The 144,179-nt window shown below is 38.8% G+C and overlaps 1 protein-coding gene across 1 annotated transcript; it reads right to left on the bottom strand.

Annotated features, from left to right (window-relative positions):
* Positions 1–30,857: 30,857 nt before the first annotated feature.
* FAM241A (family with sequence similarity 241 member A) lies at positions 30,858–118,678 on the bottom strand. The gene is made up of 3 exons (XM_021001400.2): positions 118,596–118,678; positions 118,050–118,536; positions 30,858–34,647 (listed from the first exon to the last, which is right to left on the bottom strand). The coding sequence occupies exons 1-3, from the start codon at positions 118,676–118,678 to the stop codon at positions 34,402–34,404; spliced, it is 816 nt and encodes a 271-aa protein (XP_020857059.2). The 3' UTR covers positions 30,858–34,401.
* Positions 118,679–144,179: the final 25,501 nt, after the last annotated feature.

Here is a 144,179-nt window from a genome sequence, read left to right as displayed (position 1 = left end):
AGACAGAGACAGAGACAGAGAGACAGAGAGAGGAGGACAGGGTGGGGGGGGTGAACACTCAGAACCTGTGATTTTCTTTTATTATTTTATTTTTAAAAACCTTTATATTTTGTTAAATATTTCCCAATTACATGTAAGCTTTTAAAACAATAATTAAAAATTAGCTCCAAATTCTTTCCTTCACTTCCACCCTTCCCTCCTCCTTGAGAAGGCAAGCAATTTGATATTGATTATACATATGAAGTCATGCAAAACATATTTCCATATCAGCCATGCTGCAAAAGACAAACAAAATAAAACAATAAAGAAAATAAAGAAAAGTATGCTTCAATCTGCATTCAGGCTTGGTCAGTTGTCTGTCTGCTGGTGGAAAGAATTTTTAATCATGGGTCCTTTGGAATAGTCTTGGATTATTGTACTGATTAGAGTAGCTAAGTCTTGCACAGTTGATCATCATTACAATATTGTTGTTACTGTGTACAGTGTTCTGTTTCAGTTCACTTCACTTTGCGTGAGTTCATATAAGTTTTCCCCAGTTTTTCTGAGACTATCCTGTTTGTCATTTCTAATAGTATAATAGTATTCCAACACAATCATATACCATTACTTGTACAGCTATTCCCCAATTGATGGGCATCCCCTCAATTTCCAATTCTTTGCCACCACAAAAAGAGATGCTATAAATATTTTTGTACAAATAGATTCTTTTCCCTTTTCTTTGATATCTTTGGACCTAGTGGTGGTATTGCTTGGTCAAAGGATATGCACAGTTTTAGAGTCCTCTTGGCATAGTTCCAAATTGTTCTTCAGAATGGCTGTACTATTCCACAACTCCACCAACAGTGCATTTGTGTCCCAGTTTTTCCACATCCCCTTCCAGAATTTGACATTTTCCTTTTCTCTCAAGTTAGCCAATCTAGTAGCATGAGATGATATCTCAGAGTTGTTTTAATTTGCATGTCTTTAATTGGTAGTTATTCAGAGCATTTTTATGTAACTATTGATAGCTTTGATTTCCTCTGAAAACTGCCTGATTATATCCTTTGACCATTTATTGGTTCCCTAAATATTTGAGAAATGAGGCTTTTCTAAGAGAAACTTCTTGTGATATCCCCCCTCCCCAATTTCCTCTTTTCTTTCTAATTTTGGCTACATTAGTTTTGTATGTGCAAAAGCTTTTTCATTCCATATTATCAAAATTATCTATTTTCTTTCCTGTAATCCTCTCTATCTCTTGCGTGGTCATAAACTCTTCCCTTATACATATGTCTAACAAGTACTTTTTTCCATGCTCCCCTAATTTATTTATATCCTCCTTTACATCTATATCACTTATCCATTTTGACCTTATCTTGGTATGTGGAGTGAGATGTTGGTCTATGCCTAGTTTCTGCCAAATTGTTTTCCAGTTTTTGTCAATTGTTGAGTTCTTACCCCAAAGCTTGGCTCTTTGGGTTTATTTTTATTAACACTAGATCACTATGGTAATTTACTCCAGTGTATTGTGTACATAATTTCTTCCACTGATCCACCACTTTATTTCTTGGCCAGTACCAAATTGTTTTAGTGATTACCTCTTTGTAATACAGTTTGAAATCTGGAACTACTACAAATACCTTCCTTAACATTATTTTTCATTGATTCCCTCAACCTTCTTGACTTTTTATTCTTCCAGATGAATTTTGTTACAATTTTTTCTAGCTCTATAAAATAACTCTTTGATAGTTTGATTGTATGATATTGAAGAAGCAAATTTAAGTAGAATTGTCATTTTTTAATATATTGGTTTGGTTTACTCATGAGCAATTAATATTTCTTCCACTGTTTAGATCTGTCCTTATTTGTGTGAAAAGTGTTTTGTAGTTGTGTTCATATAATCCCTGGGTTTGTCTTGGCAGGTAGGTTCCTGAGTATTTTATATTGTTTGCAATTATTTTAAATGGAATTTCTCTTTGTATCTCTTTGCTACTGTGTTTTGTTGGTAGTATGTAGAAATGCTGATGATTTATATGGCTTTATTTTATATCCTGCAACTTTGCTGAAGTTGTTAATTGTCTTAACTGGTTTTTTAAAGTTGATTCTCTAGAGTTCTCTAAGCCTACCATCATAACAGAGTGATGGTTTTGTTTCCTCATTGCCTATTTTTCTTTCTTAAATTTATTTTTCTTGTCTTATTGCTATAGCTAGCATGTCCAGCATAAGACTGAATAATAGTGGTGATTATGGTTATCTTTGCTTCACTACTGCTCTTATTGGGAAGGCTTCAAGTTAATCCCCATTGCAGATAATGCTCACTCTTGGTTTTAGGTAGATTCTGCTTATAATTTTAAGGAAGGCTCTATTGATTCCTATGCTTTCTAGTGTTTTTAATAAGAATGGGTGTTGTATTTTGTCAAAGGCTTTTCTCATATCTATTGATATAACAATATGATTTTTGGTTTTTTTGTTATTGATATGATCAATTATGCCGATAGTTTTCCTAACATTGAATCAGTCCTGCACTCATGGTAAAAATCTCACCTGGTCATAATATATGGTCTTTGTGATATATTGCTGTAATCTCCCTGTTAGTATCTTATTTAATTTTTTTGCATTGCTATTCATTAAGGAAATTGTTCAATAGTTTTCTTTCTCTGTTTTTTCTCTCTCTCTGGTTTAGGTATCAAGACTGTATTTGCATCATTTGCTTTTCATAGGATTTCTTTAGGTTTTTTTTTTCAAATAGTTTATATAGTAGTGGGATTAATTGTTCCATAAATGTTTGGTAGAATTCACTTGCAAATTTGTTTGGTCCTCAGTATTTTTGCTTAGGAAGCTCATTGAAGGCTTGTGAAATTTCTTTTTCTAAAACAGAATTATTTAAGTTTAATTTCCTTTTCTGTTAATCTGAGCAGTTTATGTTTTTGTAAATAGTCATCCACTTCACTTAGATTGTCAGTTTCATTGGCATGTATTTGAGCAAAAGAACTCCTAATAACTGCTTTAGTTTCATCTCCATCGGGGATGCATTCACTGTTTTCATTTTTGATACTAGTAATGTAGTTTTCTTCTTTCTTTTCTAAAATCAAATTAACCAATAGTTTATCTAATTTATTGAGTTTTTTTTCTTTCACAAAACCAGGTTGTAGTTTTATTTATTATTCAATGGTTTTTTATCTTCCAATTTTATCAATATCTCCTTTGACTTTCAGGATTTCCATTTTTGTGTTTAAATGGGGATTTTTAATTTGTTCTTTTTCTGTTCTTTTTAGTTGTGTTCCCAATTCATTGAGCTGCTTCCCCCCATTTTATTGATGTATGTACTTAAAGAATGCATTTATGTATGCATTTAAAGAAAATTTCCGTTAAGTGCTGCTTTGACTGCATCCCACAAATTTTGGTATGTTGTCTTATTGTTGTCATTCTCTTTAATGAAATTATTGATTGTTTCTATGATTTCTTCTTTGGCCCACTCATTCTTTAGGATTAGATTATTTAGTTTCCAATGAACTTTTAATCTACGTTTCTATGCCCCTTTATTAAATGCAATTTTTATTGCACTATGGCCTGAAAATGGTGCATTTAATATTTGGGTTTTTTTAAATTTGCTTGTGAGATTTTTATGCTATAATACTTGGTCAATTTTTATAAAGGTACTAACTATGTACTTGAGAAAAAAAGTATACTTCTTTCTATTCCTTTTAGCTTTATCCAGAGGTCTATCATATTTAACTTTTATAATTTCTATTCACCTTCTTGACTTCTTTCTTATTTAATTTATGGCTTGATTTATCTAGCTTTAAGAGGGGAAAGTTGAGGTCCACTAATAGTACAGTTTTATTGTCTATTTCCTCCTATAATTCATTTAACTTTTCTTTTAAGTATTTTGATGCTATGCCATTTGGTTCATATATGTTTAGTACTTATTGCTTTATTGCCTATGGTTCCTTTCTTAGCAAGATGTGGTTTCCCTGATTATCTTTTTAAATTAGATCTATTTTTCTTCTGCTTTGTCTAAGATCATTATTGCTACCCCTGCCTTTTTTTTTTTTACTTCAGCTGAAGCATAATAGTTTCTACTCCAGTCTCTTATTTTAACTGTGTGTGTCTCTCTGTTTCCTGCATGTTTCTTGTAAACAACATATTGTTGGATTATGGCTTCTAATCCATTCTGCTATCAGCTTCTGTTTTATGGGTGAGTTCATCCCACTCATATTCACAATTATGATTACTGTGTATTTCCTTCCATCCTATTTTCTTCTATTTATCCTTCTCTCTGTCTCTGTCTGTCTCTGTCTCTGTGTCTGTCTGTTTATCTGTCCATCTCTATTATGTTTCTCTGTCTAAAGGGACTGTTTTGCTTCTAAAGTCTATTTTGCTTCTGACCATTGCCTTCTTTTATCTGTTCTCCTTTTTATCGCCCCTCCCCCATCCCCTTCCTCTCCTACTTACCTTTTGGGTAAGGTAGAGTTCTACCACAAATACATACACACATATATATATTTTCCTTCTTTGAATATAAATGTGGATGAGGTTCAAGCATTGCCCACTCCCCTTCCTCCAACATTTTCCCCTCCACTATAAAAACTCTTTTTTACATGCCTTTTTGTGTGTGTGTGTGTGTGTGTGTGTGTGTGTGTGTGTGTGTGTGTGTGTGAGAGAGAGAGAGAGAGAGAGAGAGAGAGAGAGAGAGAGAGAGGCAGAGAGAAAGAGAGACAGAGAGAGACAGAGAGAATTTCCCCCATTCTTCCTCACTTCCCCATTCTCCCAGGGCATCTTTCTTTCTCACCTATCCATTTTTGAAGAATCAGCCCAACATAATGGACTACTCACACATTCTTTTTATAGAGAATCCTTCTAACTGCCCTAATAATGATAAACTTCTTAGAAAATACATGTATTATCTTCCCATACAGAAAAAGTAAAGTAAAAAGTTTAAACTTATTGAGTCCCTTATGAATTCTCTTTCATGTTTACCTTTTTATATATCTCTTGAGTCTTATATTTGAAAGTCAAATTTTCTATTCAGCTCTGGTATTTTCATCAGGAATGCTTGAAAGTCCCCCCTTTCATTAAATGTCCATTTTTTCCCTTGAAGGGTTGTACTCAGTTTTGCTGGATAGGTTATTCTTGGTTGTAATCCCAGCTCTTTTGCCTTCTGAATATCATATTCCAAGAACTCTCATTCTTTATGTGGTAGTTGCTAAATTTTGTGTAATCCTGACTGTGGCTCCATGATATTTGAATGGTTTCTTTCTGGTTGTTTGAAGTATTTTTTCTTTCACCTGGGTGCTCTGGAATTTAGCTATAATATTCCTGGGAATTTTCATTTTGGGATCACTTCCACAGGGTGATTGATGGATTCTTTTTCCATTTCTATTTTACCCTCTGGTTCTAGAATATCAAGGCAGTTTTCCTTGCTAATTTCTTGACAGATAATGTCTACATTTTTTTTTCTGATCATGGCTTTTAGACAATCCAAAAATTTTAAAATTTTCTTTCCTTAACCTAGTTTCCAGGTCAGTTGTTTTTCTAATGAGATATTTCACATTTTCTTTTTTTTCATTCTTTTGATTTTGTTTGATTGTTTCTTGATGTCTCATGGAGGCATTATGTCTTCTGAGTTTGTGTCTTGATCTTCCCTGTCACTATAATAACTTTTTATCCTTGGGCTCTTTTTTTTTAATTATTATTTGCTAATTTTCCACCCTATTTCTTGATTTGTAGCTTTATGTTAATTTTGCACTCTATTTCAGTATGGGTGGAAGGAGGGTGAGAGAGTGTCTTAAGCTTCAGGATTTTTCCCACTGCTATTTTCAGAGAATGTTCTAAGGGTTTGGAAATTTTTAGTGCTTCCAAGGTGATGTGATCTAAGAAGACATATGTTCACTGCTCTCTTGGTCTGCACTCTGGTCCTTACCCAGAAGGGCTTCAATAGCTTTGGATTATAATTGATACTGCTCCCTTGGGATCAAAAGTGATACTGCCCCTCAGGGCTCCTACTCCCTCTTGAACAAAAGTGCTCCTCTCTGCCCTTGAACTATGACTCATAAGTGGGTATAGGCAATGGAGTTGCCAAACAGCATCTGGTCCTATGTCCAGTGCTAGCAGAGGGGTCTTGTACAGTCTCTTTCTGATCAGTTGCCCTGGGAGTTCCTGAAGTTGTTGTTGTTGTTGTTGTTGTTGTTTTTAAATCACCACTGCCTAGTCCCACCACTGGTGTTTCATCCACATTGGCTCCAGGCCCGCCTTTACCTCTGTGTCACAGATCTATTTTTATGACCTCCTATGTTGTCTTGGGCTGGAAGAATGTCTCACTCTCACCTTTTGTTGCCTCTGTTACTCCAGAATTTAATTTGAGGTGTTATTTTAAAGTTGTTTATAGGGGATTGTTGGGAGAGCTCAGCTGAGTGCTTTCTCTACTCTGCCATCTTGGCTCTTCCCCCCAAAGTACCCTGAGGTTTTATGAATGTAAAAAGTTCCTAGTGGGCAATTCCTTCCACCAGCACAGATCAGCACTTTCTTTGCATCTAGTTGTCTTATGGAGTTGCCTGGGGGCAGAGAGAAGTGAGGTGGGTTTCCAGGGTCACACAGACAGCATGTATCAGAAATCTAGGTCTTTTTAACTCCAAGTACAGTTCTCTACTCATTGGACAACACTGCTTCTGATTCTATAGGTATTCAAATAAAAGTTCTTAAAATACAAAACTATAGATTTTGAATCTAAAGGGAAATGAAGCACCCACCAGAATCTATCTGGCTCCCATTGCCATAATTACCTATATAGAGGAATAGCTGGCTGTTTTGGCACCTTTGGCAAATAGTATAAAATATGACTAGAGAAAATAGTATGAACCATGCCCAGGGCAAGCAGCACTAAATGGATCCTTGTCAGGGTCTGGTTAGGACTAGCCAGGTTGGGCTGGTTTTAGATTAGAATGGAATGGTGAACTTGTAGTCTATATAACAAATAAGAAAAGGGAGTTTACTTAGCCAAGTCAAGGGAAGAACTTTCCTAGTGGGGAAAAGATATTATCCTGAGGATATAGTGTTAACTCAGTTGAATAAAGCTTTCTGCTGTGTAAAACCTACTCTAGTGTTGCCCAGGGTGGCCTGCTTGAAAAGCCTCAGTGAACTGCTGAAGAGTCTTATAGATTTTTGGACTGCATTGACAAGGAAGTTCCCCCAACAGCTTAAGCCTCAGTCCTTGGAGCCTGTTCTATTGCAAGGGTAGTTTCAGTACCTTCTAAGGAAAAGAATTAGACAATCCTACATGACGGAGGGGCTGATAGATATTTCTCCTATTACATGCCACCCATTGGTAGAAAGGTCCTAAATGTTTTCTAAAGGACCTCTCCCTCTTAAATGGCTTTTTGGACAAATCTGACCTTAGGGATATGAGAAGCCTGGCACTGGAGAATGAAAAGAAAAATTAAAACAGAAAGATAATAAAAACAAAGTAAAAGATAGTAAGCAATATAACTATCTCCCAAAGAGGTGACCAAATAGAAAGAGAACCCCAAATCCTAGGCTTCATCTCCTCTTCTTAAGGATCTGGTTGTAGATCTAAATGATAAACTCCATGTGGTGCATGATGCTAAATTTTCACAGTATCCTGCTATAAAGATGTGACAATGTGCAGTAGCAGGAACAGGAAAACCAGGGCTACATCAGAGATGATGATACTTCTTGAACAATCACTAAACCTTGTTATGGCTTAGAATCATCTCTTCAATGCAGAAAATTCTTCTTGGTGCCAAGGAGCTCCCAACTGAAGGACTTAGGAGTGAGTTCCTGACATCTTAAATTCATAAAGCTGCCACAAAGCCTAGCAACATTCAACTCAGAACTGTGTACCTGTGTACCAGGAAAAAAGTCATAAAGCAAATGATGCAGAGTTCATGTGTTCTTTTGACCATGAATAAGTACTAGCCATCTCTACCCAGATAGGAGAGGGTACTCTGGACCTCAGCCCTGAAAATGCTCTCTCTTCCCCACTCTCCATTAGAAGTCCAGAGAGAGAGAGAGAAGAGAGAGAGAGAGAGAGAGAGAGAGAGAGAGAGAGAAAGTTGGAGATCAAAGTTCCAGATGGACAGTGGAGGCTGTTTCTCTAAACTTTTAAAATTGATGCCCCTCCCCCATCCCATATGACAGGGGTGCATTTATTCATATCTCCGACTCTGGAAAGATTTTAGGATTTCTTAAGAAGATTAGACATTGTCTTCTTAAGTGTGTCCCAGTGCCCTAAATCAAAGAGTTACAAGAAAGTCCACATAGCATAGTTTCTCATAGTCTCCCAAACGCTGACTAAAATGTCCAAAGAAATTCCTTCAGGAGTTTTTAGACAATTAAAAAATTCCAGTCATGGGGAAAGGAAGGCTGTGTCTGGTGAGCCTAAAGATCATTATCAATTCTAAATACAAAAATTATGTAAATACAACAAGTGATACTTTGCTGTATCTATTAGCACACTGTTCTTAAAGAGCATATTTACATCTGTCTCTAGTTGCTGAATGGCAAAAAACAAAACAAAACAAAACTCCCCTCCCCCACCCCAGTTTCAATACTTTTTAAAGAAAAGAACTAGGCCAGTCTACATGCCAGGGGAGGCTAGTAGAAGTTTCTCTTACATAATTTAAAAATTCAGAATGTGAAAATAACATAAGAATGAAGTTTAAAAGACTCCAGTTGAGTGGGGGGGGTGGGGAATTAATTCTTATAATAGCTTCTGTTCTGGGGGAGAAGTGTACATGTCATCATCATCATCATCATCATCATCACCATCACCATCATCATCATCACCATCGGTCCTGACATGTTTTAATAGACTAGAAGGATAGCTGCTGTTTTTGTTTTTGTATGCCTAGCACCTAGGACAGCACCTGGTACACAGTAGGCACTCAGTGCTTGTTGACTGATTGATTTCACCATTGTATGTAGCTTTCCAGTTAGAAAACTTCCTTTATCATTTCAGATCAGTAACTTCTGAAATTTATGGTCCTACAGAATCACCTGAGGAAATAAGAGATTAAGCGACCTAGCCAGGGAACTGTGGGCAGTATGTGTCAGAGGGAGACTTGAACCCAGGTAATCAACTCCAGGGTCAGCTCTCCATCCACAACACCATACTGCATATCAAGCACATGTTAAAAGACAGGTAAAAATGCAGTATATTTCCATTTTTTAAAAAGAAGTATGTATGAAAATCAGGTGGCCAGAGATGCGTAAGAGTATTTGAGTACTTTCTGTGTTTTTAAAAGGGAGAAATGCCCAAGGAAAATAGCCATAAGACCCAATGGGTGATAACTCTGACTATTTTATAAAATATGTGAATACATAAATGACAGTCAAGGAGAATGTGGGAGAACCAGTTTTGCAATGAATAACAAGATGTTATTAAAGATATGACACACCATCAAGGAAATATAAATTTATATCCTTCAGCCTTTACTCCTTTTACCACTTTTTACATAGCTTCTAATAGTGTGGGGAAGATGTTTTCTTTTTCTTTTTTGCTTTGTTTTTTATAGGATGAAATTTGCTTTAAGGAAAAAAAGTAAAAGATTCTGTCTTTAGAGTTGAAAGGGACCTTTGAGGTCATCAAGTCCAACCTTCTCATATGACAAGTGAGGAAAGTCAGGACAAGACTGATTGATTAGGTGACTCCTCCAAGGTCAAAATGGTACTAAGTAACAAAAACAGTATTTGTTCTCAGGCCCTCTGACTCTAAATCCTATGCTCTTTTCACCATACTTAGCTGTTTCTAATTGAAAAGAATTATTCGAAGTGTTTTACCCTCAGAAGATAAGAGTCCAAAATGAAGTCCTCTGGTTTGTCAGGCAGATACTCAATGGAGGATTTGTGGGAAGAGATGGAGAAGAATCAGATGGGATGAGGAAGCAAGAATAGACTGTGAGCTGTACCAATGGAAGGTGTCTGCACATAGGTGAAATCATAAATTTAAAGAAAAATGGGGCTTCCGGGAGCCAAGATGGTGGAGTGAAAAGGTAGTTGCTCTCACTCTCCCCTATCAACCTCTGCAAATATCAGCCCAGGGGAAAAAAAAAACCCTGGAACACCTGAACTAGAAGAAAGACAAGGAGAAGCAGTGCAGTAGCCCAGCAAACGGATCTCTCAGTGCCTCAGCAAAAATAAGGGGCCCCGGGTGGATAAGTACCCTGCAGCATTCATCTGAAAGGAGGTGAAGAAAACAACCTAAAGGCTTCCTAAAGCCCCAGTCTTGCTGATTCCAACCCAACACCAGGTGAGCTGTAGGAGCCCTGAAGCCCCCCAATTGTGAAGAAATCCTGAAGCCCAGGTGGTAGAGCAGGCAAACACCAACACCTGGACCTCCGAGTCCCTCAGTGAGGGCAGGGGAACCGGTGGAAACCAGCTCAGAAAACCACCAGAAGCCTCGGCACTCCACTGAAAAGGAATCTCCTGGTGCATTAGCAGAACCAAGGGAGACAACACTGCAGGGGGGGCCCAGGCAGATAAACATCCTGCAGCAGCCATCTAAAAGGAGCGGAAGAAAGCTAAAGGAAAGGAAAAGCAGGCAACCTAGAATTGCCTGAAAGTTCCAGCCATGCTGATTCCAGCCCAACACAAGGTAAGCTGCCAGAAACCTACAGCTTCCAAATCCCAGTGTAAGAGGCCCCAGAATGCAAAGCCAGTGACCAAGACCTAGGCTCCCAACACAAGGAGCTTGGGTCAGTACCTTCTGTTCCCCAGCAGGAGAGCTCAATCTTTTTAAAGGCCAGGGAATAAGGAAACACCATGAGTAAAAAGAAATGTACCATAGACTCATATTACGAGAAGAGTGAAGATCAAGACAGAAATTCTGAAGAGGACAACATTGTCAACAAACCCACGTCTGCCACAACAAAAGGGAATATGAACTGGTCTGAAGCCCAAAAAGCCTTCTTAGAAGAGCTCAAGAAGGATTTTAATAGTCAAATGAGAGAGGTAAAAGAGTCCTTCAAAAATACAATTGGCAAGTTGGAAAAAAAAATACACTGAAGAAAACAAGTCCTTAAAAAACACAATTGGCCAATTGAAGAAGGAAGGACAAAAACTAACAGAAGAGTACACTGAAGAAAACAAATCCCTAAAAAACACAATTGGCCAGTTGAAGAAGGAAGTACAAAATCTAACAGAAGAGTATGCTGAAGGAAACAAGTCCCTAAAAAACACAATTGGCCAGTTGAAGAAGGAAGTACAAAAACTAACAGAAGAAAACAATCTGTTAAAAACTAGAATTGGACAAATGGAAACTAATGTCTCTATGACAGAGCAAGAATCAGTCAAACAGAAACAAAAAAATGAAAAAATAGATGAAAATGTAAAATGCCTCATCAGTAAAACAACCGACCTGGAAAATCGACTCAGGAGAGACAATTTAAAAATTATTGGACTACCTGAAAATCATGATGAAAAAAAGAGCCTGGACAGTATCTTTCAGGAAATCATAAAGGAAAACTGCCCAGAAGTCCTAGAACCAGAAGGGAAAATAACCATAGAAAGAATCCACCGATCACCACCTGAAAGAGATCCCAAATTGACAACGCCAAGAAATATAATAGCAAAATTCCAAAATTACCAGATGAAAGAGAAGGTGCTGCAAGCAGCCAGAAAGAAAGAATTTAAATATCATGGAACCACAGTCATGATTACACAGGACCTTGCAGCTTCTACGTTAAAAGAACGTAGGGCATAAACATGATATTCCGAAAGGCAAAGGAGCTTGGAATGCAGCCCAGCAAAAATGAGGATCATTTTTCAAGGGAGGAGGTGGATATTCAACGAAATAGGAGACTTCCAACTTTCCTGATAAAAATACCAGAGCTCAACAAAAAATTTGATCTTCAAGTACAGGAGTCAAGAAGGACTTAAAAAGGTAAATGGGACAGAAGGATACAATATGCTGTTAATAAGGGGGGGGAGGCTGTTTAAACCCCTACAAGGGAATATGAGATTTGCAACCCTTGAGAACTGTATTGTTATTACACCTTGTTAAAGAAGTATACATAAAGAAGGTGGACATTAGTTGACTTTGATGTAATGATAAAAAAATCTAATCAAGTTAAATGGATCCAAATAAGTGGATCAATCTAAGCTTATAAAAGGTACTGAAAAAGAAGGAGGCAGACAAGGGTAAATTACATTATAGGAAAAGACACAAAATCCTATCACAGCAGAGGGAAGGGGGGAGCATTGTTTGAACCTTACTCTCATCAGATTAGGCTCAAGAAGGGCATAATATAATCAGTTAAGTATAGAAATCTAACTTGCCCTATAGGCAGTGGGAGGGAAAAGGGGAAAGAAAAGGGAGGGGGAAAGAAAAGGGAGGGGGGAAAGAAGGGAGGGAAGCAGCAGTAAGAATAAAGGGGAAGAAAAGGAAAAGGGATAATAAAAGGGGGAAGGGACTGAAGGAGGCAGTGGTGAAAAGCAAAACACCAGTGAAGGGGAGAAAGGAAAAAGGAGAAAGAAAAGCATAAATAGGGGGGAAAAGGATGGAGGAAAAAGACACAGACAGTAATCATAACAGTGAATGTAAATGGGATGAACTCTCCCATAAAACGGAAACGGATTGCAGAATGGATTAAAAACCATAATCCTACAATATGTTGTTTACAGGAAACACATTTGAAAAAGAGTGACACATACAGGGTAAAGGTAAAAGGCTGGAGCAGAATATATTATGCATCAGCTAAAGTGAAAAAAGCAGGGGTAGCAATCCTGATCTCAGACAAAGCAAAAGCAAAAATAGATCTAATCAAAAGAGATAAGGAAGGAAACTACATCCTGCTAAAAGGTACCATAGACAATGAAGTAATATCATTACCAAATATATATGCACCAAATGGTATAGCATCCAAATTCTTACAGGAGAAGTTCAAGGAGTTACAGGAAGAAATAGACAGCAAAACTATACTTTTCAGATCATGATGCAATAAAAATTATATGTAATAAAGGGCCATGGAAAGACAGACTAAAAAATAATTGGAAACTAAATAATCTAATCCTAAAAAATGATTGGGTCAAACAACAAATCATAGAAACAATCAATAATTTCATTCAAGAGAATGACAATAATGAGACAACATACCAAAACCTATGGGATGCAGCGAAAGCAGTTCTTAGGGGAAGTTTTATATCTCTAAATGCTTACATAAATAAAATAGAAAAAGAGGAGATTAATGAATTGGGCATACAACTAAAGAAACTAGAAAAAGAACAAATTAAAAATCCTCAACTAAACACCAAATTAGAAATATTGAAAACCAAAGGAAAAATTAATAAAATTGAAATTAAGAAAACTATTGAACTAATAAATAAAACTAAGAGCTGGTTTTATGAAAAAACAATAAAATAGATAAGCCTTTGGTTAATTTAATTAAAAAAAGAAAGAAAAAAAATTACTAGTATCAAGAATGAAAAGGGCGAAGCTACCACCAAGGAAGAGGAAATTAAAACAATAATTAAGAATTATTTTGCCCAACTATATGCCAACAAATTTGACAATCTTAGTGAAATGGATACATATTTACAAAAATATAAATTGCCCAGATTAACCGAAGAGGAAGTAAAATACTTAAATAACCCCATCTCAGAAAAAGAAATTGAACAAGCCATTGATGAACTCCCTAGGAAAAAATCTCCAGGGCCAGATGGATTTACATGCAATTCTATCAAACATTTAAAGAACAATTAATTCCAATACTATATAGACTATTTGGGAAAATAGGTGAAGAAGGAGTCTTACCAAATTCTTTTTATGATACAAATATGGTGTTGATACCTAAACCAGGAAGAGTCAAAATAGAGAAAGAAAATTATAGACCAATTTCTCTAATGAATATAGATGCAAAAATTTTAAACAAAATATTAGCAAGTAGATTACAGCAACTTATCACAAGAATAATACACTATGACCAGGTAGGATTTATACCAGGAATGCAGGGTTGGTTCAATATTAGGAAAACTATCAGCATCATTGAGCATATCAACAACAAAACCAACAGAAACCACATGATCATCTCAATAGATGCAGAAAAAGCTTTTGATAAAATACAACACCCATTCCTATTAAAAACACTAGAAAGCATAGGTATAAATGGAGTCTTCCTTAAAATAATAAATAGCATATATCTAAAACCTTCAGCAAGCATTATATGTAATGGGGACAGGCTAGAAGCATTTCCAATAAGATCGGGGGTGAAACAAGGATGTCCATTATCACCACTGTTATTCAATATTGTACTGGAAACTTAGCTTTAGCAATAAGAGAAGAAAAAGAAATTGAAGGCATTAGAATAGGCAAAGAAGAAACAAAGCTATCACTCTTTGCAGATGACATGATGATATACTTAGAGAATCCTAGAGAATCAAGTAAAAAACTACTTGAAATAATAAACAACTTTAGCAAAGTTGCAGGCTATAAAATAAACCCACATAAATCATCAGCATTTCTATATATTACCAACAAAGCCCAACAGCAAGAGATAGAAAGAGAAATCCCATTTAAACTTACTGTAGACATTATAAAATATTTAGGAGTCTACCTCCAAAACAAACCCAGGAACTCTATGAACACAATTACAAAACACTTTTCACACAAATAAAATCAGATCTAAATAATTGGAAAAACATCAGTTGCTCATGGGTAGGCCGAGCTAATATAATAAAAATGACAATCCTACCTAAGCTAATTTACTTATTCAGTGCCATACCAATCAAACTACCAAAAATTATTTTATAGAGTTAGAAAAAATAATAACAAGATTCATTTGGAAAAACAAAAGGTCCAGAATATCAAAGGAACTAATGAAAAGAAATGCAGGGGAAGGTGGCCTAGCAATTCCAGATCTTAAATTGTATTATAAAGCAGCAATCATCAAAACTGCTTGGTACTGGCTAAGAAATAGGGAGGTGGATCAGTGGAATAGGTTAAATATGCAAGACACAGTAGTCAATGACTATAGTAATCTATTATTTGATAAACCCAAAGACCCCAGCTTCTGGGATAAGAACCCACTCTTTGAAAAAAACTGCTGGGAAAACTGGAAAAGAGTATGGCAGAAACTAGGCATAGACCCAAATCTCACACCATATACCAAAATAAAGTCAAAATGGGTTCAGGACTTAGATATAAAGGCTGATACCATAAGTAAACTGGGAGAACAAGGAATAGTTTACCTATCAGATCTATGGAGAACAGAAGAATTCATGACCAAACAGGAGATAGAGAACATTATGAAAAGCAAAATGGATAATTTTGATTACATTAAATTGAAAAGTTTTTGCACAAACAAAGCCAATGCAACTAAGATTAGAAGGAAGGTAGAAAATTGGGAAAGAATTTTTACAACCAGTCTTCTGATAAAGGCCTCATTTCTAAAATATATAGAGAATTAAGACAAATTTATAAGAACACAAGCCATTCCCCAATTGATAAATGGTCAAAGGATATGAACAGACAGTTCTCAGATGAAGAAATTAAAGCCATCTATAGTCATATGAAAAAATGCTCTAAATCATTATTGATTAGAGAAATGCAAATCAAAACAACTCTGAGGTACCACATCACACCTATCAGATTGGCCAACATGACAAAACAGGAAAATGATAAATGTTGGAGAGATGTGGGAAAATTGGAACACTAATACATTGTTGGTGGAGTTGTGAAATGATCCAACCATTTTGGAGAACAATTTGGAACTATGCCCAAAGGGCTACAAAAATGTGCATACCCTTTGATCCAGCAATAGCACTTCTAGGGCTATATCCCAAAGAGATCAAACAAATGGGAAAAGGACCCACATGTAAAAATATTCATAGCAGCTCTTTTTGTGGTGGCAAAGAATTGGAAATTGAGAGGATGCCCATCAATTGGGGAATGGCTGAGCAAGTTGTGGTATATGAATGTAATGGAATACTATTGTGCTATAAGAAATGATGAACAGGCTGACTTCAGAAAAACCCGGAAAGACTTATATGGTCTGATGCTGAGTGAAGTGAGCAGAACCAAGAGGACTTTGTACACAATAACAGCCACGTTATGCAATGACTAAGAATTGTTAAACTGAACCCTTCTCAGCATTAGAGGATCTAAGACATCTCCAGAGGCCTCGGGATGGAAAATGCTGTCCACATCCAAAGAAAGAACTATGGAAGTCGAATCGCTATCACTTATTTTTACCTCTGTTGAGTTTTGTTTCATCTTTCTGATGGTTCCTCCTATTGGTTTTAATTTTTACTTACAACTTCACTAATGTGAAAATATGTTTAATGGGTATGTAAATGTAAAGCCTATGTCAGATTGTGCGCCGTCTTGGGGAGGGTGGGGGGGAGAAAAAGGGAGAAAAAATTTTCAACTCAAAAGCATGTGGAAAAAAAAATTAAAAAATAAAAAGAAGAATATGAACAGGCAGTTCTTGAAGAAATCAAGCTATCAACAAAGGTGGAAAAAGTGCTCCAGATCACTAATTATTAAGGAAAATGTAAATTAAAGCACCTCACACATCAAATTGACAAAGATGACAAAAAAGGAAAATGAGAAATATTAGAGAGATTGTGGGGAAACAGGCACATTAATTCATATTAAGTTTTGGTAGAAATATGAATTACTGTAATCATTCAAGAAGACACTTGGAATTAAGCCCCCCTGCCCCACCCATTAAATTATGTATACCCTTTCATCCAATAATACCACTACAAGGTATATTTCCTCAAAAGATTATATGTACAAAAATATTTATATCAGCACTTTTTGTAATAGCAAAGAACTAGAAACTAGGGGGAATGACCATCATTTGGTGGCTCACTGAAGAAATAACAGTTTGATATAATGGAATACTATTTTCTCAAGAAATGACATAAGATATAGTTTCAGAGAATTCTGGGAAGATTTGTATGAACTGATGCACAGTGAAGTGAACCAAACCAGAAGAACAATTAAAACAGTGGCTACAAAATTGAAGATGAAAATAACTTTGAAAGACTTAAGAACTCTGCAATGAGTAATCATGATTTCAGAGGACTGACAGTAAATCAATTATGCTACCCACTCCACTCCTGGAAGAAATGTTATGAACTCAAAATGCACAATGAGACAGATTTTTGAATCTGACCAATCTGGGAGTTTGTTTTGTTCAACTATTTGGATTTATCACAAGGGTTTGTTTTTCTTTTTCTTTTTCCTTTCTTCACTCATAAAGGAAGAGAAAATAAAAATGTTAACTGAAAAAACAGAAAAAAAAAAGAAAAATGGAAGTAGCTTTGACATTTAGTGAAACATGAAGAGAAATGAAATATATCCTTCAAAGTGTGTGATATTAAAAATCTTGACTTTTCTACACCTTTTTACAACACTGATGGACCACTCCCTGGGCTTAGACATTGCTCTTCTCCCTGACGTGGTGTTTCCCTCCTACCTAATTCGACCATTCCTTCTCAGTCTCCTTTCCTAGATCATCAACCATGTCAAATCCCAAAGCCATGGGTGCCAATCCAGGTCTCTGTGCTAGACCTTTGTATCTATCTCTGCACTCTCTCAGTGATCTCATTAGCTGCTATGGGTTCAATGATCAACCCTATTCATATGGCTCCATGATCTATACACATATACAGCCCTTGTTCATCTTCTAAGCTCTAATCAAGCATATCTACCGTCTGCTGGAATATCTGCCTAGATGTCCCACAAGCATCTGTAAGTCAACATGTTCCAAACAGATAATTACCTTCCCCCAAACCCATTCCTCTTGCAAATGTCTCCATTTCTGTTGAGGGTACCACCATACTTTTAGTTGTGAAAATTGAGTGAACCCCACTGATCTATCTTGTGACTCAATTTTATATCTAGCTCAGTTTCCTTTCTACTCGATTGTGAGTCTAGTCCAATTCTTGTTTTGTGAGAATACTTTGCTCAGTTATGAGAATTATGAGAAAACTTTATTGCATTGTTTGAACATAGCTTAGCATGGCTGGTAAGCTGGACCACCTTTATCTGTTGTTTAGAGATCCTTAACTAAGGACCTAGGTTACGCAGACCAAAAACCCAGTCAGATCTGAAGTTCGATCCAAGAAGTTTTCTCACAATTATACATTTCAAGCAACCCATATATCAGATCTTAAAACTGGCCCTGTACTGCTCAGTCAGTTAGTTACTGTTTCCTTTTTCCTCTGATTGAATACAGACACTTGGGGGAGAGTGAGACCCCTCTTTTTCTGATTTCAAAAAATTGCCCCGATTTGCTCTCCCCAAAACTCCCTAATCTTTCCTCCAATTAGCAACCAAGTTACCTAATCTTGTATCCTGATTTTTAATCTGTTAATTATTTGCTTTTAATGCACAAAAATCAATCTCTCCAGTATTTGGGGTTCAGTGCCAAGCTGAGGAGGCCTGGTCCTAATTTGTTATGCAATTGTCATGCATTGCTTAATAAGCCAATATGCTTGGAAGCTTGAACCTTTGCTTTCTCAGTTATTTAAAATTTCATCTTTCACATAGTCATCCAGATTTGCAGCCTGAGAATCATGATCACTTCACTCTCACTTGCCCTCAGATCCAATCAGTAGCCAGGTCCTATCAATTATTCTGCCATCTTATTTCCTAGCTTTCCTTTTTTTCCACTCACACAGTCACCACCTTCAATTGAGGCCCTCATCATCTTTTGTCTATGCTATTACTATAGTTTTCTAAGTGGTATCATTCTAGACTCTCTCTTCTCTAATCCATTCCCCAGAAATTTGGCAAATTGATACTCCTAAAGTTTACATCTAACCATATCACTTGACCACTCAAGAAGCTCCTGGAGTTCCTTATTTCCTCTAGGGTAAAATACAAATGCCTCTGTTTGGCACATAAAACTCATTGATTACCTAGATCTGACCTGTCTTTCCAGACTGATTGCTCAGCATTCTTCCTTCACACACTCTATCCTATAACCAAATGGGTCTACTTGCTATTCTTCTTATACCTCTCTACCTTTGCACAGGCCAAACTCTGTGCCTTAAAGACTCTGTCTTCTCACGTCTATGTATACTATCTGTAATTTCCTTCAAAGGATGGCTCATCTGCCTTCTCCTCTAGGAAGTCAAGCCTAACTCCTCTCCCATGCTCCACTTTTTATTAAGTGCTTTCCCCTCAAAAATTAATTTGTATTAACTTTGTGTATAGTAATACATGCATATGCCATTTTTACAGAATGTAAACTTCTTGAGCTTAAAAAATGCCTATTGAATTAAATTCAACCTGTGAATGGGGAAACAGTTGAGAAAATAAATTGTGACTTTCTCTTTTCAGTGTGGAGCTGGATACAAAAATCACATTTGTTAAAATGACAATTCACTTTTCACCCTGTTCATATTGGGGACAAAAATTATATTTTAAATACTAGGGGCAGTTAGGTGGCACAGTGGATAGAGCACCAGCCCAGAATCACGAGAACCTGAGTTCAGATCCTGTCGCAGACACTTACTAGCTGTGTGACCCTGGGAAAGTCACTTAACCCTGATTGCCTCTCCCTCTACCCCCTAAAAATGATTATGTAATGCTTAGAAATATTCCAGGTTTAGACTATGTATGTATACAAGCAATTTGAGAGAATGTTAAGTATGGAAGATAGAGGGTGGATGGAAAGTTAGGTGAGACTTGCATTCTATTTCTGCATTTAATTTATGACTTAGGCCAGTCATTCCATGTCAGTTTCCTCATTTGTATTAAAATACATTTATACATGATTCTAGGAAAACATTTCAGTATCCTCCATAACATCTGGCACAATGTCTTGTGTGCTATAACTCAATACATATTTGTTGAATGATTGGATGCATGCATATATAAGATGAAGGCAATGATGGCCACTCTGCTTTATTTATTAAAATTTTTGTAGTGTGTCAAGCTCTTTGGAGATCTATATATAAATAAATTGGTGACAGAGTGGCAGAAAAAAGAGCAGAAGATAGTTTCAGTTAAGTAGCAGGATGAAAAAATGAATGTGCAGATAATATGCATTCCTATATATTAATAACAAAAACCAGGAGGAAGAAATAGAAAGAGAAAGTCCATTCAGATCAATGACAAAATGCATAAAACATCTGCGCATCATCCTATCAGTACATACTTAGAATTTAAATAACTATGATTACAAATACTCTTCACAAAAATAAAGGAAGACAAATAATCAGAGAAACATTCATTGTAGTTGGGCCATGGCAACACTCTAAAAATAATAATACTACAATAGTAACTAAGTTAATTTATAGATTTACTGCTACATAATCAAACTAAATTTAAAAAATAATTTGTAGGATTAAAGGGTCTAGAATCTCAAGGGATTTTAAAAAAAATAGACACAAAGGAGTCTAGCATTACTACATACCAAGCTGTATTACAAATAAGTAACTATTAAAACTATTTGTTACTGATTAAAAAAATAGAAAAATAGATCAATGGAATAGATTAGAAAAGCAAGAGCCAAAACCAAATGAACCCAATAGTCCAGTGATTAAAAAAAAAAACAAACAACTCAACAGCACAAACTATTGGGGAAAGGACTTATTAAATGCTAAGAATTGCTTGGCAAATTGGAAAGCAATTTGGCAGAGGAAAAAAAAATTAGACCAGCAGGTTACACCATATTCCACAATAAACTCCAGATGGATGGGGCATTCTAGTACTGGGGTAGCTCTCTGAGGTGGTGAGTCAGAAAATTAGTTCACACTTATCCAAAGTATTCATAGCAGCAGATTCTGTGTTTGCCCTTCCCCCAGTGAAAACAAAGTGGGTAACCATTGATTGGGAATGATTGAACAAATTGTAGTATATGGAAACAATTGAATATAACTTTGTCATAAAATTATAAATTTGAACAGAGAAGCACTGCAAGATGTTTATGAACTGAGGCAGAGTGAAAAAAGAAGAAGCAAGAGAATAATGTACATGACCATAATCATGCGATTGAAAACAATACAAAAAGGTAGCTCAACTTGGAATAAATATTGGGACCCATATTGGTTCCTGAGGACATATGATGAGATGTTTATTCTCAGCAGAGTTGGAAGTTCTATAAATGTTAAATACTACATATATTGAGAGATATGGTTTTTGTGTGGCTTAGTTTTGCTTAACTTTTCTGTATTAACTGAGCTAAGGAGATAAATATGACAAGCCATGTGATACTCTATATGTGCAAAGTCATACAAAACATATTGCTATATTAGCCACGAGGGAAACATTTTAAAAAATGAGAAGCTTAGAAAAATAAGGCAGAAAATGGTAAGCCTTACATTCCAAGATGCGTTTTATAAATATTAATTCAATTGTTGATCATCTAGACATGAGATCTTTGTCATGTAACCAAGTTTGCGTATTATTGGAAGAATCAAATCCCAGTGGGCCGCTAGGTGGCACAGTGGGTAGAGCAGCGGCTCTACCAGGAGGACATGAGTTCAAATCCAGCCTCAGACACATAACACTCACTAACTGTGTGACTCTGGGCAAGTCACTTAACCTCAACTGCCTCACCAAAAAAAAAAAAAAGAATCAAATCACAACAAGGCATTAGTTTTGAATGAAGCCTTATGTGCAAGAAGTGGCAGGACATCTCAAACTGGATAAAGAGGTGACACGGTTACCATGAAGTGAGAGTAAGAGATATCAAACCGGGGCGGAGCCAAGATGGCGGAGTGAAAGCAGTGACTTGCTTGAGCTCTCCTCCAAACCCCTCCAAATACTCATAAAAAATGGCTGTAAATAAATCCTGAAGCAGCAGAACCCACAAAAAGACAGAGTGAAACAAATTTCCAACCCAAGACAACCTGGATGATTGATCAGAAAGGTGTATCATGCTGGGCTGGGAGCGCAGCACGGGGCAGCGTGGGCGCGCAGGCTGCAGCAAACCTGGAGCAGGCCTCAGAGGACTGAATCTCGGGCAGCTGTGGAGGTTCCCAGACTCCTCAATCCACGAATGCCAAAGACAACTTAGAAGGTCAGTGGGAAAACTTATCTCACACACACACAAAAAAAAAACCAGAAAAGAAAAGTCTCTTGCAGTGGAAGGGAAATGGGGGAAGGTGAGAGGGAATGAGGGGATCTTATTCTCATAGGATTGGGCTTAAGGAGGGAATAACATACACATTCAGTTGGGTATGGAGATCTGTCTTACCCTACAGGAAAATAGGGGGAGAAGGGGACAAGAGAGCAGGGGGATGATAGAGAGGAGGGCAGATTGGGAAAGGGTGTAATCAGAAGTAAATACTTCTGAGGAGGGACAGGGTCAAAAGAAAGAATAGAATAAATGGGAGGGCAGGATAGGATTAAGGGAAATAGAGTTAGTTTTTCACAACATGTCTACTATGGACGTGTTTTGCATAACTGCACATGTATAACCTATATTGAGTTGCTTGTCTTTTCAATCAGGGTGGGTGGGGAGGGAGGAAGAGAGAAAATTTGAAACCTAAAGTTTTAAAAACATATGTTTAAAAAAAATGTTTTCACATGCTACTGGGAAATAAGAAATATAGGAAATGGGGTACGGAAGTCTATCCTGCCCTATAGGAAAATAGAAGGGGAAGGGGATAAGAGAAGGGGAGAGAGATAGAAGAGAGGACAGACTAGGGGAAGGGATATTCAGAAAGCATGCCATCTTGGGGTGGGGGGAGGGGGGAGATGGGGTGAAAATTTGGAATTCAAAAACTTGTGGGAGTGAATGTTGAAAACTAAAAATAAATAAATTTATATTAAAAAAAAAAAGAGCTACCAAACCATATGCTATGCTGATAACCCATGAAATGTAAAATGACATAGAGGGAGGCCTTTAGCACATTGGGTAGAGGCTCTAGTCAGTATTTATGGGAGAGCATGGACAAGGATTATACAAGATGAGAAAGTGCAGTTGTATTGTGGTCTGGATCCGTGGAGGAGGAAATACACATGCTGATGAGAACAAAGATGAATTGAATTGATATATTGAAAAGATGTAAGGATACATGAACCCAATCGTGGCAGATAGGTATGGATAGAGTGCTGGACATAGAATCAGGAGGACCTGAGTTTGAATCCTGTTTCAGACATTGACTGTATGACCTGGGCATGTCACTTAACCTCACTCAGCTTCAGTTTCCTCATCTGTAAAATTGGGATGATAAATACACCTACTTCACAGGATTGTTATTAGGATAAAATGAGATATTTGCAAAGCATTTTGCACATCCTAAAGCACTATATAAATGGTATTATTGTTGTTGTTATTTTTAAGTAGCTGCCATATGCCTTTTCCATCTCATCTCATTACTGCCTTCCATGTTGTCTATGCTTTAGTCAAACCGGACGATTTTCTGCCTCCATTGAATATGTGACTGGGCTCCCCTTTCCTCAGGCTTCTCCCCATGCCTGAATGCCCTAACTCCCAATTTGCCTGTTGAATTCTTTTTTTTTTTTTTTGGTGAGGCAATTGGGGTTAAGGGACTTGCTCAGAGTCACACAGATAGTGAGTGTTATATGTCTGAGGTCGGATCAGGTCCTCCTGACTCCAGGGTTGGTGCTCTACCCACTGCGCCACCTTGCTGCCCCTCTGTTAAATTCTTATTCTACTTTTAAAGATCAACTCAAATGCTACCTTGTCTAGGAATCCTTCGCTTAACCCTCTGGATGCTAACAAACTTCCCCCCTCAAACCTTATGTTACACTTTGGCTCCTAAGTCCCTAAAGTACATTCATGGAATGTCATATAATAATCTATGCTGACACCTATCATCCTAAATGGCTCCTTGAGGGCATGACATAACCATCACTTCCAGCATAATGTTCTACATGAGAAATATCAAACACAAGGTCTGTAACATTTGGAACTAGACGAAAATGTAATTGGGAAATATTTAACTAAATTAAAAAATAATAGAACATGTATAATGTTAATATGGTATTTCCTAAGTCAATATGCAGCCTGCAGGGATCCTTATGTGTGGTTTGGTGGCCCCTGTTTCTTTCAGAGTTTGATCCATTGTTCTATACTAAAGTAGATATCTAAAATACTACTGACTAGGATTTAGCCAGATTATCCAAGATACTGACCAAATAAAGGGGATAAATGTTTTGGAATCATCAAAGGCTTAGTCTGGCAACTTCCTTTTACATTGAAGCAAAATTCTAGAAAATATATCTTATTATATTTTTGGCTCATGGGGTAGATTCTTCAATACGTGCTGAAAAATATTTATGGAAGAGATGTCATTTTGTAAATGATTTGTTAAATTGCTCAAATCCACAGCAGCCAGAGTTGTATTTGTTCTGAGCTCTGTGGAGTATCATTCCTTACTTGAGTAGAAATACACATGAAGGCTATGGCCCATGGAGTGCTTGAAAAAGTCATGTTGGTGAAATTAAGAATAGGTTAAAAAATAAAGACTGATAGACGATCAAAAGTGTACCTTCATCGACCATGTTACACATGTAACCTATGACTCTTTGGCTTCGACAAACAATTTGTTTCTACAGTTTGTTTGGCTTCTACAGATAATTAAATTTTTTGTATATTTATTTATTTTGATTTTCAACACTCACTTCCACAAGATTTTGAGTTCCAAATTTTCTCCCCATCTCATCCCTCCCCACCCCAAGATGGAGTGCATTCTGAATACCCCTTCCCCTAATCTGCCCTGCCTTCTATCTCCCCCATCCCACTTCTCTTATCACCTTCCCCTTCTATTTCCTGTAGAATAGGATACATTTCTATACCCCATCACCTGTATATCTTATTTCCCAGTTGCATTCTACAAATAATTTTAGCAACCACTGAGTTGGGAAGTTCCAGAGACTAACTGTTGATCAACAGTATGGTCAACTTGGTCTTGTCTCTGGAACATCCCGACTCAGTGGCTGCTAAAATCAATATGAGCATGTATTCATATTTTGAGTGTGGGAAGCTCAAAAGTAGGACACTAGACATGACACTAGACATCAGAGTGCTGGATTAAGGAGTCAGGAAAACTTGAGTTCAGCTTCCCCCTCTGACACTTACTAATTGTGTGATCAATTAGAATTAATTATCTGGGCAAGCCATTTAAACCCTCAGAGGCTGTTTCCTTAGTACAAGGATATTCTACTAGTGAAGAATTCATAAATAATCACCTATAGCACCTGCTGTGTGCCAGGTATTATAGTGTACTAGATGGCCCTCTTTCAGCTTTAAATTGGTGATCTTATGGAGTGCCCTTGTTTTTAACCTCTTAGTTACAATAGCAACAGTGAGCCCAGTTCCCTGAGACCTGCTGTAGGGATGACAAAGGATTTTTCCTCTTCCATTCCTGGTTATAAAAAACGTATCCCATCTTAAAAAAGGGCGTGGAGCTAGGATGTGCCATTGTCCTTTGTATAATAACAGTGACTTTGCTCTCATTGAAGATTTCTGTTGTAGTGGTTACAGTGTTATGGTAGCTATCCAATCATTCCCCATATCTGGTAATTAGAATGTTTTCCCTCTTGAAATTACTAATTACTTAACATCAATGCATGTTATGTCTTCCTCAGCTGAATGTAAGCCTCTTGGTGAAGTGAGCAGAACCAGGAGAACGTTGTACACAGTAACAACCACGTTGTGCGATGACTAATATTGATAGACTTAACCCTTCTCAGCAATACAAGGATCTAAGACATCTCCAAAGGCCTCATGATGGAAAATGCTGTCCACATCCAAAGAAAGAACTATGGAATTTGAATGCAGATTGGAGCATACTATTTGCTATTTTTTTCTCCTGTTGTGTTTTGTTTCCTCTTTCTGGTGGTTCCTCCTATTGGCTCTAATTCTTACTTACAACATCACTAATGTGAAAATATGTTTAATAAGAATATATATATATATATATATATATATATACATATATATATGTATAGTCTATATCAGATTCATGACATCTTGGGGAGAGAAGTGGGAAGGGAGAGGGAGAAAAATTTGAAGCTCAGAAGCTTATGGAAGTGATTGTTGATAATTCAAAATAAATTAATTAAAAAAAAGAATGTGAGCCTCTTGAAGGGATGAATGGTTCCTTTTTGGTCTGTATCTCAAGTGCTTAGCCCAGTGCCTGGCACATAGCATGTTCATAATAGTTGAACTGAGTTCTGTAAGAAGATGTTTCCCACTAAATTGGCATAATAGTTTGAGGAAAGAAGTCAGGGTCAGAAAGATCCAGAAAGATGTCTTTCATCTATTTATACTAGGAGAATTTGAGGATACATACATTGCTTGTAGTCTCTTAGATTCAAAGGGGAGAATCATAATAGCAATCATCCATTGCCTAAGCTGCATTTTCAGCAAATCACTAGCTTGGGGCCATCTGTTGCCTGCCCTTGCAGACTTCCAAGCTCCCTGGGATAAAAATAGCTGCTAAAAATAATCCTATGGGCTCAAGAACAGGCTGGCCCATGTCTGGAGGAAGCTCTTTTCAGTGCCTCCAGAGCTAGCTCACCCAGGCTGCTCAGACCCTTAGCACTAAAAATATCTTTGGGTCAGGTCTTAGGGTTGTAAATCATCTTCACTAAGTGGGGACTCATTAAAAGTAGATTTCCTCTGACCACTTTGAAGCTAATTCCAATTTAACCCCCAAACTCCTGGGCCTGAAAATGTCTTGGCTGTTTGGAAACAACCACAGGTATCAAAAAAGGGCTTTAGCCTTGTCCATACCTAACTCTGATCTTGCCTATCCCAGACACTGTGGGGTCCTAGTCTACATCTATTAGATTGTAAATTCCTCCATTAGACTATAAACTCCCTGAGAGCAGGGGCTATTTTTTTGCTTCATTTTTTTGGCTCCCTAGAGCTTAGCACAGTGCCAGCACATAGTAGGTGCTTACTAAATGTTTATTGATTATTGATTCATTGGTAGCCTGATGAATCTTAGTCATGGAGTCTAGCTGAGCTCCTGAGTCTATGAGGTTTCTTTTAGCCTGTTACTTAGTAAACCAGGTTAAAAACCAATCTACTGAGTAGATTGCATCATATTAGACATGGAATACCTTGGATTAGACATAGCTTCAGGCCTCACCCCACTTTCTACTCATGTTTAGCTTGAAGTATTGAAGTTCCAGGCATGCCATTTTGACATCACTACAAAAGGGTGGCAGTAGAGTGGTCATGCTGTCTGATAGGGGTGTCTGGCTGTGACAGGTCTTTCTCTCTAATCTCCCTACCTCATCAGTCTCAAGCCTTCTTTCAAGGCCAACCCCCAAGAATATACTCGGGGAAGCAGCATGGGGCAATGGAAAGAACAGTGACTTTAGAGTCAGAGGATCAGGATTTGAATGTTATTTCTTCCCCTGAGTATTTGAGAAAATTATCTACAATTCGTGCCTCCACTTTCCCCTTTCCTCTTTTGCTTCTAACTCTTCTGCACCTTGATTTCCAGTCTCATCATTTAACTGAAATTGCTTTCTCCAAAGTTACCTATCATCTATTAATTGCCAAATCTATTGGCCTTTTAAAAACTCTCATCTACTTTGATTTCTCTGCAGTCATTGACATTATCACCTTCTCCTCTTGGAGACTCTCTGCTTTCTGGTTTTTGTGACACTTTTCCTTCTCCATCTCCTTTGCTTGATCTTCATCCAGGTCATGCCCACCAACTTTGAGTATTCCCCAAGGTTTTGTCCTTGTTCTTATCTCCCTTTATACTATCTTACTTGGTGATCTTATTAGCTACTGTGACTTTAATGATCATCTCTATGCAAATAATTCTCAGATCTATACAGGGTTCCCCCAAAGTCTTAGTTTTATGTTATTAAAAGTTTATAACTGCACTAAGGCTTTTGAGATGCCCAGTATAACCAGCCCTAGTCTCTCAGATCTACACAGGGTTCCCCAAAGTCTTAGTTTTCTGTTATTAAAAGTTTGTAACTGCACTAAGTCTTTTGAGATGGCCAGTATAACCAGCCTTAGTCTCTCCACTGAGCTCCATCACTTGCTTCTTGGACATCTGATTTGTATGTCCCATAGGCATCTTAAATGAAACACGTTCAAAATAACATTCATTATCTTTCCCTTGAAACCTTCCCCTCTTTCATACATTCCTACTAATGTCGAGGGCATCACTGAACCCCTATTCTCCCAGTTTTGCAATCTCAACCTCTCATTCCCACTCACCTCACACCTCCAATCTGTTACTAAATCTTGCTGTTTCTACCTTCATAACATCTCTCCATTATGTTCCCTTCTCTTCACGAACACACCCACCACCCTCCTGGTGCAGGCCCTCATCACCTGTATTACTGCAACAGTCTTCTGGTTGGTCTTCCTGACCCAAGTCTCTCCCCACTACAGTGGTTTTCCACCAAGCTGTCAAAGTGATTGTTTAAAAGTGCAGATCTGACCATATTACCTTTCTACTCAATTAACTTCAGGAGCTCCCTATTATATTATGTTCAGGATCAAATATAAAATCCCATTTAGCATTTAAAGTACTTTACAACATACCTTCTTCCTCCCTTTCCTGCAGTCTTTTTATTTTCCTCCATTTATTTATGGTCCAATGACACTGGACTTCTTGTTCCTCCCACTTGACACTTCATCACCTGACTTCCTGTCTGACTGTCTCTTATGCTTGGAGTGCTCTTTTTCCTAACCTCCAACTTCTGGCTTCCTTTAAGATTTGGCTTAATTCCCACCTTCTGCAGGAAGCCCCTCTACCTGAACTCCCCCCTTCCCTTTGAGATGACCTTCCACATACCCTCTATAGAGCTTGCATGTACACTTTTTTTTGCATGTTGTCTCCCATGTTAGAATGTGGACTTCTTGAGGGCAGGAATCATGTCTCCCACTCTCCTCCCCTTGCCATTTCTTTGTATTCTGGCACATAATAAGTATGTGATAAATTCTTGTTGTGTGACATTAGGAAACTTCTTTAGGCCTCAGTTTTCTCATCTATCAAATAAGAGGATTGGGCTAGACGGCCTTTAAAGGTCCCTTTTGGTTGTAAATCAATAATCTTATGACCACTGTGTGTGTGTGTGTGTGTGTGTGTGTGTGTGTGTGTGTGTGTGTATGTGTGAACTGCTAATGAATCATTAAACACTGTTAGTATGGAATGAGTGGGAGTAACACCCAGGGCAAGAGAAGGAATTCACTTTTTACCAACGGTTAACGGGTCAGGGGAATTTCACAAGTGGTTAAGTAAACAAGGTCAATGCTAGAACAAAGGGCAATGAAGACTTTTATACTTCATAAAGGGAGAAATTGTTAACACCAGGACAAAGTCCTCTGGAAGTGGGTCCCAGAGCATACTTGGGAACACTGCTAACATCACACAAACCTCCTTCCTCACAAACGAGAACAAAACCCAAACAAATAAACAAACCCCAATGAGACTCTGAATATATAACTTAACCAATTCAGGTTTCACCACAGTTTAGGCACCTAGGTGGTGCAGTGGATAGAATGCTAGACATGGAGTCAGAAAGACCTGAGTTCAAATCCTGACTTAGAAAACTGCCAGATGTTTGGCCTTAGGCAAGTCACCCGACCTTTCTCAGCTTCAGTTTCTTTTTCTGTAAAATGGAGATAATATGAGACAGCACATATAAAATGCTCTGTAAAGCACAATGTACCATATCAATGCTAGTTATTATTATTAATATTAGCTGTAATTCTAGACATGAATCTTACAATGGAAAGTTGGGACCATAATGGTTACATGATTTTTCTATTATGATTAGAGTTCTTGATAAACGAACCCATAATTCAAACAAATCCTTCTCTGATGTGAAACCTTTAGGATTCCATGCAAGATCAATTTTTGTTTTGTTGGGGTTTTCTAGACCTAGGGATTTATGGCATTTCAAGTATGTCACTATTTCTTCTTGGTAGTTTATTTAACTTGTAAACTTGCTGCTTATGTTTTTAGTATTTTACAAGTGCCAAAGAGCCTGTTTAAACAATACACTGAAAACCTAAAAACAAACATTTCAAATATGACATTGCTGTAATTGGGAGTGGGGGCACAGAAAAAGATAAAAGAAAATCAGTAAACTGTAAACATTCTCAAAGGTGGTCAGAGTTAAGCACTTTTTAAAAGAGGGAAAACATTCCTGCTGTATGAAGAATATAAACTAATATTTTATAACTACATGGCTGCAGCAACAACTGCAAAGATGCAACCATTTCTTGATAAAAACCACTCTGTGCTACAGAGATATAAAGAAAATTTAGAGGAAATCAATGTAATTCTGGAATGTTGCTGGAAGGTAACAAATTAGACCAATGCAGAGAGAGATGGCAACTCAAGTTGAGCAAACATGTTAGGTGTTGCTTAGGTGAACATTCTTCTGGTTGCATAGTGGACAGAAGATCAAGTTAAAAATTCATCCTCAGACACTTACTAGCCATGTGACCCTGAGCAAGCCACTCAACATGTTTGCCTTAGTTTCCCCAACTGTAAAACGGGGATAACAACAGCATCTACATTGCAGAGTTGTTAGGATCAAATGAGATATTTGCAAAAAGTGCTTAGCATAGTGCCTGGTACATGGTGCTATATACATGGTCTCTCTCCCCTAAATATCCTCTCCAAAGCTCAGAAGTCTTTGGTGCGGCTCATTCATAGACATTCTAAGTTTTACCATTGCCACTGGACAGAAATTCTAAAGAAAGGTTCGTCTGGGATACTGGGATCACACCTGCTTGTTCCTATCAGACTATTGCTTGGGAAGCAGTGCTCACCACCACTGTCCCCAGCCTTTTGTTCTAGCAATAGGAAAAGAGGAAAACATTTGAGAACTGGGTACCCTCTAAGTGATGCTGATTGGACCATTTTTGTGGCTGTTGCATAGGGCAATAATTAACTGACACACGGAACATATAGGCTATTAAAAGAGAGAATACAATAAAGGATTACAGCAGAGTATCTTTTATTAGAAAGGATAACAAAGAACTTTGTATATAAGTTTGTATAACACAAATGGTTTGGACAACCAAGACATTCTGGTGGAGAATTAATATGGCAGTTTTGTAATAAGAACCATCAGCCCTGATATAAGTATTCTGGATGTTCAAAGTTATTCAGAAAAATGTTTGGCAGATGAAAACTTACTGGGACACACTGTTAAATAAGTAACATTTAAAAAAGTATCCCTTAAATAATATCCGTGGCTATTATTCCCCTTGAAATAAGCATTACAAATAGTGTTGACACATTTGATGTGAGCTGCAGGGTGGATTTCCCCCTGAAATATGCTACAATGTGGTAGCTATATTGCAAAGACCCAGGTCATATGAGTGATAGCTATATATTTCCCACAGAAAGTCAACAAGATGCCTAAATGACAACATACAGACTAATACACTCCCCTTCTGCACAGTAAAAGTATCTTTTGAGCCATAAAATTTTAAAGTATAAAACAACTTTGAGCTAATGGGTTCCAGAGAGAGCATCAATAAATGATGGAGGGTAGATGACCATTTGTCAGAGATGTTAAAGACAAGATTCATCCATCAGATAGTAAGATGGATGTGAAGTCTCCCTACAGGTCCTTCTCATTCTAGGATTCTGTGAATTACCCCTAGCCTTATTTTATGAATTAATTTCCTTTCTTCCAGAGCACATCTTTAATTAGGGATATAATACAGGAACAAAACAGCCTCATTTCAGCTCTACCTTCTCCCTCTCCTTTCCCCAGCTAAGACCCTATGGGAACTGAGGGCTGCAGATAATCTGCAAACTCGATAATGAGTCCTCAATAATAGCAGTGATTATTCACAAGTCTTCCTGTGTAATTGCTTGGGTTGAGAATCACCTTCCCAACAATATTGTTAACACTTGGTTTATCCCATAGGTTGAGGTGCCTTGGGGATGTTCAGCTTCTCAAGAGGATAATCAGATCGAAACAAATTAGTGTACAGGCTGGAAAGGCATCCTCCAACCCAAGCACTGGGGCCAAAAGCAGCATGATGACCATAAGATGTCATTTATCTGCTAGAATAGATGCAGGGGTATGGACCAGTACGTCCTGAGTGCTCCCTGGACCCTTCTTCACACTTTTCAATGACTTCCCCCTCTCCAGTATTAAAAAGATATCAATAAAAACCAGAAAATGGATTTCATACCACTGAAAATGAAGGATGGCTATAGTTATAATACAAAGGTTCTTAGCCTTTTTTTGTATCATGGACTCCTTTGGAAGTCTTGTGAAGTCTACGGGCTGCTTCTCAGAATAATGTTTTTAAAGGCATAGAATAAAATACACAGTATTACAGAGGAAACCAATTTATTGAAGTATAGTTATCAAAATATATCATTTTTTCATTGACCCGGAGTTAAGAACCCCTATAGTGGTAGGGAACAGAGAGAGTACCATGTTTATGGCTGATTAAGAAATAAGACAAAATATAAACAAAAATGGATCTATTCATTCAGGTCAGTTTGTTTGACTACATTTGATGTAAGATAAATATCTTATTTCCCCTATCTCCTTTTTAAAACTGAGGGCTAATAATATGGGTAAATTATATGGTAATTATTATACATCTTATTCACATATAACACCAATTCCTCGAATTGGTTACATTTCTGAGATGGATATGATTCAATATCCCATTTTACCTAATCACTTTATTTCATGACCAGTCAAGGTTATAGGAGTTTCTTTTACCTAGAGAAATGAGTATGATCTGCATTTCAACACTTCCTAGAGGCAATATCTTATTGTCTCCATTAAATAAGCTACTAGCTAGCTTTTATTCCCTCCCTCCTTGATAGCACTTGACGGTAAATTGTGGTGAGTAGTAACAGAAATTTGAAAGGAGATAGTAAAATGCCTGCTTACTTTTTATAATTGGACACACATACACACACACATACACACATATTCCATCAGCATAACAGGGCAATGTATAGTGCTGACTGGATACTGAATCATTTATAACAAAAATGACTTTGAAAAACAGATTCACCATTAGGCACTGGTGGGACCAGAGCAGTTATTAAGCATGTTACATTTCAGAAATTCAAACTCCCAGCAGCATTCCAAAAGAATGTAGTTATTAATATTTTATACTGCTACAAATTCCCATAATTTCTGTTGTTTTTTTAAACTGTACTTGTACATAACTGAAAATACCCTTTCATATAGTTTGCACTTATTGTAAGGTAGTTGAAGGGTATGCTCATTGGTATAAAAATATTTGCAAACTCAATGTAAGCACACAATAGAGTACAAAGACCTTTTGTAAAAATAAAAAAAGTCATAAGTTTAAAAAAGTCAATATTTAAACAAATACACTGTATTTTTAACACCCTCTGGCTGGGATTCTGATTTAGCATTATATGCTCTAATGATATTTTCAATCACTTTGCTTCTCCATTTAGAGGATTCACAGATTTGGTCTTGCTGAATGTATAAGACTGATGATCACACTCCAAATTTAACCATTTCTTCAATACTGTACATCTATTTTCTCTCTCTCTCTCTCTCTCTCTCTCTCTCTCTCTCTCTCTCTCTCTCTCTCTCTCCATATATATCAAAGGTGAAAGATTTAGTCTTTTATTTTTGAAAGAGAAAGAAAAAGATGCAGGCAGATTTTGTAACAAGTTAGGGAAAAAATACTATACTGTCCAGCTACGAAACAGATTTTGATTTATATCTTAAAGTAGCAGTTAAAAAAAGGACTATAAAATTGTAAAAGTTGTGAAAAACACACTGAAAGTGTCCCCTGGAAAATAAAAAATAAAAACTCAAGCTTGTTGGATAGAAGAAAATACCGAGGCCTATTTAGGCATATCACAAGGTAGGTATGTAGCCAGCTGAGCATTTACCTGGCTCCTGGATTAACAAAGAACTCACCAGCACCAAAACGTGGTTCCAGGCCTAATGAAGTTTCAATCCACTTGGGTAGTTTCTCTAACAACAGTATATGTCTTTTTTTCTCAATCTTTCGGAAAATGAGCCAGAATGGTTAATTTTCATCACAAGAGAAAGATAGTCATAAAGCCAACTCTCATTTACACATGAGGATGGGGATGGCAAGGATAACTGAAATCCGACATTCCCCAAATGAAAGTGGGAAAGGCTAGGAAATAATCTTCAAGTAAAATATCGCTTTAGCTTCTTTCTCCCTATATTATTTACAAGCAGTAAAACTGATAGCTCTAAATGTCATAACCTCTGTAGCATTTTTGGGTAGTAGTGTTTATGATTAGTGCTCAATAAGTGGGCAAAAGTCATTACTGGGAAATAAGGAGCCTGGATTACCTGAAATTAACTCCCCAGATAAAGAAGAGTTGACTTTATTTTCAAAGAACATCCATTTATAAATTTAGTTAGAAAATGGCTGACATAATTTGTAACAAAGCAGATTTCTGTAGCTCTCGTTTGCTTAAATATCCGTCAACACACAACATGGCTTCCACATGTCAAACCACACATGGGTCAGCTATGTTTTATTCTTGTACATAAATAATGACAATGCAAAGAACAGCGACTAGTCCAAGGGCTTGTAGGCCAAGAAACCAGAGCATAAACCAAAAGAAAATGACTATGACTGGCTCCACAATCCGTTCTCCGAAATACATCCTTGTGAAGCCCATGTTGATTAGGCTTTTGTTCAGTTCACCAAAAAGGGTTCCCATCTTTTTGTAGTCATCTATAACAGGTTCCACACTATGATTTTGTGATTCTTCTATGTCCTATAAATAAGAAAAAGGAAAAAAATGAATACAGTGTGGCTTAAAAGAATTAAATGTAGTCATATCATATGCAAAACCACTAGCACGCTTCTAAGCACAATCAATAAACACTCAATACGTGAGTGACAGATGTATGGGTATTTTTCTTCTTATATTCAGACAGAATTGTTAATATACTTGCTTTTCAAAAAGGTAAAAAACATCCATACCTGCAATCCAATAAATATCTATTAAGCACCTACATGTGCCAGGCACTGTGCTAAGCTCTGGAGGTACAATTAATAAAAAGAAAGATAGTCCTTGCCTTTAAGGAGCTTACACTCTAAAGCAACACACAAAATGAAGAAGGAAAAGGGGAGAACCCTAGGGAGTACTTGGCATGGAGGCATCTTGTGCGGTGGAGTTGAAACCAGGCAGAGCAGCAGACACTAAGTGGAGTGATCTGAGAGTTCAGTTGCTGCCATATATAAAGGAAGACACTGGGAGGAGTTTGGTACTCTGCCTTCCAGCCCTCCAATCAGAGGGGAGAGGAGGCTGAAGGAGGCTGAAGGAGGCAGTGTTTAGAAGAAATGAATTTAACCTGGGACAGGTCTCCTGTTAATTGAAATATCTCAACGTAAGTCTTAATTTCTGTAGATTCCAACAAATCAAACTCACCTAACAGAACCCACACCCACAAGAGCTAAAAGAGAGACATTAAAATCTGTCATGCCCTAGTTTAGTGAGATACAAATAAGATCGTAGAGACAAGCTGGTTGAAAGCTCAGTTTCTCTTTAATGCAGATTTTTATCACGACAATTTGCTGGAAATCTTTATTAGTTCCTCATTGTAGAATATCACAGATTTCAGTAAGTGGGATGACTTGGAGAAGTCATCAATCTTCTCAGAGTTAACCTCTTTTATGCTAGAGAAACATTCACCCACTTATTTCACAAAGGAGTTTACTTGGCAATGACCAGGCAGATGGGCCAGAGCCCAATTATGGCATAGCAAAACAGATACAGGTACCTTAAAGGGTCTCTGTTGCTCTCTTATAACGAAAAGTTTTTATTACTATCTACTTTATTATGTAATCTAAATTAAACATTTAACAGTTTTCTTCACATTTTAACTGTTTTCCCGTTCTCATCATTTTGGTTCTGGTACTTAAATTTCTGATTAAGGTCTGGGTTGCTTGTTAAAACAATTCAATTCCATTCAATAAGCATTTTTTCAGCAACTAACTTTGTTCAAGGCACCAAGGTAGGCACTGGAAAGAGAAGGACAAAAATGAAATAGTTTCTGCCCACAAGAAGCTTATATTCTAATGAGGAAAAACAACATAAAAATAGATAAGTAAATGCAAAATATATACAAAGAGCTTGTTGGTGGGTAGAGGAAGTCACAATGATGGCATCCTTGCTCTCCTTTGCACTGCTGCCAACTACAGATTTATTTTGCAGATAATAGCTCACCTCTATTTTAGTAGCTAGAGCTGGAGAGTTCAAAGAAGTTTTTTTAAAATAAAATCAACCTTGCAATGGACACATATTTCTAAATAACTTCTTACACGACTACAAATTAAGATCTTTCCTTTTTTGTTATTGGTGATTTTCTTAAAAGTTGGATTAGAAGGACAATGAGATGGAAATTTGTAATGCAACAAGAGGGTAGAATCTCTCTAAAATACTTATTACATATAATAGTTGCACTTGTGTGTCATGTCAACATATACAGTAAGCTTCCTGGGACGATTTCCCTTAAAGGGACCATTTTTCATCTAAACTTTGTATTACCACCTGTCTCTGCCAATATATTTTTTTGTTCGTTTCTTTAGGCAATTGGAGTTAAGTGACTTGCCCAGAGTCACACAGCTAGTAAGTGTCAAGTGTTTGGTCTGAGGCTACATTTGAACTCAGGTTCTCCTGACTTCAGGGCCGGTACTCTATCCACCATGCCACCTAGCTGCCCCCCCTGCCAATACTGTCTGCACAAATTTGGCATATAATGTTTAAGGAATTGAGTTATATTTGATGTGGTTTTACTGGAACAATTTTGTTTAGGTGGGGGTGAAATTATATTTTCTAATTGTCTTAATATGAGTTTCTTTCATTAGAAGGAAAGTTGTATACTTTTCATCTGTTTGTTTTTGCTTTTTTTTTTTTTTTGGTGAGGCAATCAGGGTTAAGTGACTTGCCCAGCGTCACACAGCTAGTAAGTGTCAAGTGTTTGAGGACAGATTAGAACTCAGGTCCTCTTGACTCCAAGGCCAGAGCTTTATCCACTGAGCTACCTAGCTGCCCCATATACTTTTCAAGTTATCATGTGCAATTTATGTACTTCCTTTTGTAAATGTCTTTTCTTATACATTAGGAAATAGATGACTATTCTTGACTATATCAATTCCTTGCATATTTTCTCATGTAGCTTGTACTACTTAGAAATGTTTTTCTCATCAACTTTTTTTTTTATCACCATCACATTATTTTTGTGGTACAGAATTTTTATTCTGATGTAATCAAATCCACCTACCAATGTTCCCAATTTCTTCTATTTGTTCAATATATAAAAATTTATTTTCACTCCATAGTAGATATAAGCCTATTTCATTTTTTCTAACTCTTTAATGCTCCCCCCCACCAATGTTTAAGTCTATTATATAGCTATAATTTACTATGGTAAATGGTATGCAATGTCTCTAAAGCCATTTCCTGTCATTTCTATCCAGTACTCCCAACAATATTTATTAAAGAATAACTTCCATTTTTCTTTTCCATAGGTTCAAGAAACACTGATCTTTTGTAAATATTTAGTTTTATTTCCAGTATCTCTATTCTGTTCCACTGACTTATGTTTACATTATGTTTCTGATATTAGATGGGGTTGATTCTTTTAGGAGACTATTAAAGTCTAGTAGGGCAAGTCCACCTCTGTTGGGTATTTATATCCCTTCATATTCTTTGTTCATTTCCCCATAATAAGTTTAGGTTTTTACAAAGGAAATTTCTTTATGATAATCTAGTGAGATAGGGTAGTACAGGTATTAACATGTAAATTAAAGCAGTAAATTAATCTAAGGCACATTATCATTTTTACTATGTTCTACAAACCCATCCAACCGCTCTGAATATGTTCCAATCACAAAATCATAGCATGCCAGAGGTAGAAGGAGCTTCAGAGGTTATCTGGTCCATTAAGCACCTAAATAGGCACTACCTCTTCCATATCTCTGATCTCGCATCTTCTATTTGAAGACCTCCAATTACAGGCAACTCACTGTCTCTCAAGACAGTCCATTTCATTTGGATAATTCTGATTGTTAACAAATTTTTCTTTATAGCTAGCTAATATCTGCAATCTTTACTCCATACATCTGCCTTCTGGGACCAAGCAAAACACGTAAATCCCTCTTTAACATGACAATCCTATATATGAGAAGATATATGAACAGATGGCTATGATGGCTCTCTTCTCCAGGCTAAACATCTTCAGTTCCTTCAAATCATCTTTGATAGTATGGTTTTGAGTACACTTACCACACTAATAACTCTTCTCTGCAACCACTCCGGTTTGTCAACATCCTTCCCAAAATGTTCAAAGCTAAACATTATATTCTAGATGTGGTCCAAGTTGAGTAGCAAATAATGGGACTATATTCTTCTTTCTGAACATTAAGTTCTATGGTCACTTCTACTTTTTTGCCCACCTCATTAATGTGCCGACTCATATTGAGTTGGTATTACATGAAACTTCTCCAGATCTTTTTCACATGAATTATCTATCCATATCTCCACTTCCCCCCTCCTCTCTCTTTTTCTTTCTCTCTCTCTCTCTCTCTCTCTCTCTCTCCACACACCCACACACACAATGCACACACACGCACACACACACACACACACACAAACATACACATGCAGTTGAATTTTTGAATCCACTTGTAGAACTTTTCAATTATCCTTATTAAATTATATTTGCTCTCTTCTACAAAGTCTTAATCCAATGCCTCATTATGCCATGGAAATGATGTTGGTTCTTAAAGGATACATTCCTTTATACATTCAAACTGATACATTCAACTCTGAAGAAAAGGTTTTGAGTACAACCTCAGCAACAGATTATCTGCTTTCCAAGGACCAGCCTAGCTAAGCATGGAAAGACTCATCAGTGGTGGTGGGCTAGGCACTTGGTTATAATTTTTTGGACATGACAACCATGAAGTAAAGAAAATATATAAACTACCACTCAGTTCTTACTATGCTAATGATGGCAGTGACAGAAAATGAATCACAAGATACTAAGAATTGCATTTTTTTTACACTGTGAACATTAATTTAGTTGTTTGTACTCTAAATGTGAGATCTTTGTCCAATGATGGATAAATAAACATACTACAGGAGGAATTGAATTGCATCAAGCATAAGAATTTCATTTTGGTAATTGGTGATTTCAATGCAACAGAAATGGTCAAGGATGCAAAAAAAAAGGTGGAAAATATGGTTCATAAGTAAGGAACTAGTGAGCCTCTTTCAACACAATGGCCGTTGTTTGTTGTTTTTACTAATTTTCCGGGTGTGACACAGGTGAAAATGGGAGTTGTTTTAATTGGAAGAAGTGAAGCTATTTAACCTAGAGAAGATCAGATGAGGGGAGAGGGAAACATAACAGCTGTCTTAAAGCATTTGAAAGGTTGTCATGTGGTGGAAGGATTAGTCTTGCTCTGTTTGGTCCCAGAAGCAGAGTGAAGAGCAGAATGAATGGATAGAAGCTACAAAGAGGAAAATTTAGGCTTGATGCACCTAACAATGAGAGTTATCCAAGAGCAGAGTGACTTGCTAGGAGATGATCTCTAGTAGAGTTTGAATAACCAATTGTCAGGTGTGTTATAGTGAGTATTCCTTTCCTGTATAGGTTACATTAGAGGGCTGCTGAGGTCTCTTCCAATTCTTGAGTTCAATGATTAATTTGTGTTTCTAGTGATTAGTGATTTGCCCCTCTCTTACAGGGGCATTGATGGTTTGTAATTCTTTTGAAAACTGTTCACATGCTTTGATCACTTATCTATTCAGCAATGGCTTATGGTCTTATATATTTCTGTTAGCTGCCTGTATATCTTGAATAACATACTTTTATTGGAGATATCTCATGAAAATTCAACAATTTAACTAGCTGTTCACTTCGCATGTTAACCTCTCTCCTTTAGCTCCTACCTTCAACTGATAGGGTGATAAAAACAGTACTTGTGCTCCAAAAGTTTTTACTTCCCTACCCAGGACTTTAGAAATAATTACCCCCCTCCCTCTCATTAATTCTCATAGTATCATCAGAAGCATATATTAGGTAGCACAATGCATAGAGCAGGAATACTTGAGTTTAAATCCGGTCTCAGACAGTTATTAGCAATGTGATCCTGGGCAAGTCACTTCATTTGTTTGCCTCAATCTCCTCATATGTAAAAATAAGGATAACAATGGCACCTACCTCCACAGGGTTGTTGTGAGGACTAAGGAGATAATAATTGTGAGGCACGCAGTACAATGCCTGGAACATATTAAGCACCCTATAAATGTTAGCTATCCTTATCAGGTCTCCAGGTGGCACGTCTCAGGAGCCTCTCTACATGTTTGAGACATGTCCCAGGAGGCTGCCAATGTACCCCTCAGCAAGCAATTGTCAAGCACAGACCCAATAAAGCGATATGAGAAGACACCCCGCCCCCCACTCCTTTGCAGAAATGCGAGGTCCAGGAACGTAGAACACTGCATATATTTTCAGACTTTTTGATGTAATGATCATTTGTTGACTTTTCTATTATTCCTCCTTTTCTTTTCTTTAAAAATTTGTTATGTGGGTTGGCTCTCTGGGAGGGGAAGGTAGAGAGATACTGGGAGAAATTCTGGGGATGTAAAACACAAAAGCTATCAATACAATATAATTTTAAAAAGGCAAGGATTGTCAGTTATCATGACCTGGCCCTTCCTTCTGTGACACATGCTAGGAGTCCTCTTTACTGGAGTCACCCATGGATGCTCACCCTCATTCCAGCAGAGGAAGCCTTCTGTGAGAACCTAGGGGCCATTCTTCTCCTACTTCTCTTTGTTCTACTGAGTAGCCTCTTGGGAGTGAGCCTGGTTTCCCTTCCGTGCCTCTTCAGAGTTATTTTCCCCCTCATTTCTTTCTTATAATACTTCTATTCTTTGAAAGAACAGTTCATTCTGCCTGGTAAACCAATAATACACAGGGAGCAGAGGAGGCATCCCTTCTGCAGTCCTCAACCTTTTCTTCTTTAAGAGAGTAACCTGTATTTTGTGTGCATGTTATTGTTTGGCACTGTAAGAAATACAAGTAGTGCCATCTCTATGTGATAGGAATACTCTATATTTGTAGAAAATGAGATGCTCGACAGTTCTCTATCACTCTGGCCGCTCACTGACTAGGAAAACTGAACTCTTTTTGTTTCTGTTGTTGTCGTTCAGTCATTGCAGTCACACGACTCTTTGTGACCCCATTTGGGTTTTTCTTGGCAAAGATACTAGAAGCGGTTTGCCATTGCCTTCTCCAGGTCATTTTACAGATAAGGAAAAGGAGGCAAACAGGGTTAAGTGACTTGCCCAGGGTCACCCAGCTAGTAAGTGTCTAAGGACAGATTCGAAGTCGGGAAGATGAGCTTTCCTGGTTCCAAGCCCGCTGTTGTCTCCACTATACCACCTAGTGCTCCGAGCTGTCTTTTTACCGTGTCTCTTTCTGGCGCTGGGACTGGCTGGTTGGTGGAGGAGGGGTGGAGGAAATTCTTGTGAACTTTTCTGATGAAATCAAACTTCCAGCCACTTCCTTCCTCAGCTCTTACCACGGATCAAACATCGGACGTAATCAACTTATATTTTTTGCTTTTTCATTCTGTCTTTTGCACCTTTACTGTTATCCTGTGCTCCTCTTAATCCCCACTATTTTTAAGGCACAGATCAAGTCTCACTTTTCCCATTAGGCTTTTCTTGACTATGCTAGTCCTAGGAGATCTTTTCTTCCTCTTAAGCTTAAGCACAGTGCCCTTTATTCATTAATTTAATAAACATTTCCTGAACACCTACTCAGTTCAAGGCACTATTCCAGGCACTGTACAGGAAAGAGAGACATCTTGGTCCCTGTCCTCAAGGAAACCACAGTGCTAGGGAGAGGTAAGATGACTACACAATTCATTTACACAGAAGGAACTTCTCTATCTTGCTGCCTGGCATTATCTAAGTGGACTCTAAGCCTGCTCTTATATAAAAATCTACAGTATCCCTTAGTAAATATAATTTTTGCTATATTTGGTTCAGTTTCTCTATCAATAATTTTTATAATTCCTTACAAGAAATATAGCCAATCCCCTTGGGGTTATACAATACTTAAGAGCTTGATGACAGCCCATAATACTTTTACGAATAAACACTTTCTTCTGTTTGGTGGTTCAAATAGGGAATCTTGCTCAATTTACTTGTCTGACACTTGCAAAAACAGAAAAACGGTAGCTTAATGCCTTCTCACACATCAATCAGGAGGGTAGAAATTTATTATTTTTTCAGTTCTTGGGATTAGACTCTTGTCCTATAATCTGAACATGATAAAAAACCAAATTAAACTGCTGAATTTATTTCTTCTTATTTCTTCTCCATCTATATATTTACATTCCCAAACCATAATGTTGGCCTCTTTTACAAGTGATTTTTCTAATACTAGCAGATTCCAACTCTAATAATTTCACTTGTCTACCTCATTTTTTGGTATACTGGTCTTTAAGAAAAAAGTTTTTTTTTTTTTAAGATGACAGCAAAAAACACAAATACTGCCCAATAAGTTCCATTTTGGCTTATAGTGGCTAGCATGTCTACAGTACAGATTCTTTTAGGCTTGATCAATATCTAGTCCGTTCATAAGCCCTTAAAATTTCCAGTGGACTTCACTATAGGCCAGAAACTCTTGGAACTATCCAGGATGCAGAAAATGTTTTAATGTAATTGACTGTAATTTGACTGATTATGCCATCTAACTAATCCAAATAGCCTGGCTCATGACAATCATGCTTACTCTTATGAGGGCTTTCATAAATTCAATCTTCTATCTCTGACTCTTCCCAAGATACCAGCTATTAAAATGAAAAACTTTAAAATGGACATCTGGTGTTTATAATTTTCCTTCCTCTTGGAATGCCAGCATCTGGGACTCAGGTCACCCAGCTGAGCACATGCCTGAACAAAAACCCCTTCTGCATCATCTCCAGCAAGTAGCAATCATAATCTTCTCCAGGACTGCAGAAAATCTACTGCCGGTCCAAACTCTCTCTCTTCCAGAACTTTCCAACTCTACCCCCACTCTGCCACCAATTCCTGGGGCTACCCCCACTCCTATTCACTAGGAGTGGTCCTCAATTACCTGAAGACCCCATAAGCGTCCTGAAAGACTTAAAAGGTTGGCTTTATCAAGAAACTAAAGAAAACAAAAAGGTGGCATCTCAAAGAACAGATTCTGAACTGGTTTGGAAGTCAAAGATATTGGAGCCTGAGGCCCATTTGGGTCCTACTGGTGCCAGGACAGTGAGAAGGGATATGGGCATCATAGACCTGGGCTCAAGTCCTGCATCTTCCACTTGTTACTCCTTGTGTAACCAAGGGCAAATGGCTGAATCCCCGTGAACTGCAACGAGGGACTCGGTCTAGATGGTCCCTAAGCTCTCTTCCGACTCTAAAGCTATGATCCTATGAATGTTTCCAAGTGTGGCCCATAAGACCATAATGCAGGAACACGGCATTATCAACGTTCATGGCTAAACTCCAGGGATAGCAACTTGTAGGAATCTGCAATAATGCCTGGAAACAAAAGCAATAATTAACCAGGATAATGATGGCGTGGGTAACTTATTAATCTTTAACATCCTTCCACAGTGTCTTGTGCGCAGCTGACATTTAGTGCACACTTGTTGAATGATTAAATGAACAACTTTTTCTTAGTTCAGGATTACGGTTACTTAATTAGGCTAATTTTCTAGTTTTAGGATAAAATATTAGGTTTAACTTCAAATGTTTAAAAAAAACCACTCTTCTTGGTTAAGAGTCAATAACAGTAAACTCAAGCAATGCCAAGAGGGGAGTCAGTCTACCAGCATTTATTAAGTCCTTACTATGTGCCATGTGGGTAGTTAGGTGGTGCAGTGAATAGAGGGCCGGACCTGGAGTCTAGAAGACTCATCTTTGTGAATTCAAACCCCAGCCTGAGACACTTACTAGCTGTGTGACACTTAATCCTCTTTGCCTCAGTTTCCTCATCTGTAAAATGAGCTGGAGAAGGAAATGGCAAACCACTCCAATAACTTTGCCAAGAAAACCCCAAATGGCATCATGAAGAGTTGGATATGACTGATTCAACAATAACATGTGCCAAGTGCCATGCTAAGCTGATGGCAATACAAAAAAAAGGCAAAAGATGGTCTCTGCTCTCCAGGAGCTCACAGTCTAATGAGGGAGACAACATGTTTACAACTATGTACAAACAAGCTATATAAAAGAGAAATTGGGGGTAGTCTTAGAAGGAAGGCATTAGAATTAAGGGGAATTGGGAAAGGTTTCCTACGGAAGATAAGTTGTTAGCTGAGATGTGAAGGAAGCCAGGAAGCAAAGGGGAGAGCCAGTGAAAATGCCTGACTGTCTTGTTTGAGGAACAGTAAGGAGGCCAGAGTCACTGGATCACAAAGTGCCCGGGGGGGGAGAGAGGATTTGTTGGGGAGGTGGTATAAGAAGGTATAAGGTATAAGGAGGTAGGTATAAGAAGACTAGAAGGGTAGGAAGGGCTTTAAAAGTCAAGCAGAGGAGAGGCTTCTGTAATCAGAACCCTGGATTCTATCAATGAAAGTATTCTGTGTGAATAGATTCTTTCCAGTAAAAGAGTCTAATTTTGAGTAAAGAAATCATATTTTCTAAGAAGTCATTAAACAGTCACTTTTCTTCCTATTAATTTGAGAATATCTCCTATACGAATATTTAAACTAAGGGTTAAGCTAAAATGTACAAAAGACTTCCTTCTAAAAATTTTTCGTTGGTGGTCTTTACATGTTCCACCATTAAAGCAGGCTACTTTCCTCCACATAGGATATTACACAAACAATAATCCAACAAACTAGTTAGTCTCAGTGCAAGGATTAGTTAACTACTGAGGGTAGCCAACTTGAAAACCAAAGTTCAAAACAGCTGGGCTTTGGGACTAGGTGTAAAGTGACAACTCTCATGCCTAAAATTCATTATTTAAAATTATTTTAATTTGATCCATGTACTTCTTATTCACACGCCCTTAAAGCATACCAGGCTATTCTTAGAAGTCTTATAGGTTCTAAAAAAATAGACCAAGACTGATGTTATAATTAAAAAATACATAGCTTTCTTTCCTATTCCCTACTTTGTCATGAATAATAGAACAGAAGAAAACATGGAAGGAAAAACAAACTGAGCATTTTTTGAAATTCAATTTTGCACAAATTGTATAATTTTCTTTCTTTGACATTTTCATTTTATAGAATCGTACTCAAAAAACAAGTTGACTTACCCATCATCCAAAAATGATATCAAAAGAACTCCACCCCACCCCCCAAGCATTATCAGAAGACATTCAAACTCTCAAGAGACAGTTATTTCTAAAGGAAAAAAAATCTTTTGATGTTCTGTGTGTTATGTTTAACTTGCTTTCTTCTCGTTATGTAACAGGATCAGTGTTTATAACTCTGAAATACTACCGACTGATCTGCGGTTATCAAAAAATCTTTGCTTTAATATTTAGTCACCTGCACAGACTCATTTTCATCTTTCCTATACCTCTTACAAAATCTAGGTGCTAAGATGAAGGCTTCCCAGGATATATAGACAACTAGAAACCAATGATTAGACGATGAGAGAATTAAACATTTTATTTTGAGAACATCACGACATGTCTTAAAATTAAGACAAAATTAAACTTTCTGCTTCCCAACTGCAATTTCAGGTGTTAACGGTTGTGACTGCTTCAATTCATTTGTTTCCTGGGTCTTTTTTTCTTTGCAAGCAACAAACCATTTAAAAAGTGGTTTTTGCTTTGTTTTGTTTTTTTAATGAAAAGCTGAAATGTTTACATTGGGGCTGTTTTGAAGTATAACATCTGGTCAAATAGTAGTTTGCTTTCTTTTCTTAATTCTCTTTTAAAAAGCAATAATGACAATGTCCCATTAGTTAGTATTAAAATGCACGCATATATAACTATAGGCTCAAGGGATTTTCACTTCCATAATCATTTTTCTCAAATGAAATATTATAGCTAGAATTAGAAAGGACCTCAGAGGCTATGACAGTCCTCTCATTTTACTGGGGCTTGCCCAGAGGTCACACAGCATCAGAACCTGTTTGTTTTTTTTTTTTTTACTTGAGAGCCAATACTCTTTCTATTGTGCTTCTGAATGGAACTGGAAAATAAATTATTATTATTTAAAGAGCAAGACGTACTTTATTTGATCAGAAAAGTAACAGCCTTATGCATGTGTTTTCATCTGTGAGTGGCTATGTACCCAAACATCCCAATAGACAACAGTAAACTCCTAAGACAAGTCAGATGACCAGGTAGGTGCTATCATGATGCATAGTATCATTTAATAAACGATTTAGTTCTTTTAACGAGAGACAACACGGCATAGTGGATGGAACACTGGACATGGGCTCAGAAATATAATTAATATAGAGCTGGAAAGGACCTCAGTCTAACCCTCTCATTTTATAGATGATGAAGAAATGGAAAGTATCACCTACCTCACAAGGCTGTTTTAAGGATCAAGGAGGTGATAAATGTAAGGAGTTTTGAAAACCTTAAAATGCTATAGAAGTGTGAGTTATTATTGTTAATAGGTATGGATATACACAGATAGATATATGTCTGGTAAAGTCCACAAGCATTCATTGTTTGATTTATGCCAGGCCCTGTGCTAAACTCTAGGAAAACAAATACAAGCAGAAAGACAGTCCCTGACCTCAAGGAGCTAGCATTTCAATGGGAGAAGAAAATGCATTTTAAAAAAGTTGTAAAGCAGGAGTGGGGAGGAGCAGAAAAGGTGGGGAGATACCTGTGCCAGAGTATGATAGAGGAAGTCTGGAGAGTAAGGAGTGTGGGAATGAAGACTTGTCCAGCTTGGGAATCCTCCTTACAACGGTAGTTCTACGAGGATTATTGCTATTCTTGTTTGTCCTTCCTTCTCCAAGAGGACCATGACTAGAGTATTTATGAAGTGCTTACTATGTGCCTAGCACCGTGTTAAGCCCTGAAGAGACAAATATAAGGAATCAAGACAGTCTCTGCTCCAATAGGGAAAGAGGACCTGAAAAAGGTGGTGGGAGGAGGGCTCCTGATTGGGACAAGGTGGCTGGTGAGGAAGAGAAATCTGGAGAGTGAGTCCAGGTGTGAATGAGATGAAACATGGCTAGGGCCCTTTCTGAAATGGTTTTCCCTGTACAGAGGATGGTAATCAATCATGGAAGTGGAGGTGGTGGTGGTGGTGGGGAATGTGATGCGTTCTGGACCCATTGAATGAATGAATGAATGAATGAATGAATTTAAAGCCTCTTCCTCCTTCTACTAATCTCTACACATCCATTGTAACACAACCTCCAAAACTCTTAAAAAAATCACAACCATAAATTTCTGTTTTTATAAAGTGTGCACCAACTTCAACAAGGCAGTATATGTATATATGCATATATCTGCAATTCCTTTCTTAGTTTCGTTTCTTTGTATTTATACAACTGAACAAGTAATTCTCCTTCATGTTGAACTTTCACTGCCTGAGCCACTCATGACCATAAAAGAGAAGCTTGGTAGAGTCCAGAGCTTCTCACCAACCCATCCCCTCTATCACCAGTGAGATAGCACTGGTCCTCTTGCCGCAGAAGCCCCTTTGCTATGCCCTTCCTTTCCCAAGAAGGACTCCTCTGGAAGGCTGGTGCCTGAACTCAGAAACTTGAGATTAACCTTCACTCCCAAATTGGTGCTGCTCAAGTTGACATACTGAGGACAAACTGCTGAAGGAATTCAAGTACCCTCTCCTCAAAACAGGAGATTCAGGTGTAGGATACAGTGTCAAGCACAGGTCAACCACATACTTCTGCTGCAACTCATCACCTACTGCTCTGAGAGGGGAAAAATTTTGCATTCTGTTCCTGCCTAAGAAAGGTCTGTTGCATGCTCATTTTTAAAGCTTGCTTTTATAGACCACTAGGAAGCGTCTATTCCTCCTCACACCATAATACTCCCTTTCCCATTCTCAGTTGACAATTATCTTGGAAGCAATCCCTGTAACAGGAATCAAGGAGAATAGTTCCTCTGTTGTCTCAGCAATGTGTTGGGCCGTGTGCTTACTTCCATGGGAGGTACTCCTTAGACAAAAGTGGGGAACCTGCAGCCTCCAGGCCACATGTGGCCCTCTAGGTCCTCAAATTCGGCCCTTTGACTGAATCCAAGCTTCACATCTGTGAAAAGCCACACTTGAGGACGCCACAGGTTCTCCACCCTTATACCTTATTCCCTAGAATCTCATCAAATGAATTGAAAAATTCATCAAATTTAGGTTGATCTGTGGCTACCCTGATCAACTAGTCTTACATCTGTATACTCACATTTATCATTTCTTATGGCAAAGTAATTCCATTATAGTCATACTACAAAATTTGCTTAGCTATTCTCTAGTCCTTAGAAGTACAGGCTGTTTCCATTTCTTTTTCTTTTTGCTATTATGAATAGTGATTCCAGGAATATTTTTGTACAGATATGTCATTTTCCTCTTGTCAATAATATCCTTAGAAATCACAGGAGCAAGTATGAATGTTTTGATATTTTTTTGCATTATAATTCTGATTTGATCTCCAAGAAGATAACACAAATTCATATTCCTTACAGTAAGCCTAAATTATTATTTTACTAAATCACTGGGTTATTTCTATAGTGGGCATATTAAGACTTCATAATTTTAACATGCACCATAAGAGGAGCAGGTATTATTATCCCCTGGTGCAATGGAAAGAGTGCTGATCTGGAGAGAGAGGATCTGAGTTCAAATCTAAGTCCTGCTACTTACTACCCCTATGTGACTTTGGGAGAATCAGGAGGCCTAGGATGTAATCTGGACTAAACTATCACCTGGATGTGTGATCTTGGGTAAGTAATTTATTATCTCTGAGTCTATTCCTCATCTCTAAAATAAAGGGGTTGGAAATAATCAAGTCCCCTCCCTGCTCCAAAATTATATTCATAAGTTCAATTATATATTTTATCTTTTTTGAGTACTTAGAACTACAATTATTCATAAGGAACTATTCGCAAATAGTCACAATATGTATTTTTAAAATTATTTGTAAAATCAGAAGGATATGGAATTGCGTAGTGAAGGGATAAAATGTTTTATAGATAAAGAAAAAGTGAAGACCATAAAGAGTTTTTGCACTATACCTTCAAGGTGCTTAATTTGTATGTTTATTGATTGATCTACATAGGTCATTTATATTAAAAATATTTGATCAATTGATATGAACACTCTTTAGCTTCTCAGGACCCTGAAGAGTAATTCCTCTTACAAAACTGCTTGGCTAAGATAGGAAGATTCTTACCTAGGACTCAATGTTGGAATATGAAATTTCAAGGTAAAAATAAAATGACTGGGGGCAGCTAGGTGGCGCAGTGGATAGAACACTAACCTTAGAATCAGGAGGACCTGAGTTCAAATCTGGCCTCAGACACATAACACTTACTAGCTGTGTGACCCTGGGCAAGGCACTTAACCCCAACTGCCTCACACACACACAAAAAAAGACCAGAAGAACTTGATCGAAAATTGAAGTTATAGAACCACAGCACATAAATGGGAGAGATCTGACAGATACAGAAATGGAAACTAAGACCAAGGGAAGGTATGTGACTTGCCCATGGTCTCTTGTTTCTTACCACTTCTTGTTCTCAGGCCATGATTCTTTTGACAAGACTTTACTACTGCTGTACTAGAACTTACTACATAATTATAGTTCTATGAATTAAAATATTTTGTTTCTCTATAGAACCAATTAGCGAGCCCTAATTTCCTTATGGGGCAGCTAGGTGGCACAGTGCATAGAATGCTGGGCTTAGAATCTGTAAAACCTGAGTTCAAATCCAGTCTCAGACACCTACTAGCTATGTGACCCTGTCAGTCAACCCTGTTTGCCTCAATTTCCTCATCTGTAAAATGAACTGGAGAAGGAAATAGTAAGCTGCTCCAGTATCTTTGCCAAGAAAATCCCAAGTAAGTTCCTGAAGAGTTGGACACAACTGACTCAACTGAACACCAATTTCCTTATTCTAATGAACTGAAGTTAACACTTACTATGGAAATAATTATAATAGCTCTCATTTATACAGCATCTGTGGTAGGAGCAACGACTGTTTTATGTGGGTTGTGCTGGTTCTTTAAGGGAACAGGGAGGCCCTATGGCTTCCTTTCAGCCTTAAGCATAAAAGTCCCAGCTCAGGGGAGCTGGTATCAGGAGTTTCACCAGAGTTTTTGCTGCCTTCTCGATCTAGTTGTCTGCTATGCTAAGTAGTGCTTTATTTAAACTTTAGTATATTTTTAAAATGATTCTTTTAACCTATTAAGTAAAATTGGTTTTATTTATAACCCACAGTGCCATTTTAAGCCTTGAACCTAATTTTTTTTAACATTCATTTTTTGAGTTCCAACTTCTCTCCCTCCTTCTGGCCCTTCCTCCACCCATTGAAAAGGCAAGCTATACAATACCCCTTATACATGCAAAGTCATGCCAAACATATTTCCATATTACTCATGATGCAAAAAAAAAGACAAAGAAAGTGAAAAAAAATATGATTCACTCTGCACTCAGAGTTCATGAGTTCTCTCTCAAAGTGGAGATAGCATTCTTCATCATAGACCCTTTGGGTTTGTCATGGATCATTGTATTGATACGAGTAGCTAATTCTTTCACAGTTAATCATTCCTACAATACTGCTGCCAAACCTAAATATTCTACTAGCCTGACTTACGTGAGGCCCATAACAGTGTCACATGGTTTACTAAGCACTTTTGCCAACAACAGAAAAAGTACTGGCTCTGTGGTCAGAGACAATGTATTCAAAACCTCCCTCTGTGATTTTTAGCCAAGTCATCTGAGCCTCAGTTAACCTCCCAACAGCTTTGTATTCTGTACCCAACGATGAATGCATTCTTGCCTCCTGTAACCTGTTTAGTTAAGAATGAAGGTTTAAAGGTCAGGGGCTTCCACCATTCCTTTTTCCTTGCTTGTACAGACTTCTTGTGCACCCTGATTATGGGAGATAATTCTCCTTGTTCATTATTCCCCTAGCATATTCTTATTCGCTCTCTTTCCATTCTTTTAAGATCATATATACATACACATATATGTACACACACACACATATATATGTACACACACATACATATGCATATATATGTGTGTGTGTATATATATATGTATATATGCAAAACATTTCCAAACCCTTTGTCCTAATTAGATACCATCTATGACCCCTGATGATGATAGGGTTCAGAAAGGACATAAACATCATCTCTTCACATTAGAACGTAAATGGTTTATCTTTGTTTAGTCTCTTATGATTCATTAATGTTTACCATTTTATGTTTCTCTTCACTCTTGTATTTGTACTTCAAAGTTTCTATGAAGCTCTAGTCTTTTCATCAGGAATGCTTGGAAGTCCCCTATTTCGTTAAAGATCCATTTTCCCCTTTGGTTGGATTATACTAGGTTTTGCTAGGTAAGTTATCCTTGGTTTTAAGCCTATGCTTCTTGGAATATCATATTCCAAGCTCTCTACTCTTTTATAATGGTGGCTGCTAAAACATGTGTGATCCTGACTGTATGGCTCCTTGCTACTTGAATTCTTTCTTTATGGATACCTGCAGAATTTATTCTTTGACCTGAAAACTACGGTGTTTGGTTACAGTGTTCTTGTGCATTTTTATTTGAGAATTTCCACCTTGCCCTCTGATTTTAACAGATATAGCCAGTTTTTCTTGAAATATGATGTCAGGTTGTTTTTTTTTTTTTAAAGCCATGACTTTCAGGTGGTACAATGATTCTTAAATTATCTCTCTTGGATCTGTTTTCCAGATCAGGTATTTGTGCTGAGATACCTGGCATTTTCTTCGGTTTATTCAGCATTCTTTGTTACAATATTTCTTATTATCTCATTGATTCATTAGTTTCTACTTGGTCCATTCTAATTTTCAAGAAGTTATTTTCATTTTTAAGGTTTTGTACTTCTTGTGCCATCTTCCTTTTTCCAATTCTTTCTTCTATAGTCCTCATTTCTTTTCCATTTTTTTCCCTCTAGCATACTCATTTAATTTATATAAAGGTTTCTAAAAACTTTCTAAAATATTTTTTACTTCATCTCTTCCAAGAATTCTAATTGAACTTGTGCCCAAGCTGTGTTTTTCTTTGAGGCTCTGTTTGTAGATATTTTGAAGTCATTCTTTTCTTCTGGGAGCACATCCTAAACATCCCTGTAACCATAATAGCTTTTTATTGGGGAATATTTTGGGGGCTGCACTCATCCAATCTACTTCTGACTTAAAACTTTATGTTAGGATCAGACTCTGCATACATCTAGAGGGAATGTCTGGGGTGGTCTTGCTATTGTTTTCCTCGTATACCCAGGAAAAATCCAGGGCAAAGTCTGATGATCACTGCTCCCCTTGTTTGAGCTCCTGATATGACTTTGGGTCTGAGCAACAGCCCTACTGGCTTGCCTTATTTAGAGTTTCAGTAGACTGCTGTTGGATTTGGTTTATCGGTCGGGTGGAAAGGTCTGCTGGTTCAGAGTGACAATGATAGGCTTATCTTTGGTCTAAGATTCCAGTCCTGGTTATTCCATGGGCTCCAGACTAGGCTAGAAATTGGAGTCTGCTCCTGGTATCTGAGCCACACAGTAGCTCTTGACTTCTGAAGTTGTTTCTTGTTTCATACAGAGACTAAGGTCCAAGGTGGCTTCTCACTCTCCAATGCCACCACCTAGGCAGTAGGCCACCTTGGATCTATGGCCCAGAATCAGGAAATGAGTAACAAAGCTGCCAGTTGGCACCTCTTCCTGCACCCTACACAAATTTAGGTCCTCAATGCTAAATATGAGACCTCTTCTTGCCCTGGTACACAGCCTCCTTTTGTGTTGGAATGCTCCCTTTGGATGCACTTGGCTTGACCCTATGCCCAATGTCCACAGACCTCCTTGTCTGTCTTTCTATGCTGACCTGGGGTGGTAAAATATTCCTAAACCACTTTGTAGCTAAACAGACATTTTAAAAGCATTTACAGACATCTTATTTATAGGATTGTTTTTCAGGCTATGAAGAAATTACTTTTAGAAATGGCATGGAAGATGGTGGGGTAAAGGAAGGGACTCACCTGAGCTCTCCAAATTTCACTCCAAACAACTTTAAATTCAAAATGAATTCTGGAGTGGCAGAGCCAACAAAAGGTTAGGGTGAAATAATTTTCCAGCCCAAAACAATTTAGATGGCCAGCAAGAAAGGTCTGTCTTACTGGGGTGGTAGTAGAGTACAGTCCAGGGCAGGCCAGGCTAGCACAGGCCACATGCCCCAACAAGCCAGTGGCAGGCTTTGGGGGCAACTGAATTGACAGTGGTGGCTTTCAGAGTTCTCAGCCCATGTCAGACAACTAGTTAGAAGGAGATTACAGGGGACCCTTTGCTGGTACTAAATGCAGGACTCTGTTACATTGTCCATTCAAGGTTCTGGGTCACAGTTCCAGGGAGAGGAGGAGCAGTAGCATACCAAGGTTTGTGACTGAGGAGAATGGGGACCTGATCACAGTTCTGGAGTGGAAAAGAGTGCTTATGGTCAATCACAGGCCAGAGCACAGGCCAGGAGAGCAGTGACCACACCTCTCCTTCGATCAGACCATCTTAAAAGAACTGAAAACTTAAAAACCCTCAGAATTAGCTCTGTTAAGTAGCAGCATGAAAAACCTGAAGTGCCCCCTTCACCTCAGGAGCAGAGCCCAACTTTCACATAAGATTAAAAGTCAAGAAACAGTCTGGAAAAATGAGTAAATAAAATAAAAAGAACCTGACCAAAGAAAGTTACTATGGTGACAGCAAAGGTCAAAACACAAATTCAGAAGACGAGAAAATCCAAATTGCTATATCCAAAGCTTCAAAGAAAATTGTGAATCAGTCTCAGGCCCCAAAAGAATTCCTGGAAGAGCTCAAAAAGGATTTTGAAACTCAAATAAGAGGTAGAAGGAAAGTTGGGAAAAGAAATGAGAATGACACAAGAAAATCATGAAGAAGAGTCAACGCCCTGGTAAAGGAGGCACAAAAAAAAATACTGAGGAAAATAATACCTTAGAAACCAGAATAGGTTCAATGGTAAAAGAGAAACAAAAATCCACTGAGGAGAAGAACTCTTTAAAAGGCAGAACTGGCTAAATGTCAAAAGACACATGCAAAAATTCATTGAAGAAAACTCCTTAAAAAGAAGAACTGGCCAAATGGAAAAGGAGGTACATAAGCTCAATGAAGAAAATAATTCCTTAAAAGTTAGAATTGGGCAACTAGAAGCTAATGACTCCATGAAACATCAAGAAACTATCAAACAAAATCAAAAGAATGAAAAAATATGAAGAAAATGTGAAACATCTCATTGAAAAAACAACTAATCTGGAAAATAGATTGAGAAGAAATAATTTAAGAATTATTGGACTACTTGAGAGCCATAATCAGAAAAAGAGCCTAGACATCATATTTCAAGGATCTGTTGAGGAAAACTTCCCTGATATCCTAGAACCAGAGTGTAAAATAGAAATGGAAATAATTCGCCAAGCACCTTCTGAAAGAGATCCCAAAATGAAAACTCCCAGAAATACCCCAGTCAAATTCCAGAGCTCCCATGTCAAGAAGAAAATACTGCAAGCAGCTAGAAAGAAACAATTCAAATATCATGGAGCCACAGGCAAGATAACATGAGATTTAGCAGCTTCTACATTAAAGGATCATAAGACTTAGAATATGACATACCAGAGGACAAAGCAACTACGATTACAACCAAGAATCACCTACCCAGCAAAACTCAGTATAATCTTTTAAGGGAAAAATAGATATTTACTGAAATAAAAGACTTTCAAGCATTTCTGATGAAAAGACCAGAGCTGAATGAAAATTTGACTTTCAAATCAAAAGATAAACAGGCAAGAGTAATCATAAGAGATTTAATAAGTTTAAATTGCTTACATTCCTACATGGAAAGATCATACTTGTAACTCCTAAGAGCTTTATCATTCTTAAGGCAGTTAGAAGAAGTATACATAGACAGAGGGCATGGTTATGAGTTGACTATGATGAGATGGTATCTACAAAAATAAAATAAAAGTGTGAGAAAGAGACATGCATTGAGAAAAGGGGAGAGAGGTAGAATGGGCTGTCATCTCACATAAAAGGCACAAAAGAGCATACAGTGGAGGGGAAAATGGGGAAGGTTGGCAGACAATGCTTAAATATTACTTACATCAGAACTGGCTCAAAGAGGAAATAACATACACATTTAGCTGAGTTTAGAAATCTATCTTACCCTGAAGGGAAATAAGAGGAAAATGGGAGGGAGAGAGAGAGAGAGAGAGAGAGAGAGAGAGAGAGAGAGAGAGAGAGAGAGAGAGAGAGAGAGAGAGAGAGAGAGAGAGAGAATGGAAGGAAACAATCATAACTGTGAAAAAAATTTTTACAGCATGTTTCTTTGATAAAGGTCTCATTTCTCAAATATATAGAGAACTAAGTCAAACTTAGAAGAATACAAGTCATTCACCAATTGATAAATGGTCAAAGAATATGAACAAGCAATTTTCAGACAAAGTAATCAAAGCTATCTACAATCATATGGAAAAAATGTTCTAAATCAGTAATGATTAGGGAAATGCAAATTAAAACAACTCTGAGGTACCACTTTACGCCCACCAAATTGCCTAACATGGCAGAAAAGGAAAATGACAAATGCTGAAGGGGATGTGGGATAATTGGGACACTAATGCACTGTTAGTGGAGTTGTGAACTGATTCAACCATTCTGGAGAGCAATTTGGAGCTATCCCAAAGGGCTTTAAAATTGTACATACCCTTTGACACAGCAATATCACTATTAGGTCTGTATCCCAAAGAGATTAGAAAAAAAGGAAAAGGACCTATATTTACAAAAATATTCACAGCAGTTTTTTTTTTTTGTGGTGACAAAGAATTGGAAATCGAAAGGTTGCCCATCAATTAGGGAATGGCTGAACAAGTTGTGGCATATGATTTTGATGAAATACTATTATGCTATAAGAAATGATGAACAGAATGCTTTCAGAAATACATGGAAAGATTTACATGAACTGATGCAAAGTGAAGTGAGCAGAACCAGGAGAACACTGTACACAGTAAGAGCAATACTGTATGATGATCAACGGTGGATTACTTAGCTATTCTCAGCAATACAACGATCCAAGATGACTCTGAAGGACTTGTGATGAAAACGTCTATCCACCTCCAAGGAAAGAACTGACGGAATATAAATGCAGACTGATGAACACTTTTTTTTAAACTTTATTTTTCTTGAGTTTTTTTTTTATCTGTTTTCTTTCACAACACGACTAATACGAAAATATGCTTTCCATAACTGCACCTCAGGGAGTGGGGAGGGGAAGAAGGCAGGGAGAGAATTTGGAACTCAAAATTTTGAAAGACATGTTAAAAATTGTTTTTACCTGTGACTGGAAAATATAAAATATTAAAAAAAAAAAAAGAAACGGTCTGAAAGAGAATTTCTGGTGCCAAGATGAACTCTTATACTACCATTCCTAATAAGAGAACCGTGTGTGTGTGTGTGTGTGCGCGCGCATGCGTGTATGTGTGCACGTACACATGAGTGTGTGCATATGTACACATACATACACATATATGTACATATGTGTGTGTGTGTGTGTGTGTGTATACATATACATCAGGCTCATTGGCCTTCTCTGTTTTCAACTCCACTGACAAAGTGTAGATAAACTAGTAATTCCTGAATGAGTACATAACATACCTTCAATATCTCTGGCAAAATTGAAAATTCTTGTTACAGTGAGAACATTCCTTGAAGATGAATTTTCTTGATGACAGGATGGATATGAAGCGATGGCAGAAAGATTACAACAATGGAGGCTATGGCCAGAATCTAATGTCCCTAGTAAGGACACACAAATCTAATAAGAAAAATCACCAACTTTTCTGCCTCTAAGACAAACAACATGGAGGATCACGCTCTTCCAAATTAATCTGTGGCCCAGTGACCTACTTTTAAGTGTATTTATCTTGTATCTATAGAACTATGTTTACAAGTTGGTGAGCATATTCTACACATTCCATTTGCTTGTGCAAATAGTTCATTAACATACGTACAAAAATTTAAGAGAGATTCAGCTGGCAGGATCTAGCAACTGTATATACACCTATGAGCCAGTTTTGTTAGGATCAGTAAACATCTGCCATTTAAACACCTAAAGGATAACTTTTATTGCCCCCACATTAATTTCTTATTTACAAAATCTGTAATGCTACCCTTGCCTCAAAGTATTAACTTGCTCAATTTCTTAACAATCTTATTAACACATAAACATCTATAAGTGCCTACTATGTGCCAGAGGGACTGTGCTAAGCACTGGAGATGCAAAAGAAGCAAAATACAGTCTCTGCCCTCAAACAGAAGGCACTAGGATTAAGAGGGGTTGGGGAAGTCTTCCAGTAAAAGTTAGGACTTAATGGAAGCCAAGGAAGTCAGTAGGCAGAGTTGTGGAGAGAGAACATTTTAGGCATGGGAGAGAGCCAGAGAAAATGCCTGGAGCTCAGAGACGGATTATCTTGTTGGTAGAACATCCAGCAGGCCAATCTCACTGGGCTGAAGAGCACGTGTCAGGCAATAAGGTGCAAGAAGAGTAGAAAGGTAGGAGGCAACTAGGTTAGAATGAGCGATGAATACCAACCAGAACATTTTGTATTTGCTCCTGGAGGCAACTGGAAGCCACTGGAGTTTATTGAGTATGGATATATTGGGGCTTGGGGGTGAGGGAAGGGTGTAACATGTTGCTAAAATATCATTCTTGAAACAGTGTTTCGAGGGTGGCTTTATGATAGTGTATACTACGATAAAATTTCCTACTTTTTAAAAAAAATTCTCCATTTCTTATAAAAATCAAGAACTAGTAAAACAATCATGTTGGTTGTTTCTACCCTACACATCATCCAAATTTCTGCCCGTTCTAAAACCAAATCTTTGAAAGGGTGGAAATGACTTCAGAGATTTTCTAGTTGTAGGGATTCTTAACCTAGGAGTTTGATCCTGTTTAGAAACTTTCTTTTGGATAACTGTGTTTCAAAATAGTTGATTTCCTTTGTATTCTTTTATATTTTATATTTGCATTTAAATACATTATTCTGAGGTCTATAGGCTTGACCAGACAGGGAAAGTGGCCCACGACACCAACAAGATCAAGACCCCCTAATCTAGTCCAATTTACCAATTTTCCAGAAAAGAAACTGATGCCCAAAGAAGGTAAACGACCCCTGTAAAATTACTTAGTATGGCATTAGTCCATCATTTAGAACAGAAGTGTCAAACCACTTTGTGCAGTTCACAACAGACTGTGTCCAAAATTATTTAAAATATAATTAGGAAATAATTAACAAAATGAATAAAAAGTACAATAAGACATATAATATCATATTTGAAGACTAAGTCAACATGCAGCTCACTTACTATTTAGTGACACCATTTCTATTTGAAATTGACTCCACTGATTTAGGGTACTTTAGAGATGAAGGGATTCAATTGTTTTTCACTATGTTTACAACACTAAACAGAAAGCATCTCTTTAAAATAAGATTCTTAAAGCTACCTTCTTTCCAATGGGCTAAATTAGGCCACTTTATTTTAGGGGAGTGAAAGGGCAGGTTAGTTGTCTTAAGGTTTTCATTTTAACAACACGAAGTCTGCACTTAATATTCTAGAATGCTGATGGCTTAGAAATGTTTGCACCTGCATGTGGTGCAAGCTAAACTATGCCTCATTCGTGACAAACTTGCAAAGAACTTGCCGAGTTGCTGCCTATTTTCAGGAAACCACACTAAAAGTTTCGAGGCATATAACAACTTCTCCTCAAGAGCATTCGTCTTTGACTGGGTTCCATAATTCACAGCCTCTCTGACTCACAAAATATGATAGACTGCACCAGATACCATACACAACAAAACTCCCAACCGAATTCTTGTTACAAACGGTTGTAAGCTAAAATCCTGATTCCCACCAATAAAGGTTTATAATTGATCAAAAAGATAAAATTCATGCTAGAATACCACAAAAATATGTGCTCAAACTAAAGTGGTGGGGGAAGTACATAAAAATGATAGTCCCTAAAATATTTCTAACCTGCAAAGTGGGATGACATGCTAGCAACAAATGCTGATAGGCATTTGCTCCAACTGGAAATATCAGGAGCTGAGCAAGCTTTAATGGCTACTGGAGACCACAATTTAATCACCTTCAAAAACAATCATGAGAAACCAGTCTCCTTTTATATCAAGTTAGAGAGAGAGAGAGAGACAGAGACAGAGAAAACAGGCAGAGGGAGAGCCAGAGGGAGAGAGCCAGAGACAAAGAGACAGAAGGAGAGACAGAGGGAGAGAACCAGAGACAAAAAGACAGAACAAGAGAGAATATTTGAACTATATTAATAACTTTGCCATAGATTGAACAACATTTTGGCCCAGTTCAGTACCATCCATAGCCAAGTCCCCAATTATAAGCTGGCTGCGTTTCCAAAGCTTATCCATAACTCACTTGTTTGCCTTCTCTTCCCAGCAGATGGTGGACTCTAGGTACAGAACGAGGCACAGCCAGCAGACATGACCAAGGTCTTGGTTTATTTTGTCTTGCTCAGCGTTTCTTAATCTGCTTTGTGTCTTCCACCCCATTAGAGGTCTGGTGAAGCCCATGGCTGCCTTCCTTCTTAGAATAATGTTTTAAAATTAATAAAATAGAATCCATAGGATTATAAAGGAAACTGACTATATGGAAATAAAAATGTAATTGTTTCCCCGTCTAAGTTCATGGATCCCCTGAAATCTATTTAAGATTTCAGATTAAGAACCCCTAACTTAATTATACCATTTTGTTGTTAGGGATGGTTGTGTTGGGGGAGAAGCAGGGGAAATTTACTGGGAAGTGACATTGATGGAAAAAGGCATCACTAAAACATGTATTTATTTTTAAAATCAGTTGTTTAGAGCTTCCCGTTTCCCCATAGAAACAATGTTATAAATGGCAGTTCTCCAGGTCAGTTCTGTACAAGCTTATTTAACCCACAGTGCAGTAAAAGAAATATGGTGATATAATTCTGATTACTTAAAAGTAGGGAACAAAGAAGAGATGGAAGGGCAGGAAAGGGACTCACTCTCCTATTCACAGCATAGGGAAGGTGCCAGGAAAAATTTCAAACAGGCAGTTTGTCTTTGGTCCTCTCTGCCATCTTTTCTGCATCCATCCCATCATCTTGTAGCTAGCTTTGCCCCCTCCTTCTGCCACCTTATTCACAGTCCCTTCATGCTACCCAGAATCCCCGCTGCAATGCCCGTGCTCAAAATCATTTGAGTTTTTCTAGTCAATCTATCTGAACCAAATTTCCCATGCTTTTGTTAATGCTCAACTCAGTTAAATATTAAGAAGAGGACAAGCTAAGAAAGAAAATTTACCCTCAGGTATGAAATTATTTATCTTCTCAGTAGTATTTATATTTTTAATATATAAATTTCATATTTTACTATGTTTAGTATTTATATTTTAATATTTTACATTTATATCACAGATGCCTCTAGGGAAAAAAAAACACCTCCCCTTAACGTGATCCAGACTGAACACACTCTGGTGACAAAGAAAAACAATTAAACAAAAATGACCCACATAGTGACTGGTATCTGATGCTATATAACTTATTCTATTCTGGTTGTCTCCCTCCTTTCTCGACATCAGAAGAAGAGCTACTTCATTATCTGTCCTTTGGAATCATCATTGGTTTTTCAATTACTAGACGGTGGCTTCCTTTTAGTAACTTTTTTGTAACTCATGGCCCTGGTCCCTTTCAAAACCTTGGACTTATACAGCTTACGCCCAATTCTGAAATCCAGATCGCAAAGGGGCCACTTTCTTTGCTTGGCTCAGTTCTCCCTAACCCCCTAGAATTGCTCCAAGAAAATATAACAAGCCTAGTATATAATTTGTGTCTAGGTTCTCCCAAATTTAGGCAAAAAGAGGCCCATTTCTCCTGTAACAGCAAATTACAATATGCACATTAGGTACAGGATGCCTTTATTTGACCTCAGAAAATCTGAGGATGCGTAGTACTCACAGGGTCCATGAATAGAAGAAGAAATACATAAAACACTCAAAAATAAATGAACTTAGGGGGGCTACCAGATGAATTTTTCTGGTTATGAGGCTAGATTTTGGAGTCATGCAACAAAATTCCTTCTCTTTCATACAGGAGAGGTTGGGGTTCAGGAATGTTTTCCATGTTCCATTAGCAAACATGTCTATTTCTGTTGTGTGTTTTTACTATAAGGGCCCATACATTTTTCTGGGCAGGGGTGCAGGGGTGGGAGGAAACTGTTCACAGGCATGGGTTACACGCCTCGAGCACACAGGTCCACTTTGCTGCACACTGATACGTCTTTTCAAAGATAATGAAAGTGAAGAGATTGTGATCATAGGCCATGGAGGCAGGGCAGTTTCTCTAGCAAGTATAATGATAGTTATAGCTAATATCTATATAGTGTTCTAAGGGACTTTCCATATATTATCTTATTTGATCCTCAAAAACTCTTAAGAGGTAGGTGCTATTAATCCCGTTTTGTTTTATTTTATTTTTTATTAGTCCCATTTTACAGAAGAGAAAACTGAGGTTGAGAAGTCAAGTGATATACCCAGGGTCATACAGCTACTAAGTATCTAAGACAGGCTTTAAACTCTGGTCTTCCTGATTTGAAATTCAGAACTCTCTCCACTGTGCCAACTCGCTGCCTGAGTCCAATCAGCTAATCATCTTGGAGTCAGTCCTAGTCACAGGGAATGTCTACATCTTCTAAACAGGGTTCCAGAGAAGCAGGACCTCATTCAAGGCAAAGTGCCCCTCAGATGCTTCCAATCAAAAAGCCATATCCTGTATTCTTGTTAGGCTGACTTCTTGAGAATTCATTAAGTTCACCAGAGACTGATCAAGTTTTTATATAGTTGTTTACATTTTTGAAGTCATTGTGGACATTGTTATTTGGCTGTGCATTATTTCACTCTATACCTGCATCTGCATTTTTTTTAAACCAAAGACATTTTAAAAAACCCTTAAATAAATCTCCGATTGGTAGAATCTTGGGGTTATTCATCCAGGTTGGATGAGGGCCGTTTTTAGGAACGTCAGTTCTGACTGGGGAGCCGGTCTCAGGGTTGGAGGCTTTATGACAGGTTTGCTTTTAACATCTACTACTCATTTCTGCTTCTGAACCCAGAGATTCTTCAAAAATCTCCAAACTGTTTTTCACAGCAACTCTTGGGGTGGTGGCACAGGAATTCCATGGGTGTGGGATAGCAGAGGCCCTTCGAAAAAGTCTAGCACGGGGGTGGGGAATCTGTGGCCTTGAGGCCATGTGTGGCCTTCTAAGTCCTTGGGTGCAGTCTCCTGACTGAGTCCAAGTTTTACAGAACCAATCCTTTTATTAAGGGGATTTGTTCTGTGAAGTTTCAATTCAGTCAAAGGGTCGCCCTTGAGGATGTAGAGGGCCACATGTGGCCGTGAGGCAGCAGATCCCCCAACCCGTGGGTACCCTAGCAGGCACCACCACCCACATGCATGATCCTAAAACCTTCTGTTAATTCCCTTTCCCATCCTTTGTTCCGCCTAAGCAAGTCCAAAGCCCTGTCTACTTTATTTCAGGCCACAGGCCACAGACAGATTAGCTACTGAGTCTAATAATCATTCCTATCTGCTCAAGATTCTCAGTTCTAAGCTACACAAAGAAGCCTTCATATTCACTTTTCCTGATAGCATCCCCAAAGTCGTGTTGGAGATGCAGAGTCACTGGAAGTCAGATTAGTAAAGTGTGGAGAGAGGAGGAAATGAGCAGGAATGCAAAGGCATTTTAAATTAAATTTGGCAGTCTAAACAGCATGTAAATACATCGAAGTTGCTGAAGAGGACTTTGCAAGAGAAACATGATAGGAATCCTGGACCAGACTAGCGACAGATTGTGAGAAAGGGTTCTTAGGAATAATGGTTAGAATTGGGGAATGAGGTGAAAGGGAGATATGCCTTGGTAAGGGGGCTGAATAAAAACACTAATGATCTTTCAATTCAAATTCAATCTATCATTTGAGAGTAAGTTAAGAGAGGAGTCACCAACCTGTAACATGAATTCTGCTCTGAGTGACACTTAAATCATGAGGCTAACATTTTATACTCCCTATATAGTCACCTTTTTTCTTTTCTTTCTTCCATCCCCTTTTTTCTAATCCTTGTTTTTTTCCCCCCCTTACTTTCAATGGTACCCCAGAGCACCCACTTAGCATCGCATGACCCTGCTGGGGGCATTCAAGGATAAAGAGATTGTTTTTGTCTTATATAGGTGTTAGTCTAAATAGGTAGAATGGTTATAACAAAAAAGGAATGGATGTAGACAAAATTATCACTTCAAATATAATATCAGGTTCTAGGGAAGTTGATAAGACCACTGGAAAACCAAAGGAATTCTGGATGTGGACAAAAAGGAGAGTTTTCAAGAGTATTCTGGGGTCTGGAGGAAGAAGGAATAATTTCTTTTCAAGGAAGCAATCCAGGTTAAGGTCATTTTGGAAAAGCAGGATTACACAGGTGTTCCTGGTGAGCATAAATATATAAATATATGTAGCCGAAGAGATGTTAGGGCAGGAGTCATTAACATTCTGTGTGTGTGTCATGGACCTGTCTGGCAGTATGGTCAAGCCTATGGACCCTTTCTCAGAATCATGTTTTTATTTGCAAACACAAAATAAAATATTCATGTTACAAAGACAGTTTTGTTGAGATAAAAACTATCAAAATATTAATAAACAAGTTCACAGACTATATGTTAAGAAGCTCTGCTTCAGAGTTAACAGCAGTCAGGTATAAGTAATACTGGGATTCAAGGATGATGATAATCATCTTTGAGGGATTTAAGGAGGCACAAAAATTTTTGGGGGGGAGTTGTGGTTAGATGGCTACATTTTTTCAAGCAACTGAAAGTAGCCCAGAGACTAACAGGTGGCCTAGATCGACCAGAGAGTCACAGATTTAGAGATAGATGGAATCCTAAAGGTCAATTAGTCCAATCCCTTCATCTTAAAGATGAGGAAACTGAGGCCTAGTGACTTGTCCAAAGTCACACAGACAGCAAGTAGTAAAGCTGAGATTCAAAAAGAGGTCTTCTGATTTCAAGTCCAGCATTTTTTCTCAATAGAATGAGAAAAGATTTTATTATTGGCAGAAATGAAAGGCCCAGGGGAAAAAAATCCCCCTAGTAATACTGTGTGTCTGATTGTGCATACAAGTACTTCTAAATGGGATATTCATATGAGTGTTTGCTTAATTTGTATTTCAAATTATTCCATGTTTATCTAACAACCACATGTGGGAAGGGAAGTAGGAAAGCAATTTTTTAAAAAACATTGGAAATAAATGGTAGGTAAAAAAAAAGTTTTCCAGCTTCTAATTTAAAAACAAAATAAAACAAAACCCCAAAGCCTGCCTACTTCCATGAAATGGGGTTGCTCAGGCAAAAGTTCCGTATTGAAGTGGGCACTCTATTGATGATTAACCTTTCCATATTTAGCCATGTTGGTCATTTGAAAGCAGTCATAAGTTATGTCAAAGTTCCAAGAAACAATAATAATAAAAAACCTTTTGTTCTTTTACATTTAGTTCTATTATATTTTAATAATGACAGCAAATTAGCATTCTATGTTTTATTACTACGGTTGCATGATGTTAAGTATAGGAAAAGCTGGTAGGAAATTTATAGGTTGGCAAAAATTGTTGTGGATTTTAATAATTTAGGCAACTTTAAGGAAGAATAAAATGATATCTATTCTGAATTCCTTACTAATTTCAACCTTGTGAACATTTACTATGGCTGTTTAAAGACAGTCCAGATTAACATAATCCTTACAAGAGGAAAAAGCAAGAAACCTACAGGAAATGTAGAAAACTGAAACAGCAGGAAATGGTACAGAGTACTCCCTGTGGGCTGGGGCACTGGCGTAAAGATGGAGATGCTTTTATTTCAATTTCCCCCCTTTTAAATTTCTAACACTTTGCTGAAAAGTACAGTTCAATAATAGAAGAGAAAGATTTAAAAAAAAAATAAGACTGAACCAGTTATTCCCTGGATCCCTGGTCAGGCTCCTTAACAGAATTATTCAGGCTTGCACAATAAAACTTCTGGGCCCAATCCAAAAGTTCTACTCAAAATAGTGGATCCACGTTATCACATGTGGACTTTAATACCTTTAGCAACTAGTGTGCCATAGGAAAAAAGAGAGAATCACATATAAAAAGAGCATTGATTATGTGCTTACTATATGCCAACCACTGTACTAAATGCTGGATACAAATATAAGCAACTATGACATACTTTGCCCTCTAAGGAGTTTACATTCTGATGACAGAAGACAGTAAACAAAGGGGAGCTGGAAAGCATGGGTGGGGAGAAAGAGAGTGGGGGACAATGTGGGTGATGGAGAGATATAGAAGTCCACGGAGCTAGTCAGCTGGGAGTAAAATTAATATAGATGGGTCCTCTCAAGAAATGGTGGTTCAGAGGCAGCTAGATGGTGCAGTGGACACAGCACTGGTACTGGAGGCAGGGGGACCTGAGTTCAAATCCGACTTCAGACACATAACACTCACTAGCTGTGGGACCCTAGGCAAGTCACTTAACCCCAACTGCCTCACCCCCCCCAAAAAAAAAAAGAAATGGTGGTTCAGGTGAGAGAGTTACCAGTCAGGAGAATGGGCCTCAGGGTAAAGGTTTTTCCACCCTGGTGGAGAAAGTAGTTGAGAAGTAGGTGGAAAACTCCAGAGAGTAAGTAGGCCAGGTAAATATAACACATAAGAGTGAGGAAGAACGGCTGGGCCAAAATAAACTGAACAAATCTGATGGAGGTGACACAATTTTGAAGTCAACAGATTTTCAATATGTCTCAAAGAGGGGAAAGATAAAGAATGGTGGTGGTGGTGGTGGGTGGGGGGGAATGACAGACAATACATCACTACTGAAAAAAAGACATCAGCAACTACTGACCAATATGCCAACTACATAACATTTTTATGAGAACATGACATTCTTGAAGAAAATATGAGAAGGGATGAGGCAGATGATTTTAGTAGGTGATTTTCCACAGAAGACCTCATGTTCATAGTTGTGGAACCAACAGGAAGGTGTAGAGAATCTAAAATCCAATAACTGATAACAGCACAATAAAACCCAGTTGAACCAAAACAGCCTTAAAAGTCTCTTCCTCCGAGAGGTGTCCTTTATGCCCTTATTGAGATTGTTTGAGATCGCTTCATAGATGCAACCACAAAGACGTCATTCAATGGTGGTACGATTTTGGCTGTCAAGTGACAGAAGGCTCACCAAGTGTGTAGAGCCCTTCAGGTAGAAACTAGCCTCTTCACAGCACATCACTGCAGCCCCAAGGCCTTTGAATATGCACACTCCAAATCCTGGAGGAGAAGCCCTGGTGTTCCACTTTCTACCACTTTGTGGTCGGCCTTTTCTATCTACTATAACAACTTGGTATATTCTCCTAGCCTCTGAGGATGAGGAACCCACAAACTCTTGAGGTGGCCCATTTCACCGACAGCTTTAATTGTCAAAAAGTTTTTCTGACGTGAAGCATAACTTTTCCATTTTGTACCTTCAATGTCTTATTCCTAGTTCTTGGGGGCCACATAGAAAAACTCTAACCCATCTTCTACATGAAAGCCTTTGAAATCCTTAGGCCACGAGGCATCATTCTCCACCCTTCCCCCTCTTCTTTTCTCCAGGACAAACGTTCCTAGTTCTTTCCGTCTGATCCTCACGACGTGAACTTGCGGCTCTGTGTCACCATCCTGGTCATCCTCCTTCCAGATGCTCGCTCAGTCACTGGTATATTTACATTGCGGCTCCTAGGGAACACGACAGGCCAGCTAGAGGCGCTCTGAAGACAGCAGAGTGCAGAGGGACCATGACCTTCTTATGCCTGGAAGTCCTGCTGCTCTTCACACAGATCTTATCACCCTGGCACCTTTAGCCGCCACACCACCTGTTGACTCATACTGAACCTGCACAACGCTAAAACCTGCAGATTATTTTTAGACAAATCGCTGCCTCACCATGCCTTCCCCATCCTCTACTAGTGAAATCTTTTTTTTTTTTTGAACCCAAGTAAAAAACTCTCCATTTATCCTGACTGAATTCTATCTTGTTAGATGCAGCCCAGCCCTCTAGGCTGTTGGTCATTTGGAATCCTTTGGTTACCCTGTGTTGCCTGGTATTCCTCCCATTTCTGTATCCTCTTTGAATTTGGTGAGCACACTATGCAAGTCATGGATAAAAACTGTTCCCTAGCCCAGGGGTAAGCACGAGGCCCTGGGGCACTTTACTGGAAACCTTGACAGGCTGATTTTTGTTGTCTGGTCATTTTTCAGTCATGTCTGAGTCTTCGCAATCCCATATTGGAGTTTTCTTGGCAAAGAGACTGGAGTGGTTTGCCATTTCTTTCTCCAGTTCATTTTACAAATGAGGAAACTGAGGCAAACAGGATTAAGTGACTTCCGAAGGGTCACACAGCTAGAAAGTGTCTGAGGCCAGATTTGAACTCAGGAAGATGGGTCGTCCTGATTCCAGGCCCAGCACTCTATCCGCTACACCGCCTACCTGCCCCTACATAGATTACTCAATTTATATTCTGACAGTCGTTGTCTACCAGCCCAAGGTTATTTCCCCTCTTTTCTCAAGCAGTTCAGTGCTTGGCCTATAGTGTTACTCTTCCCCACACCCCCTGCCCTAATACTAGGGGACTTTACCATATATACTGGTGTTCCTTCATAAACTTTGGTTTCCCAGTTTTCAATCTACTCAGTTCTCATTATTACTTGATACCATTTCAGCTCTACATGAAGGATGTTTATATCTTTCAGTTCACTGTCACCTACAGGCACTCCACTTCCATGATGAACAATTTTTGAAATTCCTTTATCTGAATATAATTTTCTATCACTCATCTTTTCCTATGGCCTATTCCTTATCCTCCCTGGGAGGATCCTCCAATCCTCACATCATGCAGCGCTCATATTCCCAGGCTCCCCCCCGCTCTTTGGGCCTTAATTTCTTCTCTGCCTAAGGCTGAATTAGTCAGTGCAACAGTACCACTATGCTGTTCTCTATTCATGAATCTTTGGCCCCTTTGCCCCATCACCACTCATGCCTCCCCAAACAACAGAATTTATTTTTCCTACCATGAATGAATGAAAATGAATTTATTAAGCACTTACTACATGCAAAATAAGGGCAGCTGGGTGGTACAGTGGATAGACTACCAGGCCTGGAGTCAGTTCAACCTGAGTTCAAATCTGGCCTCAGACACTTACTTGCTGTTAATCCTGTTTGTTTCTGTTTCCAAATCTATAAAATGGAGGTAGAGAAGGAAATGGCAAACCAATCCAGCACCTTTGCCTAGAAAACCCCAAATGGGGTCACAAAGAGTCAGACGTGACTGAAAAGATTCAACAACAATCACACGTGCAAAATACTGTGGTGTTGGGGACCACTAAGAGACCACTTACCTACTACCTGGGGGGGAGGCGAATTTTAGCTCCAAGTCATATGGATAAGCTTAGTGGTTCTTAGGGTAAAGTACCAAAGTGGACAGTAATGGATCTCCTTTAATGTTATTTCCATTGATAAAACCATATTCATTTCTGAATGAATGGGGGCCAGATGCATAGATGTGGCTGCTGAGAAAACAGGGGTGTGAGGGTGCTGTGATTGCTGCAGAACCAATCTCTGTAAGGGCTGAGGATTTCTTCGCTTTTCTCCTTCTGCTGCGGAAAGGTGCTAGAGATCATCACACAAGGGAAGGGGGTGGAGGTGGAGAAAGGAATAGGCATTTTTTGTACCTACTCTGTGCCAGGACTGAATCCACTGCCAATTTGTTATTTAATTTCAACCGGTTCCTCACTATAGCAAGGTAATCCTATTATTTCTCTTTAATTGGTCCTCTATCACACTCTACTGCAAGCTTCTCCAAACTCCTCTTTTCAAGACTCCCATCCTTTCAGCAGAGGTCCTCAGCCAATACTCTCTGCTAAGAAAATCGAAGTCATTTGACCCGAGCACTTTCTTCCCCCCTCCACCACCTACCATGGATCTCAAACCTCTTGACATTGTCCCCCAAATTCTCCTCCTTTACTTTAAGCAGATGAAGAGGTGGTCCTTCTCCTTGACAAGACCAACAATCTCTCCATCCCTTCTCTCTGGTCATTCAGCCACCATTCTAGTTCAAGACCTCATAAGTTTTCACTTGCCACCTTGTAATAACCTCTTCATGAGTCCCCTTGTCTCAAGCCTCTGTTGTACAGATATTTCTAAATTCCTAAAACAAACGCCTGATCACATCACTTTCCAACTCAATAAATCCCTCTGTTCTGTGTTTAAAGTTCTTCACATCCTTGCTCCAAGCTACCTTTTTAGCCTTATTACATATTGTTCCCGTTCACGCATACTGCAGTTGAACAAAATTGGCCTTCTTGCTGTTTCTTACACCTGATGTTTCATCTCTTGTCTCTAGGACTTAGCAAGACTGTCATTCACACCTAGAATTCCTTCTTTTCCTCACCTCCACTTCTAAGAACCCCTAGTTCCCTTTAAAATTCATTTCCCACATAAATCCTTTCCCAGTCTCTGAGTAGCTAGTACCTTCCCCCCAACCAAATTACCTTGTCCATATAGGGTATATACTTACATGTGCATGTGTTTCTCTTCCCTAATAGACAGTAAACTCCTTGAGGGTAGGGGCTGTTTCATCTTTGTCTTTGTATTCCCAGGGTCAAGTAGAATGCTTAGCACATAGTAGGTACTTAATAAATGCTTTCTGATTGAAAAACACTTTCCTAAAAATCAGGTAAACTGTATCTATAGCATTTCCTTTATCTCTTATTTTAATAACCCCTTCAAAAAAGGAAATAAGGTTAGTCTGAATCAATACTGCTTTCTGATAAAGCCATAGCTTTATCATTATTAGTGAGATTGAGTATTTTTGTTGTTGTTTTTGAAACTGTCTGTTATCAGCCTGTGTTTCTTCTTTTGAAAAGTAGTTCTGCATATAGTACGTATCCACTATGAATTGGGAATTATTTTATTGACTTTTTAACGGTTCCTTATTTATTCTGTATGATGCTTTTTGTTATTATTTGGAATAAATATCTTCCTAGTCTATTTTTTCCTCTTCTAATATTGTATTTTTTTGGCATAGATTTAATTTTTTTTATGTGGGTGACCTGTGTTATTTTATTCTTTTTTTTTTTTTTAATTTTTAGGCAATTGGGGTTAAGTGACTTGCCCAGGATCACACAGCTAGTAAGTGTTAAGTATTTGGTCTGAGACCGGATTTCAACTCAGGTCCTCCTGACTTCAGGGCCAGTGCTCTATCCACTGCACCACCTAGCTGCCCCCTGACCTGTGTTATTTTAACACCTACCCCAAGCTCTGCTTGGCTCTATCTCTATTCTGAGTAGTGGTGATTTTGCTAATCATTTTCCTTTAGCTTCCTTCTCTGTTCTCCTGGGCTTCTGTCTCTGTATCTGACTCCCTCTTTTATTTCCTTGCAGCTACAACAATCACATTTTCTCCCTTTTGTAGAGAGTTGATAACTATACACATTTATATAGTACTTTAGCTTAAAATGTACTTCCCCCAGGGGTAGCTAGGTGGCACAGTAGATAAAGCTCTGGCCTTGGAGTCAGGAGGACCTGAGTTCAAATGCGGCCTCAGACACTTCACACTTACTAGCTGTGTGACCCTGGGCAAATCACTTAACCCTGACTGCCTCATCAAAAAAAAAAAAAGTACTACCCCCTCCTCAAAACAATTTCTCCCACAGGAAAAAAATAGGTTACATATCTTTCTGAAGATTGTTTACCACAATGCATAAATGCCCAACACTAGTCGAAATTTTTTTTTTCATGCAAGAAGTTGTGTAACATGGGATGTAGATAAATATCCAGTTAGTAACAGACTTTTCCTGTGTAGCAATAGTGCCAAAACCATCAACATTTTGGGAGCTAGTGTCCACAAAAGGGCCTGAATTCAACCTGACTAGGATGAGAGAAAAGTCTTCTGGGATGACTATCAAACCAGAATCCCCAATGCATGATTTTCATTTTAATTCTTCATTTGTAAAAGAAGGTATATCTTTCCATGGACAGGGTGAGAAAGGGTGTCAGCCATGTGCATAAAAGAACGGTATTACTTGGTGGAGAGGACGAGTCCCTGTGGAGAAATATGTATGTGGAGCTGACTTAGCTAATTGGGAAGTGTGCTGTCTTCCTGTGCTGCATATCTGGGACGTGATGGAGAGCCTGCCAAGACACATCAACTCTGATGCCAAAAACGATATCCTGTTCTGCCCTAAATTTAAAAAAAATGCTGACCTGATGTTTTTGAACTAATATTCTTTAACGGATTATTACAAACAGGATTTTCATGTGTGTGTGCGTGTGTGTGTGTGTGTGTGTGTGTGTGTGTGTGTGTGTGCCTGCATGCGCGTGTTTGTTAATGGAGTGGATAAAAAAAATTTTTTTTTAAAAAAGTATCATGCAGTCAAAGGTTAGAAACTAGTATGCCAATAACACATTAAAATATTAAGTTAGCATCATTAGTGCTTAAGATATACTGTTGTGTCAGCTTTGCCTCCTTGCCTGATCTATCATCTCTATTACTGTGGACCAGTTTCTTTGTACTCTTAAAGCAAATGGTAGTATAATTGATAAGATGGATGAAGTATCTGAAGTTGACCTGGCAGGAAGAAAGTTAAAAGTATAAGCAAAGTAGTTAATATGGAAAAAAAAACAAGGGGAAACAGGGAGATAACGTCTTCTCTCTTAACAAAGGAGAAAGGGAAAACAATAGACAGGAATTGTTTTCTAAGCACAGCATCTTCTCAAGTAGAAGCTAGAAGAAGATCATGATAGGAGAAAACTACACTAAATGAAAATTATAGTAATCAAATAATTGTTTAAATTGATTTAAACCTACGCAGCAAATCTTTTAAAAAATTATAGTGGAAGATTAACTACATATTAATAACAAAACAGGAAGAAAAGCAGATGTAGAGACTAAAATAATATTTAATTTTTTTTTAAGAAAGGAACAGTACTCAAAAAGGAATGCAGAATAGAGAAATATAAATGTTAACTAACATTTAAGAGCTACATGAGCCAGGCACTGCACTAGGCACTGGGGACTCAAAGACAAAGAATGAGCTTCCTGTTTAAAGAAAGAGATCACAGGTAAATGTTCAGGTGTATGCAGCAAGAGATAACTACAAAGTAGATACAAGATCACTGTAGAGAGGAAATCACAATGGGTAGGAATATGAGGGAAGCCAGGGTCTCTAAGACGTAGAGGTGGGCAGGGAGAACGTGTACAAAAGCCTGGAGAAGGGAGATAGAAATGTTTGAGGAATAATACACAGGCCAATATAGATGGATTGTAGCATATCCAGAGGGGGAAAATGTGTAAAAAGACTAGAAAGATAAGAAGGGGAAAATTTGTGAAGGATTTTAAATGTTAAACAGAAGAATATGTTAAAATATATGGTCAAAATTCCTGTCTTATAATGTTATAAAAAAGGAAATAATAATTTTTATGAATACTTAATTTACTAGTCATTCTGAGGAAATAATATTTTCCCTAATGCATAAATAATAGCACCCATTTATATAGCATTGAAATTTATAAATTTCTCTCCTCCTTACACTATGAAGCTCTATCCTCAAATTACAGATTAGTAAACAGAAAGCTTAATTGACTTACACAGCTCACACAACCGGTTAGTGACAGACTCAGTACTCAAACCCAAATCTTTTGACTCTGAGTTCAGTGTTCTTCCCACTGTAATATGTTGTCTCTCCATGAAAGTGAAAAAATTAGCCAAAAAAAAAAAAAGGAGGGGGCAGGAGAGAAAACTTGTTCAAAATCAAATTAAGTACTCTGGCTAGGGATAGGATTTAATGAAATATGGTAATTGAATCTATAATAAAATGTGAAAATGGTCTGTACATGGAGAGAGGGTAGCCCTGATTAACACATGAGAAAGGAATAGGTAAGCTTTCTGCAGAAATTTTACTATATATACACATACACACACACGTATATATGTATACACACATATGTATATATGTATGTATGTGTGTATATATGTCTCTGTGTGTATACGTATATATGTATACACACATATGTATGTATGTATATATCTATGTCTCTCTGTGTGTGTATATGTATGTGTATATATATGTGTGTGTATATATATATATATATATATATATATATATATATATATGTAAAACCACATCTGTTTGTTGATTACAAACAACAAAATCCAAGGGGATAAAAATAAAAATTCCCTAAGCATACGTTGAGATTATTCAAGATTCCTTGGTTCAATGATCTTTGGAGCATCATTATCAAGTGAGGCACAAAGCAGGGTATGTGCTCGCCAAATGGGTTCACCAGTGCCATGAAGGGTATATGGCATCCTGCCCAAAATCCACACAGAAGGCAGATCCTCTAAAGATGACGAGATTCTCCCAATATATACACAATGTGTTTTTGTCACGTTGTGATGGCTTCTCATCAAGTCCTGGAATAAAACAGCCACTCAAAAGAGTGAACCTATTAATTCACACATTAAAAAAGTCGCGTAGATGAACAGTGCAGACTGTTAAGATTACAACATGTAAGGCGGGGCAGGCAGCCTAATGAGGTAGTCCATCACTAGAACACTTTAGTTGGAAAATAAGCCAGACCTAGAATTGAACAGACAGAGCAAAGTAGGTTGGACCAGAGGAGGGCTGCCTCAGGAGGGTGTGCACTCCCTCTTCACTGGAGGTTTTCAAGTAGAAACTGGCTGACCGTTTGTTTGAGATGCATTCTTGTTCAGGTACGACTTAGGGTAGCCTGAAGACACTTTCAAATGATAACTTGTAGAAAACGGCATAGTGCTTGAAATGATTAGCTCCCTGCAGCAACACTTTATTACTATTATTTTTTAAGAACAATATTCTTCCGGTGAGACTGTGAATCACAGAACACCATGATCTTAGAAGAATTAAAATTACAGTTGACATAAAGGGCATTAAAAAGGCTCTTGGTGGGATTTAAGTTTTTTGTACAACCCTGACTGAGTACATCTCAAGCCTCTATTTTCAGACCCTTTCTCTTCTCTCTCATTACATTCTCACTAACCTCATTAACTCCCAAAGATTTAATTACCATTTCTAAACAGGTGACTGATGGATTCCTGTATCTACTCCTAGTCAATCTCCTGAGCTCTAGTCCGACATTACCAGCCGCCTATTGGACATTTCAACTGGTTGTCTTGCAGGCATCTCCAACATAACATGTTCAAAAAAGGCAAAAAGAGTCTTTGCCTCCTCCCCCCTCAAAAACTACCCCTTTGCTGAATTTCCCCGTTTCTGTAGAAGGCACAGCCATCTTTGCAGACATCCAGTTTCTCAAGCTCAGCGCAGTCCTCAGCTGCCTACTCTTCTTCACCCAATATATCCAAGCAGTTGCCAAATGTTATCTATTCTTCCTCCACAACAACTCTTGCACCTGTTTCCTTCTATCCATCCACAATTCAGGCTGTTATCATCTCTTACCTGGACATTGCAATAACCTCCTAAGCAGTCTCCCTGATTTAAGTCTCTCACCACTCTAATTCATTATCCCATACAGCTGCCAAAATGATTCTCCTAAAGTACAGATCTAAACGTCACTACTCTTCTTGATAAAATCCAAATGGCTCCCCATTTCCTCTAAGATCAAATATAAATTTGTTCTGCTCAGCATCTTAAATCCTTTGCAACCTGTCTCTAGTCTACATTTCTAAGCTTATAATATAATATACCTCCCTTCTTCCTTTCCCATTCTAGAGTCCAGTTAAATCAGCCTTCTTACCGATCCTCTTATGTAGTACTCTATTCTTCATCTCTGGGCATTCCTGGCAGTTGCCCATGTCTGAAATACCTTGCCTCCTCACCTCCTCGTCACAGAATTCTTAGTCTCCTTCAAAACTAGCTCAGGGGACACTTTCTATGTGAAGCCTTTTCTGATTCCCCTGCCAGCTGCTAATACTTTCCCCATCACCCCAAATCACCTTTCGCCAATTTTTAATATAATATACATGAATATTTTGTCTCCCTCAGTAGAATGTAAGTTTATTGACAACAGCAACTAATTTATTTTTATCCTTGTATTTTAAGAACCTAGATATTCAAATAAATGCTTATTGACTGGTTGTGGCATATTAGCATTGACTTCTAAGCAAGAAACCGTCTAAAAGAAATTCAAGGACATGTATGACCAGAAAAGAATGTAGCCTACTCATACAGCATGAGCTAAGAATAAGAGGTGAACAGTCTGTATATTGCACGTGTGTCCACACATTTTTGAAAACTCTTTTCTTAAACTTTTATTTTATTTTTCCAATAGACATTTATTTTCTTTCTCTTTCACCTGATCATTGTGGGGGGAGGTGGGGGGGGCGGGGAGGGAAGCCATTGGCACGGGAACCCTTGTAATAAATAAGAACTATCAGGGAAAATAAATTCCCACATTAGCCATGACCAAAAATGTACATCTTCTGTATCTTGAGTCCATCATCTCTCTGTCAGGAAGTGGGCAGCAGGCTTCATCACTGGTTCTACAGAATTATGACTGGCCATTGTACGAATTGATTTTCAAGTCTTTCAGAGTTTTGTCTTTACAATGTTGTTACAGTATACATTCTTCTGGTTCTGCGCACTTAACTCTGCATCAGTTTATACAAATCTTCCCAGGTTGCTCTGAAACCATTGCTTCAGTCATTTCTTTGGGCACATTCACATGCCACAATTTGTTCATCCATTTCCCAAATGACGGACACTACTTTAATTTCCAGTTCTTTGTCGGCACAAAGAGAGCGTACATTCGATTATGTTTTTACTTTTTCTTTGATCCCTTTGTGGCATTGGCTTAGTAGTGGCATCACTGGGTCAAAGATGTAGTACTGAGGTGGGGGACATAATTCCAAACTGCTTTCCAGAATGGACAGAAAGATTCAGAACTCTGTGCATTAATGTGCTTACTTGCCCACACTCCCTTTAACATGTGTCATCTTTGCAAATGTGATAGATGTGAGGTGAAATTTCAGAGTTGCTTTAATTTGGCTTTCTCTGTTAATGATTTGGAGCTTTTTTCCTCATATAGCTATTTACAGCTTGGACTTTCTCCCTTGAAAACTGATTATTTTTATCCCACCGACCATTTATCAACTGGGTGCCCACAAAGTTTTAAGAGACCTTGGAGGAAGGACTCTGGTGAACTGGGTAGATTCTCTATGAAAGGTTTACTGAAAGGCATGGCTGAGAAGAACAGAGGATGGAAAGGCATGAATGAATTGCAACCAACATCTGTGGAAGGAATATCTAGTCATCAGTGGGATCATAGCCAATGTTTTAAAACGTTGAATCCTAGCTTTTTCTAGATAGTTCTATAAAATTAAATGTACTGTCTCCTGCCAATTCATAAGAAGTGTAAGCCTTATACAAAATCTGACTAATAATTTTTAAGTTTTGATTTAAATCTAAATAAATAGCAATAAGTGAAATGTTTATTAACTTCAAAAATATCCTTCTTTCTGCCACAGAAATGACTATGTAAGTCTGAAAGACTCACCCCAACTCCTCCATGGCCACTTGGAGAGGAAAATTATTAGCTCCCAGTTTAAAATTAAGGATGCTATAATTTTTTAAAAGTTATGTTCTCATATAAAAATTAAGAAAGTGAATTAACAATTTTTTTAAATTAGAAATTTTTTGCATAATTATATATCAATAAAATTGACAACCTAAATGAAATGAACATTCACAAAAATATGAAATGCCCAGACTAATAGAAAGAGTATGGGCAGCTGGATGGTGCAGTGGATAGAGCATCGGCCCTGAAGTCAGGAGGACCTGAGTTCAAATCCAGCCTCAGACCAAACACTTGACACGTACTAGCTGTGTGACCCTGGGCAAGTCACTTAACCCCAATTGCTTAAAAATAAAAAAAAATTAAAATAAAAAAATAGAAAGAAGACTTAACAATCTCAGGGGGAAAAAACTGAACAAGCTACTAAACAAAAAATATAAAACCAAAAAAACTTTCAAGATTAGGTGGATTTATAGGCAAATTCTATCAAACATTCAAGGAACAATTAATTCCAAGATTACATAAACTATTTAAAAATGGGGAAAAGGGTCCTACCAAATTCCTTTTATGATATGAATATATTCTGGATACCTAAAATAAGGACTCTAAAACAGTGAAAGAAAGCTGTAGAACAATATCTCCAATGAATATTGATGCAAAAATTTTATAGTAACATACCACTTTAATAAGATTGGATTTATACCAGATTAGGAAAACTATTAAAATAATAAACCACATAAAAAAGGACAACAAATATGTCATCATATCAAGATGTATAAAAAGCCTTTGACAAGAAACAAACCTATTCCTGTTAAAAACACAAGAAAATAAGAATAAGTAGTTCCTTGCTTAATATGATTAGTATCTATCTACACCCAAAAGACAGCATTATTTGTAAGGTGGATACATTGGAGCCTTTCCAATGAAATCAGGAGTAAAGCAAGTATTATCACTACTACTATCTGACATAGTGCTAGAAATGCCAGTCACAGGAATAAGACAAGCATAAGAACTCAAGGGATCAAGCATAGGCAAAAAAGAAACAAACATCACTTTTTGTAGATGATACGATCGTTTACTTCGACTTGGGTAAAGATTTGGGCTCAGGACAAAGACGGTGACATATATTCTTTGGACGTGGACAATGCAAGAATTAATTTTGTTGGATTATGTGTATTTGTTACAAGAGGTTTGTTTTTCTTTTTTCCAATGGGGGGGGCCTAAGAGAAAAAATGGATTTTTATCAATTGAAAAAAGTTAATTTTAAAAAAAAAGTCATGTTCAACTCGCAACAAATTCCTAGATATTATGGGAAAATGTACGTGTGAAAGTGATCTACCAAGGCTAGCTAGAAAGATAAGGAATAAGTCAGCAACAGAGCTGGTTACAACTTGATCAGTGAGTACGACAATCAGCGCTCAAGATAATGGAAGCAATAAGCAAAAATACAGTAAGAAGAGGTTCCTGGTCATCATGATTACTAAAATCTTAAATAAGGAGCCAGGCACAGACTAGCCAAAGACCTTGAGGCCACATAAAATACAATCCTTCCGATATAAGGGGGGGGGAACGTAACTAGAAAAAAAAATCAAAGAACCAGTAATACTTTTCATTATGTTCGCTGCTGAATAAATGGAATATATTCTACCATGGGGAAAGACGGACGGATATAGGAGTAATGGGAAGCCTGATACAAAGGCCATGTGTTTCCACAGGGTTGTTATGCGGCTCAAATGAAATAATATTTGTAAAATGCTTAGCACAGTGCCTTGGCACATAGCAGGTGCTTAATAAATGCTTATTTCCTTCTGTGAAGCAGTACTTTTAAAATGTTTACATCAGACATTTGTATCTCTACGCTTGGTGGTGGTTCTATACCCTTAGGGTTCCATGAGAAAAATCAACCTTATTTATACTCTTTCTTAAACTTGCTGGGCTAAATTCTCATGCCCCTCTGCTCCCCTGTGTATGTGGGGTTTTTTTGCTTTCTCTGAGTGACCATGGGTATATAGGCAACCTTTGAGGTCCCTTCTGGGTTTGACAGGCTATGATTTAAATATGGTGAGGGTATACAGAGAAGGCTGGGAATGAAGCTATCTGTGCTAAATAAAAACTGGTCTCAGATACATTTGGTGCAGCTGTTACTTTAGAATGTTTTTCTCTAGGGTAGAAAGAAGTTATGGTGTCAAGTTAATTTTACTCACAGAACTCAAGGAAGAGACCTGAAATAAAGAAACCAAAACAATACCTCTCAGACACATGCATAGATATTAAATAGGCATTCTCCAAATCATAAGAGGTTAGTATTAGAAAGGATCTAAGAGATTATCTAACGTAAGCCCTTTATTTTACACATCAGGAAATGGAGGCCAATTGAGGTTAAGTGATTCACACAACTCGTTACTGGCAAAGCTGGGATTAGACTCTCGGTTTCCTGGATCCTAGGCTGGTGCTCCACTTTGCTGTCCATCACAACTCCCTCAATTTGACCTTGGTGGTAAAAATAAAGATGGTAACGCATCTGCATAGGGCCACATGGTGACAAAACTAAGTCTTCTAATGGCACAACACAAAATTTCTGTTAGATTAGCATTTGTGCCAGTTCACTTCCCATAAGTGAAGGGTTATTCTACACTGCAAAAGAAGGCAGAGGTCTGGACTACCAAACCTGTCTTCTTTCTGAGGCAGTGATTACTCAAAAGCAGGACTTGGACAGAAACAGATTTTCTGTGACTGGAAAAGTATCGTTCAGTTATTCCTACCATTGCTTTGTGCCCTGGCGTATTTCCTCTTACTTGGCTGAAATAATTGGTGCTATGGTTGAATCAGATGCCCAAGACTGAACCGAATGGCCAGAGATACCCAAATATTTATTCAATCAATCATTCTTTAAGTATTTCTTCAACTCCAGTTCTGCCAAGAGAGCACTGGATATGATAAATGAGATAGAGTCCTTGCTCTGAAGGCTAGAGTACTCAGACACTATCTGTATGACTATGGGCAAGTCATAATCTTGACTTGAAACTGTGAACCTCAGTTTCCTTTTCTGTAAAAAGAGTTTAATAATAGGGTTTACAAAGTTGTGAGGACCAAGTGAAATAACACATAAAGCAGTTTATAGACTTTAATGTGCTATATTAATATTAGCTATTATTATTACTAGGGTAATAAGGCATACACAAATAGCTATAATTGGAGGTAGGACAGGAGTAAGTGTAGTGGAGGTACGGAGAAAAAGGGGCGGGCCACAATTACACCAGAGACCAAGGAAGGCTTCTAGGCAGAGGTGGTCCAGAACAGAAGATGAGGAGAGTGGAGTGAGGGGAACAGTATTCTAGACAGAGGAGGGAAGTATGGGGCAGATCAGTTCTGTTTTGGACATGGTGGGTTCAAGATACCCATAGGATACATCCAGATGTAGATATTCAGGTGGTAGTTTATAATTTGGGACTGAAGTTCAGAAACAAGATTGGGAATAGATGTACACATCTGGAATCATTTTTACATAGATAACCAAATGCATAAGAGCCCATGAAATCAAGGAGGAAGAGAGTATGTATTGGGAAAAGCTTAGGGCCCAGGATAGAACCTGAGAGAAGCTGACACTTAATGGGTAGGAGAAGAAGGATGATCCAGAAATGGAAAAAATGAGAAAGAGCACTCCGACGGGAGAAAAACCAAGAGAGGACAACGTCACAGAAGCCCAAAGCTGAGCGTATCTAGACAGAATAAGTAGTCCACGATCTCCAGATGTTGTAGGAGAGGCTGGTCAAAAAGGACGAGGAAGGAGAAAATGCCATTGGACTTGATCATGAAAAGATGATGAGTTTAGATTTCATCCTGGAGGTAAGTGAAAGGAGAGACATAATCAAAGCTTTGCCCCAACAACGCAGTAGTGTTGGAGGTTGGAGACCACTGTAATACTTTGGGCGACAGACTTATGGTAAGTGTCTGAGCTGGTGTGGTCCTCAGGGGCAAGGCCAGTATACTGTGAGCTCTTTGGGGGCAGGGACTGTCTTTTTTCCTTTTTCTGTCCCTAGTGCTTAGCACAGTACCTGGCACACAGTAGGCCCTATCTATTGACTGCCTGAAGTTTAGCAGATATTACAGAGAAAGCAAGGCTAGAAATTGTTGGTTTATTGGATATGGATAGTGAGGGAAAAGTGAAAAATGACTCAACTTTTGAGCCTGGGTGCCTAGGAAAATAACCATGACATTAATAAAAAGAGAGAAATCTGGGAGGAGAAGGTCTTATGGCCTAGGGGCAAGGAAGATAAAGGTTATGAATTCAGTTTTGAAAATGTTGAACTGAGAGCAATGTAACTTTACAACTGCCTTGCAGGCTTAAAAAACACCTAAGTAACACAACCCAGGCAGTGACAGATCTGGGTTTTACAAGAGGCAGCAAGAACTTTCTTGAAAAAAGAGCTGCATTGTTGAGATAGGAAGCTCCCTACCCTCAGAAGTGTTCAAGCTGAGAGTAGATAACCACTTGTCAGGGAAGTTATAGCAGGTGTTCAATGGGAGACAAGGTTAAAACAGATGACTTCTAAGATCCCTAAGAACTGTTAAGATTCTATGCTCCTGAAGGTCACTTCTTTATAAACTCATGGCAGAAACTCAGAAGGGAGAGAAATTAATTCCAAGTGGCCAAAAAAAAAAAAAAGATAAACATGCCCCTTTCACTTTTTACTATCAATATTTAAATATTTGCTCTGAAATTTAAAACTCTGACCAAAACCTTTTCCCTCTCCATACCCACAAACTTCTTAAGAAGAGATAGCACAATTATACATATTTGTTAGAGTTTTTTTTCCCTCTCATAAATTGCAGAGGGGGAGAGAGAGAAGGAAAATTCTGGAAAAGAGGAAAAGTGCTTGTTGGTTTAAAAATTAAATTTTAAAAAGAAAGAATATACCACATTTATGTAATGCTTTAAGATTTTTCAAAGCTCTTTTCTCACAGTTATCCTGTGAGGCTTTATTTTCCCTACTTTGCAGATGAAGAAACTAAGACCCAGTTAAGTGACTTGCCCAGCTTCATTCAGCTAGCATCAGAGCCAAAACTCTTTGACTTCTGACAAGGTCTCTTGTCAGTCCACCCAACCATAGAGCTCTGCATTTGGACTCTTCATATAAATGCTCCTTGGTAAAGTTGGGAAGTTCCTATTTTTGTTAGCCTTTCACCTTCCTTATTTTGTGGCAGTTCTTTAGTAAAGCACACCAAAGCAGCACACATCCAGTTTGAAACACCGTCTTCTTTCCCCAGGGGTCTTTAGCGCATTGTACAAATACCACAAGAGTTTCACTTGGACCAATCTGGCCATGCCAGAGTAAGCTTTCCTGATACATGTGACACAAAATCAAAAGTTTCCACTCCCTAAAACTGCTTTCAATTTCTATGATTCTTTCATGAAAATAATAGCCTCTCTGAAGATGCAATCAGCTTAGTGTTTGTGGCATTCTTTTTTTTTTTTTTGGCAGCCCGAGGGGGGGGGGGAGAACTAATTTCAAATAGATCTCTACTACAGAAGGAAATGTTAAAAAAAAAAACAACTTAGTTGCGAAAAAGCAATGTAAAAGACATTACAAAGACATTACAATGGGGAAATCACTGGATTTGGAGTCAGTCGTCTGGGTTTGAATCCTGGGTTTGAATCCTGACTCCGCTACTTTCTACCTCTGGCACCTTGGCCATTTCATCTCTGTTTCCTCATCTGTGAAATAGGGAATTTAAATGCACGATCCTAAAAGTATTTTCCAGTTCTAAATCTACTATGAAATAGAGAAGTCACAATCAGCTCTTCTAAAGAGGAATATCTATCTTTATATACCATATACACATTCACACAATAAATATATGATATACACATAACACATGTGACATATGTTGATATCATAGAGACAGTTGGGTGGCACAATAAAGAGCTAGACACACAATCAGGAAGATCTGGGTTGAAATCCAGCCTCAGACACGAGCTATATGAATCTGGACATGCCTTTTCTCCTTTGCCTTGGTTTCTCCACCTGTAAAATGGGTATGATAATAGCTGCTACCTCCTAGGATTGTTTTGAGGATAAAATGAGATTATTTGCAGTGTTCTGCAAGCCTTAAAGTGCAATATAAATGCTATTAATAATTGTTGTTTTTACTGCTACTACCACCATTACATGTACACACATATACATGTGGTATAACTTTTTTTTAAGTTGAAGCAGCCTACCTTTCAGAAATATTGTCTATCCCTATTCTTCTAGGAATGGGGAAAGAAGAAAGCCAAGGGGGATAGTTTAGAGTTAACTACTGCCATAAAGAGGGCCCAAATTATTCACACCTTTCCACAAAGTAGAGATTATTTTAGGTTAATGACAACCTTTAAAATATAAATATCCCCAGGGAGGATTAAGTGTTAAATTGGGACTGTTAGTATAAATATTTTTTTTTATCAGCTTGCTTACCTGACAGCTGATGTAAATTAGCCCAAGACAGGATTTCTTTGGGACAGGGACAGGGCAAGGGGACTTTTTTGAACTGGCGAGTTAATGGACACGTAGAGGGCAGCAAGAAGGCCCCTGAGTGCCTGGAGGTGGAATGAGATTGGTGGGGGACAGAATAAAAGACAAACTGTCTTTATTACTTATGACTAGGTCCCTGTGTTGGCCCATTAGCACTGAAATAGTCAGGGAGTTAGCCCTTTGACACTTGCCACATGTTACTGATGTTTGATTGACTGACATCAATAGAAAAAGCATCAGATTATAGCAGAAACATTTAAAAAGAGAACATTCAAATGGAAAGAAAATAGAAACCAAGGCAAATCTCTAGAATTTTAGGATCGTCTAACAACTGCGCTGAAGGGACTATCTGAGCAAGACAACTGTCAGCAGAATTTCCTGGATTGGAGATGACCATTGACCAGAAGGGGAACCCAAGAGCAGGCATGACTAGTCAGAATCGTTTGGACTTGCCTTATCCATCAGCAGCACAGGAAAGACTAACTTGCCGTCTCCTAGTAGGTCCTAATGTCTAAATTAGGCAAACTGGTATCATGGAAAAGAACCGTGAACTTGGAGTTCAGAGACCCAGGTGACACTTTATAAGCAACTTGATATCTCTCATCTCTGCTAGGCCTGATGATCATCTGGGGTCCTTAAGCCTTGAATTCATAAATGGTTCTCCTCTCTGCTGCCAAGAATCATACTCCTTCCTTGTAAGCCCCTTCATCAACTCCCCTTTGTTCATAAGACCCATTCTATCCTGGGTGTGGTGTATATAGCTGGGTAAATAGCCCTGATGCAGGGGGAAGAGAGAAATCTCCTTTTCCCCACTGCCTTCTGCTGTACAAGGGGAAAGGCAAAGAATGATACCCTCTCAAGAGTTGGATAATCTTTATTATTCATAGATCTTGTCATGCTACTACTATCCTGAAAATCTTAAATGTCCCTATATTGTTTTCTGAGGCAAGTTCAAACTCCTTTGCCTCATTTTCAATGCAGTCCACAGAGTTATGGTACCTTTCCAGTTTTATTTCTCATAATTTTCCTACACGTAGTTTATATTCCAGACAAATTATAAGCTAAAAGCTTTCTAATAAGATTAAGGATGTTCATTATCACATTACTATTCAGCTAGCAACCATTTTGCTAGAATCATAGCTATAGCAATACAATAAGAAATTGAGGGGATGAACATAGGAAACAAAATCATCCCTTTTTGTAGAAAAAATGATGGTTTACTTAGAAAATCCTACAGAATTAACCAAAACACTAATTTTTAAAAATTGCAATTTCAGCAAAGTTGCAGAATATAAAATAAATTCACACAATTAATCAGCATTTCTGTATATTTCCCCAAAAAATCCAGTGGGAAGAGCCAGAAAGAACAATTCTATTTAAACTAACTATAAAGATAATTCAAAACACTTGAGAGTCTACCTGCCAAGACATAAAAAGGAACACAACCAAAAGGATTCTTTACACAAATAAAGATAGAAAATGAGATAATATTAATCAAGCACTTAGCATGATGCTTGGCAGATATGAGGTACTCAGTACATACTTGTTAAGAAAAGTCTGAAGAAATATTAATTGTCCATGGGTAGGCCAAGCCAGTACAATAAAAACAATGAAATTACTAACTAAATTTATTTGTTTAGTGCCATACCAATTAAGCTACCAAAGGATTACTTCATACAGCTGCAGGAAAAGCACTTAAAAAAATCAGGAGGAACAAAAAGAATCTTAAGGGAACTAATAAAAAAAGTAGGAAGGAAGGAGGCCCAGAAGTACCAGATCTCTAATTATACAACAAAGCAGTAATCGTCAAAGCCAATTTGGTACAGCTTAAGAAATAGAGAATGATTAGTGGAAAATATTAGGTATACGACATACAGAAGCAAGTGAACACAATAGCCTAGGGTTTAATAAAACCAAAATCTCAGCTACTGGGGCAAGAACTTTGACAAACACTGTTGGGAAAACAGGAAAGCAGTCTGGCAGAAATCAACTTCTCTCACTGTACAACAGGATAAACTCCAAATGCAAAGAGGCCTTAAACATTAAGGCTGACATCATTGACAAACTGGAAGATCAAGGAAGAAGTTACCTGTCAGATCTATCGATAGGGAAACTTGTTTTCATGACCAAACAAATAATACCAGGGGTCACAAAAGGTAAAATGGACAATGTTTATTCCTTCATGTAATGAATTAAAAGTTTTTGCACAAAGCCAATGCAGCTAAAATTAGGAAAGATATAGTCAAATGAGGGAAAAATCTTTGCAGCAAGTTTCTCTGATAAAAGCCTCTTTTGTAAAATATATAGAGAACTGATAGAAATTTTTAAGAATAAGAGCCATTTCTCAATTGATAAGTAATCAAAGGATATAAGCAGATAGTTTTTAGAGGAAGAAATTTAAGCTATCATTAGCCATATGGAAAAAAAATGTTTTAAATCACAAATAATTAAAGAAACAAAAATGAAAACAATTCCAAGGGTCCATCTCAAACCCATAAGATTTGGGGGAAAAAAAGAATATGATCAATGTTGCAGTGGGAAAAACTGATAGATTAATGCAATGTTAATGGAGCTGTGAATTGATCTAGCCATCCTAGAAAGCAATTTGGATCATGTCCTGTGAGAAATGATTATTTCTCTCTTCTATTTAATAACTAATTATTGTATTAGGATCAAGTTCCCCCCCCCCTTTTCTGCTTCGTCATCCAGAAACCTACCAGTATGGAAACCTTAGAGCTTTACCTAGGCCAAGATCTAATCAGACAGTCAAAAAAACCAAACAAGTTTGAGCTAAAGGGTGTATTCCTGTTCATTGTGTTTGCTCAGACCGGTCTGGGAAAATATTGATTATCCCTATTATCAAAATAGGTGATATGGAAATTGATATCTCTTTGATCAAGATTTGAGTGACTTAAGTCTAGTACCCCAGGATAGCCCACCTCTCACTGTGTTAACCAATCAGAGTTCATTAGGCACCTTTCAGGATCACCTACTCTTCGAAGGGCATATAAATTGTAAGCCCACCATTATGAGGGTCTTTGGTCTAAGATAGGTGGCCAAATGACCATCCTTTTATTAATAACCTGCTGGTCTTATGTCTCTCAATCCTTTTTAATTGCTACAGTCCCCAAAACTGTTAAACTGTGCTTACTTTTTGACCCAGTATTACTCTTACTAGGTCTATACCCCAAAGAGATAAAGTATATATGTGTGTATAGATTGTCAATTGAAGGGCATGCCCATCAATTAGGTAATGGCTGAACAAATTATGGCAAATGAAATGACAGAATAATATTATGCTATAGGAAATGATGAAAATAGTGGTTTCAGAGAAACCCAGCAATACTTGTATGGACTGATGCAAAGTGGAATGAGTAGGACTAGGAGAACAATATTTATAGACAATTTGGAATGTCATAGGAATTCTGATCAACATGATACCAACCACAATTCTGGAGGACTCTTGAGAAATAGGCTTTCCACTTCCTGATGGAGAGGTGAAGACTGAGACTTTTTTTTAAGAGTTGACCAATCTGGAATTTTTCTTGCCTATACGTACTTGCAGCTGGAGGTTTTATTTTATTTTATTTTAGTTTTTGCTTTCTCAATGGGAGAGCTGGGGAAGGAGAAAGTTGGAATGAAAGACAGCTTGAAAAAATTTTTGAAAAAAATTTTTGAGAAACTATTGGAAAGTAGGATCTGTGACTTTTTAACTTGTTCTTTGGCATTTATTTTTTAATTTATTATAATAAATGGTCCTTGTTAATGGTAAAAAAAAAAAAGAGAAAGAGAGAACATTTACTTCTCCCCCCCCCTTCTTTGCAGAAGTAGAAGACTACGGGTACAGGACATTAGCCATAGAAATATTTTTAATTTTTATTTATCTTTCACACTTTTTTCTTTTTTTGGGGCTAGGCAATGGGGTTAAGTGACTTGCTCAGAGTCACACAGCTAGTAAGTGTTATGTGTCTGAGGCCAGATTTGAACTCAGGTCCTCCTGACTCCAGGGCCGGGGCTCTATCCACTGCACCACCTAGCTGCCCCTAGCCATAGAAATTTGACAACAACAAAAAAACTCAATGTAGCTGCTGGTCCAGGCAATTAAAAGAATGGAAAGCTGGAGAATGTGGATGCGACCTCCTCCCACCGAGCATGTCTTTGGGGAAAGAAGCCTTGGAGCCAGAGGATCTGGATTTAAATCCTGGCTCTGACAGGTGTTATTCATGTGATGTTGGGAAAGTCACTTTACTAGGCACCTAGTAAAGGGGCACCTTTACTGGGCACCACTGGGCCTCAGTTTCCTTACTGGTAAAATGAGGAGGTTGGAATAGAACCAGTTTAATCCAAATTTTAATGATTTATCATTTATCATACACACACACACACACACACACACACACACACACGAGAGAGAGAGAGAGAGAGAGAGAGAGAGAGAGAGAGAGAGAGAGAGCGCTTGCTGGAACATATTTGTTTATTATCACCCCCCCTCCCCATTAGATTGTAAGTTCCTTGAGGGCAAAGACAATCTTTGACCTTTACTTTTTTTGGGGGGGATCTCCCCAGGGCTTAGCACAGTGCCTGGCACATAACAAGACACTTAATATATTTACTGAATGACCAACCAACAAGCATTGAATGAGTGCCCCCAACCTGCAAGGCACTGTGTTGGACATGAAAGATTCAAACAGATATGAGATCTCTTGATTTGGGATTTCTCTCCATTTCAATTCATTGACACTGCCATGCCTATCCTGGGAGACTCTTATCCATATTCTCCTAAGAGTTTGCCAGAGGGGATCCATCCAATATGCTGGAGGCCTCTTTCCTTTGTCCTGACGTTGACAGAGGACCAATGGAAGACCTTGGTTGTCCACTCATGATCTAGGGCAGGTTCCCCACCCCTGATCTGGAGGGTCCTTGCCACATGACCAGCCTAAACTCTCTGTATCATACAATTCCTTGATGGTATCTTTTACTCCATTCCTCTTGTTTATGTTGGAGTTCCTGGTTAGTTACGTGTCTCAGCCTGCTCACAGGCACCATACATCTCTCTCATTTTAGCCCTTCAGAAGCAGCAGTACACCATATCTTAACTTATAAAATAGCAACACCTCTATTTTAACGAGAGAATGTTAGTGCTAGATATTGGGGATACAAAAACAGATTTTAAAATAGTCTTTTCCCTCAAAGAGTTTTGTCTTTATGATTCCATCTCTCTCCCTCTCTCTCCCCCTCCTTTTCTCTTTCCCTTCCTCCGTTTCTCCTTCTCCTTCCCATTACTTACAGAATATCTCAAAAATCTTAGTGCAGTTTCACACTAACCTAGCTTCAAACTGCACTAAGACTTTGGGGATGCTGTATATGTGCACACACACATGTGTATATATACACGCATGCGTACATATACACGTGTGTGTATATATGTATATATACACATACATATATACACATGTGTGCACATATATACACTGCCAGTCAGAGAAAAGGGTAGTCATGAGCAAAATGATAAAGCAGGTTTTGTATGCTTGATCTGTCCCTATCCCCTTTCCCTTTGGAGCTCAGCGTCTTAATGTCATGGGCCACAGCAATGCCATCAGGCCAGTGGGACAATATTCCCCTGCAGTAGGCCTGCTTGTGGCTTCCTGTTTCACGGCAACAGAGAGGCGACACTGGCTTGGTGGAGAGAGCCCTGGACTTGGATCAGGAAACCTGGTCTGAGTCTTTAGCTTCAAACCTTGTGAGTTGTAATATTGCACCCCTACAACTTTCCTCACTTTCTCTAAAACAACCTTGTCTACTCCATAGAGATACTAGTGCTAAAATGCTATTATTATTCACGACGTGGTCTTAGCTAGTATCTGCATCCCAAGGTGATAATCAGCTAATTGATGCTCAGGTACCCCTTAAACCCTAGACCTCCAGAGAGAGAACACAACAATGATCCCAAGGAAAGACATACCAATTTCAGGCCTCAAAGTACCTGATTTTTTTTTTGGGGGGGGAAACTCAGGGGTGTCCTTTAAATGACATCTAATCTCTTTAAGCAAAGAAAGGAGGGTGGGGTATCTACTGAGCTCTCCTTCCAAAGTTCATCTATGTAACTACCTAACCTCCTAGTTCAAAAGGCAGCAAAGTCTATCAATGCCCTTTTATAAAAGAAGAAGAAAAAAAGAAAAGACTAGTGGGATGAAGAACTGAGAGGGGGAAGGAGGGAAGGCATAAGCATTTATAAAACACCTACTATGTGCTAGGCACTGTGATACAAATATATCTAATTTGATCCTTACAACAGCCCTGGGAGGTAGGAGTTTTTAATATCCTCCTTTTGCACTTGAGTAGACTGAGGCAAACAGAAGTGATTTTCCCAGGATCACACAACTAGTGTCTGAGGTCACACTTGAACTCAGGTCTTCCTGATTCCAGGCCCAGATCTCTATCCACTTTTGCCCCCTATAAATGACACATCCATCCATCCATCCATCCATCCATCCATTCATTCATTCAATTATTTATTCATTCATTTATATGTACATTTATTTATTATTACACTATAGAAGGCAAGTAGTTCTAAAAGCTGAGGTTGCATTCTAAAAATGTGCTGACAAGTTGGTCATTTGGAATACAGGATGCATTTTTCCTTAGAAACAGTTAGTAATGATTTCTTAAAATCTTACCTCTAAACAGGACTTCAAAGTTATATAAAACACTGCTCTCCAAACCAACCTTGTAAAGTCTGTAAGACAAGCCTGTTCATCCCTATTTTATAAGTGAGGAAAATGAGGCAGAGGTTTCATGACTTGTCGGACAAGATGGCGTGTCACAGCCTACAATTCCTGATGAATCCAGTGCTCCCTTTCCCATACCACCCTGCCCCTTACGTTCCAAGGCCAGTCATCTAAAACTTATTTACTGAGATATATATGCAGCATATGATAACACTAATACCACTAATAACTATTGTTTCTATGCAGTCAGAAAGTCTGTTGATTCTGAACAGAGGATAAGACAAGGAATAAAGCACAACCACTTGGCCACTAGTTAACTATGAAATGAGAGCCTTGGGCTCCAGAATGTCTAAGTTCCCTCTCATGCCTGAGATCTTATGATTCTCTGACCTCTATATGAATATAAAATAAGGCACCCCTGTACAGATGCGTGAATAGTGAGGATAGTTCCTTAGGCCAACAGCTTCCAAGGAAGTGATTATTTCATTATTTTGAGAGGAAGGAGCCAGGGAAAGGAGAAAGAGATGGGATTTAGACACCTCCAACTTATTTCCTGTATCAGTTTATATTCAAATAAGTTTATTCAGGTAAATTTGTTCCTATGTGAAGAGAAGACTAAAAGTCTCTTGGATGACAAGCCCCATCCATGTGGGCCAAACGTTGAATGGTGTTTTTCTTACCAGTGTTAACAGCCTGTACTTGAATGGCTGGAGTCACTCTTGCCAAGAGGAATGCTTTCATAACATTTTAGGTGCCAATAAGGGTTTTTTTAGGCTGTAGGGTGAGTGGGTGATTACATCCTGTGCAATTAACATCTCTCAAGACAAGTTTTTTCAGCCAAATTCTTAAACTTTAGAAATCCTCTTTCTGTTTACAGGAATTCCAGTCACAGGAAGGCTTTGTGACTTCAGCAATATTAGAAACTCCCTGTATAGGGAAATATGGGGAAGTTCCTTAAGTTCCTTCCACCCACACTAATGGCAACACCCCCCTCCACCCCCGTCTTAGTAGATAAACTTACGGAGATGCTAGAGAAGCACTGGGGGTTGGGTTATTTGCCTAGGGTCACGCAATATCAAAAGTGTATGGATTGGTTAAAAAAAAAAGTCATACAGCACCACAGCATCTACTTTCTTTGCATCTCAGGGTAATCTGTATAATCGTGGTCACTGATATAAACTGGAAGTTGCAGTTGAACACATTGATACAGTCTTAGCCATGTCTGAGGTTCATTTGGTTGACTACAGACTAAAACGTACACACACACACACACACACACACACACACACACACACACACACACACACACGATGGTGTGCTGGACCTGAAATCAGGAAGACCTGACTAACTTTCACATCAATACTATTTGGCAGTGTTAACATGGGTGAATCAGTTCACCTTTTAACTCTGGGTTCTTAACCTGTAAAATGGGGAAAATATTACCAGTAATGCTCGCTTTAGAGAGTTATGGTAAGACTTGAATGAAATAATTTATGTAAAGTGTTTTTCAAATTGTAAGGCAAAATATAAAAGTCAAAAATAATAAGTTGTAGGCATCCTGTGAAATTTGTCATCATTATCTTTAAATGATAAAGTGAAGACAGCAGCTCTATACACTAGGGGGTTAGCACACCAGATTAGACATTCATGGGAAATACAAAATGCACTTAGAAAAGCAAAGTAGGGTAGCAAATGATTTTTTGAAAGCTGAAAATGGATTTTAAAAGGATTTTACTAGAATCTTTAACCAAATGAATGCACTTGTTTGTTTTAAAATTAGATGACAGAGAGCTTCCTTTCTTTAGGAGTGGGAAACAGAGAGAAAGGAGAGGGAAGAGGAGAAGGAGAAGGAAAGGGAGGAGAGGGAGAAGAGAAAAGGGAAAAGAAGAGAGGGAGAGGGGAGAGGAGGAGAAGAGGAGAGGAGAAGAAGAGGAGGTGAGGGAGAGGAGGAATGGAGAAGAGAGAAACAAAGAGAAAGGATGAGTGGGAGAGGAGAGGAAGAGGAGAGGGAGGAAAGAGAGAGGAAAGGAAGTGAGAGGAGGGAGGGAAAGGGAGTGGAAAGGAAAGGGAAGCCGGAGTAATAAAAGGTTAACTTTAAAATTAAATTTAAAATTAAAGAAGACCTGAATTCAAGCCCCTCCTCTGACACACAGTGGCTGTGGGACCCTGGGCAAGTAACTTAACCACTCACTATGCCCAGGCCACTCCTAAACTACAAGCTGCAGATGAATTGCTCATCTGAATCAGTGGAGAAAGCTCCCTACACAGATAAAATCACACAACTGGGCCAAAAAAACCCACCCCCACACACAGTAGCAACAAAGGGAAAACATCAACAGTTAAAAAACAAATCTCTATTCTCCAATATGTTGCATATGGATTTCATACATTTTGAAATGCAATTTCAAAAAAAAAATTGTTAAGTCTTAGCTTTGCTTTATCACTTTAAATATACTGAAGACAGATGTCTCTGCAGCTTGTAGGACACAGCGGCAAAGATGACACAAGGACCTTTCCTCCAGAAAATGCCCCAAGCCCAAGCCAAGCTCACTGTCATTACAAAAACTGTCCCAAATTACAAGTTCTGAATCCCCAACAACAGCACCTTTTTCTCTGTCTCTTAGACTTAATATTGTCATAACTGACTCCCTCCTTTAAGAATCAAGAGACTGACCATATCCAAATATTCCATAATTAAGATGACAAAACAGTGAACTTTAATAGGTGGTATAAGAACCTACCTCCTACCTGCAGATAAACTGCCAAGTATTCCACCCAAATTTTGTATATGTAAATAAGTAACAAATCTAATTTTTTTTTTAGATTGGATGTAGGGGGAGGGGCTTGTTGTCTAACAATTCATCTGAAAAAGAACTAGGGGTTTTAGTGGACTCCAAACTCAAAGCATCAACTATATGACATGGTAGTGAGAAAACCTACTGTGATGCTGGGCTACATTAATAATGGCATGGGTTGCAGGACACGGGAGATTAGACTCCTTCTGTGGTCTGCCCTGGTCTGGAGTGCTGGGCTTTGTTTGAGCTGCTTCATTTAAGGGAACTGTACTGATAAGCCCAGATTGTGTCCAGAGAAAGGCATGATGGGATTATAACATCTGAGGCCCAGGTGAAGGAACTGGAGATGTTTAACCTAGAGAAAAGAAGATTTAAGGGGAGGGGGGACATGATGGTTGGTCTTCAAGTATTTGAAGGGCTGTGTGGAACAGTGAAACTTGTATTGCAGATGGAAAGAAGTACATTTGGGCTCAATATAAAGGAAAATTTCCTAGTGATGAGAACTATTCTAAAGTGGAATGGGTAGCGGTGGGTGGCTATGGGTTCCCCTACACTGGATATCTTTAAGCAAAGGTTGATAAGCCATACGAGGGAATTCTAGTTCAAGTATGAGCTAGACTGGGTAGTCTCCAACATCCCTTCCAACTCAGATTCTGTGATGAGAGGCCTGAGATAGGAGGTCATATGGGGTAATAATCTCAAAAAGATGCAGAGCCACAGGAAAAAAAATCTACTTATAAAATGGTATATCTTCATTGTAGCTTATTAAAGCAATATCTTTAACATCTTACTACACTTTGAGTGGTAATTCTGTTTATAGCATTCTGTGAAGCTTCCATAAAGAAAACACACACACACACACACACACACACACAGAGCGCTGCCATTTCCCTTTTCTATGCTAGGATGCAGCTGCCAATACGGCTAAATTGGGGTTTGGGGAAGAGGAGTAAGAAAAAAAAGGAAAAAAAAAAACCTAGATGACAGAACAGCTCTGTGGAATTATTAAGTAATTAGAAATTCAAACAGTAGGTCCATTCGCTTGCAGGAACTAAAAGTTCCTGTTATTGTAACAATAAGTTCACATAATCTGCCCTGAGCAGGAGAGATAAAAGTTAGGCAGTGTGGTGCTCAGCTGATAGATGGCAAAAACAGGGAAGTAGAACTTCTAATCATTCCTCCTGGGACAACGCTTACTTGGTATCGATTTATTTTTTTCCACGTAGCCTAATGTTGCCATTAAGAGTTTCCCCTAAACCTTGAAAATCAAGAATAGCTTCCAAAGAAAAGGTGGGGCACCTTTTTTTCTATTGTTTAATAGAACCATTTTCTCTTTTTCTATCATGGGAGGAAGGGAAGTGGTGGACAATCAAGGGTCACATATCAAAAGCATTTAATTGATGGGGAAAAAAATGAACTTACCTTAATTAAGAAGAGGGAACATACTGTTGTTGCGTTCTTTCCCACTACCCTCCAAATGTTGACATCCCACACAATTTATTAAGAAGTCTACCTCAAGTTAAGCGTATGTTATGGTTGCCTACTCATAAAAATTACAGGTTAAGAGTCCTCCACAGGTGTGCTTACCATCTGATAGTCAACCACAGTGCCCAACTATTTCAACAGAAAGCCATTTACTAAAATAATAACACAGTAAGAAAAAAAGGCACCCATCCTTCCCACAGACTTGGGATCATTCCGGCCCATGATATATCCTACATCAGTGGAAAGGTACATCTATACAGAAGTCACAAGTAGAGACAAATGCACAGAGGGAACTGACGTGGCAGGGCACAGGAGTGGAAGAGGGATGGAGCTGATAAGTAAAAAACAAACCACAGATAGCGTAATGGAGGAAGGAAACACTTACCACTTGGGGATTTAGGGTGCATAGGAAAGGCCTCCTGGAGAAGGCAGCATTTGAACTAAGCCTTGAGGGAAGTGAGGGAGTAAAGGATTCTAAGAGAATTGCATGAAAATTCCAGGACTGTCTTCCATGGAGATTCTATCCAATATGCTAGATTTCTTCCCTATGGTTCTGCATCTTTTTGACATCATTACCACATATAACCTCCTTTCTCAGGCTTTTCATCATAGAATTTGGGTTGGAAGGGACCTTGGAGACCACCTCGTCCAGCCCGTACCTGAACCAGAATTCCCTCTTACATAGCTTATCAACCTTTGCTTAAAAATGTCCAGTGTAGGGGAACCCACAGCCGCCCATCTGACTTTAGAATAGCTCTCATCACTAGGGAATTTTCCTTTCCATCAAGCCCATCTTCCATGCAGCACAAGTCTTATCCTTGTTCCAGATACCTCTCCTCTCAGTACTGCCCAAATACCAAGGGACAGGAGCTGTCCGTTGGTTTTCTGATCAGCCATATTTCTCTCCGATGACATCCGTCATGCTGCTACTTCTTTGCAATTTTTCTTCAATTGGAAATGTGTTGCAACCATCTTGCTCCCATCATTCTTCTATACATAGACCTTAGTGTGACCCATAGTAGTAATTCTTCAGAGACTGCGAGATTACATGACTCAGAACCAATGCAGCAGCATCAAAAGAATGCTGTTTAAAAGATGGGCCTTCGTATTAAGGAAAATCTTGGTGTCAGTTAAGAAAAACTCGTGCAATTTTCCAAAAGCTATTTAGACTAATTCTTATTATTTAGCCTTTTCTTCAATTTGTAGATATGGGAAAGCTAGGTGGTGCAGTGGATAGAGGGCGGGGCCTAGAGTCAGGAAGACCTGAGTCCAAGTCTGGCCCCAGACACTTACTAGCTGTGTGACTCTGGGTAAGTCACTTAATCCTGTCTGCCTCAGTTTCTCCAACTGTGAAATGAGTTGGAGAAGAAACTGGCAAAACACTCCAGTATCTGTGCCAAGAAAACTCCAAATGAATTAGACACAACTGAAATAAATGAACAACAAAAATTTGTAGATGTTAGTTTGCATTTTCATACTCATACACATCCATATACTCACATATGGTTCAGTGAGCCAATATTGAAGGGAGGAAGACCTGGGTTCAAGTCCCACATCGGACACATTTTGGCTATGTGACACGGAACAAGTCACAGTGACCTAGACTTTATAAATTCTAGTGAAGATACCAACCTGCATTGGTAGAGAAGGTCTTACTATCTGGGAACTCCCTATACCAATGAAATTGCAGGTCAAATTTTTATAGCGATTCCATGATTTATCCAGGGGTGGGGAATCTGAGGCCTTGAGGCCACATGTGGCTGTCTAGGGCCTCAATCATGGCCCTTTGGCCGAACCCAAACTTCACAGAACAAATCCCCTTTAAATAAAAGGATTTGTTCTGTAAAACTTGGACTCGGTCTAAATTTAAGGCACACCTAAGGACCTAGAAGGCCACATGTGGCCTCAGGGCCTCCAGTCCTATGGGTTATCTGTTCAAATGACTATCAGTCTACACAATACAGACTTTTTTCGTCTGCTTGCATTTATATAGTTAGGCTGAACTCTGGGGTCATTATAGACCTCATTTATGAGACTCTGAAATGTTTTAGAGTTTAATACAGCTAGTATACTCATCTGTATATAGAAGTATCTGCAGGAACTCTATCTACATTTATAAGGAATCCTTCTTTGATTTGGACTCTGCACTTAACATCTAATTAGTCAATAAGCATTCATGTATTAGACATGGTGGCAGGTGACAGGCATACAAAGACTAACATATAACCATTTCTGCTCTTGAAGAGCTTACATTTGTCGGGGTTGGGGGGGAATAGGTACACATATAATTGCACATTTTTAAAAACGGGCACAAAGAATTCATGTAGGAAGTGGTGTTTAAACTTTGAAGGAAACTAGGGATTTTAAGAGGTGGTGATGAAAAGGGAATGCATTCTAGGCATGCGGGACATAATACAAATGCAAGAGGAATGTTGGCTGAACTGAAGGGCATGAGAAGATGAGGAATACATAGTAACAAAGCTGGAAAAGTATGTTGGATCCAGGCTGTAAAGGGCTTGACATGCCAAACAGAGGAGTTCGTGTTAAATTCTATGGGTAATGGGTGGGTGGAGTTTATTGGGCAGAGGAGTGACATTGAAAGGCCTGTGCTGAATGAAAACCCTTGAGGCAGGGAGATCAAATAGGAAGCTATGGTGATGTTTCAGGCAAAAGGTGATGAAGAGGGGCAGCCAGATGATGCAGTGCATAGAGCACCAGCCCTGGAGTCAGGGAGACCTTTACTAGCTGTGTGACCCTGGGCAAGTCACTTAACCCCAATTGCCTGGAAAAAAAAAAAGAGGTGACGAGGGCCTAAACAAGACAATGTATATACTACAGGAGGCGGCTTCAAGAGATGGGGTTGAGGTAGCATGGACCAGACACATCCACTGAGGGAGAGCGAGAATGCTGCTGCTATAAATTAGAATGACTGAAAGGATGGTGCACGTGGGAGGGAAAGAGAATGATTTCTGTCTGGGACCATGACAGTGATAAACACTTTTCATGAGGTTTCCTATTTTATTTCACAGAGATCTTACTGCTTTGTACCCCAAGGAAGTCAGAGATAGAAAGAGAGGTACTGCATGCAGCAGAATATTTACAGCAACATTTTTTTGTTGCAGCAAAGTAGATGTTCATCAATTGGGGAACGGCCAAACAAACCGGGGCGCCTGAATGATGGCCTGTTTCTGTGCTGAAACAAACAATGGATATGCAATATGGAGAAAGGCACAGAAAGACTTTGTAATATAGGGTGTCCCAAAGGTCTTGCTGGAGTTTGAAGCCTGAAAAGCTTATGTACTGATGCAGAGTCAAATTAGCACGAGCAGGAAAAGAATGCTGTATACACAATGACTATCATGACGAAAATGGAAAGAATGACAACAATGAAGTCAAAATTGAATACTACGGGCTCAGCGGATGAAGCACTGGCCTTGGAGTCAGAAGGAAGTGACACGTACTAGCTGTGTGACCCTGGGCAAGTCACTTCACCTCACTGCCTAGCAAAAAAACAAATAAAAAAAATCAGATGTTATGAAATTATAATGACCACGCCTGGGCCTCAGAGAAGGGATGAGAAAATATGCCTCTATCACTTCTTTGAAGAGGTGGGGGAGTATGGGTATAAAATAATGCACATACTATCACATTTGCCTGACAGATTGGTTAGTTTTGTTGAACTAGTTTTTTTTTTCTAAACTTTCCTTCCTTCTTTCCTGCTTCCCTCTCTTCCTTCCCCTCCCTCCCTCCCCTCCTTTTCTTCGTTCATTCCTTCCTCTTTTTTTTCTTTAAATCGGGAATGGGTGTCTGGGTACGGAAGGGGTCTGGATATATGGAATGTATTATCGAATTGTATTATATTATAGATTAATGATATACCCAACTACAAATAGGATACTTTATAGCACTAGACAAAATAATTCTCTCTCTTTTTGAGAAAAATAAGGAAAAAGCAGGAATGAAGGGGGTATAATGGTACTAGTCCTGACACTTTTATAAAGCAATAAAAATTATAGCAGCTAGGTGGCGCAGTAAATACAGTCCTGGGCCTGGAGTCAGGAGTCAAATCCAGCCTCAGACACTTACTAGCTGTGTGACCCTGGACAAGTCACTTCACCTTTGTTTGCCTCAGTTTTCTCAGCTGTAAAATGAGGACCCTGGGGAAGGAAGTGGCAAACCATTCTGATATCTCTGGCCAGAAAGCCTAAAAATGAGGTCACAAACAGTAGGATGTGATTGAAGTGACTGAACAACAAAAAAATTACAATTACTTTGTGGTAATTTAAAAAAAATCAGACTAGATAAACAAGAACCAAAAGCAGTAAAAATAACAGCCAAGTTTTAATAAAGACAGGGACATACGTTGTAAGGGAAAGAGCGCTCAATTAAAAAAGAATTACTAGGAAAACTGAACAACATTTGGAAGTGATGAGACTTAACCAGCATCTTATACAATAAACTACTATTCAACCTAACACAAAAGTCTCTTCCCCTGCCCCCCAGGCCCTTTTTAAAAAGAAACATGTAAGAAGATACCTTTAAAACGTATGGCTAGGGGTAGATTATTAGCCAAATGAGAGACAGGTGAGATTATGAAAAAATAAGACAAACTACCTTGATTACATAAAATGTAAACTTTTTTTGCCAAAAAAATGGTTCAACTGGAATAATCATAATGAGGAAAAATATCTTTATATGAAATATCACTGACAGAAGTCTGCTATCAAGAGTATATAAGGAAAAAGGTCACCTAGGTGGTGCAGTGGATAGAGCTCTGGCCTTGGAGTCAGGAAGACCTGAGTTCAAATCCAGCCTCAGACACTTGATACTTACTAGCTGGGTAACCCTGGGCAAGTCACTTAACCCCGATTGCCTCACCAAAAAGAAAAAAAAAAGAGCATATAAGAAATTGACACGAGTAGATGACATTAAGCCTTTCCCCAGATGGATAGTCACAGGATATGAACAAACAATGTAACTTATCAACAGCTACATGATACCAGCTAGCTGTTGTAATGGTGGGCAAGTTATTTTACCTTCTGTCTGCCTCAGTTCCCTCATCTGTAAAATGGGGATAATAATAGCACCTAGCTCCCAGGTTTACTGTGAAGAAACAAATAAAAAAAAATACTTATAAAGTGCTTTGCAAACTTTAAAGCACTAGATAAATGCTAGCTATTATAATTATGATAAATGTTCCTAATCACGAATGGTAGGGGAAATGCAAATTAAAACAACTCTAAGATTTCACCTCACTCCTTAAAAATTGGAAAAAATGACAGAGTCAGTGTTAGAGAGGCTCTAAGAAGGCTGACCTATTATTAATAATACACCATTTGTTAATGCATCTGTTGAAACGTTCTGAAAAAAAATTTTTGTGTTATGCGAGAAAACTGATTTAATTGTTCCCACCCTTTGATCCATAATTCTATTATTTCCATATACTATGAGGAGGTCAAAGACAGAAGGAAAGAGCATATTCATAATAACACATTTAACTGTTGCAGCAAATATAATGGAAACAAAGTAGGTGTCCATAGGCAGGGGTGGGGAACCTGCAGCCTCGAGGCCACATGTGGCCCTCTAGGTCCTCAAGCATGGCCCTCTGACCGAAGCCAAACTCCACAGAACAAATCTAGGTCCTCAAGCATGGCCCTTTGACCGAATCCAAACTCCACAGAACAAATCTAGGTGCTCAAGTGCTCCCCTTTGACTGTCAAAGGATCGCGCTTGAGGACCTAGATGGCCACATGTGGTCTTGAGGCCACAGGTTCCCCACCCCCTAGACTAGGGAATGGCTGAACAAAATGGTTACATGAACGTAATGGAATATTATTGTGCAACGAGACATGACAAATATAAGGATCTCAGAGAACCATGAGAAAGCTTGCATGATCTCATAAAGAACAAAGTAAACAGAACCAGAAGGACAATTATGCACAATGACAACAATTATGCAGATCAGACTAAAAGGAAGGTTAATTTTGAGCCACTGTAACGACCAATGTTGGTTCCAGAGAACAGTTAATGAAACATTTTCTTGTGTCAGTCTCAAAACTTAAAAAACAAACAGAACAAAACAGTTTGTGAAGGCCTTCGTGTTCCCTTCTAACACCTCCATCAAGGATGCTTTATCCTCATAAAGATTTCGTAGAGACAGGAGGGTAGGCACATGGGTCAGTTATTTATGTTTTCTCTATTCTCTTTTTTGGGGGGTGATAATTGTGACTGCATTGTTTTTTTGCCAAGCATTATTTATCTTCACCTTTTTTCAGGTATCTTGAGAACTGACCCTTCAACACCCTCTAATTATTTCTCCTCCAGCTTGGGTCTCTCCTGTGTATGCCAGATCTAGCCCAGGGGCTCTTCCGATCTTGTTTTCTTAAGTGCCACTTCTAGTTCTCCAGGCAGCATAAAAGGGACTGTGTTGTTAAGAGTACAGATATAGTGGCTCTACTGTCCTTGATGTAAAAAATAATGTGTTTACAAATTCTTTTCCATTTTTAGTGTGCTCCTGGTCCTCCTTCCAGTTACATCCTTAAACACTCTGGGGATAACTGGGCTTGGTTGAGTCTCTTGCCAGGCTCTCTTTAAACTTGTTTCCTCTTTGCAAAATGATACGTAATGTTTCCTGCTATTTTGTGAAGCAATACTATTCATAATCTCCCACTACCCTCCTTGGTAAGATCTTATAAACACATTTCTATTGCAAACCAGACGAGCCTTTGGCAGCCTTATTGCACCAACTGCGAAGAAGATCAAGTGTTTGTTCACTGGAGTGGTTTCCAGGCTCTTTGGGTCTCCCCATTATGGTGTCTGAGTTATATCAGTTACACTTCCTTAGGAAATGGTGATAATCAATATTAATGTCTGTTCTTTCAGCCATATCCCATTCTTCAGCATCAACAATTTGTTTAATAATAAATGGGCTGGAAATGCCTCAATTTCAAGCCATGTCTTCCCATTTTTATTCCCCTAATTTGGTATTGATTTTGATATTTGCTTTAACAAGTCCTACACAGCATCTGATTTGGAAATGACTCCCACATTGGTTGCTGATTATTTCCCATCAAGATAAGAGCACTTTTATTTTTGCTGATGTCATTTGATGCTCAATATGTCTAGATTTTCTTTTGGCTATAGTTGATTGTCTTTAGCAAAGTCTACATGATATATGCATGAGGCTTCTCTTTGATCTATGAACCTTTCTCCTCTTTTGCTTCTTAATCCTGAACCCCCACCCTATTTTTCACTACCCTTTCTTAGACCCACCTTTAAAAGATACACTGACTTAATTTGGAAGATCTTATAGAGTTCCACAGAGAATTCTCTACCTCCGCATCCACTGTAATTGCTGTTGGCTATAATAAGCTGCAATTATTTTTAATAGTGATATCAAGTCAAGTCAATAAGTATTTATTAAACACCTACTATACACCATGCACTGTGGTAAACAGTGAGAATACAAAGAAAGAAGAACAAAACTCAATGCAACAACCACAAAACCCAGTTCCTGCTTTCAAGAAGCTCAATTGCTGCAAATGCTTATTATGAGCTCTGAAATATTAGGTGAATGAGTGTCCTATGGTTAGTTTCAGAGACATTTGGGAAGATCTGTATAAACTGATGCAGAGTAAAATGAAGAAAACTGGAAGAACAAGGAACATACAATTAAAAGATGTTGTCAAGACAAATAACCACACAATGATGAGCCATGATTTCAAAGGAGAGATGATGAACCATGATACCCACCCTCCGGATAAAAAAGAGATGGGCTTAAGATGCAGAATGAGGCACATATTTTCAGATATAATCAAAATGGAAATTTAATTTGCTTATATCTATTTTTTCCTGAAGGCTTGGTTTTTTTTTTCTTTCTTTTTCCAAAGGGGGGGCAAGATGGGGAGGTGTGTGGGAGATAGAGGGAGTTACTGATTCCCCATCCCCAAATGAGAACAGAACAGAAGGAAAGCTGGAAGGAATCAGAGACAAGCAGGGCAGCTTTGAAAGTTAGATTTTGAATTTATTATATACTAAAAAATGAAAAGCAAGCTCTATATAATAAGATTTGCAGTCTTATGTACAACCCTTTCTTTTTCTACTGTATATAAATACATACTAAATATATGTGGAAATATTCATTTTATTTTGGTTACGTTCAGAATATAAATAATAAAATGACAAAAAGTGCCCACGAAATAGTGTTTCTTGCTGACTTTGGTCACATAAGAAAACTAATTCTGTAAACTTCTTTATTTGCCTTTCCATGTGGCTCTGAGTTGCCCTTCTCCTTAGCCACGATGTCCTTTTGCTTAGCACAGTTCCCTGCATACTGTAAGTGCTTGATAAATGCCTTTTCCACTGATTCACTGTAGTCTCATGAAATGTTCCACAACAATCCCATGAGGTATTATTATCCCCATTTTACAGGAGAATGAAGCAAGTTTAGAGATGTGACTACCCAGGGTCACGTGGAGAGGATTAAGTGCCAGAGGTGGAATTCAAACCTAAGTAGTCCTGACCCTAAGTTAAATACTCTTTACATTATACTTTGCAGCAGCTAAGTGGCATAGTGGATAGAGTGCTGAACTTAGAATCAGGAAGACTCATCTTCATGCGTTCAAATTCCACTTCAGACAGTTACTACCTATGTGATCTCAGGCAAGTCACTTAACCTTGTTTGCCTCAGTTTCCTCATCTGTAAAATGAGCTGGAGAAGGAAATGGCAAACCACTGCAGTCAATATCTTTGCCAAGAAAACCCCAAAATGGGGTCACAAGAGTCAGACACAACTAAACAACAACTACAAGGCAGGTTTGGCCATTTGTGGAATTTACTCAGACCTTATTCTACAGAATGGAATTTTCTCCAACACTGGAAAGGAAATAGCTTTGGAAGCTTTATGAAGGAAAGTAGTATACATGTGTATGCATATGTGCACATACACACATAAATATACATATGTGGTATACATACATTGTGTATGCATATATACTTACATATATTTGTATTCATACACAGTCTAGGTCTGTGAAACCACTGACGCAGAGAGTTCCTAGTGAGGGAATGTCTTACACCAGTATAATTAAGCTTCTTTTCTAGAACTTACACATTGACTCTCTAGCCTTATATTGTTGGTCCAGACCTGGGATTTCATCAGTGTAAGGCAGCTGGTCATCTAGCACTTATCAAGTGCCTGCTATGCGTCAGACAGCATACTAAGTTCTGGGGATAAAAATAAAAATTAAAAAAAAAACACAGGCCTTTGTCTCAAGAAGCTAATAGTCGAATGCAGTAGACAACATGCAAACTATGCACCAATGTGATAGATACAGGTCAAACTGGGGACAGTCTCAGAGGGGAGGCACTAACGTTAAGGGGGACCAAGGTAAGTTTCCTATACAAAGTGGGATTTTAGCTGGGACTTGAAGGAAGCCAGGGAAGTTGGGAGGCAGAGGGGAGGAGGGAGAGCAATCCAGGCATGGGGAACAGTCAGAAAAAATGTCCTGAGTTAGGAGATGGAGTTGGGGGTGCAAGAAACAGCAATGTGACCAGTGGCAGCGTAAGTGACTCATGGTATTGGAAATACCCTCTACCAATGCTGATTGAAAACTCAACTCTAACTTCAGAGAGTTGTCTATGTCAGAGCTTCTTAAACTTTTTCCACTCACGACCCCTTCAGCACTTCTTAAACTGTGGGTCGCTTTAAGAAGCACTGGTCTATGTGACCAAACAAAAGTTTGGCCAGAACCAGATTAAAATGTAACGGGAAGATGTTTAACAAAATAAGTAAAAATACAATACAATGTTGTTGTTGTTGTTCAGTCATGACTGACTCTTTGTGACCCTGTGAACCATACTGTTCATAAGGTTTTCTTGGCAAAGATACTGGAGTGATTTGCCATTTCTTTCTCCAGTGGATTAAGGCAGAGTTTTAAGTGACTTGCCAGGGTCACATAGCTATTAAGTGTCTGAGGCCAAATTTGAACTCAAGTGTTCCTGACTGCAGGCTCAGTGCTCTATTCACTGGGCCACCTAGCTGTTTCCTACAATATAACCTAGATAATGCAAATCTGTGGTTTTCTAAGTCAATATGTAGCTTATGGGGATCCATTTCTATTTGAATCTGTTCCTAGAACACAGAGAAGTTAAAGCAACTTACGTAATGTTAAGGAGCCAGTATACCTCAAAGAGCTGAACCCCAATCTTCCTGGCTCCAAATCAGCTTTATCTGCTATTCCCTGCTGTCTTTTAGTACTTATATTACTGGTTACAAAATTTATGGAACTAGAACAAAATATAACAGAAAGACATTTCCTCATCCCTCTGTCGCAGTTTCTCTTCCTCTACCATTAATGAGTACTTGTTATATATACGAGAGTTAAGGAGTGAGGGTTGGGGCCGTGGGGGCAGGAGACCTGACTTCTATTTTGGGATCTGCCACTATACAGCTATGTGCCTTTAGGCAAATTGGAATAGATAATCTTGCAGGTCCTTTCCAGTTATAAAAATTCTGTGTTTCTATCTGAGCCAGGAGAACTTTTTCTTCCCTTAACTTCCCTTCTGACAACCCACTAAAAATTTATTTTTCCATTTAAAAGTAGAAATACAAAAAAGGTTTCCTTTTATTATTGTTGTTGATCTAATAGTAAATCTCCACACTGGACTGTTTAATAACATCAGCAATTAAAATGATTAAGATGATCCCCCTTGTGGTGGGGGTGCTGTGGTGAGTGTAGGCTAGGCCAGATCTTTCCCCTTAAGACGCAAGGGTGACTTCCAGGAGCTAAAAGGGTGGAGTAAGCCATAAATCACCGTAACTCTTCAATATTCACCTCCAAACAAGCATAAAATAGCACCTCAAAACAAATCCTGAAACAGCAGAAAGATGGGGTGAAACAATCTCTGAGCCCTAGAAAGTTGGAACATTGGCAGGAAAGGTCTGTTTCACTCAGATGAAAAGGAAACGCAGTCCAGGAGAGGTAGCGTCCCAGCAAGACAGAAGCAAGTCCCACTTCAGCAAACCAGCCTGAGCAGGCAAGCACCAACGCCATGACCCCACCCCCCACCCCCACGTTCCTCAGCACAGTCAGGGGAATGGGCAGCCACTTGCTTCAGGGTAGCCCTAGGCGAGCAGGCAACCTCCAGGGGCCAGACCTCCATGTGCTTCAGTGTATTCCCAGGGAAATGCAGAAACACCCCACTGGCCTCAGCACACACCAGCACTAGGACCCCAGCTCAGCACTAGGTAAGCTGCCAGATTCCTATGGCCTCGAGAAGTCCAGCCACCCCCCCCCCACACTTACCATACCCGCCTCAGTGCAGCACCAGACACAAGGGGCCCCCATGGGTCTCACCTCTGGGAAACATCAGTGCAATACCACATAAATAGCGAAGGTTAGGGTTAGGGTTAGGCACAAGAAGCCTGAGACGGCGCTTCTTATACCCTGGCAGCAGGGATCAAATTTAAAAGAAGGGGAAAAGGCCCCAAAAAGATGAGCAAACAACCACCACCACCACAACAACAAAGAATCTGACTATAGAAAGTTATTATAGTGCCAGGGAAGATCAAGACGCAAACTCATTGTTTGATAACAATGTCAAAATACCTATGGGCAAAACTCCAAAGAAAAATGAGAAGTGGTCTCAAGCCCAGAAAGAACTTATGGAGGAGCTCAAAAAGGGGCTTAAAAATCATGTAAGAGAGGCAAACGAAAAATTGGGAAAGGAAATGAGAGTGGTTCAAGAAAAGTACGAAAAAAGAATCAACAGCTTGGAAAAAATAGAATTGGCCAAATGGAAAAGGAAATACAAAAATCCACTGAAGAAAACAATTCCTTAAAGAGTACAACTGGCCAAATAGAAAAGAAAGTACAAAAGCTAACTGAGGAAAACAACTCCTTAAAAGTTAGAATTGAGCAAGTGAAAGCTAATGACTCTATGAGACATCATGAATCAATCAAATAAATTCAAAAGAATGAAAAATAGGCAAAGAAGTCCTACCAAACTCCTTTTATGACATACATATGGTGCTGATACCTAAACCAGGAAGAGCTAAAACAGAGAAAGACAATTATAGACCAATTTCCCTAATGAATATCAACACAAAAATTTTGAACAAAATACTAGCAAGGTAATTAATTATAGCAACATATCACAAGGATTATACCCTATGACCAGATAGGATTTATACCAGGAATGCAGGGTTGGTTGGACTATATCAATAACAAAACCAATAGAAATCATATGATTACCTCAACAGATCCAGAAAATGCTATCTATTGAAAACATGAGAGAGCACAGGATAAAGGAAGCATTCCTTAAAATGACAAGCAGTATCATTAAGCATTATCCATAATGGGGATAAGCTAGAAGCCTTTCCAATACAAGCAGGGGTGAAGCAAGGATGCCCCTTATCACTACTAATATTCAGTGTAGTACTAGAAATGTTAGCTGGAGCAATAAGAGAAGAAAAAGAAATTGAAGGAATTAGAATAGGCAATGAGATAACAAAATTATCCCTCTTTGATGATATGATGGTATACTTAGAGCCTAGAGAATCAAGTAAAAACTACTTGAAATAATTAACAACTTCAGCAAAATTGCAGGATATAAGATAAACCCACAGAAATCATCAGCATTTCTTATATGACCAACAAAGCCCAGCAGCAAGAGATAGAAAGAGAAATTGCATTCAAAATAACTGTGAATAATATAAAACATTTGGGAGTCTACCTACCAAGACAAACCCAGGAACTATATGAACACAATTACAAAACACTTCACACAAATAAAATCAGATCTAAACAATTGGGAAAATATCAACCTGCTCATGGGTAGACTGAACTCATATAATAAAAATGACAATTCTGCCTAAACTAATTCATTTATTCAGTGCCATACCAATCAAACTACCAAAATTTATTTGACAGAGCTAGAAAAAATAACAACAAAATTTATTTGGAAGAACAAAAAGGTCAAGAATATCAAGGGAACTAATAAAAAAAAAAAGGTGGCCTAGCAACACCAGTCTCAAACTATATTATAAAACAGTTATCATCAAAACTATCTGGTACTAAGAAATAGAGTAGTAGATCAGTGGAATAGATTAGGTACACAAGACACAGTAGTCAATGACCATCATCACCTAGTGTTTAATAAACCCAAAGACCCCAACTTTTGGGATAAGAACTCACTATCTGACAAAAACTGCTGAGAAAACTGGAAAAGAATATGGCAGAAACTAGTCACAGACCAACATCTCACATCATATATCAAGATGAGGTCAAAATTGGGTGCATGATTTAGATATAAAGGGTGACACCATAAGTGAAGTCTACCTGTCAGTTCTATGGGGAAGGGAAGAATTCATGACCAAATAAGAGATAGCAAGCATTACAAATTGTAAAACAGATAATTTTGATTATATTAAAATTTTTTTTAAAATTTGTACAAATAAAACCAATGCAACCAAGATTAAGGAAAGCACAAGGCTGAGAAACAATCTTTACAGCAAATGTCTCTGATAAAGTCCTCATTTCTGAAATATGTAGAGAACTGTGTCAAATTTATAAGAATATAAGCCATTTCCCAATTGATAAATGGTCAAAGGATATGAACAAGTAGTTTTCAGAGGAAGAAATCAAAGCTATCTATAGGCATATGAAGAAGTGTTCTAAATCACTTCTGATTAGAGAAACGCAAATTAAAACAACTCTGAGGTACCACCTCACACCTATCAGATTGTCTAATATGACAAAAAGGGAAAATTATAAATGTTTGGAGAGGATGTAGAAAAACTGGGGCATTTTGTTGGTAGAGTTGTGAACTAATTCGACCATTCTGGACAGCAATTTAAAACTATGCCCAAAGGGCAACCAACTTGTGCATACCCTTTGATCTAGCAATACCACTACTAGGTCTGGATCCCAAAGAGATCATAAAAAAGGAGAAAGAACCTACATGTGTGAAAAATATTTATAGCAGCCCTTTCTGTGGTAGCAAAATAGTGGAAATTGAGGGGATACCCATCAATTGGGGAATGGCTCAACAGGCTGTGGGATATGAATGTAATTCAATACTACTGTGCAATAAGAAATGATGAAGCAGGCAGGTTTTAGAAAAACCTGGAAAGACTTGTACAAACTGATACAAAGTGAAATGAGCAGAGACAGGAAAACATTGCACACAGTATCAACAACATTGTGTGATGCTCAGCTATGAATGACTCAGCTTTCAGCAACACAATGATCCAAGACTCAGGAAGGAAAATGCTATCCATATCCAGATAAAGAACTGATGTCCTCTGGATGCAGATTGCAGCATGTGTTTTTCCACTTACTTTATTCTTTCTTGTGTTTTTGTTTTCCCTTTTGATCTGTTTTTTTCTTTCACAACTGTAACTAATATGGAAATATGCTTTACATGATAGCCCATGTATAACCTATATCAAATTGCCTACCATCTTCAGAAGAGGAAGAAGGTAGAAAAATTTGGAACTCTAAATCTTGTAAAAATGAATGCTAAAAATTGTCTTGACATGTAATTGGGGAAAATATATATTATTTTAAAAAATAAAATAAAAAAGTGTAGACAATTTAAAAAAGGCAAGGGAGTCATCCCAGAGACTTGATTGGCTCCTAGGGGTTTAAGGCTCCAGTCCTCCAGGATATAAGGCAAGCCCAGAAGGATTCAGTGCTCTTCAGATTTAGCCCTCTGAGTCACCACACCCAACATACACAGCTAATCAGACAAGTTTTGCATGGAGACAATGGGTGTGAGAGTGGGAGGGCCCTGCCTCTACCAGAACCAGTGTGGTATTTTTGCTGGGCTGTCTTCCCCATGCTATGGCTAAAGAAACCCTCTGTTAACTGTTAGATGGTCTGCAGATGTTTCATTCCACTCTAACTTCCATACAGCTTGAATCAGACCAGCCTACTACAGCCCCCAAAGAGTAGCAGTTGTGTTAAACCCACACATTATCATAATCATTTTCTTAACTTACTTTATAGAGATAGTTGGACCGTAGTGTCAGATATTAATGAATATCCAAATTCTACAAGAAATTTTAGTGATGATTATGTTGATGAATTTCAAACAGAAATCTGAAGGCTGAAAGGTATCCTCAGAAATCATCTAATTCAACCCATACCAGAGACTCCTTTAAGCCTCAAACCATCCACTGTCCTAAGGAATGAGTGGCACTTGACATTTCTAATAAAATACCCTGGCTCTATCAGGTCCACAACACCATGTCCCAGTTTCTTCATATACAAAGTACTGCTTCTAAGACTCAAGTCTTACCTCCTTTACTAAGATATAATTGGCACTTTGAACTCCCAAGATGAAAATGCCCTTTCTGAACTCTTCTAAAAGTTTATGTTTAATAATGAAAAACCTACAGAGTAATTCCCAACTCACGGTTGTCCAGACTCACTCCAGTGAGGGGGAACTCACTAGCCAATGAGACAGCTTAAACTGTTAAGAAGTTCTCCCTCACATGGATCTGAAATCTACCTCTCTGAAACTTCAGCTCACTGCTCCTAGTTTTAACATCTTTAAAAGATCTAAAGAGACATTTATTAAATAACGAAAGAAAGAAAGAAAGAAAGAAAGAAAGAAAGAAAGAAAGAAAGAAAGAAAAAGAAAGAAAGAAAGAAAGAAAGAAAAGTGATTAGTCTGGGACAACCTGTTCTTTATGAACCCAGGAGGATTCTTAGTGATTACCAATTCCCAAACCACTCTTCTGAGGACTGTGCCCCAGGAAAAAATGAGCCCCTACTTGTAGCAGTTAGCATTAAGGTTAATGAGTCATGGTTAATCGGAACACTGAGATACTAAGATGAACCAACCCTGGCCTAAACAGGAAAGTGCCCAGAAATGCTATTCTTTCTTTACTCAGAATCAGTTAGAAAGAACTTTAGGTCACTTAGTCTGAAGTTTAGAAGCTAAGTCATATATTTTGAAGCTATACCATTATCTCATAATGATGGAACATAATCAATAGTGATGTATGCCCTGGTACTGGACATTACTTAAGACAGCTCTAATGAAGCTAATAAGAAACCCTGGTTCTATCAGGCTTTGGGGTCAGCATGATATTCCATGCCTCAATTTCTCTATACACAAAATTCTGCTCCTAAGACTCACTCCTGCACTGAGATATACTTATGAACACCCCTTTGGCACTTTGAACCCCCAAAATGAAAACATCTTTTCTAAACTCTTCCAAAATTTTATATTCAATAATGACAAACTTTTAAAATATTGTAATAAATTAGCCCTGCCTAGGCCTTTCAAGTCACATAAAATTATAATTACTACCCTTCTTAACCTGCTTTGGAATCCTGCCTATTTACAGAGGCTTACCTTAAGAACTATTAGTTAGAAGGAGAAATTCAATATTTAAATTGGAAGTCAGTAAACAAAGAAATTAAATTAATGACTACAAGTATTATGTAACTGATGAATACCCTCTCTGCCCCAACTGTAGATCCTGTTATGAAAGCAGTTATGAAAGAAAAACAAACAAACAAAGCCCCATTATTCTCTTTTTTTTTTTCTAGGTGAGGGAATTGGGGTTAAGTGACTTGCTCAGGTCACACAGCTAGCTAAGTGTCAAGTCTGAGACCGCATTTGAACTCAGATCCTCCTGACTCCAGGGTGGGTGCTCTATCCACTGCGCCATCTAGCTGCCCCATTCTTAAAAGAATCTATGGACTCAAAAGTAGAAAAAGGATGATGAATTTAAATCTGAAAGGGACTTTAGAGATCATCTAGTATATTGCCCCTTCATTTTACAGATGAGGAAACTGAGTTCCAAAAAGGTTGTGACTTGCTAAAGGTCCTCCAGGTTGCCATTCTTCTCCTTTGCTATCCCTTGAATGGCCCACTTCCTCTTCTTATGGACTGACTCTGTATTCCAGTATTGTAGCAGAACCAGGATTGAATCCCAGTCGTCCAACCTCAAATCAGAGCTCTTTCCACTGCCTACCAGACTTCCAGGGCTGGGAAAACCTGCCTACGCGTTTACTTGTCCAAATTCCACTAGTAGAGATATGCACATTTTTAGCATCTATTTTTCAATCTAATTTTTAAATTAAAAAAGTCATTCAACAGAATTGGTGCCCTCACTCACATATTACTATGAATTAGTTTGAAGGCAGCGAGGCGGCTGAGCACCGGGCCTGGAATCAGAAAGATTCATCTTCCTAAGTACAAATCTGTCTTTACATACTTACTAGTTTGACAGGCCTGGGCAAGTTACTTAACCCTGTTTGCCTCAGTTTCCTCATCTGTATAATAAGCTGGAGAAGGAAATGGCAACAAAAATGAAATAGGTCAATAAGACTTGATTTCTTTCCAAAAACTAATCCTAACTGCACTGAAGTAACAGGAGTTCTGCTTTAGAAGAGGAAAAAGGACAGAAAGGGTATAATTTGGAAGCAGATCTTTTTGTTTTCAGTCATTTCGGTCATGTCGAACTCTTTGTGATCCCTTTGTGATCTTTGGGCAAAGACACTAGTGTTTTGCAATTTCTTTGTTGGATTTGAACTTAGGTCTTCCTCACTCACTCCAGGCCTGTTGCTCTAATCCACTGTGCCAATCAATACAAAGAGCTGAGAAGTCTCCTAGAAGGAGGTGTGACTTGAGATGTGTCTTAAAGGACTGATAGGTGAAATCAGTTGGAGATGAGTATTTCAGGATTACACCACCCTCCCCTCACTCGGGACAGCCAATCAGTGTGGCATAAGGCACAATGGATGATTTGGGGCAAAAGAGACAGTAATTGGTAGGACAGTGGCACACACACAGGTGTAGTGTGTCATAAAAAATCTTGCCCTCTTTAATTTTGACTAGGGCAGGTCTCACATCTGGAAAGGCAGAGGTGAGCCTCTTCATCCTTCTTTTTATACCATATGGTTCATTGTTTCCAGGACCAATTATTCAGGTTAGTTATTAGTTCAGCTACATTATGTGTTAAATGTACCTCTGTAGGCTGCTTTAGAAACCTAACCACCATTGTTTTCTATCACAAGGAACATCCTGACTTATAACCCAGTCTTTGAGAGAGAGCCTACTACCATTTCAAATATTCTGATAACCAGGGTGAAGCTGTGATCTTCTAGATGAGGGAACTCTCCAGCACTGGATGTATTCTCAACCAATCTTACCCTGAGAGCAAGAGGAAAGAGGACACTGGGCATAGACTACCCAGCAGACCCACCTTGTTCCCAAGTACACCTAACTTCCTAACAACTCATCTCTTCCCTAAAACCTACTCCATACCTTTAACTTCCCTTTCTCTTGATCTGGTCATCCAGGCTTGGGGTTCTCTTTGACTATTCTTGTCTCTCATAAGCAATTCGTTGCCAAGTCCTATGATTCCATCTCTTTAATCTTTCTGCTTTCCTTCTAGCTTCCACTTCGGTCACTAGTCATACCATCACTTCTTGTTATCCAGATTACTGTAATAGCTCCTAAGTAGTCTTCCTACCACATTCTGCCCCCTTTCCTGTACAGTAGAAAGAGCTAGGGCTTCGAAGTTAGAGGAAACTGAGACCCGGGAAAGACCTTTAACTTAAAAAAGCCAAGGTCCCCCACTGCATCCAGACCAGTCATCCCGATCTATGTCTTGTCACTGGACCCAGATGGCTCTGGAGGAAAGAGTGCGGCGGATGACTTTGCACAGCTTTGCCTCGATTAGATCCAATTCCCTTACAAGTCAAGACATCACCCTCCTAATGTCATTAGTCCTCTCCAAGAATGAATGGAGAAACAACAAGAACACTATCCTGAGTGATCCCCTTAAAAATATAATCTTCCTTAGAGAATTTGGGGTAGGTAGATGGTGCAGTGCACAGAGCGCTGGGCCTGGAGTTAGGAAGACTCATCTTCCTGAGTTCAAATAAGGCCTTAGACACTTAACTAGCTGTGTGACCCTGGGCAAGTCACTTAACCCTGTTTGCCTCAGTTTCCTCATCTGTAAAGTGAGCTGGAGGAGGAAATAGCAAATCAGTCCAGTATTTTTGCCAAGAAAACCATAAATGGGGTCAGGAAGAGTTGGACATGACTGAGAATAATTCAACAACAACAACAAACGAGGATTTCATTAGCCAGCCAGCCTGCCTTTTTCCAGGTGTTTTTACATTTCAGGGTAGCAGCACGGCTACTATTCTTTTTTGTTATTCCATGAATGGCCTACTTCGTTTTCTTATGGACCGACTTTATACTCCTGTATTGTTTTAGATCACTTCTTGCATATATGTCATCATTGGTAATGTGCTGCTACTGCAGGCTACTACTTATAACCATCCACTGCCCTCTGGGTCCCTCATAATTCTGATTCTTTGGAGATCTCATGATAGTGTTCCATGTTTCACAGTCCAAAAAGAATCACAGGGAGAGCACTGGTTTTAAAAAAGATGGGTTTTTTCTGTCAGGGAACAGCTTGGGATCTGTAAAAGCACTTCCCAAATGCAATTTAGCTCATTCTCCTCAATAGCTGATGGAACCCAATTGGGAATTGAAAAAAAAAACTAAACAGTTTTCTGGGTTGTTTCTGTGTTCTATTCACTACTTTCCAAAATTACATCATTTCATAGTGAATACCCACCAACACTGCTTCATTTCCATTTCTGGGGATTTAAGGGATAAGGAAGTCAAGCTCTTTTGCTACTTGACTCTCCTGAGTTTTCTACCACGCCTCAGCTGCCTTCTCACTCTGGACTATGCCTCTGCTCAGACCCCTTCTGCCACTGGTGAGTTCCTTCTGGGGTCTAGCTTGTTAAGGGCTCAGGCCTGCCATCCTTCATTCCCTTTCCAGTTGTGCTTCTGACTCTCTGGATTTTGCCACAATGCCCCTGCCATGGGTACCTTCTGGTCCTTTATCTTTCCACCCCACCCCACCCTACCCCCTCCTTCCACCCTTTTCAGCAATCTTTCATATACTGTCTTCTCCCATTGGAGGGAGAGAGCAGACTGTCTTTCATTTTGTTCGCATTCTGTATCCCCAATGAACCTGTTGCTTGCCTGTCACTGGAAGGATACCAGATAAAGAAGGAGGGAAGATGGTGGTGGTTCCGAATTGACCTGGTTACCAATTTTTTGCTGTAGTCATTATTCCTTCTACAGGCAACACATGAAATTATGAATTACATTTTCATGGTAAGACAACAAGGAAATGTCTGTATGATGATAACAGCTTGTAAAAAGAGCTGCTTTTCTTCTAGAATTTGTTTCTGTCTGCTAAGAATGAACGCAGTTTCTAACTGCAATGAATTTTAATGTTCTGGGCTCCTTGACTGTAACGTACTGAATAGTATTGGTATAGCTGTAACACTGATGGAGTAGATCAGTCATGACTCCAGTGCAGTTTTTTCAACTATACAGCACTGTAAAGTGCTAGTAAGCTTGGCTAAACACTTTCTTCCAGCTGCCAAACTGAATGATCTATTTACATTTTCAAAAGCCTCTAGGAAACTGAACTTTGCACTTATAAAATGAAGGAAAGATATGTATGTTTTCTACTGACATACAAAATCTCTAATACTACTAAAGCATATTCCTTTGCTCTCCTGCTTATTTTTTCTATTCTTTTTTTTGTCATAAATAAATTTTAATGACATAAGGGACACAAATGAGGACTCACCTATATGAGCAACAAGTTGACCTTGTGAGAATTGCTAGATAGATGGACTGGGGACACTTATTAGCCACGTAATCCCGGGCAAGTCCCTTAACCTCTTTTTGCCTCAGTTTCCTTATCTGTAAAACTGGGATAAGAACAACAGCACTGGCCTCACAAAGTTGTTAGAGTCCCATGAGATAATACAAGACAAGTGCTTTACTGCAAACGTGAAAGCACTGTTTTAAATATCAGCTATAATCAAACACTTCAGATTCATCTGATCATTTATTTAGGAAACCACAACTTGAATTTCCCTCTCAGACACCCCCCCCCATCCTCCAAAGCCATTTCAATTAGATTTCTGACTCCTAGGCTTTGTTTTTCCATTTGGGGGATTAAGGTATAAGAAAGTAATGCTTTTTGTTACTGAGTCACTGTGGTGCAACCAATTCAGAGAGGGTGCCAGGAAGGGGCTTAGAACCACTCAGGTTACTAGTTCTAGGCTTTGGTCATCACCTTGTCCACAGATAACAGTGACAAATCAAGGTTGTCAAAGCTGAACTTGGCACTAAATTACATCTTTTTGGGTGCTTTTTTAAAAAAAGTATATTTTCTGATTTTAGTTTCATATGCTAAAATAATTTATGTTGATTGGAATATATTTATTAATTTAGAAATGGAGTTTTTGGTTGTTTTTGTTTTTGTTTGGTTGTTTTTGAGGGAGGGTAGAAAAAAGCAGGTGAGAAGGATGGGATGTAATACGTCTGTTCACCAAGCTATAGGTCAGTCAGTTAGTGAGCAAGCAATTAGTGGCCCCTGTGTGCCAGGCAGTGTGAGAAGTGCTGGGGATTTAAAGAAAGGTAAAATAAACAAAGAGCTCATGTAATAGGTAGGAAAATCATTTAAATATAAAATACAATAAACTATATTCCTGTCAACTAATATGACTGTTACTGATTTACCTAGGTCATTTGTCAGGCTATAAATTACTGTATTTACTAGTCAAAATTCACCTTAAACTTTGCTCCATTCACTTTGGCTGCCACTTCATTCTCTTTACATTGCTCTGATTATATACTGAGGATATTAGGGGACTGGAGCAGCCTGGGAGGGATTTTGGAATTGCTCACTTTCTCCTTTTCCCTTATCTCAGTTCCCTTCCACCTTTGATACCAACATAAACCCAACTTCGCTTTCTCTTCTGTATCAGCTTGCGATTCTATTTGCTTTCAGAGATTAGAAATAACTTGCTTGTTATCAAAAAGCATGTGTTTGTGGTTTGGTTGCTGAACATACTTTCACACACAAAATACAGTATTTGTGTACCTATACACTTTGTATATAGTATGTATACAATCACATACAGAACTGCAGAATGGCAGCATCAGTAGGGACTTTTGAGATCACCAGGTTTCAGTTCTCTCTTTTTACTCTGAAGAAAACGAGGCCCAGAGAAATTAAGTGCAACATTATATGGCAAGTGAGGAAATTCAGGATTCTCATCCAGATCTCCTGATTGCACAGTAAAGTGGAAAGAACACTGGATTATGTCCTCACATATGTCAGTCAATAAGCATTTATTAAGCACCTTCTACATGCCAAGTACTTGGCTAAGAAAGCAAAAGACACATCCACATATATGCAACATAAGGTGGTAACCAGCTGTTTTGGGACTCTAAAGAAAAAAAGAGCCTAAACCAGAAGGGACTTAGGCCAGATATAAGGCATTAGTCCTCTCTAGAATGGAGTGGATGAAATATTCAAATCGGTAAGTATGAGAATGACCTAAGAGGAAAACATTTCCCAGGGTCTTTAAAATGTCATTTTACTCTTAAAGGCATAGATTTAGAACTGGAAAGGCCCTTAAAAGTCATCCAGACTCTTTCACTTTTTACAGTCTCTGTGTCTATACTGAAATCTCAGCTTCTCTTCCAGAAGTCTTCCTGTTTCCCTTAATGTTAACACCTTCCCACTGAGCTCATCTCCAATTTACTCTGTATATATCTTGCATAACAAATTATTTGCTCTTTTGTCTCCCCCATTAGAATGTGAGCTCCTTGAGAACAGGGGCTTGTTTCTCCAGAGTTTAGTACAGCACTTGGCACACTGTATTAGCTTAACAAATGCTTACTGACAGACAATACAATACAGATAGATATCACATATATGCGTGTATGTATACACACAACTTTTTGAATACATATCATATATAGTATATATGTGTATACATATTTCTTTGTAAACACACATAAGATCTTTGTATACATACCAGATATGTGTGGTGTGTGTCTATCTATATACACATACACATATAATGTATATGTGTATATATTCTTTGCATATGCACACATGATTCTTTATATACCATGTGCATAGTACACACACATTTATATATACACATAGACATATACAATATATACACCATCTATGTATAATATATGTGTGTCTCGTATTTATACCATACTTATATGGAATGTATACAAAGAATCATGTAAGGTTACAGCTGGAGAGGAGTGTACTGGCCCATATAAGATGACACAATTTATGAGTTGGAAGGGACTTTTGAGATCACTTGGCTCAATTCTCTTCTTTTTACCCTATGAGGAAATGGAGGCTCAGAGAGGGTATCAGCGACATGGCCAAGACAACATAAGTGGCAGAGCTGGGCTTCGAACTCCGGGGCAGACACTCCACTTTCCACCCCCTCGCTGCACCTTGCTGCGGATGGGCAGCCATCCAAGCGAGAGCAGAGCACACTCGGACTCCGGGGATGCCCTGAGCACCCGGGGCTGCCCAGGCTTCTCTTCGCACACGCTGGAGAGAGCAGGCACGCCGCTCCCCCAGCACGGTCCTGTCCACGCACACACCTTGACCCTGATGCTCCCAAGCTGCCCTATGACGCAGTCCCCCGGCGGCCCCTGGAGAAGGAGCAGAAGGCGCAGCCCCTCATGCCCGCGGCGGACGCCGAGTCCGAGGCCGGGGAGCCCGTTAGGAGTGAAACTTCCCCGGTGCCGGGGTGGAGTAGCGCTGCGCTCCGGTCCGTCCCCCGGGCGCCGGGCACGCACTGGCACTGCCGGCCGGCAGGCAGCACCCCGGGGGCTCTGGCCCCGCTCGCCCGTTTGCTCACCTGCTCCGGCTGCTCCTGGCCGCCTCCTCCAGGACCACGCTGCTGCTGCTGCTGCTGCTGCGGCTGCGGCTGCGGCTGCCGGGGACGCCCGCGCCTCCTCGGCTGCTGCTGCTGGGGCTGTTGCCCCGCGAGCAGGCTCTGGCCGCTGTCCTGCTCCTCCGGCTTCGTAAGCTCCGGCCCCGGCCCCGGCTCCGGCCCCTCCAACCCAGAGTCGGCTCCGTCCTCGTCCTCGTCCGGCTCCCCGTCGCCGCCCGCGCCGCGCAGCAGCTCCCCGGCGGAGCACATCCCGCCCCCTCCCCGGGGCCAAGTCTGGCCGCCCAGCTGGGAGGGGATCCGGGACGCACTCACGGCCTCGCCCGCTTCCGAGTCTTCCCTCCCGGACCCCCGCGACTGTTGACAGGCCGTTGGGCGGGAGGGCGCCGCCGGCTCGGCTCGGGGGCCCCGGGAGCGCCTTACGGAATCGACGCTCCGCCCAGCCCCGCCCCGGCTGGCCGGCCCCCAGGGACAGAAGTGAAAGGCTCTGTCCCGCTCCCTTTAGGCACTCGCCAGCCCCGCCCCTGAGCTCGGCCGCCCCGCCTCTGGGGCGGAGCCTCGAGGGTCTGGGAAAGGGAGGTCGGGGGAGGCGGCATCTAGGGCTCCCCTGGCTCAGGTATGGGCCACTTCTGTGGCTGGCAGTAGGCTCTTTCCACTTATCCTCCTCCTCCTCTCCCCCTCTACCTCTTCTTTTCTCTCTTCCTCCCATTCTTTATTCCCCCCCATTCTCCTCCTCCTTTGCCTCCACTCCTCCTCTTCTTTCTATCCCTCTTTCTATTTGTCTCCTCTCTTTTTTGCATCCCTTCTTTCTTTCTTTTCTTTCCTCCTTTGTTTTTTTCCTCTCTCCTTTCTCCCATTCCTGGTCTTTATCTCTTTTCCCTATTTTTACTTTTCCTCTTATTTTTATTCTCACTTTTTTTCTTTCCAAATTCTTATTTTCCTTGCTCATCTCTTTTCACTCCTCTTTTCTTGCCACTGATTTAAACTCCTTTTTACTCTCGTCCCTCTTTCTCTCCTCTTTTTTCTCTTTTGACCTTTCATCTCTCACCCTTTTTCTCTTTCCCCTTCTTTTCCTCTCCCTTTTTTCATGCCCCCATTCTTTCTTTCTCCCCTTTCCCTAGTTTCCTCATTTCTTTTTCTTCTTACATCTTTCTACCTGTTTGTCTTCTTCCTCTCTCCCTCTCTGTATCTTCCCATTTCCTTTCCTTTCTCTTCTTGTCGTTCTGGTCCTTCTGTCTCTGCTTCTGTTTCTCTTTGTCCATCCTTTTTTCTGATCTTTTTCCATTTCTCTTTCTCTCTCCCCTCTTCCCGTCTTTCTCCCCTTTCTCTTTTTCCCTCCCCTACTCTTTTCTGCCTCCACTACCCTTTTTCTCCCTCCCCATTGACCCTATTTCTTCTCTTTCTCTTTCCCCCTCCAGAATCTCCCTCTCTATCTTGGCTCCTCCTGCACTCTTCCCTCCTCCCCCCCTCCCCCATCCAAGACTTGTTTTCCTTTTCTGTTGACTAACACTTAACTTCACTGGAATGCAGTCAGAAAATTAGCTCTGGCACAGAGTCATGGGACCTGGAATCCAGGCTTGATTCTGCCATTAAATTAGCTGAGTGACCTCGGTCAAGTGAATTCACCCCTCTGCGCTTCTACTTCTTCATCTATAAAATGAAGGGTCATAGAATCACAGGTCTAAAGTGGAAGGGACTTCAACCCTCTCATTTTACAGATGAGAAAATTAAATTAAATTTAAATTCCCTGGACATTGATTGCCCAAGGACACACAGCTATCAGAGGTTGTATTTGAATCCTGACTCTCAGACTCCAGGATAAAGTTTAGACTAGTTGATTTTAAAGATCTCTTCCAGCTCTAAAATTCTTTAATAGGTGTCTTCTTAGTGTATGGCAAAAGATGAGCCCAGTGGTTGGGAGATAGAGCTACTTAGATTAGATTGTTAAATTCAAATTTCTCTTGGCCTAGTGAGCTGTTAAAAACAACAGAATTTCACAGTGGACAAATATATACCTTTAGACAAGAATTGCTCCTTCTTTTGGGAAGGAGGAGGATAAAAAATGTCATTGGCTAGCATCAAACGAAAGAGAGGAAAGATGGCTCCTTTCCTTTCCGAAAGTCATTAAAACACAAAGGAATATATTCAAGATAAAATATATAGAATTTAATGCCACCATAGAAATAAGAAGTTTCTATGGGACCAATTCCTTTCTTCTTCTTCTTCTTCTTCTTCTTCTTCTTCTTCTTCTTCTTCTTCTTCTTCTTCTTCTTCTTCTGTCAGTACATTCAATTGCTGAAAATTTGCTTTAATGTTTGGTAGTATTTGTGATAAGATCTGATTTACTTTTGGAATTTTGAGAAAAAAAATTGTGCAACACCATAACCACACGGGGGAACTTAGGAGGCATTACTACATTTGTGGATGGCTAAGTAATATGCCCTCCTTCCTATGACTTTTTGTATCAAAACATACCAGTTTTGAGGCTGTATTATAGGAAATGCTTACATCACATACACACATAGACTCATGTAGAGACACAGAGAGAGGTACAGAAGATAATTCTTTAGCTTCACCCTAGCTGTTGACACTTTAAAAAAATATTTCATCTCCTGTCTCTGTCCTTTCATTTCCATAAGGATTTATTGGAGACTTCCTAATACGATATAAAGAGTACTGGCTCTAGGGGCAGCTAGGTGGCGCAGTGGATAGAGCACCGCCCTGGATTCAGGAGGACTTGAGTTCAAATGAGGCTTCAGATAATAACACTTACTAGCTGTGTGACCCTGGGTAAGTCACTTAACTCCATTGCCTAGAAAAAACAAAACAAAAAAAAAGAGTACCGGCTCTAACAATTACTACCTGGATGACATTGGGCAAGTCTCTTAACCTCCATGGGCCTCAGTTTCCTCATCTGTAAAAAGTGGGTACTAGACTAAATGGCCTCAGGTCTTTTCTATTTCTGTTTCAGTGATCTATTGAATGTCTACTTTAATATGTTCAAAGCATGGCACCCATCTGATAGTATGACAAAATTCAAACCCAAGAAACTGTTGTTCACAATATTAGGTGATATACCTTAGATAAATGTCAGATAATAGCTAAATCCAGTGGTCCCCTTTTCAGTCCTCATCCTCCTTGTTCTCTCTTTATCTTCAGAAACTAATCTCCTAGACTCTTATCTTTTGGCTCTAGAAAGGGTACACTGGCCTTGTTCTTTAGGCTTAATATTTAAACAGGAATCATCTCCTTGACATATTCTGCTAGTTGTCATCCAACCTTTGCTTGAAGACCTCTACTAAAGGAGATCCCACTATTTTCCAGCCTATTCCATTTTGGAAAATTGACTCAATTTCTAGGATTGCTTTTTGCCCCCTTGAAATCAAAACTCATTTGGCCTCTGTGAAACTTCTACTCTTTGCTTTCAGTTTTGCCCTTTGGCACTAAGAAAAACAGGTGTAATTTGTTTTCCACATGACAACCTTCAGTTGCCTGAAGATAGAAGTTAGAGTCCAATCTAGAACTGAAAGGCCTTAGAGGTCATCTGGTCCAACTTGTTCAGGGTTCTATATATAGTAAATAGTAGAATGAGGATTGATGTTAAAATTGTGATTCCAAGTTCAGTGCTCCTTTCACTGCACCAAATTATTTTGGCCCTGCTTCCTCCCCTCAACCTCTCCACTTCTTTTTTCTAGGCTAAATAGCTCCAGTTCCTTATGTAATGTGCTCTGGATGTGTTTCATTATCTTGTCTGTCCTCCTCTCAATATCTTCCAGAGTTTTATGATATATGGTGTCAGAGGGGAAAACTAGCTACCTGGGGGATCAGGCCCATAGGGAAAGTAATATTTAAATTAGGCTTTGAAAGATACATAAGAATTTGACAAGAAAATAAGGGGACTGCTAAAGATTGAGTAAGGTCCAAGACAAGAAAGCTCACACTGTGTTTTTGAGAGAGAGAGAAGTTTAATTTGGCTGGAACGGCAGTTCTCAAACTTTTTGGTCTCAGGATTATTGATTATCGATGGATTATTATGATCTACCAGAGAACTCAAAATAAAATCCTATGAGCTTTTACCTCAAACAGCAAGTTTCACTAATTACAGCTTAGGAAAATTTTTTCCAGGATTTACATCTCAAACTTAAATTTGTCCTGGTGTAAAAAGCCAATCGTTAGAGATTATTTCTATATACTTGCAAATTCTCAGCAAGCCATAACCCAAACAAGCTTTTTGGCAAGTTTACACATTAAAACAATAATCTTACAATTTTCATAAGTGATAGCCAAATTGTTATTAGCTGTAACCAGATTATGAAAAGTTGCTTGATATAACTGATACAAACGTTTACCAGTTTGAAACTTAAAAAAACCCCAAAACCCATTACTGATCAGGTGACTTCAATTTTGTTAAATGTATTTCCAAATTACTTTACACAGAGAATCAGCATCTCATCATTAACGTGTTAAAATCACAACTTTAAAAGAGAGGGCTTAGCCAAGTAACTCCGGCTGGCTTCTTTACCTTGGTCCAACCTCCTTTCTTCTCTCCCCAGGTCTGCTGGGGTTTGAGATGCAGTGGGGGTTGCAGTGAGCAGGATGTATTGGACCTGGGTAGTGCTTCCAGGCAAAGGTTGCCCCAGGGCCCAAGGCCATTGCCAGTGGGGCCTATGCTGTAGCTGCTGCCCCTCCCCCCCCTTTCCTTTTACCTGGTGTGGGAGGGGAGGGGTAAAACTGTCTTCGAATCTGATCTGGAATGAGAGAGGTGAACAGAAAAACTCTCTTGACTCAAGGGAAGGGAGAAAGAAAAGGGAATGACCAGGGTTGTAAGGAGGAGTTTAAAACTCCTTAAAGATCAGTCACAAAACCTCCAGAATCTGCCAAGATGTTTGTTAGCTGTTCTAACGTTTCCCTGTAGACTCCTCGAAGGAGGATCCAGGGGTACACAGGAAGGGAGTAAGTAAACCTCAGGGAACCAAGAAGCACCTTCAGTCTCCCCAGTTCCCCAGCACCAAGAGAATTGACAGAGTTGGGCATGCACTTCTGGATAGGGCACCCGTCCTTATCTTCTGTGCTGTGGAACGTGTGCCCAGATCCCTTGCCTCAAGCAGAGCTAGTGGAGGGGGAGCCTGAGAGCATCAGGCTGAGTTTGAGACAGCCTCTCAACTGTCTGCCTGAAAAGCACATCCAAACCGAGCCTTCCTAGGTGCTGGAGAGCGACTCCACTGCAGGAGATAGGGAGAGGGGGGAGGCTTACACGCCTTCCAGTCTTGGCTGGAGAAGAGCTTGGGGCTTAGGCAGTTTCCTTGTACAGGCCACCAAAATGTGGAGGCGTGGGGGTGCTAGGACCCTGAAATGTAGAAAGCAAAAGACATGGGTCCTGACTGAATGAATTCTCCCCAAGCCTTCTTTTAGCCAAAACCAAGGTTTATTAGAACATTGATGGGGGGGGTGGTGGTGAGGTTTTAAGAAGCTGCCCTATTGGCCAGACTCTTAAGGAGTCTATGCTTTTATAACACTAATCCAAGCAAGCCAGATTTTAAGAAGCTGAGCCCATCTTAGTCATTTTACAAAATGGTTTTAATGTCACAGACTCCCAGAAAGGATCTTGGGGTCTCTAGGGGGTCACTGAACTTCACTCTGAGAACCAATGAGCTAGAATATAGAATCTGGGGAGGGCTAGTATAGAGGATAAGGCTTGAAAGGTCAAGGGGTACCAGATTTTGGGGAAGAATCTTGAATTCCAGGCAAAAGATTCAAACTTTACCCAATGGACAATGAGAAGCCATGGAAGATTTTTTTTTTTGGTGAGGCGATTGGGGTTAAGTGACTTGCCCAAGGTCACACAGCTAGTCAGTGTTAAATGTCTGAGACTGGATTTGAACTCAGACCCTCCTGACTCCAAGGCTAGAGCTCTATTTGCTGGGCTACCTAGTTGCCCCCATGGAAGAGGAAAGTCTGAGGAAGATAAATCTGAAGAATTTGGTATGCAGGCTAGATGGGAGATAGTAGAATGGAAGAAGGAAGACCAATAAAGAGGCTGTCATAATGGTTTAGGCTGATACAATGAGGTGCTGACAGTGGGAATAGAGTTGGGAAGAACTGAAGGTAGAATCAGCGGTACTCAGGAATGGAGTTGATAGGAGAGGTGGAGGGAAAAGGAAGAATCAGGATAATACCAAAGTTTTGAACCTGAGAGATTGGGTATAATTCTCAGAAATAGTGAATCCCAAATTCATTATCTCTCCCCCCCCCAAGCCCTCCTACTCTTCCTAACCTTTCTCTTTTTGGTGAGGGTACCACCAATACTCCCAGTCACCCAGGCTTGCAATCTAGGTGTCATTCTTGAGCCCTGCCTCACTCTCTCCCACTTTCCATATCCAATCTGTTGCCAAGTCTTGTCGATTCTACCTTGCAAATATCTCTTATATAGTCTACCTTTTCTTCTCTGACACTGTTGCCACCCTAGTATAGACCCTCATCACATCATGCCTAGACTAACCTTCTGGTTGGTCTACCTGCCTCAAGTCTCTCCCCAGTCTCCCCCTTCCCACTCCCCAAGTCTATCTTCTGCTTGGTTGTCAAATTGGTCTTGACATGTCATCATCATTTATTATTAAATAAACTCCAGTCACCATTTCTTCCTCTGTCTGGTATTTAAAGCCCTTCATAACCTGGCCCATTCTTACCTTTCCAGTCTTCTAATACCTTACTCCCCTCTATGTACTCTGTGATCTAGTGACACTCCCCCCCTTTCTTGTCCTTCACACAAGACACACCATCTTCCAACTCAAGACAATTTTAACTGGCTGTTCCCCAATGCCTAGAATTCTCTCTCTCCTCGTCTCTGTCTCTTAGTCTCCTTGGATTTTTTCAAGTCCCAGTTAAAATCCCACCTTATGCAAGAAACCTTTCTGTATCCCCTTTAACCTTCCCTCTGTCAATCATCTTCAATTATTCTGCATTTATCTTCTCTGTCCATTATTGCTTATATTTTGTCTCTTCCACTAGACTGTGAGTTTCCTGAGAGCAGGGACTGGTTTTTTGCTTTTGTATCTCCAGTGTATGTCACATAGTCACTGCTTAATAAATGTTTATTGACTGGCTGATTGACTGAATTCAAAAGAAATAGGTTCAGGTGGAAAGATAAGTTTTCCTTCTGCATATATTAAATCTTCTGTACTGATGAAAAAAAGAAGTCAGAGTTAGGGCAGCTATGTGGCGCAGTGGATAGAGCACTGGCCGTGGAGTCAGGAGGACCTGAGTTCAAATGTGGCCTCAGACAGGGATACAAGCTGTGTGGCCCTGGGCAAGTCACTTAGCCCCTTTTGCTTTGCCAAAAAAACCAAAAAAACCACAAGAAGTCAGGGTTAAAATAGATCTGGGAGCCATATCCGTAGAGACTGCAATTGAAGCATTGGAGTAAATAGGACTGTCAAGGAAGAAAGTTGTAGAGGGCCAAGAGAAGGCCAATGACACAATCTTGGAGGACATCTACCTTGAGGTTTTAAGGAAAAGATGAAGCAGCAAAGAGACAAGAAACCAACAGTTAGTGGGGTAGGCGGAAAACCACGGGAGTATGCTTTCTCTAGAACCAGGAGGTTAAAAAAAGTATTTAATAAGGTAGGGTCTACAGTTTTAGAAGCTGAAGAGCAGTCAAGGAGGATGAGGACTGAATAAAAGTCCATTGGATTTAACTATTAGGACGGGATCAATTTCAATAAAGTGGTAAGAACAGAAGCCAGATTGCATGGTATTGGTAAGAGTGGGTGGTGAGAAAATGTTGAGTGTAAACAACTTTTCCAAGAAGTTTAATGGTGAAAGGGAGGAAGGAAACAAGATATGGTAGCTGGAAGGTATAAAAAGGGCATCAGAAGGCTTCTTTTTAGGATTGGGATGACCTAAGCTTCTGTGTAGGCAAATGGAAGGAGCCAGTAAAAGAAAATGAAGATGCATTAGAAAGGAAAATGAATGCAAAAGCATTTATTAAGTGCTTGCTATGTTGAAAAGAACAAAAAACAAAAAACAACGCTGTACTAAGCTCCCAGGATACAGCTAGAAAAACAAGACAATCCTTGCTCTCAAGGACTTCTTATTCTATTAAAGGGAGACAACATGTATGGGAAGTTTCAGCTGTAAGTCAGATGGAAAAGCCCCATAGTCCTTGGAATTCAGGGACAAAGCAAATGGCAATGCATCTTCTTTAATGTAATTTCCATTAATAAAGCCATATTGATTTCTGATATTGAACCATTTAACAGTGGCATGGCCTTTGGTGCCAAGAACCTTCTTTCCTAGGTCTTAGCTGAGGAGATGGGGCTATATACCTGCAAAAGACCATTGCCCGGTCACATCTCTACAAGGGTTACTTCCCTGGACTGTGGCTGTAGAGCAGGCTGGAAGCAGATACAATGAGTAATCTGAGAGTAGTGTTCTTCTCAGGGCTTGTTTGGTGGGTGTTAGACATGACAGGCCCTGTCTTTATAAGGGTTGTTCCATGCTGTGTTCCCTGCAAGGGTTGAGTTGGAAACAATGTGTTTGTGGTCTGAGGGCACAGATGTTCTGGGCTTACTGAGAATTACACAATAAGTCAAACAAATAGAAACATACGTTTAGGTTTGTCTTTTTTTTTTTTTTAGTGTATCAGAAGCTACCTTAATATAGGTAGTGAGGATTTGACTGAGCTTTAATTGGCATTTGAGAATTGATTATTAACATTTCAGTGTGAGAAATCAGCAATAGCTATAAATACTGCTTGAATTATTATTTTGTCCAGACTTAGGAAAGTATAAATAATGCAGATTAAACTTAAAAATGTGTGTGGATACATTCCCCCCCCCAAAAAAAACCATATTGCTAAATATTTACCAACAGACTCCTATACTGTATTCTTCTATAAACTGAGCTCAGCAGGAATACAAGAGAAATGAAGTCAAAACTACATTGGAGGTCTGGGGACTGTAGCATAATAATAATAACAACAACAGCAACAATAACAATAATAATGAATGGCATTTATATAGCACTTTAAGATTTGCAAAGTGTGTTGTATCTGTTATCTCACCCCTGCTTTTGTCTAACTGAGAAGGAAATTATAACAGGGAATCCTCTTACCACTAACCAAATTGAAATTATTCCCAGACCATAGTTGTTGTTTTTGGCTGAGCTCTGACTAGGTTAAGACAAATGTGGCCTTTCTCCCAGAGTGCTGCCGTTTTCAGGAGGTTAATACTTGGGAGGCTCCAACCTTCAAATCTTAAGGATCTCTGTGGATCTGTGCTATCCAGTAGGACACCATTGCCTTACCCAGGAGTGGGGAGCCTTTGGCTTTAAGGCCACAAGTAGCCTTCCAGGTCTTTAAGTGCAGCCTTTTGACTGAATCCAATTTTTTTTTAAAAATTAATTTATTTTTAGTTTTCAACATTCACTTCCATAAGCTTTTGAGTTTTAAATTTTCTCCGCCTGCCTCCCCAAGATGGCATGCAATCTGATATAGGCTCCACATATACATTCCTATTAAACATATTTCCACATTAGTCATGATGTAAAGAATTAGAACCAATGGGAAGAACCACAAGAAAGAAGAAACAAAACAGAACAACAAAAGAAAAGATCAAATAGCATACTTGAATCTGCATTCAGACTCCATAGTTCTTTCTCTTTTCCATCATAAGTCTTTTGGAGATGTCTTAAATCCTTGCATTGCTGAGAAGAGCTAAGTCTATTAAAGTCAGACATCACATAATGTGGCTGTTACTGTGTACAATGTTCTCCTGGTTCTGCTCTCTTCACTCAACATCAGCCCATACAAGTCTTTCCAGGTTTTTCTGAAGTCCACCTACTCATCATTTCTTACAGCACAATAGTATTCCATTACATTCATATACCACAACTTGTTCAGCCATTCCCCAGTTGTTGGACATCCCCTCAATTTCCAATTCTTTGCCACCACAGAAAGAGCTGCTATAAATATTTTTGTACATGTGGGTCCTTTTCCCACTTTTATGATCTTTTTGGGATGCAGCTCTAGAAGTGGTATTGTTGGGTCAAAGGGTATGCACATTTTTATAGCCCTTTGGGCATAGCTGAATACAAATTTTGCAGAACAAATCATTTTATTAAAAGGATTTGCCCAACTCTTCCCCCTGTCCTGTTGCCATGGTACCCTTATTCCTCCTTTCCCTCAGACCCTTATGGGATACTCAGTGAATCTTGGTGAGGGGCAAAGGAAGAAGGGGTGGACAGCCCCTCTCCTATAACACCTGTGGACCTATTGTTGAATTGTCCTTCACAATTGTTGCCCCCCCCACTAACCTTTATGACATCTCAACTGTTTTCCATGGTCATCCCCTAATCCATCCTTCCTCTCCTCAACCTGATGTGAAAGAATTCCTACTTATGACTCTACTTCTTGCCTCCCTGAGAAGTCAGCATTCTTTATAGTTTTGCCTTAGTTCAAACTAAGAGACTTTTTGTCTTAGCTAGCCTAGTGAAGACTTATTTCATTCCCTTAGCTTTTACTGTCCTAGGATACTCCCCTTTCCACCTTCCAAGTCTCCTCTGCCTTTATACCTTGATCTATTTTTGTTGTTTGCTCTTCATTCTCGAAGAGGACCATGACATCAGGAAAGTGCTGTCGTGTCTTAGAATGAATTGGATTTAAGTGAGGGAGGACTTTGCAAAGTCACTAGCCTCACTTTCTCCTCTGGAGCTATCTGGGTCCAGTGGCAAGATATAGATCAGGACTACTGGAGATGGCCCCTCCCTGTTTTGTTATTTTCTTGGCCAAAGAGCCATTTAGTTTTTTTCATTTCAAATTTTTATGGAAGAATCAGAGAACTGTTTCTTGTTGATCATTAGAAATGGTTGTAATAAAGGAAGAAGCTAAGTCTGAGGGTTCTAGGTTAAGTTGATTTGCCCCAAATCATACAATATTCTTAAGGTCATGCAAAGTTCTTAACCTTGGGGGAGGAGTCCATGGATTGCTTTAAGAAAGTTCCTGAGCTTAGAGGGAAAAAAAATACATCTTTATTTTCACTAATCTCTAACTGAAATTCAGCATTTCTTTCAATTATTTAAAAACATGATTCTGAGAAGTTCACATGCTTTACCAGACTGTCAAAGGGCTCCATGGCACCAAACACATGAAGAACTCCTGAAGTAGCTAGTGGCAGAAGCAGGATTAGAACTCAGGTTTCTTAATTGTTATTGAAGCATTTTATACTCCATTCTCATGTGCTATGTACCTCCCCCCATACCTCCCCAAACACACATATATAGACACAGACATATACACACACATGCACACACACACACACACACACACACACACATACAAACTCATGTACATATACACTGCTTTTAAGCTTCTTTCCTATTAGATTGTAAACTCTTTGAGGACAGGGACTGTTTCCCCCCCCCCTTTTTTTTTTTGTATCTCCAGTCCTTAGCACAGTGCCTGGTGCAATTTTTTTGTTGTTGTTCAATCGTTTCATTGTGTCCAATGCTTCATGACCCCATTTGAGGTTTTCTTGGGAAAGATACTGGAATGCTTTGCCATTTCCTTCTCTAGCTCATTTTACAGATGAGGAGCTGAGGCAAACAGCATTAAGTGACTTGCCTAGAGTCATACAGCTAGTAAGGATGTGAGCCCGGATTTGAATTAAGGTCTTCCTAATTCCAGGCTCAGGTCTCTATCCACTGCACCACTTCACTGCCCCTACAGTATGCATTTAACAAATGTTTATTACCTGATTGACTGTACATTATCTCTTGCAGCTTACCAACATAAACCATCTTTAGAGAAGACATCCTCACATGTTTACATGCTAGAGATAATACAAGTATATGGAGCTGGGTGAGATTCATCACCATGTCCAATGTGAACATCTAAAACATAAAAATACAGTAAAACCAAACATCAGCTTATATGCCATGTAGGTTAATGGAATGGGAAATGCAAGATTTTTGTTACCTTGGTAACAGTGACATGCCAGTCTTATGCTATACGAAGTTCAATAGCGATTCTTATTAGAGCATTTGCTTTGGGTTTGCCCAGGAATTGATGTGACCAAGAACAAATGTATAGTCTAAATAGTGGCCAAGATATTACTTCTCTAGAGGGTATAAAAATTCCATTTGTGCAGTTGCTGTGAAAACAAGGACCTCGAGTCTGTCTATTTTCCACACCTTGCAGAACATTTCACTTTAATATGTATTGACAATCATTGGTTACCTTTTCAAGAGAAAGGAGAAATTAAATTTAAAGGGAGAAATTAAATCTAGTAATTTGTGGTAATTTGAGAGTGACCTTAAGACCAAATAAATTTATTCATGTTAACCGCTGTCCCATTTTCAGTCCCTTCTTGCTGACATTCACAATTCTTTCTTCATGTTCTTACTGCTATTTTTTTCCCTCCCTCTTATTATCTGAAGCTGGGGTGTTGGAGAATTATTACCTACAGACTTAGAGCTGGAAGGAGGCTGGTTCAACCCTCACATTTTACAGATAAAGAAACTGAAGCCTGCAGAGGTTAAGAGACTTGCCTAAGGTCCCATCAGAACTATATCTGTAAATGGAACATTCCACTAAGCCCTCTGGCTTCTCTGCAGTATATGTGAACCTAAAGGAAGAAACAGAGAACTGACTCATTTGAAGGTGTGTCAATAAAGTATCCACAGGACTAAAGGCTTTGAACTTCTTCCTTTCTTCCATGTGAGCTAGCCTTTCTCCAAAGCTACACCTGACTGGGTGAGGGAGAAACCTACACTTAATCTTCATACATTTGTGAATCACTTCTGTCCTGCCTTTTTTCTTCAGTGTCACTGATGACTTACACTGAAGCACTTTCATTGAAGTACATAAAGTTCTCTCCCTCCATGAGATGAGAGGAGGTAAGGGTCTAGATTAAGACCTGTGCTTTCCTTGGCTTTATTGTAAAATAAGATTGACCATAAATTTTACTGTTTTTTCCTTGTAATGGTTAAAATTATTATTACCTTCATTGCTTAATTCTTGACATCTTTGGATATTGTATTTTATTGTTGTTCAGTCATTTTTCAGTCATGTCTGACTCTTCATGACCCCATTTGGAGTTTTCTTGGCAAAGATCCTGGAGTGGTTTGCCATTTCCTTTTCCAGCTCATTTTACAGACGAGAAAATGGAAGCAAATAGGGTTAAGTGACTGCCCAAAGTCACACGATAGTAAGTATTCAAGGCTGGATTTGAACTCAGGATGTTTTTCTGATTCCAAGCCCAGCACTCTATCCTCTGCACCACTTAGCTGGATATTGCGTAATTGTGCTCAATTAATAAGGCTTAATTTTATTATTTAGGAATAGACTATATTCTGTTTTCCAAATTTTCTACAGTCATCAATTTTAGAAGCTAGACAGCTGCATCAGTTCTAGAATTGATTCTAGCAACAAGAGGTTGGATCACCCTCTTCCAAGTCATTAAGTCCCTGGTTCTATCAACCTATAGAAAATAGTACTATCCTTTTGCATAAAGCCGTCCCCCTCAGCTTCTGATGCCTTGCCCCTCCCCAAAATTAACCTGTATTTATTTCATATATAATCATATATGTATATGCTTTCTCCCTAAATAATATGTAAGCACCTTGAAGGCAGGGATTGGTTCAGTGTTGCTTTTGTAGTCCCAGAGTCTACCACAGTACTTGGGATACAGTTAGTGCTTAATAAATGCTTGGTGATTGACTGAGTGATTGGAGTAGGCCTTTTAACTTCAGCCTTACACTCCACATAGAAATGTTTAACATATGTGATTTGCTGTCTACTCTTCTTGCTAAGATTTTCAGGACTCTTTAATTTGTTCTCTCTAGTTTCCCCAGGCTTCCTCTACCCGTGAGTTTATCCTTCCTCTCTTTATGAGGTTGGAACAATATAACTCATTGTCTCACATGGAAAATATTACACAAGGAAGCCATCATTTAAAATATTCAAAAGTAACACTTATAAGAAATATTCAAAAGTGACGCTTAAGAACACTTATAAGACAAGATGGGCAGCTAGGTGGCACAGGGGATGGAGTGCTGGGCCTGGAGCCAAGAAGACTCATCTTCCTGAGTTCAAATGTGACCTCAGACACTTACTAGCTATGTGACCCTGGGCAAGTCATTTAACCCTGTCTGCCTCAGTTCCTCATTTGTAAAATGAGCTGAAGAAGGAAATAACAAATCACTATGTTTGCCAAAAAAACCGTAAGTGTGGCAATGAAGAGTGAGTTGGACATGACTGAAATGACTGGGCAACAACAAAAATAAGAAAAGATTATATAAAACAACACGTCACATGAAAGAAAAACAATCAAGGACTCTTTCTACGTTTGTCATTCATAATCCAATTTCCTAGAAGACTTTTTTTTTCCCCAAGAAGAAAGTATTTTGACATTCCCTGATGAAGGTACAGACAGTTGTATTGCCATAAATGTTTTGGCCCTCTTCGTATGATGGAAACTCCCTTGCCCCCTCTTTCCTTGGGTGGGGGAAGCGGGTGTGGAATTTTACCTGTTGCCTTGAATGTATGTTTAAAATCGTATGCTTACTATAAGAAAGTAATTATTATACTCTGTAAAGAGTCTAGGAGCCTCTAGCTGGTGAGACATCAAAGAGGACCTGGCAAAGTGGCTAAGCATGCTTCAAGTTTAGAGTATGTCAGTGGTATAACAAGCAGAGAGCGGAAGGTGTTCTTCATACAGGAAACAGAAACTTGGTGGGCGGCCCACAAGGGAACATGGGTTTTGAAAGAAAAAGAAGGGGAGCCTGCTTCTCACTGTGTCAAGAGGTAGAAGCCACACTGAAACCTTCATCATCCACCATTATAACTGAATGACTGCTAGAGAAAAACCTAGATACCAGCTTAGAACAATACAAGCCTTTGAACTTCACCAAAGAACTACCCTAGAGATAGGTATTTAATATGTTTCAGGCAAACTGAACATCATAAAAAGAGAAAGGGTTGAGTCTCATTTAAAATCCTACTTTTTTAAAGAAGGCTTTCTCAATATTTAATGCCGGTTACTTTCTTCTGTTAATTATTTCTGATTTATCCTATATGTAACTTGTTTGTACATAGGTGTTTGCTTGGCACATAGTAGGTGTTTAATAAATGTTTATTGACTGACTGAGGTTCCTATAAACTATGCCAATCAATCTGATCCATGCCTAGATTTCAGATAAGGTAGGCTTTAAAACAAAACAAAACAAACAAACAAACAAAATTACCAGGGGTTTTTTTGTTGGTATTGTTCACCTCTTTTAGGTTTTTAAGGAAACTTTGTTAAACACACACACACACACACACACACACACACACACACACACACACGCACACCCCAACAACAACAAATAAACCAAAAGACAAAATTACAACCTTGTGTTAGCCAAACTAGAAGGAAAGAATATTCAATTTGTTCTTATTCACCCTTCAATTTATTCTGATTATTTTAGTTCATAGGTACTTTGAGGTGGAGGGCACTAGCAGTTGAAGGGAGGAGGAAATCAGGAAAGGCTTCATATGGAAGATGGTACTTGGGGTGTCTTAAAGGAAGCAACGTACCTTATAGGTGGGACCGCGTTCTGGGCAATGTGGGACAGCCAGAACAAAGTCAGGAAATGGAGTGTCGTATGAGGAACACAAAGAAAGTTTAGCTGCATCACGGTGTCTCTCTCTTTCCCAACTTATAGTCCTGTCTGTGTACTAAATATGAGAGATAGCCTTCATGGCTACCTAAGTCAAGTTGGGCTGCACATTTACTTCTACTATGTATAGTGGAGAATGGGGACTCTGGGGTGGGGAGGGGGAAGAATAGGGGAATACCAGATGGATGTGAAAGGAAGTTTTAAGTAGCATGACACTAGAAATGTGATTGAGAAGTGATACCCTTTCCATAACTTTCAGGAAGGCTTGCTGATATCGAGGCTTCAGGTGGTTAACCAGACTTGGTTTCCTATGCTCAACACCCTCCTTGTGGTGAGCATTCTCAGTAAGCCATTTAAAGTACTCTTTTGGTGTGCCACCAGTCACACCTTGGGAGGCACACTAACTTTAGGGCCTGGAGCAGTTCAGGGAGAAACTGTGGGTAGAAAGTATTGTTTATTTAGCAAGGTATCCCTGCCCCAGGCACACACTTTATATCATTGGACATAATGTTGGACATGTTGCGGTTGTCATTGGCAAAGACAGAGCACTGTCCATTGTGCTTATCCATGTGAGATGAACAGGTATGGCTACAGGTACAAGAGCACTTTTGATAATAACCCTCCCTTATCTGTGAGAGTCATGTCTGCTCAGAGAGAGCAGAAGAGGGCCTAGATATTGGCATCCTTCACACGCTGATGACAACTCCGATATTTTAAGTCAGTGTTTGTGCTCTGTAAAGTGGATTATTCCATTGGGTAGTTAAATTTAGGGTTTGATTATAGCACATCTACCTATAATTTATAATAATAATAATAATAACCACCTATAAGATTCTGATGTCTAGAAACAAAGGTTAGAGTATGTACTTTTACACGTTTCACCGTTAACATATAAGAATCTTGAGTTTAGGGATTGTTTCATTCTTTGTATCTGTATCCCCATCACCTAGTATAGTGCCTAATGCTTAGCAGGTGCTTAATAAGTGTTTGTTTATTGATTAAATGATTGATTGGTTGACTACTTACTAGCCATGTGACCCTAGGCAAGTCATTTAACCTCAGTCTCTTCATTTGTAAAATGGGGATAATAGCACATCCCTCCCAGGGTTATGAGGATCAAATGAGATAATATTTCTAAAATGCTTTGCAACCCTTAAAGAACTATGTAAATACTAGCTATATCATCATCATCATTATCATCATCATCATTGACATCTTCATTTCTGAAAAACAAAGGCCAAGAGATTTGCTCTGGATTCAGCTGTTGGTCAGTCTGAAGATGTACCTGGTTCCTGTGGTCAGTATGAATGATGTTGGTGGGGCAGAGTTCCCTCAAGATGGTATCTGTATTCTTTAAATGCATCTTCGAATACAAGCAACTCCTGCTCCCTGATGGAGTTGTTCTGTACATAGAGATACCTACATTTGGCTAAAGTTAGGAGAAGGCTGGTACTATGTGTGAAATGTTCCCTACCTTCTCTCCCTGTCCCTATAACAAAATTGCAAACATCACATCTTTTGATGGATTATTTCTTTTTTTTTTAAATTTTAATTATTAATTTTGATTTATCAACAATCACTTCCATAAGCTTTTGAGTTTAAATTTTTCTCTCTCTCCCTCCCCACCACCCTCCCCAAGATGGCATGCAATCTGATATAGGCTACACATATACAGTGCTATTAAACATATTTTCACATTAGTGATATTGTAAGTAAGAATTAGAACCAATAAGAGGAACCATCAGAAAGAGGGAACAAAACACAACAGAAGAAAAAAACATAGCAAATAGTATGCTCAGATCTGCATTCAAACTGCATAGTTCTTTCTTTGGATGTGGATAGCATTTTCCAATATGAGGCCTTTGGAGCCGTCTTAGATGCTTGTATTGCTGAGAAGGGTTAAGTCTATCAATATTAGTCTGTGATGGATTATTTCAGCAGGTCTGAATGCATCAGGAGAGGGGCTGAGAAGTCCCCAAGATCATCAATAAAGATCAAATTCTCTTTAATGTGTCTTGTTTAGAAATGCAGAAAAGTGTATAGTGCCCTTTAGACACATTTCCATCCAAAATGGCTAAAATAAGAAACAATGATTTGGTTTGTAAAAAGGGTAAGCCCTACACTCTGGAACATTTGGTTATCTAGAATAGCTCACATTAGAGTTAATGTGGCACCTCACAGACCACCCAGTCCAACTCCCCCATTCTATAGATGAGAAAACAGGCTCATATATGCCTTGTCCCGGGTCACACATGGAACAAACATCAGAGGGAGGATTAAAACCCAGACCTTCTGGCTTCAGAACCAATGCTCTTTCCGTTTCTCCACACTGCCCCCTCCTAACGTGAGAGCTGTGATGGCTGAAGTTTTACTCGATTCATTCTTTTTAATGGTCTCTTTTAAGTATTTATTTCCTTTTAAAAAATTGTTCCATCCTGAAATTCATTCATTTTCTCAAGTTCCTTTTCTTTGTATGTATATTCCCTGTCATCCCTTTCTCTTTTCTCTACTTCCTATGAAATCTTTCCATTTCTCTGTGTCATTTCCTAAACTTCATCTTTTAAAATTCTTAATGCTTGGTTTCTATTATTACTTATTCTCTGCAGTAAAACTTAGAATCTTCATTTAAAGGAAGCCTGTAAGGAAGATGATTTTAACTTCAATCTACCATAAACCTGGAGTCAGAAAGACATGAGTTCAAATCCGGCCTCCAATGTTCACTAGCTTCGTGACCCTGTGTAAGTCATCAAACCTCTAGCCATCTCAATCTCCTCATCTGTCAAGTGAGGATAATAACAGCACCCACCTCCCACGTTAAGTGCTTTGCAAATCCTAAAGCACTGTATGTATGTTATTATTATTAATGTTATTATTTTTATGATCAGTTTTTTGCAAGTAGTCCCAATGAGATGTACTGGAGAGGGTGCTCTGGGTATTGCTGGGGGATAGCAGAGTGGATGTGGGTGGGAAGCTGGCTGACTCCACAGTCTCTCCACACACACTCTCTGCTCCTCATGCTTCATCAGGAAACAGGACTTCATGAGCAGAGCAGGGAGCAGGAAGACAGCCATTGTGTGGGAGGCTTTGAAGAAACCTCCCTCTGTTTTCCTGTGCCCAGCAGGCCTTAAGTTTGCTGGATGTTAACGATTTTAAAAAATCCTTTAAACTACATCACTGAGATAGTTAGTACAGGTCATCCGAATCATGGCAGGAAATGAAAAGTGTGTTTCTGAGTTGGCATCTGCTACAGTAGATGGGGCACTGGACAGAGAATTACAGGACCTGAATTCAAATCCTCCCTCTGGAGCCAGGAAGCCATGTTGTTCAAATCCTTCTTTAGACACTTACTAGTTGTGTGTGGATAAGTCGTTAACCTTTCTCAGTCTGTTTCTTTGTTCATAAAATGAGGATAATAGTAGCACCTACCTAACAGGGTTATTATGAGAACCAAATGAGATAACATAAGCAAAGTGCTTTGCAAACATTATGTTAGTCATTACAGCTTTTACTCCTGATGTTTTAGTATACCTATGCAAAAATGGGTAAAGTTGGGCCTCAGTTTCCTCATCTGTAAAATGGGAGGGGTTGGAGTAGTTGGCTCCAGGGATCCCTTCCATATTTGATACTTTCAAAATTTATTCAGCTTATACTAACAATTAACTCTCCATGGGGCCCATGCCTATTAAAAAAAAAGGACATTATCTGTAGCTTTGTTTTCCTATTCAATGATCAATAGGGTCCTAAGAAAGCTGGGCAAATGTGTGCCATTATCATTTGTTTCAGTGAGCAGTTTCGCTCACATCTGATTATTTCTTTAGCTTTTAAAGTTTTTGTTTGCTTGTTGTTTTTTTTATCCAGCAAGAACCAAGAAAAGAACGTGGTGTTACCTGATTTCTAAAGATAAATGTTGGTGGCATTTTAGGTGAGGTTATGATTTACTAAGTTAGAATATGTAAAGTCCTACTCGCTGTGACGTGGAAAATAATGAAAGTTCTTGAAGACCACACCACACCTTGGCTGTTTCTCTGAGCTAGAAAAACTTCAGTCTGATGCTGATATCTGTGTGAGGAACAGTCTATCTGAGCTTGGAAAGGCTCACTGCTACTCTTCATGGTGATCAATTTCTCATTGACAACAACTCTTGAAATTTGTCTACCTGTTATAAGGGGCTGCAATTAGCATTGGTGTAACTACTTACCTTCATGAAATTCTATATCCTTGAAGTTTTGAAGACCGTTTATTATATATTTTCCAATTTTTTTGGAATATGAAAATTGTGCACTTCCTGTGACCCCCTTTTTGTCTCCTGAAAGCTGTTGGCTGCATCTCAATGCTCCTTCTGTGATTAAAGGCACAAAACTCAGCCGCTAAAACACAAGACTCAGTATAATGGAAGACACAAAACAGAAATATTTTCTGAAATTGTCATTATAGGAGGCTCCACAGAATATCACAAAGGTGAATTTTGTGTTCTTTTTGCTAGCTATCAAAACATATGCTTAGTATGGAGTGAAGTTGGAAACATACCAGAATCTTTTGTCAGAAAAGAAAGATTGGGCTTGTGCCACAGAGGTCATTATTCTAACTGCCTGGTGTAATAAAAGGAAGGAGCTGTCAGATGGATAAATTGTTATCATTCTCTAACACTTGTAAAGCGGTCACAGTATACTACTAAGCATATACGTATATATAGAAATGCACACACATATATGTACATTATCTATCTATCTATATATTTTAAATAGCAAAACACGTTTGTAAACTTCACAAATAGAAGGCTATCTAATGTTAACATTAGAGCAATAGCTAATATTTATCTAGGACTTTAAGATGTGAGAAGCCCTTTACAAGTATTACCTCTTTTAAATCTCACAACAACCCTGGGAGGTAAGTGCTATGATAATTCCAATTTTACAGATGAAGAAACTGAGGCAGAGAGTGGTTAAGTGACTTGTCCAGAATTACACAGCTAGTGAGTGTCTGAGGCTAGATTTGAATTCAGGTTTTCTTGCCTGTAGGTCCAAAGCTCAATCCATTGTATTACTTTGCTGCCTCATAAGAGCAACCAGTGGACTTTTTTGTTTTTATGTCAGACTAATAAATTATCAGCAAACAGACCTTAGAGGTCACTGAGTCTGATTACCTTATTTTATGGATAAGGAACAAAGGTCCAGGGAAACTTAGTTACTCAGCAGTTAGTACCAGAGCCAATATAAGAAGCCAGGTCTCCTGACTTCCAGGTAACTAATCTTTTCATTATACCAGGATACGTTTTCATACCAGGGAACTAAACTTTGTTATCACTTTTATGTGGAAACATCTGTAATTAAAAGCATGATTTTGGAGCTAGGACCATAGAATATTAGAAATGAACTATATTTTAGAGATCACATATGAACTCATCTGTTTGACATTCAGAGATCTTTATAATTTTACCTTTTCTTACCTGTCCAGTCTTCTTATACATGACTCCTCTCCGAGAAGTTTAAGGTCTAGCTCTTCTGGCTGATTTGATGTTTTGCACACAAAATGCTTCATTCCCCATCTCCGTGCCTTTGTCCTGGCTGTTTCGATTTTGTTTTTATGTCCACAGTTACACATGACTGGAGATAGCAGATACTTAATAAATGCTTGTTCATTGACTGATCCAGTCCAAAGGCTTTGTGACTTTCCTGCAAGGGAAGTATAGTCAAAAGGAAAAATGTTTAAACTTGCTAATTGTTCTTCCATCCTCCCTTCAGCCACTAAAGTGATTTTCCTAAAGAGCAGATCTGACCATGTCACTACCCTACCCAATAAACTCCAGTGGCTCCCTATTGCCTCCAGGAGCAAATAGAAAATGCTCTGTTTGGCATTCATAGCCTAGCCTCCTCCTATCTTTCTGGTCTTCTTATATCTTCCCATTATGTACTCTTCAATCCAGTGACACTTCACTCCTGGCTGTTCCATTAACAAGACACTTCATCTCTTGGCTCCAGGCGTTTTCTCTGGTTGTCCCCCAAGGCCTAGACACTCTTCCTCCTCTGTGCTGACTAGTGTAAGTGCCAACTATAATCTCACCCTCTTCAGGAATCCTTCTCCAATCCTTCTTAATTCCAGTGCCTTTTTTCTGTTAATTATTTCCTATTTTTCCTACACATTTATTCTTTCCACATCATGGGGGTTAGGGATGAGGAGCGCCTTCCACTCTTTGCCCTACCTCCACAATCTGGAAAATCCACGTAAAAGTTTTGGCCCTCCCTTAATGCCAGAGAAGAAGTCTGATTTTTTTTTTCTTTTATGGGATGTTTACAATACCTTATTGTAAAATTTGGGTTAAATATTTGGTCATAGTCTCTGTGTCATCTATGGCTTCAGCAAACCTCCCCCAAAATTCCCATTTAATTTCTTAGGCTGACCTGTGATATATCAAAACCCATAATGGGGAAAGTTGTATATAGCTTATCCTGTATATATTTATTTGCATGTTGTCTTCTCCATTAGATTGTAAGCTCCTTGAGGGCAGGCACTGTCTTTTGTCTCTTTCCATTCTTCAGTGCTCATTATAGAACTTGGCACATGGTAGATACTTAATAAATGTTTATTGATTGATTGATTGATTCCCTATAGGATTTTCTTAAAATGCAACTACACACGATAAAATGGAGAACTGAGTCAGTCATCTGCCTTATTCAGAACAGGGACAGATTAAGAGCTGCCTCAGGTTTAGGAAGAGTTAGGTTGCAGACCCGTCTCTGATACACACTGGCTATCACTTAACCTTTCAGTTCTCCCTGTAAGTCTCTTATCTCTTGTTAATTTGGGTCATAGGTCATAAGGTTCATACAACTAAACCGATTGAGAAAAATGTAAGAGGTCATGAAACTTCTTGGTATTAATAACACTTTCTGTGGGAGATCCTGTTAGCCTATCCCATTATATCCCAATGAGATTTAAAACCAAAAACAACGGGTCACAAAAATTTCTGATCTAATTTTACCCTTAGCTTTTGACACAGTAAATAGCTTGTTCCCAGAGCCAAATACATTAAGAGTCATTTACCAGAACCATGCCAAGCATTTTGTCAGTCAGTAAGACCATGACTCTAAGCTAAGTGCCAAAGCCCAAATGCAACAGGCCAGACAACTTAATGTGGGACCTGGGGATTTAAAAACATTTGCAAGAATTTATTATGATTGCTCAATTTCAAATATTCTGAGCTAGGACACTGCAGGGAATTGGAAGACAAAGTATGATAGGGAAAGCAGAGAGATCAAAGAGGGATCACGTGTGGTCCAGGACACACTTGGCAGCTAGATGGTAAAGCAGATAGAATCCTAGACCTGGATTCAGGAAGACCTGAGTTCAAATTTGGCCTCAGGTCATGTGACCTAGGCAAATTCCTTCATTGTTCTGTGCCTATTTCCTCACCTGTAAAGTGAGGATAATAGCACAAATTTCTGGGTTGTTGTGAGGATAAAATAATATTTGTAATGGTCTTTGCATGCAAATAAAGTCAGATTTAAATAATTGGAAAAATATTTATTATTCATGGGTAGGTAAAGCCAATATAACAAAAAATGACAATTTTACCTGTTTATTTAATGCAATCCCAATTAAGTTACTAAAAACTTTTTTTTCTGAGTTAGAAAAAATCATAACAAAGTTCATTTGGAAGAACAAAAGTTCAGGAATTTCAAAGAAACAGGGAAAAAGATGTAAAGGAAGGAGATTCAAGAGTATCAGACCTTAAACTATAATATAAGGTGAGAGCATTGATGACATGTAAAAATGGATGTTTGATTATTTTAAATTAAAAATTTCTTGTATAAATAACCCAATGTAGTCAAGAATAGAAGAAATACAGAAAATTTGGAAGAAGCTTTCATAGACAATCTCTTAGAATGTGATTATGTTGGAATACTGCTATGGTGTAGGAAATGATGAACTGGTTGATTTAGAAAATCATGGAAAGCCTTGGACTAATGAAGGAAGATGCTATCCACTTCTAGAGAAAGAAATGACAAGTGGAAATATGCATAGTATGGTATATATATATATATATATATATTATATGTGTGTGTGTGTGTGTGTATACACACATTTATACATATGAGTGTGTATGTGCATATACATGAATGTTTATAGATATCTAAGCACATGTATGTGTATACATATGCATATACATACATATATAGTATATATACATATATACATGTATATATCCATATTTAATTGTAGCCTTCATTAGGTTAAAGGCAGGGGAGGGAGAGAAAAAAATAAAGTAAAAAATACACAGCAGAGAACAAAAGAAAACCTAGAAGGAAGCAAAGAAAATCTGGGTAGCTTTAAAAATAATGTGTAGCATTTATTATATGTTTTCTTGAAATGGAAATTTATTGGTTTATATTGAATCCTCTCCTATGTTCTGCTATATATATGGAAATACTCTTTTTTCTTTTCTCATTTTGTATTTAAAATAAAAATCTATAAAATTTGTATTTAAAATGAATTTTTAAAAAGTAATGAAAATAGAATTTGTAAACCTCAAAGCACTGTATAAATGCTAATTGTTGATGTTCTTATGGGGTTCCTGTGCAATGTTTCATTTCATCCATAAACTGACAGGCCTCTGAGATCTCTCTCTCTCTCTCTGTCACACACACACACACACACATACACACACACACACACACACACACACACATTCAGGAATACCCACAAACACAAATATTTATGAAAACCCCAACCAAAAGTAATAGAGAAGAGGAAAAAATTCATCTTCTTGCAGGCCTTCCACATCTTATCTCTTAGTATGTACACATCACAATTTTCCATTACTATACTACTTATCAAGTAAGCAGTAGCAGCAGGAGGCAAATTACACCAATTAGAATCAACCAACTTGAGTAAATGAGCTCTTGAGCTAAAAACAAGCTAAGATCTCAGCTCCCAAGGAGAGAGGCTCATATCACTGAGGGGAAGCCCTGTTTATTTCATTTCATTGTCCTGATGGGATTTTCTCCTTCCTGTCTTATCCCCATTGTTCTAATTCTTACTTTTCCTGGAGAAGGAGCAAGGGAAGAAAAGACCTTCAAATGGTGTGAATTTATTTTTCACTACTAGGTGGAAGCTTATATAGATCATAATGGCAATGTCACTGACAGCCACTTCCCTGGACAATTGTGTGAATGATTCTAGTCTACTATTCATTGGTTTTTCTGGGCTTCCACATAATCACAAACTTCATTCCAAGTGATTGCTTCTATGCATTATTTTTTTTAAAGTTTAATAGAAAAATTGAAGAATCATAGTTCTAGAGCTCAAAGAGACCCAAAGGGTCATCTAGTTTTACCTCCTATTTTACATATGACGAGACTGAGACCTAAGAGAGATGAAGTGACCTGCCTAATGTCACAGAGGTATAAAGGGACAGAAGCAGGGTTCAAGACCAGGTTTTCTGACTCTAAGTCATTGATCTTTCCACTACACTATGTTTTAATCTCTCCTTTAATCAAGTCATTCTCCTGTAATGTTGTTGTTCAGTGACCCCTTTTGGGGTTTTCTTGGCAAAGATACTGGAGTGGTTTGCCATTTCCTTCTTTAGCTCATTTTATAGATGAGGAAATGGAAACAAACAAGGTTAAGTGACTTGCCCAGGGTCAAACAGCCAGTAAATGTCTGAGGCTGGATTTGGACTCAGGAAGATGAGTCCTCCTGACTCTAGGTCTGGCACTCTATCCACTGTGCCACCTAGCTGTCCCTTCTCCTGTAATACCTTTGCCCAAGCAAAATGGACAGTTCCAAGGAGGATAGCTTTATCCAAAACATTTAGATTATCAGAGGACTTTGAGGGATGTTGTCTTGAGAATTAAGCATGAACTTTTGAATGGCATATTGAAGATCTCCCCCAAGCTTCAGACATGCTCCTCACTTCCACAGCTTGCCTCCCTGGACTGCTAAAGGCTGCCTTCACTCAATAATATCAGTCTCTCTCCTTGGGAGCTGAGATCTTATCTTGTTCATAGCCCAAGAGCTCATTTACTCCTGTGTATTCTTTGGTCTGTTCTATTCTAATTTGTATAACCTATCCACTTGCTGTTTACTGCTTACTTTGACAAAGAGGTTTACTAACTATTCATGATGGACTTTTGTATAACTAAGTGCCCTTTGGAAGGAGAGAGCAAAACTGGAAATAATAAGCTCTCACCCTCTCCTTGGGGGCGATTAGGGAAAGTGGCCTTTATCCTGAGCCCCAAAGTATCAAATCTCTGGACTATAAATATTTGAAGTATGGCAGATAGATTTAATTCTAGTCCAATGCCCCTCTTGGGATAGGACTAGATAGGTAAAGGAAGGAGTCATTGGCCCTCCAGACTCTCCCCCACCTCCTTCCTACAAAGGCAGAAATCACTATCTCCTTTGGATATAAGTGTGCCAAATCCCAGATCAGATATCTAT

This window comes from Phascolarctos cinereus, unplaced genomic scaffold, assembly GCF_003287225.1.
Source record: "Phascolarctos cinereus isolate Bilbo 61053 unplaced genomic scaffold, phaCin_HiC Scaffold_9;HRSCAF=440, whole genome shotgun sequence".
Lineage (NCBI taxonomy): Eukaryota > Metazoa > Chordata > Mammalia > Diprotodontia > Phascolarctidae > Phascolarctos > Phascolarctos cinereus.
This window is presented reverse-complemented; position numbering and strand designations above follow the sequence as displayed.

Bases quoted from the DNA above. Each gene is read 5' to 3' on its own strand.
- FAM241A (XM_021001400.2), bottom strand. From the start codon at position 118,678: ATGCCGCCTCCCCCGACCTCCCTTTCCCAGACCCTCGAGGCTCCGCCC. The intron at 118,537-118,595 runs GCGAGTGCCTAA...GGGGCCGGCCAG, and splicing joins CGAGCTCAGGGGCGGGGCTG to CCGGGGCGGGGCTGGGCGGA. The intron at 34,648-118,049 runs GTGAGCAAACGG...TCTTATTTATAG, and splicing joins GCCAGGAGCAGCCGGAGCAG to GACATAGAAGAATCACAAAA.